Source organism: Furipterus horrens, unplaced genomic scaffold, assembly GCF_987537825.1.
Source record: "Furipterus horrens unplaced genomic scaffold, mFurHor1.1.pri manual_scaffold_6, whole genome shotgun sequence".
Lineage (NCBI taxonomy): Eukaryota > Metazoa > Chordata > Mammalia > Chiroptera > Furipteridae > Furipterus > Furipterus horrens.
Window position 1 is genome coordinate 184,859,330 of NW_028327176.1, and position 144,179 is coordinate 185,003,508.

Consider the following 144,179-nt stretch of genomic DNA (forward strand, 5'->3'; position numbering starts at 1 on the left):
TGAGCCTTCGGGGAGCAAGCTGGCCCCAGACTTCTCCACATCCACCTTTCTTTGCCTCCAGTTCTTAAGTGTCCAAGGACAGCAAACCACAGACATGCCTTTGTAGGAGGGTCATTTGCAGGATTTTTATAGCAAAGTAGGAAAAAACATATATATATAGTGGTGAGCTTCACTATCAAAATTATTTATTCTTTCTACTTTCCATACTCAACTTTGCAAAACACAATGATACCTTGTTTACTTGGACATTAAAGGGAATACAACAATCAGGAAGGTTATTTTCAAGATAACTCAAGCTTATGTCTTTAAGGATTAAACCTATTTTTACCATTTAACCATGTGTAATGGGCATGTATAGAAGCAACAGAAGTTAGAACAAAACAATATGTCTGTCTCAGTGCCAGGAGGCTGGCTCCTGCTGGGACCCAGTACAAATTCACCACTACCCAGGCTCAGGCCCAGCCTTGTAGACACAGAAACTGCACTTTGTCCCTTTCTTGGGGTTCTTTGACCACGGGGATGTGACTTATCCTAACCAAGTCACACACAAAAACCGAAGAGCAGGTGTGTTCCTTTGAGATAAGAGATATAACTCCATTCTACATAGCCATTAGCCTGACTACTCTTCTCTGTTGCCGTATCAAGGGTTGGGGCCAGAAGAAAGAGGAGGAGACACAGATGCCCCTCTACCAGAGAGAAGCAGAGAGCTGGGTGGGCTCTGATGGCACTTCTGCCCCTGTTCTAGTCCATGGGGCTCAGCACTCTGCCCTTTTCCTGAGGTAGATTAAATGAGTCTCTGTTCCTGGAGAACAAAAGGATGAGCTAAAAATGTTATTAAATTCAAGAGGCCTTAAGAATGGTGTTTGGATTATTTTGTGTTTGTCTATAATAGCGGTTCTCAACCTGTGGGTTGCGGCCCCTTTAGGGATCGAACGACCCTTTCACAGGGGTCGCCTAAGACCATCGGAAAACACATATATAAATACATATTGTTTTTGTGATTAATCACTATGCTTTAATTATGTTCAATTTGTAACAATGAAAATACATCCTGCATATCAGATATTTACATTACAATTCATAACAGTAGCAAAATTACAGTTATGAAGTAGCAACAAACATAATTTTATGGTTGGGGGTCACCACAACATGAGGAACTATATTAAAGGGTCACAGCATTAGGAAGGTTGAGAACCACTAGTCTATAAGGTTAGGGCATTTGAGAACTTTTTGTTTTTTATTGTTTAAATTTTATTACAAAATAGTAACAGAACGTAAGCTGTAAAACGTTTGCCTTGTAAAATAGATTTACATATCCTTATTGGCCAAGTACATGATTGATTATTGTGACTGTTCAATGAACACTTTAAGAAGGTCAGTTCTCTGTATGATAAAAAATTTATATCTATTAATTTAACATTCAGATTATGTGACTGTGCTGAACTAAATCCTTATTTCCTTTGTCTACTTCGTCTGTCAGAGACTGAGGCAGGTATGTTACCTCTATGACATTTGAGTATTTGTGAATTTCTCTTCACGTACTAGTCCGCCTTTTATCTAAAATGACACTCTGCCTTGTCTAATGCTTTTGCCTTAAATTTATCTAATTTGAAATTAATTAATATTGCCCCTCCCTATTTTCTCTTTTGTCTGCATGGCTAATCTTTGCTCATCTTTTTTTTTAAACAGTTCTAAGTAATTTCATTTTTGGTGTTTTTTGTTGCTTGTAGAATAAAGTTTGGTACTTTATAGTATGTTTCTATAAACTTTGCATCTGCATGTGTTTGCTAAAGTCTCTGTGTTTGCTCTTCTGTCGGCTTGTTTGATGTCTTCAGCTCCTTGGCTCTCATTGCTGCTCCAGGTTCCAAGGCTACAGCATGTGAAATCAGAGAATTCCAATGATTTGAGCTGGTCCAATCAGCCCGAGACCAGCATGGGTACTGGAAGGAGCCCTGGGGAAGAGAATTTCCTTTATGTTGAACTTAAATGGGTCAAGATGTGAGATTAGAGCTGCTATGGCCACCTTGCTGGAATGAGAATGGAACCAACACAATAGATACAATAGCTGAGAGACAGAAAGAAGCAAGCATCCCAGAGGGTTTGTTCCAACCCCAGAATTCAGCTCTAGCTGAAAATAAGTCTACCTCTGGGCCCAGCACTGTCCAACAGAACTTCCTGCAATGGTTGAAATGTTTTATGATTCACACTGTCCAATATGGTAACCACTAACCACGTTGTGGCTAGTAAATGAGGCTACTGCAACCATGGAATTGATAGAGACAGGGTAGTACTAACAGATAAGGTGATGCAAACAAGAGAGGGTTGGCATCTTGACTATATTCACAGAATTAGTGACAGAACCAAAACTACTAGCCAGGTCTCCTAGAATCTACTCCTGTGCCCTGAATATATGAGATTTGCAGTAATTAGTTAACAAGACAGTAATGTAGAATTAAAAAATAAGGTCTGTATCTGATGTGTGGATTTCTGGCCATTTCTTTTCTGTTTTCCATAGCTTATGTCCACTGGCATCAAATATAAATAACATTCTTTGGGGCTAAATTATCTCCAATTATGGCTAGTATAAACAAATTGCTCTTAATGTGTTTCCATCCATAAAGCTGATATACCAATGGTTAGTTAAGATATACTTAGGGGTCTTGTTTAGGAAAGTTTAAATGACACTGATTCCATATTCTAATTCCTGATTTACATCAAATACGTATTCTAATATTTAAAGTTACAGAATAGAAAATGTGATTCTTGATGAAATAGTGATGGAAACCTTCCCAAGACACCTGGAAGTAACTGATGTAAAGAGCTGTTAATACACACTTTGCATAATATTGACTGAACTAATGGGCCTAGTATTGGAATCACAACGTGGTTCATTTTCCCCTTTACACGGGCACTGCCCATTATAGCTTGTGTATCTTTGATGTTCTCTTGTTTGGGCCTCTTCAGTGATTTTTAAAATATTTATAATAATATTGTGGTTATTTGTATTATAATTTGTGGCAAAATGCCTGCCCTCAATATTGTTTGAGACATAGCTAGTAACTCAGGAAATGTATGGAAAGTTCAGGAAATGTCTGAAGCCCAAAATATTCACTTATGACCTCTCAATGATTATGCTGGTACCTCAAATATGTCTTAAGTGAACAGTTGTCAAGAGGCCAGGAAATCCAGGGAGCAGAAAAAAATTGAAATGAGCTAAAAGGTAGCTGCCATTTTATTTTTTATTTAGATCTGATTTCCATACAGATTTGACCATTGCTCTGAATTCTGCATTTCAAGAGGAAGAAAATACCAGAGCATCTTCTTGAAAGCTCATTTTTCTCAGCCTTGCATGACCCCTGGGCTGCACTGCTTTGAAATCCTTCCAGAAAACAAGAACAGAGGAAGAAGCAACCAGACACATGCTAAAATTCACAAAACACACCCCAAGCATCACCGATGACTAAGAGGCCGAACTTCTATTCCCACCAAAGGGTGTGGGAGCTCCCAGATCTGTGTGGCCAACAGCAGATGGCCCTCCTACAGGGTGGTCCAAGCAACTCTCTCTCTGGAATCTGTGCATCCTGCTCCTGACAGGAGTTTACAAAGAGACCCTCACAAGCACTGAGAAGGAAAACAAAGGCTGAAAACCCTGGCTCTGTTTGAAAGACTGAGTCCAAACTAAGATTAGAACTAAACGGTCAGGACTGGCAACCAAGTGCGTTTAGGGATAAATTAACATAAAGTTTAATGTGGAATTCAAGATCACCTCAGGCAGTGAAATTAAGACTATGAGAAGTGAGACGCTATTGAGATCATTTCTGACCCCGAGAAACAAAAGTTTGGAGAAAAAATTGTGTCAGAGATTAATGATAGCTTTTTGCAAATAAACTTTAAAAATATATATTTTAGGGTGATTATATTTAGGTGACTTAATGATGATTGTCATTATAAAAAGTTAAGAAATAGAACCCATCCAGATGGTATTGCAATCTATACAGGTGGGCTATGCTTTGTGTAGTTACAGTAGATTATCAGATACTTGGTCCTGTTCAAAACACCTGTGAAGACATTTGGTCCCTGCTGAAAGGTCCTTGACATTGTTTCTGCCCATGACATCCCAGAGACATTTAGTCCACATAATTAATAAAAACCTCCCTCTCCTGCAAGATTCAAACCCCAACCTGTCCACCTAATCTCCTGTACCATTACCAGTTAGGCTGCTAAAACAAGTAGGATTATTAATGGCAATAAAGCAGCAACACACAATTATTGAACAAATAAAGCATGGTGATAGTATTTTTATGTATTAATTATGGAAGACAAAAATAGAAATAAACATTATGGGCTATTTAAACCCTATTTTCTAAGTGTGAACATTTCTGACAAGATCAAATTTCAAGGACATTTAGGCATGGACCCAATGTCTCCATGGACTATTTTGGACAAAACCGAATGTCTTGCAAGGGTTCCAATACATTTTAGTTACTGCGGTTTAATTAAATGGCACCAGTCATGCAACATGGTACAAATTGCATTTACCAAAGTATATTGACTATGAGAAACTGCTAAGTGCAAACTTCACTGCTAGCTTTTCAGTCCCCTAATCACATAAACAGCAGGTGCACATCATGACCAGTGACCAATTAACATCACTCCTTCCAGAGTCTATTGGTGACCAGTCACTGTGCATCTGTTCTTTGGCTAACACAGAGCCGAAGCATGTACAAGAGTGTACAAAAATGAATAATCAAAACCCATGAAGACAAAAATGCAACAAAGAAACAAAAAGTAACAAGGCTGGAAGTCAAGTTCCAATCGAATGTAAATACAGGTACAGCAGAAACAGCCAACCACGAGAGTGTGAATCCTGAGACCCTAGACATGCAGCCAGAAGACACTGATTGCGAACTTGGCCACACCTGTGAGGAATGTGGTCATGACACAAAACGTGAAGGTGTCCCAAAGGAAGCGATGTAGGCAAAACCAACAAAACCACACCGAAGGACTCAGAGATATTCCTCGTCCAAGCACAAAAGGAGAAAATGTCGGAAGCTGATTCGGACTTAACAGGGAAGACAACAATTCCCCAAAACAGAGAAGATGTGAAGGAGGCAAGCCCTCTACAAACTATTTTTAAGTTTTCAACAGAGAAATAAGACACTTTCATTCTCAATGCTTCTCACATTTTAAATCACAAGGTACTACATTTATCTGACAGAGCATTTGAAGTTTTCAAAAACTCTTTTAAGTTCACATAAAAATGGGAAATTTTGTCATTAATTCTTAAGATCACTTTAGAAAGTATCAGCTTACATGGTCATATTTATGTGAGAAGAGAGGACTGTCTACTCTATTTTAAACGGAAACATGGATTCCAGCCGTCGATGTAAGACACATTCAAACCTGTAAAGAATTTTTATAAGACTTTATGTGAGCCAAAACAGATCATGACTGCTGAGAAGCACGATCTCAAATGCTTTGGAGACTAATAGTTTTGCACTTTCTTTTAGCATTTGAAATTAAAGAGGGAATGTGAGGAAGATTGCGTGAAGATGGGAGAAAACAGGGCAGGAATTGGATTACAGGAGAGCTTATGTGCTCTCTCAAGGGCGTTTATACTTATTTCAAAAAAAAGGTGTGTTAACCTAGATACACAGAAACAATGGACAGGGCTTGCTTACGGCAAAAATAAATAAACCTTTAACTTAAAAAATATATATGCCTGGGCATGAATACCCGCCATGACCTGCTCAGTTAGAAATGTATGATCAGATCACCCTGTGAGGTTACTTTTCACAGAACCCCTTTTTCATCTACACTGGGTTTGGATCACTTTTTGCTCAAAGCACTAGTATGTACGGTCTTAATGACAATTCCCAAGGTGACATCACCTCACCTCTGACCTACCTTCCATTGCCATGTGTCCCTCAAAAAGAATAAAAATTATTGGTTCCAGTATCATTACCCTTTTGGTTCAACAGTACATTGATTTCTGTCCAGAAGGCATCCAGCCATAAAATATAAAAAATAGACATTGATTGAAGAAGATACAAGGATAATGATGCCTCAGTCCCCCTCAAAGTAGCTACCTTGGGACCTCACGTAGTTCTCCAATTCACCATCAGCTGCCCCATCATATTTTCCTGAATCTCATTGATGGTCTGAAATCTCTTCCCTTTCAAAGGTGATTTTAGTTTTGGGAAAAGCCAAAAGTCACAGGGCACCAAATCTGAGCTCTCGGGCATCTGAGTCACCTGGATGATTTGATGTTTCACCAAAAACTCTGCAGGAGACGTGATGGATGAGCAGGTGCATAGTTGTGATGAAGCTGCCAATCACCAGTTGCCCATAGCTGTGGCCTTCTGAATCATCGAAATAATCACTGCGGAGGAATGTTCAAGCTGAATGCAAAATTTGATGCAGAATTGTTGCTCTGCTCACTCAGTCATTTTGAATGGGATGGCCACACAGCACACATGCTCAGTCAAAGGCATCTACCACCCCCACTGACTAGTACAGTGAAGTCATCATTGTTCACACATGTGCATTCCAGTCCACCCTCCTTGGCTTCCAGGTTACATTGATTTCGTTCCAACCTTTCTTGTTATATTGGCAATGGCTGTACTTTTTCTCGACAGACCTCATACATACATGCCGTTAAACAAAAACAAATGCCTCTTTTTCAGGAATCTTAGTCATTATTTCACCTGTAAGGGAAACCCTTTCAGCAACTGCCCCTTTGTGATTACCTGCCATTCAAAAACAATTTCTAAACTTTGGGTATTCCCACAGCAAGCACTTCTCCTCATAACAAGCTGAAAATGCTCTAGGTATTTTTCGTATCGGTACTATGCAGAATTTCTCCCCTCAGTCTAGTCTCACATATTACATTTTGCATATACGATGCTTCTCTGCTGGATAACTAGCTGCTTGTTCAAAGGCTTTGCCCTCTCACAGTCCACCCCATTCAGTCATTTCCCCTCTTGGAATGTTTTCCTCAATCCCACTATCAGAGTACCTAACTCAAAGACCTGCCTATTTTTATATCCTTGGTCTCTGCCACAGTGCCTACCAAATAGTCTGTGCCCAGTAAATTCTGTTGAATAAATGGATGAATGGATGAATCCTCAAGTTTTACCTCCAGCAACACCTCCTCTGAGAAGACTTCCCATACTCCACCAAATGGACCACAGACAAGACCCTCTCTTCTCTTCTCATCGACACTTTGTCACCTTGCAAAAGTTAAGTTGAAATTGTTGCTCTTCTTTTGAAAATAAAAATCTTCTCCTGGGTCCTCAATAAAGTTTAAATTCCTTTGTTAACTTATCATTCCTTCATTCCATGAGGATTTATCACTCATCAGGCATGTTATAAACAAGTTGAGGGGCCTATTCTCAAAAAGTTAGCCTACGGACCAGCTGACAGATACACTCGCAGATAATTATGACATGATTCAGGGAGTGCAGTTGTATTTTGATAGCAGAGGGGAGAGGCAACTAATCTATCTTGAGAATTAATGGAAAAAGATGTTTTCCCTGAGAAGGCAATCGTTTGTACAGTCTTAAGGATGAGTAAGAATCCACCCAGCAAAAAAAAAAAAAAAAAAAAAAAAAAGATGAAGAAGTAAAAGAGCAGGCATCCTTTATTTTCATATACTTATGGTATCAGGACACCCTGGCAAGACAGAGAGGGTGTCCTCACACCTTAGAGATTCATAGCACTCCATTATGTGGATACTCCGTAGTTTGTGCAACCAGTCACCCTTGATATAACTTAATGGTATTTCTAGTTCCATTATCTGCTATCATAAATAACGCCATAGTGAATGCCATTGTGCATTCTTTGTTGCATTTTGTATTTTTACTGTTTGTAACTTTGGAATAAATTCTTAGAAGTGTGACTGGTGGATCAAAGGTAAAATGCAGATAAAATTATGGCTAAATAATGCCAAGTTGTCCTCTGTGGGCCCTGTGTCCTTTTGCATTCTCATTAGCAAAGTATGTGGCTGTGAGGCAATTTATAGAAAGATTTTTGCAACGTGATATAAAAATTGTGGTCTCAGAATATTACACTAGCAGCATCATGAGAAAGGACAGTTAAGAAGGTAGAGTAACTGAAAATATTTATTTGTAAAAATATATGCACCCTTATGTTCACTGCAGCATTATTTACAGTAGACCAAGACATGGAAACAACCAAACTGTCCTTTGACGAATGACCAGATAAAGAGTATGGGGTTCCTATATACAATGGAATCCTACTCAGCCTTAAGAAAGAATGAAATACTGCCACTTGCAATATGGATGTATCTTGAGAACATGCTAAGTAAAATAAGTCAGTCAGAAAAAAATGAAGAACCATATGATTTCACTCATATGTAAGATATAAAACTGAAAGCAATAGATAAACAAAAGAAAAGCAAACAAAAACTCACAGACATAAACAACAGTCTGCTGGTTAGCAGAAAGTAGGTAGGAGTAGTAAAGGGATCCAATATATCATCATGGAAGTTGGTTTGACTTCGGGTGGTGGGCACACAATGCAGTGTACAGATCGTGTATCATAGAACTCTCCACTTGAAACTTATATAATCTTATTAACCAAGGTCTGCTCAATAAATGCAATTTTAAAATATGTTAATATTTAGAAGAGGGGGGAAAGAATATTCACTAAAATAAACACATGTAAAGTGCTAGGAAGTCAGAGATGAAGAGGCTGAATTATAAAATCAGAATTAAATGGATAATGAGGAATAGAAGAATCAACAAAAGTTCTCACTACCTTTGTCATGCAACAGAACAAATAAGTATGCAGCTCATCCTAAAAACTGGGGAGAGGTGAGAACCCACCTGTCAAGTAAAGGGGAGTGGAAGGAATTATGTATGTATTACCTATTGTGACTAACTCAAGGTTCCTCTGCTCCCCAATCCCATTTCCCATTCAAGTACGTTTCACAATTACCAGAAGTTTTCAGGATCTTTGCTTACCCTCCATAAGGGAGTCCCAGACCCCAGAGTCCTGATTTTTCCTGGAAAGGAAATAGGGAAGCAGAATCCCTTCGTAGTTCGCATCTAGAACCAGGTAACTCAGCTCCTACACCAGATTTCATCTGCCCAAACCCTTAAATCTGTTTTCTGTGTTCCCTGTGGGGACAGATCAGGGGAGCGTGAAGCAGATTGTGTTGTCTTATCTATGCCAACACAACCCGCCCTGCAACTTAACAATATTGCAATATCCTTGACACTACCTGTGCATTCCTGTTTGATCCCATCTTCTTCCTTTTCCCCAAACCTGTTCCAAAGATAGTATATGTTTGCATTTTCTGAGAGTTAGGTGACTACTTAGGCCACTTTTACTGCTTTTGAGGCCTAAGGAGTGAGACTTTGTCTTGTACGGGCAAGACTTAAGCTCCACATCCCAGGGCTAATGTCTAAGAATTTGCCCTCAGGAATACTTTGCTGTCCCTCTTCCACTCACTGTTGGCAGCGCCATACATTCTTAGAAATCCAGCAATGCCTTATAAAATATCTCCACTCTGATTAATGTGAGATTTCATGGTAGTATAACAGGAGAGTTCTTCATCGTACCTAGTAGTCCAAACTGGTGGGCGTGGAGATCTGTGGTTTCATAATTCTTGTTTCTGGTCTTGTGATAGTATCTCCTCCCTTCCTTGTCACAGTCTAAGGATTGCAACAGATCCTATTTCAAGCGCTTCTACCTTTTAAGAGTTTGATTACCTGTGACAGTTGGTAGTGCTTCTCTGAAATTCTGTCTTGAAGAAGGTGAGAGATTTTTTTTCTCAACTCTTCAGGAATGCATGCTCGATTTCTACCATGAGTAGGCACGCAATGAGTGACAACTTAACAAGAGTTTAGCCTGGATAGCCTGAAGTCCAACTTCTGCATTTTTTAGATGTGTATTCCTTGGCATTTTACTCTTCAAGGGTTAGTTACAGCTACCTTCTGAGCCCGCGTCATTAAGGTCGTAGGGATTTTAAAAACAATATTTTATTTCCCTACTCCATTTCTTATCTCATCTTTCACTTATTCATGCTCCACTGTAACTCATGCACTGCTCACAAATCAGCCTCCCTAAACGCAGGCCCCTCGAATCAGTCTGATTTCCTAAGTCCTAGCATAAATGATGCAGTCAAGAAACACTTTCTTTTCTGAACTTGTGCCTTGCCTCAGGTCCTATTCCGATCATTCTTTTTTTTTTCCTTTGTGGAGTCACCGTTCAGCATAAGCAATCATGCCAGGTGCAACTATGAGCAGTTTTACTTTTTGTTTCAGATCTTTATGCTTTTTATTTCTTTTACTTGCTTTATTGCACTTGTTATGACCTCTATGTTCAATGATGACTAGAAGTGGTAGGAGAAGACGTTCTTGCCTGGTTCCCATTCTTAGGGCATTAAGTGTAACTGTAGCCAGCACAGTAGCCGTCTTTTTTTGCCCGTTGACTCAGAGGCATGAGAGTCTCAAAGTGGCTAAATGGCAGTCATACTTCCAGTTCAACGGAATCACTGTTATGTCTCCTGGTGGAAGCATTTCTCCGTGTCCAACTAAGAACAGTAGACCAGCAAGTCACAAGGTCACAGGGATGGGAAGCAAAAATCTTACTGGGGTGGTTCACTAGAAGTAATAGTGGGTAGTGTACTCCTAGTTCCGCCCCTTGATTCTTGGACTTATGAATTCTGACTGTGGGAGAAACAGCACCATATCTTGTGTGCTGATTAAAAGCGTATGTAGCATCTTAGAGGACATTCCCACAGTCCTGCAAGGTATTGCCACCTGATCATTCTTAACAACTCCTAATTAAGAATCATCAATTGGTACATTAGTAATCTTTTGTTGTGTAACAAATCCTTTACAATCTAACAGTTTTGAAAAGTGATACGAATTTATTTTCTTACTTTGTTTCTATTAGCCAGAAACTTGGGGAGAGATCTAAGATGGTGGTAGAGTAGGTAGAAGTTATACTCACCTCCTCCCAGGACCAAACTGGAATTAAAACTAAAATACAGAACAGTCAACCTGAATAACTAACTGAAAACTATATGAACAGAAGTCATAACCAAGGATTTACAGAAGCCACATCAAGACTGGTAAGAAGGGAGGAGATACTAAAGGGCTGGGCCCATACTCCCATATGGCAGCTGAAAATCCAAAGGGACATCTTAGCTATAAAGTTTCCCCTTGAGGAGCATGGGATCTCAACCCCCGCTGGGCTCCGCAGCCCAAAGTACCAGAGTTGGAAAGAGATGCTCACATAACAATCTGACTATGAAAATCAGTGGGAATTCTGTCTGCCAGGGAGAAACAGGAGAGTGCTAGAAACCCAGGCACCCTCTTAAAGAATCAATGCCACTCATCCTGGGCTTTGGTTGAGGAAGGACAGAGCTGACTGGAGTTGTATGAGGAGAGACTGGGGTTTGTGGTTCCAGTGAGAGAGCTAAAAATACAGCCACCAGGATCCCTATTCTGAGTCACTCTCCCACATCACAGGTGCCATCAGTCTTGGGTTGAACACTCTCCTCTGTGTGGCATTAGCCTGGGGGGAAAGCAATGGCCCAGCCTTCCCAACTCCCTGATGCCCTGCGCTGCAGAACTCAGGCCCTGCAAAGGAGTCAGCTGCCTGGGCCTGGGCTACAGAAGTCTGGGCAGACTCAGGGGTTGTCAAAGACTGAGTTGTGTGGCTCTGGGTTGAAGACCATCCCCCACATTTCCTGTGAGCCTGACTACTGCCTCCCTCTCATGGGACGTCCACTAGCGCCACCCTCCTGACTCCCAGAAGCCAGTTCTGCTGAGCTCCCAGTCTCCAGGAGATCTGGGAAGAATCCAGGAAAGACTGAGTTCTGTGGTTTTAGGAAGGAGGACCTTTTTCATCTGTGCACCAGACCAGTGCAGAGTCCTCCCTTCACACAGCCAAATCTTGGTCTGTTTGGGCCTGATAAATTCTGCTGATCCTCCCACTGACAACTCCCTGAGATCCCGCCCTGCCGCAACGTTCTGCAGGTACAAAGCAAGTGGCAGTTAGCCTTGGTGCACCCTGGGACTTTAGCTTAGTGTCCTCAGACCAAGCACTGGCACCAAGTTTCAATCTGTCTCAGTCTGGCAAACAGCATTCACCCCCTATCTGGTGACTCCCTGAGAACTTACCTCACACAACTCACATATCTCCAGAACTCTTTCAGTGATGTAGCCTAACATGGGAGGCAGGTGGAGGCAGATCTCAGAGTGTCTTTGGCCTTTTTCAGACCTATCCCAGGCTCAGTGCTGGTGCACAGCTTGATCTTTCTCATGTACACCCAGGCCCAGTGGGGGAACCCACAATCTGTGAATCACTTTGTAGCCCCAATCAGGTAGCCCAGGGCCAGTCACAACCAGCATCTGACATTGGTATGCACCAGATCCAATTAGCTCCACTAGCAGCACATCCCAGGGAGATCTTGGCAGGCACCAGGCCCTGCTGAGGTGAATTCCACTCTGTATGGTCAGCGTCTGCATAGCAGATTATAAACTCTGGCCGGGGTCGATACCCACAGTCAGCCAGCCTGAGAGTCTACCCCACACATTGACAGGCCCACAGAAATCAAGCCTCAATTATAACAGGAGTGCTCACATAACCTGCACAAGGGACATTCCTGAAGCACTCAGCTCAGAAGATCAACAAGACTGTGTCACTGGGTTTCACAGGACACCTATTATATAAGGCCACCCGAAAAAGACTTGGAGACATGGCAGATCTACCTCATATATAGAAACAAACACAGAAAGGCAGCCAAAATGGGGAGACAAAGAAATGTGCCGAAAATGAAAGAAATAAAGAAATCTCCATAAAAAAGAAAAAGTAACTAAAATGGAGGCAAGCAATCTACCAGACATAGAGTTTTAAAAAAAAAATGGGTATAAGGATATTCAAGGAACTTAGTGAGAACTTCAACAAAGAGACAGCAAGTATAAAAAAGGGCATAATACACAGACTAAAAGTAAAAGCATAGAAAAAATATTCTATGCAAATGCTAATGAAAAAAGGTGGGGTAGCATTAATTATATCAGACAAAATAGACTCCAAAACAAAAGCTATGATAAGATACAAAGAAGGACACTACACAATGAGAAAGGGAGCAATTCAACAAGAAGATATAACGTTTGTAAACATTTATGCACCCATCATAGGAGCACCTAAATATATAAAGCAAATTCTGATGAACATAAAGGGAAAGACAGACAGTAATAGAGTCATAGTAGGAGATTTTAACACTCCACCAACATCAATGGATAGATCTTCCAGACAGAAAATAAATAGGGAAACAAGTGGCCTTAAATGGTACATTAGACCAGATAGATTCAATTAATATCTGCAGAGTATTTCAGCCCTAAGCAGCAGAATATACATTCTTTTCAAGTGCACATGGGACATTCTCTAAGATAGACCATATGTTAGGAAACAAAAAAAGCCTTAATGAAAATTCAAAAAAAAAATGAAATCATATCAAGTATCTTCTATGACTACAATGAAACTAGAAATCAATCACGAGAAAAAAAACTAAAAAACACAAACACATGGAGGCTAAATAACATGTTACTAAGCAATTAATGGTAAGAAGGAGATCAAGGGAAAAAATCAAGATATTTTGAAACTAATGAAAATTAGAACACAACAATCACAAATCTATGGGACATAGCAAAAGTAATCCTAAAAGGGAAATTCACAGCATTACAGGTCTAGCTTAAGAAACAAGAAAATCTCAAATAAACCATCTAACATTACACTTAACGGAACTAGGGGAAAAAAAAAAACACCCAAAGTGAGTAGAAGAAAGGAAATGATAAAGATCAGAGCAGAAATAAACAAAATAGAGTCTAAAATAGCAATATAGAAAATCAATGAGGACTTCTGGCCAAGATGGAGGCTTAGACATGCTGCATCTCCCTCCACAACTAAGAAGGAATACAACTACCTCAAAACTAGAGACAACCAGAAGTCCCAGAAAATCGAGCTGCATGGAAGTCCAACACACAAAGATATAAAGATGAAATACTCATCCAGACAGGTAGGAGGGTGGAGCCGGGGCAGAGAGGATGTGGTGTGGTAGTGGCAGCAGCAGCAGCGGCAGTAGTGATGGCAGCAGCGTGCTGGTAGAAAGCACAATTACACATTTTAAAATGTCAGGAGGGACACCTGGGGAGCATTCCAAGCTCTTCACCAGACCACACAGCTCACGGTCCCAGCACTAGGAAAAATCAAGCCTCATTGCTTCCAACTGTGCAAACCAGTGGGGGTTGGGGCGGAGGCAGAAACTGCTGGTCTTTCAGCAGAGTCCGCTTGTTTAAAGGGCCCCCACGGTCCTAGAACATCCGCAGACCCACCCACTCTGGGAACAACAGCCAGGGCAACAGCTAGAGGGGTGCCAGTCCCATATGGAAGTGGGAGAGGTGCCTGGAAAGGGGGCAAGTACTGGGAAGCCAGCATTGTTCCCTCTCAAATCCCTCCCCCACACACAGCACCACAATGTGGTGGAACAGGTCATCCTGTGCTGACGAATACCTAAGGCTCCACCCGTTACAATGAAACAGGATTGACATCTCTACCTAAGACACAGAGGCAACCAAACAAGAGCCTGTCAAGATGAGGAGACAGACAAGTATGGCCCAAAAGAGGGAATGGATCAAGGTTCCAGTGGGAGAACTAAGCAACGAGGAGATAGTGAAACTAACAGATGCGGAGATAGCCAACCTAACAGACACAGAATTCCAAACAGTGGTAATAAAGATGCTCACAGGCTTGACAGATATGCATGAGTATGGCAAACGCTTATGAGAAGAAGTGAAGGCTAAGCTGAGTGAAACGAAGGAAAATCCACACAAAACCAAATGATGAAGGGAAGAAAACCAGAATTCAAATCAATGATTTGGAACATAAGGATGAAAAAGAACAGCCAACCAGTACAGAATGAGGAAGCAAGAATTTTTAAAAATGAGGAGAAGCTTGGGAACCTGTGGGAAAACTTTAAATGTGCCAACATCCAAATCATAGGGGTGCCAGAAGGAGAAGAGGAAGAGCAAGAAATTGAAAACTTAACGTGAAAAAAATAATGGAGGAAAACTTCCCAGATTTTGCAAAGGAAATAGACATACAAGTCCAGGAAGCATGGAGAGTCCGGGCGAGCTGGACCCAGAGGGGACCACACCAAGACACATCATGATTAAAATGCCAAAGGTGAAAGACAAAGCAAGAATCCTAAAAGCAGCAAGAAAGAAGCAAAGAGTTGCCTACAAAGGGGTGTCTATAAGACTATCAGCTGATCTCTCAAAAGAAACTTTGCAGACAAAAAGGGACTGGGAAGTAGTATTCAATGTGATGAAAAGCAAGGACCTACAACCAAGATTACTCTATCCAGCAAAGCTATCATTGACTGGAAGGGCAGATGAAATGCCTTCTAGACAAGGTAAAGCGAAAAGAGTTCATCATAACCAAGACATTATTATATGAAATGTTAAAGGGACTTATTTAAGAAAAGGAAGATCAAAACTATGAACATAATAATGACAATGAACTCACAACCATCAACAACTGAATCTAAAAAATAAAAACAAAATCCAACTAAGCAAACAAGAATACGAAGAGAATTATCGGTATGGTGATCATTTGGAGGGTTATCAGCTGGGAGGAGGTAGGGGGAGAAATGGGGAAATGGTGCAGGGATTAAGAAGCATAATTGGTAGGTACAAAATAGACAGGGGGATGTTAAAAATAATATGGGAAAGGGTGAAACCAAAGAACTTATATGCATGACCCATAAACATGAACTAAGGGGGGTGGGATTGCTGGAGGGAAGCGGGGTACTGGACAGAGAGGAGCAAAGGGGAAAAACATTGGAAGTACTGTCAGAACATAATCAATAAAATATACTTAAGAAAATCAATGAAATCAAGAACTGGATCTTTGAAGAGATAAGACTGATAAACCTTTAACCAGACCCATCAAGAATCAGAGATAGAGGACCCAAATAAATAAAATCAGAAATGAAAGAGAAGTAACAACTGACTCCCCAGAAATACAAAGGATTCTTTAAAAATATATATTACAATCAACTATATGCCAACAAATTGGGCGATCTGGAGGAAATGGATAAGTTCCTAGAAACATACAATCTCCCAAAACTGAATAAAAAAGAAATAAAAAAATCTGAGCAGAGCCATTACAACTAAAGAAATTGAAGCAGTCGTCAAAAAACTTCCAACAATAGACGAGTGGATAAAAATGCTGTGGTACATATAGACAATGGAATATCACTCAGGTAAGAATGAAATCTTATCATTTGCAACAGGATGGATAGAGCTTGGGGGTAGTACGCTAAGTGAAATAAACCAGTCAGAGAAAGACAAATGCCATATGAGTTTACTTACATGTGGAATCTAAAGAGCAATATAAATGAACAAACAAAACAGAAACAGACACATAGATACAGAGAACAAACAGATTGGTAGCAGGCAGAACGGAGGGCACTTGGGAAACTGGATGAAAAGATGAAGGGTTTGAAAAGTACAGATGAGTAATTAAAAAACAGTCATGGAATGTCGTCGTCGGCAGCCGTCCGTCTCGAGAGACGATGGTGTAACTTCTTAAGAGTCTATCTGCACCGCCGAGAATGGCTATGCAGTCCGACTCGGGAGTGACACGGTATCTGTCTCCTCCCGTGTTGAATCGACATCTTGCGATGACGCTGGAGTGTCCTCTCCAGTGAAGCTGAAGCTACAGAGCCTGGGCAGGGTGATATGGAGGGCCAGCTGTTGCCCATGCAGCAGACCCCCCCCCCTCTTCGCAGCTGAAGGGCCCAAGGGAAAGACGGAGTCAATACAGCTTGGCTTCAGGTGCGCCGCAGGAGTTGCCGGTGTTGACTACAACGTCAAACCGCCTTAGGGACTCCGGCTCCGGATTTTCTGTCGGGGTTTACTCCCTTAGCCTTTCCCCTGAAGAGGTATGCCGCAAGGCAGCGGAGGTTTTTTGGAGTCAGAGTTTTCCTTCTCTGATGTGCCCTGACTGGAAGATCGAACCAGCGACACTTAGCTCGCAGGCCGACGCTCAATCCACTGAGCCAAACCAGCCAGGGTGTTCATGGAATGTACAGTACAGCATAAAAATATAGTCAATATTTTAGTAACTATGTATGGTACCAGCTGGGTACTGGAAATATCAGAGGAATAATGTGTGAAGTATATTATTGTCTAACCACTTTGCTGTATACCTAAAACAAATACAAAATAATATTGAATGTAAATTGTATTATCTTAAAATTTTACAGAAAAAACAAGAAACATATTTACAGAATGAAAGAGCAAGAAAAAGTAATTGCGTGAAGGTCAAGAAATACTGTCTGTGGGTAAAGGGAAAATAATATGAAAATTAAAATGTAAATACACTAATTATGTAAAGAACTCAATAAATAGTCAAATTGCGAAGTGTATAAAGTGATGGATGTGCAAACCATCCATTATTAAATTCTTAAACTTAGAAAAAGAATACAATTCATTGAGTTCCTCCAAAATTAATTAATTTGTTAATTAATTTAAAAAACTGCGGGGGTCGGGGAAGAAACCTGGAGATGGTCAGTTGGGTGCCTAGGGATTTCCTATAAGGTTCCTGTCAGGATGTTGGCTGGGGCTGCAGTCCCTGGAGGACTTGGCAGGGTAGAGGATCCACTTCCAAGGTGGCTCACTCACAAGGCTGGCAAGTCAATACCAAGTGATTCAGGAAACCTCCGTGTCTTGGCACACGGGCACATGGTCCTCTGCATAGACCTGCCCGAGCATCCTCACACACAGCAGCTGTCTTCCCCCAGATCACGTGGTCCAAGAGAGAGCAAGGTGGAAGTCCCAATATCTTTATGACCTACCTCGAAAGTCACGTGCTGTCTTTTCCACCATGTCATGGTTGTCTATTCAGGGTGGGAGGCAATTACACAGGGATGAACCCTTGGTGGTGAAGAGCATCGGAGATCTTCTCGTAGGCCGTGGAGCCTAAGATCCCCAGACCCTGAAGCTTGATATACTGAGTAAGGAGCAAAGTAAACTTTTTCACTTCCTGGGCAAAAGAAAATAATTTCACATTTTTGCAAAACTTGCCAACGCTTTGGGGTGTACCGCTTTACATATTTGTTGAGATTCCAGAGCAGAAATTACGTTTTATGACTCACAAGTGAGGAGCAGCAAACGGGTTGAAACAATGGGGTTGTGGCAGGAAGTTGTTACTCAAAGGCTCCTATCCATTCCTCTTGAGTGTCGTTAGGTTTAGTTATTTTCCAAAAAATAATAAGCTCCATTCAATGAAAATTTTTCTTGCCCTTCTATGTCTGACAGTAACTGTCATCATGAAATAATGGTAGACTACATTTTGGTTCGTTCTGGTTTGCTTGCTGGAATGCTTGATATGATAGCACAGTTCCTGGAATTCCCTTACAATCTTCTAAGGAGGTAGAAAGCCATAAGTCTAATTATAAAACAATGTTAGCCTTGTCATTGCTAAGCTACCAAGCCAGAAATCTGGCAGACTTCAACAAAGCAGTGGTTTAAAAGTATTTATATACAGTAAATCTTTGTTTAGTTGCCAAACACCTGAAGAACCAGCATGTATTTCCACAAAGTTCATCAACATCACCAAGTAATATTTTCTAAGCCCTTTCCTTCTCTTGAATAATCAAATTCACCAAATTCAAGAGAGGATTATGATAGAATCTCCCACCAGAATGTGCCAGACATTTTTCTAGGCTTCCAGAAGATATCAAGAAAGTAAAGATCCAGCCTCCAGGAGTGAGTAGATCTCTTCTCAGTGTGGGAAACTTCTTAAGTCTAGTGGGGGGTTTTCATAGAAAACCCTTTGTCAACTTTCAATAAGACATAAAACTTAGTGATACTTGAATTCATCTAAGAGGTCTCTTCCTCACTCTTCACGTTGCCCCTCCCCCAACCCACTGCTTTTTGGAAACAGCACATCTTTGGAGGGCAAGTGCCTGGTTCTAGGAATAGTTCTCTCTCCAAATCTTACATGTTCAAAATCTCATCCTGTCTAAATCTTGCCCAAATCCACTCACCATGTATTGTGAGCCCACTCAGGCATTACTTTCATATTTTAGACCCTTTGTCCTGCAGATCTTGCAGTTTTATGATAGAATAACAGCCAGAAGCAAATCTCAGCCCCTGGTGATTCATGTAGAAGGGGTATTCTGTCCTGGGGACAAAGAATGGCAAGCTTCCCCGAAAAGGAGACCCGGAGTGGCAGAAGCAACAATTTTCTCAAGTGGGCTATTTGAGCTGACATATCCTAGGAACTTTCTTCTTTTCCTGGGGAACAAAAAAGGAGTCCTACCCCAACCAAACTAAAGATTCACTGAATTTTTTTATCCTATTTATATGCATTAACCTCTTCTATTTACTCCTCAAATCACTCCAAATTTTTAAAAACAACACAACACAATGCAAAAACAGCTCAGTTTACAAAGCAGAGAGCACTTAGTGTATTCCATCTTGAAATATCTAAATTTCTTAAAGATACCTTTCTTTTTAAATTGAGGCCTAATTGACATATGACATTATATTTGTTTCAGGTGTACAACATTATGACTCAATGTTTGCAGGTCTTGGGAAATCATTACCACAATAAGTCTAGTTAATATCTGTCACCACACGTAGATAGAAGATTTTTGCTTATGATGAGAACTTTTAAGATCTCCTCTCTTAGAAATTTGCAAATATACAATGCAGATTGTTAACTGCAGTCAGCATGCTGTACATTACATCCCCAGGACTTATTCATCTTATAACTGGAAATTCGTACTCTTTGACCCCCTTCACACACTTCTCCCACTTCCCCTCCCACCTCCAGCAACTACTATTCTGTTCTTTGTATTATGAGCACAGTTTTGTCAGTGGGATCATACGTTATTTGCTGAAGACATCTTTCTACACTGTGGATTAACAATCTCGAAACCTTCCATTTAAAAACAATTTTAAAGAATGATGGATTACATAGATACAAAAGTTCGTGCAAAAGTATTAGCCTTCCATTCTTTTTTGTCCCTCCTTCCTAACAAGGGACTCACTTTCCTATACCATCCTTCCACCCGTGAGTTCTTAAGATCAAACATGACAACAGATGTGCCCCGAGGTCCAAAGGCACCTTTGCCCTGGGGAGCTCTTCACTTTTCAAATGGGACAAAGTTATCAAAACCTAAATTTTTTAAAGAAAAAAAGAAAGTCTCTGAACAAATACAGGGTGGGGCAAAAGTAGGTTGATAGTTGTGAGTATATGAAGCACAGAATTTATTCTTGCATTATTATTTATTAATTATTGTATTATTTTCCATACAAACAACTGTTAACCTACCTTTGTGCCATCTTATATGGCAATTATCAGAACACGGACAGTAAGGTCTTTTATTTCACTTGAAAAAAAATGATTAAAAATGCGCTTACCATTGTAGCAACTGCCCTGTGAGTGGGCCAGATGTTGCCCCAACTGCTGCTGTGGGCCCCAGTAAGTGTTCTCCATGGAGACTCCATTAATGGGGCCTTCCTGCTTTCTGGCTTCTGGTTGGGTCCTGTCAGCGATGGGCAGTGACAGAAGGAGAGAAAGCTCAGGACATACATTCTCCTCCCCCTTCCTTCCTCCTTCTCTCGACCCGAAGACCTCTCCCTCCCTTCTGCCAAAGATCATGGCTCCTAATGGGCGTCCCCACCCCCCTCCTACCACTGCATCCACACCGGATGCACTGACTTTCAGTCCTTCTTGCTGATCCTGGGATGTTTTGCTGTCCTTTGCGGAATCTCTGCATCTGCCGACACTTCTGTAAATTACCCATTCCTGAGACTCTCATCCATGAGCCCTTTGGTGGCTACCGTCTGCTTTATACAGTGACCATGACCAATACTGTGTGTGATTGACTTCTTTAGCCTTCAAATCAATGCATCAAGCATTCACTCTTTTCCAAAGGGAAAGAAAATTACAAAAGAAAAGGAAAGGCAACCATGGGGTGCACAATTTTACATAACTAATAAAATCATGTAGGCATTGCTGCAAAGAAAATTTAAAAAAGATGTTTTACCATGTTCATTATTTAATTGAAGCAACAGGAAAGGAATGTGAGACAAGCAAGAACATTTGTCAAGTTGAGGGTCCCTGAGAACCACAGACTGCTGCATGTTGTAGCCACGTGAATGACCACAACGGATATGAACATATATACGCAACAATTCTACTTTTAACAAAATACAAGAAACTGGCAAGCATTGGAAATTAGGAACACACATTTTCAATTATTTTAGTGGGCCTAATTTTAAAAGAAAGTTTTCTAAACCAAATGTATCGTACATTACTTTGTTCATCTCTGAACTAATAGCTTATGAATAAAACTTGTTAGAGAAATAAGAGTTGAATTTTTACAGGAGATTTGATTCTTTCTCTCCCTCAAATGGGTTTAACTTTCCTGGAGGTAAGGAAGAGTAAGGGCTCTCAAAATTGAAAAGCAACTCAGGAAAACAGAATTGCATGAATCACAGTTTACTTTCTGATTCTTTAAATATCATCATCATCACTGGTTTATGCCTGTCCCTCTTCTTTTTTTTTTTTTTATTTTGTCTTAAACATAATAAAATGAATACCTATGTACCCACTATCCTAAACAAGAACTAGAATATTAGCGATGCATCTTGAGTCTCTTGCGCCCCCTCCTCTCTCCTCAGCATTCTCAGGTCTCAAACCTTTGCATTTGCTCTACCTCAGCTCCTACCCATGCCTGACCAGCTCACCGCTGCTACCTGGTTCCCCTTCAGGGCCCATCAGGGCCTGGTGTCCCCTTGATGCTCAACTGTGCAGCCAGGCCAACCCACTGCACACCCAGGTTTCTAGCTCCTCCCACCCTTTATGGACTCAGATGAAAGGTCGCACCAAATGGCATGGGCTCTAGCAACTTGAGCATCCACCAGATAGGCTAGGTGACACAATGTGAAAGCACAAGGACTTGAACTTGTCATGAGCAAACCAAAGATGGAAGGGCACCAGAAGATAAATTCATTCTTCATCCTCCTTCTGTACAGCTTTCCAGAGAAGCCTCACTGAGCGGGACACAACTGTCTAGTGACCTGCTGCATCTCCTCGTGGCTCGTCTTGAAGTGGTGGCCAGTAAGGCTGTGCATCACTTTGTGTCTTAGATTATTCAGGCTGCCAACAAAAAACCACAGACTGAGTGGCTTCAACGACAGAAATGTATATTCTCACAATTCTGGAGACTAGGTCTGAGGTCAAGGTGATGGCAGGGTTGGTTTTCTCTGATGCTTCTCTTTTTGGCTTGTAGATGGCCGTCTTCTCCTTGTGTCTTCACACATGTCCACGCATGTCTATGTCCCAATTTCTCCTTATAAGGATACAAGTCATACTGAACAAGGGCCCATTTTAAAGACCTCATTACTTCTTTAAAGACATTATCTCCAAATGTGACTGCATTCTGAGGTGACAGTGGTTAGGAGTTCAACATATGAATTTGGAATGGGGAGGGAGGCGGGACACAATTCAGCCCGTCATGCTTTGTATGGCTTCATATTTTTTGTTTCACTTCCCTTTTTTCCCCATTCTAGCTGCCCTGGATTTTAACCTCCCCAATAAAGCACCAATACTTTTATCCTTGACTCCAGCAAGAATTGGATTAGTGTAAGCAATCCATCCATCTACCTGTGGGGTTTTTCCTTTCCCATGTTCTTGCCCACCTACCAGACTAACCAACATCCTGGACTCAGTGTTTAACATTCCCATTTCCTTCATTTTTTACTTATAGGTTGTGACAATAATATTTTCTTTAGTTTTTCCTGTTTTGTAAAGTTATGAAGAGTGTTACACTGTGTGTTGAATTCTGTCACTTGTGCCACTCAGCATTCTGTTAATAAAACTCATCTCTTTGATGTAAACATGTTTAACCACTGTGCTGTACATCTGAACTCATATAAAATAATATTAGATGCCAACTGAAATTTTTTAAAAATTGGAGAAAATAATAACGCTTCTTTGTTTGTTTAAAAAAAAAAAAAAAAAAGGAACATGGCAGAGACTATGTTCCTCACCAATATCCCTTTTCCAACCTCTGTTGTAGTTAGGATGGCCATGGTGCTCATTTCTAGGCCAAGTTGCTCATGCAATTGCACCTTCTCTTGTCCCACACGCCATTCCCCCAGATGGATAACGCCAGGGTAAGTTTGAAGCCCCAAGCTGGGGAAGCCGAAGACAGGAGAGGCCTGAGCCGCCAGCTGGAGGGGCTGCCGTGGGGGTCGCCCAGCCTCCAACACCTGCAGTGTGCTTTGCACGAGGAAAATGTAAACTTGCAGTGTGTTGTGTCACTGAGATGTTGGGATTGTTCCCGCATGAGCCTAATACAAGTCTACACACACACACACACACACATACACACAGAATACACCCAAAGGAAAGAGAAGGAAGAAGAAAATAAAAGAGCAGAAATCAATGAAGTGGAAAACAAAGACGCAGTAAAAGGCTCAACAAAGGGACCGCTGTTCCTTCCTGAACTTCAGAAAAGCCATCAGATAATTGCCCAACTCTTTTCTTAGTTTCCTTGCCAAGTGTGTTTTCATCTCCCCCACGCTGCTCAAAAGAACAACCCACTGAGAGCCTACATCTATGGGTCTGTATGGCTGGACTATTTGTTGTTTACCCTCCAATTGTCACATAAATGTGCTGTGTGTTCTCCCATCGCAGGAACCAAATGGTGGGAGATGGCCTGAGCTGGGGAACAGGGGTGACTGCCATGTGAGGTGCATCAGGAAAGGACAAGGTAAAACAGGAGAGCAAGAGGCTGCAAGTCGGAGTACAGGTGCAAAGGGGCAAGGGGGGGAAGCCGCAGGGGGCCTCGGGGAGTCCTGGGGTGCTCTGGGCCCATGCCCCACATCCAGGAGAGAAGACCGCAGCAGAGCGTTGTCGTGTGTGGCGCCATGTCTTCTCCATCGTCAAGAACAGGATTCAATCCCTTTTCACATATACTAAGTGTAATTTATATTCTAGTTAATTCTACAAGAGTGCTTTTGATAAAAGGACCCAGATGTCCTTCTACCACAAAACCACCACAAAGAGGCCAGGAACTGTCATTAGCATTAACTGCAATTTGCAAAGCAGTTTCTTTATTTAATTATTTGATATTTTGTCCTTTTACTCCTTTTTTTTTGTTTGTTTCTTTCTGTTATTGGAACTGCATCAGAATTGAATGTTTCCCGCTACTTGTCATCTTTTTGGAGTGTGAGCTGCCTGGGGGGAGCAGAATTTCTGCATGTTTTTATATATCAGCAAAGGAGAATCCCACAGACTCAGGTGGGCTCCACGTAGCAGAGAGCAAAGGACAACGTTCTTTAAAACTGGACTCCTGACTCTTCCACAGTATCAGTCTGTTGTCTCTAAAACACAGCAACGATATTCTCAGTGGTTCCATCACTCATCCTTTGGGGATGAAGGTTCTTAGCAATATTTTACTATCTAGTCAACAGCCTCAGTGTCTATATACTTGGTTTTCTAAGGTCCAAATTATGTTTCTTCAACCAAACATCGTACAACTGGAACATTCTCCATGTTGTCTAAATTTACGGGAACATTTTTCTGCCCCTTCTCCCCACTGTTACTTCTTCTCTGATTAATTTAAAACTGCCTATATAAGTCTTAATGAGTCCTCTGTAGACGTCTGAAAACGCTTATATTCTCAGCACTTACTGTAATCCTGTAACCAGAGAAGCTGTTGTTAATGGCCGAGGTTTATTCTTCCTATAAATATGATTGAGTTCTGACACCTGGTATAATGTTTTTCTTTAGAATGAGAGCCAATGTAATGAAATCCTATATGTAGTAGTCTGCAAAAAAAAAACCAAAAAACAAAAAAACAAAAAACCTTAACATAAAATCTTTTTTTTTTCACAGAAAACTTTTTTTTTCTGACTTCAAGATCATTAATTTTACCATCTAGTTACTTCAATAATATTTGCTCTCCTACCATGTGAGCTATATAGGAAGGCTTTAGAAAGGCTCATAATCCAAGCTGGGGAGCCAACATCTAATAACAAGATGAGTCAGCGCTGTAGGAAAATAGGAGAAACCAATTAATTCTGCCTAGAGCAGGGTCAAGAAGAGCCTCATAGAAATGACCTTGAGAGTCAGTCACCTTGGTGATGGGACTTAGAAGGATGAGCCCATCCCAGGATTGAAGAATAATACAGAACTAGGTGCCATGTAATAGATGTAAGGAAGAACATTAGCTGAAATTATCCAGTTGTGTGTCAGTTAAAACTAACACACAAACCAAATCTTGAACCCTGGCATTTGTATTTTATGTTGTCTAGAGATTATAATTCAATTCACAGCGTCAGATAGAATACACTCTAAGGGGGCTTCAGTGGCCTTCCTTCATTGAGGAGAAATCTGGAAAGGCGGCACTTACAAGTAAAACATAGTCCTCTAAGCAAGGTTAGCTTAAACGTTCCTCCACTGATTTAAATGCCCTAAGAGCCGAAGAAGAAAATCTTGAGAGGCCTTGGTTTAATTATTTTCTTCCCCCAAAATTGGGTTCTAGTTTGTTTGCTTTTTTATTTTTTTTTAATTGCTCAACTGATCTGAATGCCCGTGGCCAGCCCTTGTCTGTCCTTGGCATTGCCATGACCACAAATGACATGAAATGCCGATTAAGTCAATCCACCATGATGGCTTTCCCTTTCCCAAGTAATTAAAGAGATTATGTCCTAAGACATAAGCCAATGAGAAAACTCGGATTTGGGGATTACCATTAGATGTTCAGGGATGTGAAGGTGAGATCCAGGGAGGGAGACAATAAGTACAAAACGTGACTGCGACCTGAGGCAGAACAAAACTGAGTTTTGTCAGAAAGAAAAAGGAAGAAAAAAATATGGTCTCTCTCGTGCATTTGCGATCTGCGAGGCTGAATTATATAAGCTGCTGATTATGTCCGTTTTTATTTTAATTGGGCTGAATCTGCACACACTCGTGTGGTTCCACCTGACAGAGAGAGACACTACAAGAGCTCAGGCGAGGAAGGGGCGGGGAAATTCACCTCATTAAAGTGTGGCCACAGCTCCACCCTATTCCTGTGACATAGACGCACAAACCACGACTCACAGGCAATCAGAACCCATCTCTGTTCATGAAAGTCTTTCCAGAAACAACTCTCATGACTACCGTATTTGTATTAGCTAAGCATCTGCTGGTCTGTGTGCTCACAGCCTGGCTGGTACACTGTACATGCCCAGATGGTTGAAAGTCAGGCCCAAACTCAATAAGCCAAAGGGAAGCCAAGCCTAGCAACCATTTTCCAGTTTCCTTTGTCCCTCTCATAGTTTCTGTCCCAACGTCTCCCTGGACCTACCAAAACATTCCTAGGGAGAGGCATCCCTGAGGACCGTCTTTTTCAGCTTCCACAGAGGCAACACAATCCATTAGTTTTATATCCACATAAGAGTTCTTTTTCGTGAGAATTTCAAAATAGGTACCATTCCGCGTGATTCCGTTGTTTCTAAGCATATGAAACACAGAAGTAAGTTTGGAGGCACCACTACAAGCTGGGGATGGGAGGTAAAAGTCATCAGCCACCTAGGAAGTGGAGGAAATGCTCAGATTTCCTGTTTTCTTAGGTCATTTTGTGAAGAAAGGTGAGTGAATTAAAGAGAGAAAATATTCTAATATTCAGGCCACTGTTAAAATAATGCTCCATTATTCTGAGTGAGTCCAATCATAGACTTATATGGTTTCTTGAGTTCTGGCTCAGACAAAAGTTGTGAGTAACTCAGGTCGGTACCACTAAAAACTAAATTTCCAAGCCACAGACTACGTGACAGCCTCCTGACAGCATGAAAATGGCATTATTTTGCTGGTTAGGGACAAGAGAATGAGCAATTCCCTGTTGACTAGTCTTGAATGTTTTATTTACTAAAGGTTGAGAGGCATAAACACTACAACTAGTATATTCCAATGAGTCAACATCTATTAAGTGCTGTGTGGTAGACTCCGCTAAGGACCTTACAAGCATTAACACTATAAGCCTATCAAGTCGATTCTATTATTATTCCTGTTTCAGAGATAACTGGGGAGCAGAGAGATAGGTAACCAGCTTCAAGTTGCAGGGCTTGTAAGTGGTAAAGTGGGACAGCTGGATTATCTGCTTTCAAAAGCTAAGCTTCCAAATGCTTCTAACTACGCAAAGCCTATTTCCAAAAGTCAGAGACTTCCAAATTGTTATTAATTCCTGAAATTCCCCCACTCTTATCCTGACATGGCCTCAGCTGGAACGATTTTATATATATGGTGTGTGTGTGTGTAAGAAAATAGAACCAAACCCCCATAGAAATTAAAGGACAGCTTCTTACTTTGAAGGCAATATTATTTTATATTAAACTTCATTTTTAAAGCTCTTTCATGTTTAAGATAAATCATAATGTTCAGACCAAGGTCTGTCAAAAGGATGAAGGAATATTGTAAAATCCAGTCTTTGTCACCCTAAAAATAAAGCTACATTCTAAGTCCCTTTTAATGGGTCTGGTCAGAGGAAAAACAAGGGGGAAATAATTTTTCCCCAATGTCTTCTCTCCTTCTAATCATTTTTTCCACAAACATTTGCTCTAGGACAGGGAAGAGGAAACAATGAGAGTATTCATAACCTTAGCTACCAAGATTGCAGAACGGCTGTATCTCTTCTTCTTAAAATACCTTTGGGGTTTATATCATCATTTACCCTTACAGCGTCAGTTTCACAACTTTTCAGAGAAACAAGCAACTCAGTAAAGGAGGGTGTCTGTGCTATTTGGCTGCAAGCCTGACATGAACCCTCGGGCTGTCTTCCTTGGAGCAGTGACTCCAAAGTGGGTGGTGGGGCCCCCAGAAGAGACAGTAGGATTAAAACCCGCCTTCTTTAGTTGTGTATGCACGCATTTAAATCCCTGAAGTCCATTGCGAATTGGGAGCACACATAAACAGTTGATCAATTCAGAAGATGAGCTTCTTCAACATTGCCATAAAATTTCAGAATATGCCTTGGGGTGATCAGGTTATGGCCAAGCACCATGCGCATTTCTATGTAAAGGGAGAAGAGTAGGTAGCTCAAAGGGTCTCAAAGACTGTGTGACAGCCTCCTCCTGGCTGAGTGACATTATTTTGATTATAGCTAAATCTTGTCTCTCCTCTTTTCAAATCAGTAACCATAGGCCATTTTTAGAGAAGGAATTTTGTAGTAAGAAAAAATTCTCCTCTACACACACACACACACACACACACACACATCCCTAAAATTAAAGAAAAACATGGCCCTATGGCTAATCTGAATTTCAGGTAATCTCTTTTTCCTTTACTTATGCTGAAACTCGCTTTTGTCAAAAATTGTCAAGCTAGTACGCTTCCAGTAATAATTCTGGCCAAAAATAAATAAAACCCTGAAGACAAAACCTAGCAGTTGAGAAATCTCAGAAAATTATAAGGTGAATTTTATAATAAGATTAATATTTTTTTCTAATCCCATATCCTACAGGTTATAAAATCTATTTGTAAGTCCCTTTAGGTATCACCATATACTATGGTCCTACCAGGCTTTATTCACCATGCAAAGCCTTCCACATAGTTGAAGGAATCATCGGCTTCTCTGAGCACTCCTTAAGCCAGTTCTTAATCAATAGCGTGTTAAATACTCAACTGCCAGGCGATCAGCATAAACCTATAAAAAAATTACACAGGTAGAGTTACTTGTGAATAAAATCAAATTTTATTGCCCAAGCCAAAAAGTGGCTATACCAGAAGCCCACCTTCCATATGATCTCCGAGGAAGTAGCTTGCAGTGGTCTGTCTCATCCCAAAGGAAGAGATGCAGTGATTCTATCCACAAGGGTGGGAGCAAAAAGTGAGTGACTCGTGAATAAAGACTGATCACAAGTACACTAGCTGGAAAAAACCGAATCAGGCCTAGCGGGCCATCCCATTCATGCATGGTGGCCAACCAGCAACTTCATGGTTATCTTTGGCTGGTACTATTCGAATGTCAAACAAAGAAATTTACTTACTCAGGCTCCGTGGGGAATGAAAGATGCAGATACCTCTTGGTTTCCTCTGAGGGCTAACAAACTGACACTGGGGAATATACGTGGTCCTCGGGCCAGAGAAGGCAACGACCACTGCTTGCTTTTGGGAGGGGTGGGGAGTGGACCACAATTAACCAAAACAACCCCTACAGAACTGATCCTACAACTTTCAGGGAGGAAAGAGTTAACTGAGGAGAGAGAAGCAGAGATAGAAAACTGACAAACACATGACATGAAAATGAAAACACTACTTAATGATGTGGGACGTTCTAAGTCACTTGTTCTCAATGGACAGTATGACTCCCTAGAGGCAGTTTTGGAAATACGAGGGCTTTTGAGGTGCTAATGGTGGGACCACAAGCCACGTAACAGATGGAACATGTGTGCTGCACAAGCCCTATGGGTTGGACCCTTCACAACAAAGAACCCCCATCAGCACAAGTTCCGGTCGCCCCGCCAAATAGTCATGGGGATGGAAACCCAGTTTAGAATCGCTCGAGGCTCTAATCTCATTCTATCTATAAACACTCAGGGAATTCTTCACCCAGCTTTAATATGTTGGATTTTTCAGGAAAGCAATGAGAATATTTTATACACTGAGGGAAGCCTGAACAGCAAGGTGAATAGGAGCAAGGACCAGAACTAGACTGCTTCAACTTTAATCCCAGCTCAGCTGGTATCAACTGCGTACGCTTGGCTAACTCCAGGCATGTAAAATAGAAATGCCAGTGGCACCCACTTGAGAAAGCTGTAAGGATTTAGAAGAGGCACCCAGGAAGCACTCTGTGTGTATCGCTATTGTAGACTTCTGTTTTGTCTAGAACTTTATCGAGATTTGGCCACATTTTAGAAAATCCTATTGCCGGCATCAGTCTGTCCTGGTATTCAGTTGCCAATGCAGCATGCCTGTATTGGTCTGCATTTGTAGTTGTCACTTCCCTGGTGATTTTATATAGAGATTCAAGCATGTGCCTTGTTTCATTATTTCACTACATCTTGTAATATAATCACGCTTGAGTGTTTACACATTAAAATAATTATTTCATTACAAAATATTTATATATTTTTATTTGCTGATATTTCACTTAGGATATTAAGTTGATGTGTATGGTATAGAGACCAGTTATACTTCCTACTAATTTCATTTTGGAAAAGTGAATGGGGTAATGCATTTACGTGCAAAGGTAGGTTTTATCATCCTTGCTTTTCATTTAATGATTGTAGTGATGTTATAAAATATTTATTATAAAAAGACGTATGTGTTGAATTTGGTCTGGTAGTATTTTTAAAAATTGCTATTTTAAAGTATCATGTCAAAAGTGTGGTTCTGCCTCTTCTTATGTTAGCACCTGTCCACCATTCAACCTGGGTTACTACTGAGGTAAGCAGTTTCTGTTAGTTTCTAAGAAATTGGTATTAAACTATCATTTATATATCTTGACAGTAGAGAGATATACAACTTTTCTTAATCAGCCACCTATTTCTTAAACACAATTCAGAAGAAAACCCCAAATAGAAATAAAAGTGTATCTGTGGAGGCTGATTGAAGAAGGTAGAGAACCCAGAAAGTTCTCCGGCCTTCCCTTGGGACTTCAGGGAACAGTCTGAAAAACATTTGGTACAGTAATTTAAGTTAGGCACCGCCTGGAGTGAAGACTGACTTCTGCAAATTCATTTAAGAATGGTCAATTGATTGCAAGTGGCCTTTTCTGCAACAAAAAGGAGCTAATCTCCAGCTAAGACCTCCAAAGCTATTTTGCTCATTACTGAGCCAGACTACAGGGCTGAGTCTGTCCTCCCGTTATCCAGGGAGAGAGAGGAAGTGTTGCCACCCCACTTTCTGGGCAGGAAGCCAGCTCGCACTAACAGTAAAATAGGCAAGGGCTCCCTCCTAGCCACCAGGGCCCAATTACCAGACCTCTCAGCCCCCAGGCTTGGCCCTGACATTGTGTTGTAAACTCCCAATGAATCACGCATCCAGCCCCTTCCACCCTTGGCTGGGCAAACTCCTTTCTCTCCTCCATGCAACACCCATATTCTCAACTGCATTTTCCTTAGAGGCTGGCAGGCCAGGCCTGACTGAATCCAAACACACTAATCCGTGAGGGTTGTGAGTTGGCTTTACCTGAGCCTTTTTAAAGGGAAGAGAGTTAGTCACTCCAGGGAATCTCCAATTCGTTGAATTTCAGGAAGTTCAGCAAAATAAATATTTCAAGGGTGTGGGGGGGACAGGTGTGTCCGAGGAGGGGGGTACCACCTCAGAAAATTCCCCAAACGCAATGTTACTTTACACATGCTTCCTCAATGACCCCCATGGGTCTCATCCATACAACCCCAAATTCTCAGGAGGGTTTATTTTGTTTTTTAACAACAGTGTTCCTGCTGGCAACAGCCAGGCTGGTCACTTGTAAACCCGAAACCGCCTCGGGCACTCTTGTTCATTAGCTTCGTGTATGACGCAAAACAGAAGTAGTTCCATTACATGTGACTAAGAGTAAGAAAAATATACAACTATATTTAAAACACTTAAATTAACAAGATAGTACTTTGCCATTCTAACAAAATATCATACATTCAGTTTAAACAAGAGTTAATATACAGACACACTTTTCCAAAATACCTGATGCTACTTGAAAATCTGTGACCGTGAGACTTTCCAAGATATTTCTAATTAGCAACATGTGGAATATTGAAGAACTGTCCGTTCTTTTCTGGAAGATAAGACACCGAACAGGTCAAAACGCACACCGATGTCTCTTTCACGAACTTAAGTCCCGTTGCTTCGTGTTTCTTAATGATACTTTGGCTGTCAGCAAAACTCATAGCTTCTTCTCCCTCAAAGACAATAATCTATAACAATGACACCCCTCAGAACCACACCCTTCTCTGTGTGTAATAAGCCCTATCTCACTGTGTTTCTGCATCAATCGATCTACACTGAGATCATTATGCCAAGAGGAGGAACCAAGTGTCACAGGTCTATACTCAGACCTCTGCTCTGAAAGAGTGGCAGACACCTCCGAAACACGTTGTTTCAAAGTCAAAGCTGCTGCCACCCTTAAAAAATGTGGTATGTAGCTTGAAAAATCAAAACACAAATTTTCTCCACTGGCTTTTTCAGGTGAATAAGTTGGACCACAAACCAACACAGCTGTGCGACAATGGTCACCGATTTTCTCCTGCCCCCCAAAACAAACAATGCCCCAGTTCCGCCTATGGACCCTAACATTCCTGGCAGAGGCTTGGTTTGTAGGGCGTCTCCATGACTGACTCCAAGAAAGCAAGGAGAGCCGACTCTACCCCTGTCTTCCTTCTGCCTCCAGAAGCCAGAGCCTAAGACCCTCTGGATTTGTTCCCACCCACTCCCTTCAACGTTCCAAGAAGGGTGGCATACAGTTTTTCAAAAATAAAACAAAATGAATTTGCAAAAGGTGTCTACATAATACTGTGCATGAAAATCAGAACAGGTCGTCCACTGAGGAAGCAAGGCACTTGGGAACGGGGGCAGTGGGGAGTCTGGGGAGGGCAGGGCTCAGTGAGTCAATAGTTTCAGGCGAGTAAACCAGCTGACCAGCAGGGACGGTTCGGCGGACGAGGACTTGGCCCTGGAGGAGACGGATTTCTTTTTGGTCCCTTCCTCCTGGAATGGCATCGTGGCGCTGCTATGGAGATCTGAACTGAGGTAGCACCTGCTGCCTCGGATGTAGTCTGCTCGGACCAGCTGCCTCTCCGTGGTGGGTCTGGAGAACCGGTATGGGGGCGAGGAGCTTTCTTCGATGATCGGAGGGATCCGTTCATTACTGAAATACCGACAAAGGGCCTCCTCACCTGTTTTCAGACAAAGACCACGAGTCCATTAGAATAACCGTCCACCGCATGACACTGTTAAGTGGGCCTGAAGCCTACCTAAACTTCTACCGCCTTCTAAGAGTGGGTGCCAACACCCTGCCCTCCTCCCAGGGATGGGCTACAAGGCCTCGCTGATGGCAGGACCATCCCCCAACCCCCACCCCCGGTGTGTAGAGAGCAGAAACGGATGAGGGCCATCATGCTTTAGGCTGCTTTCACACCTGAGAGGGCACAGGGGGCAGAGCAGAGTCAGAGAACCTGCCCTTCTTTACCCGTGTAAGAATCTTCGTATTTACACTTGAAACCAAAAAACAGAGAGGAAGCTGCATAATTCCGTCACTCCTTCCCCATCTCTCTTCCACAATGCCCGCAGCACATAGCATGTGCTTCTAGAACATGATTCTTATTTGGGGGCATCTCTAAGGAGCATTCAGAAAGGTGGGGTTGTTTTCTGTTGTCCCCCTGAGTGAAGGGCAGGCACTAGTCACCTTTAGTGGATAAAGACCAAAATTTTAATGCTCTGCAATGTTCAAGACAGTTCTAAACAGGAAAGACTGATCCTACCCTAGATGCCAAGAGACTCCCCCTGGGATTGGTGGGGGGGTATTTATGAAACTGAATGGAAATCTACAATGCAGGTCACTTTGGCATTCTTCTGACCAAAGAATTCCACTCCTAAAACTGTGTAAATATCTAGGGCACAAGGGTGCTTATTGAAGCATTATTTATGATGGGGGTGTGGAGATAAATATAGAAATAACCTAAATGTCCAACAATGCCTGAATATATAGGTATGATAGCTACAAGATGGATTATTAATGCAGCTATTAAAAACATGTTCTAGATAATATTCAGCTTACACAGAATTAGTGAACCTGTATTTCTTTCATTCTGCACATTTTTTCTAAATGTATACTTGTATATAGGAAAACAACTGGAAGATACACAAAACATTCATAGGGACGATCTGGCTGGCGAAGCAGATTATAGCTGGGTTTTGTTTTCTTGTACTTTCTAGCTGTTCTTCAGTGTATTTGTTTTGCTTTCGTAATCAAAGGGGGAAAGTTACTTTAAAAGTGCCCAATGTCCAAAAGCCCCATATTGTATGCGTCCGTTGATATGAAATGTCCAGAATAAGCAAATCCATAAAGACAGAAGGTAGGGCTGCCAGGGGCTGAGGGAGCAGCAAATGAGAAGGGACTGCTGAACGGGCCTGGGGTTTCCTTTCGAGATGATAAAATGTTCTAGAATTAGGTCAGAGTGATCAACACCCAGCTCTGTGGATATACTAAAAACCACTCAGTTGTACACAGTCACGGAGCGAGCTTTATGGCATTTGTGAGTTCTACCCAATAAAGCTGTGTTGTTTTAAAGGCGCGCATGGCACAGACACCTTTGTTCTAAAACGATCAGACGAGAAAAATGCGAAGGTGGGACAGGGGGTAAATGTTTCTATGTACTGATTTCACACTCCTCACCCCACCCCCGACCCCATCTCTCAGTCTGTAAAGGAGATCAAAGGCTAAATCGGAGCTTAAAAGGCTAAGAGAACGGCCACAAAGATGTTGGTATTTCTAAATCTAAACAAAGGACAGCCTGCCACCTGCTGACAGCTCCACAGACTGTCACCTGTCACTTAGAGGTGTTTTGGACTTGGGACAGGTGTCTTTTTCCTTCTCCACATTAGCATAATCCAGGTGATTCAGGTACTTGAGTGACAAACTTGACCAACTCCGAGGAGATGTCAGAGGCTGATCCCTTTGAAAGTTGGGCTTCCAGAATGTTTTCTTCTTCCTTTTACTATCTAAAGCCTGCTGGACTTGAACTTGTTACCTGCTTTGTTTCAGCACTGCAAAAGCAATGTCATAATGTCCTGCCAGTACTGATAAATTAAATACAAACTGGCAAAAAATAAAAATATCTATGAACAGCTCCCTCAAGACTGGTGTTAATAACCAGTAAGTGACTTACAGGGTTAATTAAACACAAATTTCTTTTCCAACAGTAATTACTCTCTAACACAAGAAGGATTTGGGAGGGAAAAAAAATCCATGCCTGGTCTTGAAGAATCAAACAGCCTCCAATAATAATAGCCATAAAATTTAGGATGAGATTACATAATGAATAATTTATTTCTACTTGCTTAGAAATTGGACCATTCATGTCTACAGTCTTCTCAAAGCATGCACTGCTAATTAGGAAATTTACAATCGCTAATAGCATTGCATAATTCTGCCACTCTAGAAATAAGCAGCATCGGAGAGATCTTCAGCAGTCCTGATTTTATAGATGAGATGTGGCTCAGTACATTTAGGAACAGGGCTGAAACCAGGGCCTGGGTCTTTCGGTTCCTTATCGGATGTGATTTGCTTAAACTTGCCTTTCTTCCCATGACCTCGAGGTCTGGCAAAAGGGTCCACGATCCCCATCCAGCTCCCATCCGCAGGCATGGACAAAGGTCGGGGCTTGCCTTCAGGGGGAAGGGAAGGAAGGTGACAGTGAGTGACTTTCTGGCTCCGAGAATCATTCCCTTTATTGGTAACTTAGACCCCACCCCCACCCCGCGCAATAGCACACTCACTTAAGCAGAAGCAATAACATATTTTAAAATAAGGAAACTATTTTATAGCATCGTTATTTCCATAGCGCCCCATCAGGACAGGGGCGCGCTGAACTTGAGTCTGTGGGTGCACAGGGCGAAGCAACTCCCAAGTTAAAACCCAGGCTCTGGAAGTTAAACTGGGAACATGATCTCACCCACTGGGCTTTGCTGCCAGCAGGCGGAGCCGTGACTCAACAAGGCTTCGCTTCAGAGAGACGAAGAAAGGTCTCATACTTAGAATTTCATTGAGGTTTATGTTTTCCTCAGACTACCCCGAGAGCCTGCCAAATGCATCCGACAGCCCCAAATACGGAAGGGGGTGGGGAAAAGGAGCCCAGCCAATGGCAGAACCAAACAAACACTCAGAAACGTACCATAAGATGGTGTTTTCTGTCTCATTTTTGTGGGCAGAACGTTGGTTTCCACCGAATACCCAGGCAGCTGATCGGAGTCAGCGATGGTGAACCTCCGCCTTCTACTTTCCTGGTCCAAGAAGGAATTTGGGGACTCGGAACCCTTGGGAGCAGGCACCGCTGGTTTGCACTTACTCACTCCTCCGTAAGCAAAGCTCCTGTTCTCATCCCTGGAAGACAGTGGGCAACAACGAAGTTGCTTACAAAGTTCCTTTCATGCTGAAGAACCACAGGAGACATACATGGAATGTAAATCACCTCTTCCCCTGGGGGAAAAAGCATTACTTTTTCGATCCTACCTGTTCCTCAAATACACAGAGGTCCTGTTAAGTAAGAGTAAATACCATCATCCTACTAAATAAGGGGAAATAAATTTTTTTCAAATGTGTTCAAATGGTACAAATATACCTTTGAAAAGATGGCTCTGGTTTCCCTGTATATCTGTCCTGTCATGGAACTTCTTCCTATTTACTGCAGGAATCTCAAGTCAAGGTGTGATCAGTTGAACCATTTTTCTCATGCCCAGAGTAGTATCTTTGCCAAGATCCAGGGAAAAAAAAGACACTTGATGTGTAACAGAGTTGTCAGATTTGAATATTATGTCAAATATATATATATATACACACACACACACACAAAGCCCAGGCTGCTGTGGCTGTGGCTCAGTGGAGTGAGTGTCAGCCTGCGAGCCAAGTGTCGCTGGTTTGATTCCCAGTCACGGCACATGACTAGGTTGCACGTCAGGTCCCCAGTCAGGGGCACGAGTGAGAGGCAACCACACAGTGATGTTTCTCTCCCTCTCTTTCTCCTTTCCCCTCTCTCTAAAAGTAAATAAATAAACAAACAAATAAAAAATTATTAAAAAAAAAAATACAAAGGGCCTTTATAGTCCTCAATGGAGAGTGCCTATTTTCTGAACTAAGTGCAGAACCTGGCAAAAGTTAGGTCTTCAATTGCAAGATAAGTCCTTCTAAATGTCAGCATATAATAAAAGTTAAAATTAATTTTAGTTGAGTCCAAGTTACCAGCTGGGTTACATTTTCTGTGTTTAGTAAACTCCATTAGGTGGACCCTGCAAAAACTACTAGACAAAATACAGAATCAGTTGAGTGGAAAAGAATCGGAAGCCCAGCGTAGCCTGTGTGGTGCCTGTCCCCAGCGAGCGGCTGCGCGCCCGCCCCTGCCCCTATGCGTCCATCTCCACGCTCACAAAGCTTTCACGACTCACCACCCGTGCTCCGTCACCATTTGCATTTTTCATTCCTCAGAAACTATCCTCCGTTAATGATGTGTGCGTGTCCACACGGGTGCCTCCCCCCAAGCAGGAGAATAAAAGCCCCAGTTCCTTTTCTCGCTCACTATGTATATTACCCTCTTTCTTGCCACTGCTCTGTGACCCCTCACTGAGACCTAGAGAAGAACATTCAGGGCTGGAGCTTGGAGGGCGGGGGGTGGGGGGGGGTGGGGTTGTCCTCGCTACACTAATCACCAGTGAAATGCTTGTGTTTTGCATGTGCAGAGGCAACAAGCTGTCGCTTTAAACACATGTAAGATCTCATGGCCACATGACTCTGGCCTATGGCCACAAGGAAGAGTTCTGTCTACCAACCAGAAGGCCCCTGATCACCGAGGGCAACTGCTCTACATGCTGTAAGAAGTTCTGGGCAAACCAAGACTCAAAGAAGAGGAAAATGATGTTAATTATTTGTGCCAGGAATAAATCCAGTAGAAGCAAATAGTTTAGCTTACAACAAAACAAACAAACAAATGAAAAACTCCCATATAAAGTAAAACACCACTCTAAGTTCAGCCTGGACTTTGTCTCATGAAACATTATAGCAGAATTACAAATTTCTCAATTTATTCTTGAATAGCTGATTAAGACATTGGCAGTTCTCTGGGGGCAAGAACTATATCTGTTAAGTGTAATTCGGTAACCCAAGCCCAACACCAAGTACAGTAAATGTACACTGAATGAATGAGCCAGATTCTCTGGTTTTACCAACATATGTAAATATGTAAGTTGACATGAACAAGCTTCTATTTCATACCTAAATCATCCCCTATATAACATCTAGTGTGACCATCCTCATTATACCATGTAACATTAAAAATAGCCATTATAAAGCAATGGTCTTTAAGAATTTATAATAGACACACACATAAATACACACATGTGTGTCAATAAAGCATATCCATACCTACAGTCACATTTTTTAAGTGCTACGGGGAACATATCTCTCTCAGCAAAATAAATCTGTAACTTTAGTGAATGTCTCAGAAATTTTAATTAATCTTCCTCCCCAGAGATGAATTTACCATGTAGTTCATGAAACTTCAGCTTCAGGGACACCCAAACAGCCCTTTCCAATGTCCAGGGAGTAGGCAGGACAGTGCATTCCTGCAAGCGCAAGCTTTCATGAAGACGCCCTGCCCCGCCAAACTATAAAGCTACAAGGCCCACGAAGTCCACATCTGTCCCTGCACTTCCCCTGAAGGATCACAGATCCGCCCACCCCCCGTTTTATTGAGATATAATTGACATAACATTGCTTTAGTTCAAGGTGTAGAAGTAATGATTTTAGGTAGATAGGTAAAGATATGATCACCATAATAAGTTTAAATAACAGTGACAAAGTCTTGTTTTCTTGTGATGAAAAATCTCAAGATCTACCCTCAGCAACTTGCATATACAACATACACTATTGTAAACAGTAGTCACCATCTACATGACATTTCCCAGGACTTATTTATCCTGTAACTGGAAGTGTGTGCCTCTGACCACCACCATCACCCCCGCCCCCAGCCCCATCCCTCGCCCCCAGGATCACACTCTTGAACAATTTTAAGACTCAACCCCGCCACCCTGGGATTCAGCAGCTCTTCCTCGCGAGAGCCCTGTGGTCTTCGTGCCACCGCTCAGAACCGCCACGATCAGGAGACGGGCATGCCACCCAAATGGACCGTTTCATACCGGGGAGAGTAGGGAACGGCCGGCGGCGGAGGAATATAGAAATCCAGGATGGCCGGCTTTTCCTTCTTCAGCGAGGTGTCCATGGTGCTTTCGGGGGACTGCGTCGTCGTGGGTGGAGGCGAGGTCTGAAACAGGAGCAAGGGCACAAGGACGGAGGTTACCTCGGAGATCGTTCCGGTGCACGTCTCCCCCTCCCCTCGGCCAGCACCCCCTCCTCTGTGCCACCAGGCGGCAAGGTCGTAGGTGTTCGTGCGCTCACAGCTAATCAGCACCATTCAGCACGTGTTCTGCTTTGCGACACTGAGAACTAACTGGGAGTTCTAAAAAACTAGATACTTGGTGGGGAACAGAGGCACGGAAAGCAGGTGCCTGGGTTACAGTTCTAGCTCTGGGAAAATCACTTAAACCTGTGTGCCTCAGTTTCCTCCTCGGGACCAGAGCCCTACTGGCAGTGCCTCTTGCACAGGGTGGCAGTGAAGATGAAATGAGTTAGTGAATACAAATCTCTAACAATACTACCATCGACTAGGAGTGTGGGTTCGGAACTCAGACAATCTGGGTGCATTCCTGGCTGTGCAGTAATCCCCCCTTATCCACGGGGGATGCGTTCTAAGACCCCCACTGATGTCTGAAACCTCCGATAGTACCAGACCCTATATATACTATGTGTTTCCCTATGTATACATACCAACGATAGTTTAATTTAAATTAGGTACAGTAATAGATTAACAATAAGTAATAACAAAATAGAATAATTATAACAATATAATGTCATAAAAGTTACATGAATGTGATCTTCCTCCCTCTCTCTTTCTCTCTCTCTCTTTCTCTCAAAATATCTGATAGCCAGTTGTATAACTGAGATGGTTATGAAGTGCTGAAGTGCAGGTGGCACATACAATGTGGATACACTGCACAAAGGGACGATCCATGTCCCAGATGGGATGGAGCGGGACACTGAGGGATTTCATCCCACTATTCAGAAGGGCAAGCCCCTTAAAACTGATGAACTGTTTATTTCCGGGGTTTCTATTTAATGTTTCTGGACCATGGTTGACCACAGGTAACTGAAACCACAGGTTACTAAGGCCTCAGAAAGGGAAACCGCAGGTAAGGGGGAACTAGCTGTGATCTCTCTGGGTAAATCACTGAACTTCTCTGCGCCTCATCTACAAAGTAGAAATAAATGGGGACAAGAACAGGACCAACCCAGGGCAGCTCTGAGAATTACGTGAGATAATATATGTAATGCTTTTACCTCTCTCCCTGTCACACAACTTAAGCTGTTTAATTTAGCGTTACATACACATATACATACATACACATGCACTTAAAATATATAAAACCCACACAGCTTAATTTTAACTAAGCTATTGGTGTCAAAAGACCTATTTTTAACAATCTTGTGTGAGACCTTCAATCTTGCCTCTTTCATAGATTAACAGCAACAGACTCTTTTTCTGGTTGGTAAAGGAACGGTAAGAAAATCCGAGTCAAGCATGCAGACATTTGTGAAAGCCAGTGGAGGCAGCACATGAGAACCGTGCTGGGCCCTGGACAGACACAGAAAGGCACCTCACACCCTACCTAGCCCGATGGCGATGGAAGGCCCCAAAGGGTCCCCAGAATGAGACAGAGAACTAGAGTCTAAGGACTGGAATAGCCAGTGCTTACAGCGTGACAGCCCGTTTTCAGGGGAGACACCGAAAGTAGGGGCTCAGTCTTTTGTCTCCTGTAGCGGAAGGACCACATCCTAGATGTTGGCCATCAACACGTCAACTGTCAACTCTACTCAATGTGTAATTGATTAACATCTCGATCTATTTATCTTGGACAATGTCTGAACGCATGGGGCGAGGATCCGGGGCCTCAACAAGTAAAAGCAAAGTACACTTGAGCACTTCCACCCATGAAGCACTCTGATGATTCCTTCTGAATCAGTAACCCTCATTTACCAGAACCATGACCCAAAACAGAACAATGATGGCGACAGGACAACACTGAGAAGGTTGACAAGAATTACAGGAACTCCCTCCCCGGAAAGGTGGGCACCGTGGCATATAGACCCCTGAAGAATGACACACACAGCGGCCCATAGGGAGGGGCTGAGAGAGTGTATGGAGCCTTCATCTACCCAGGTTCAGGGTCTGTACATACCCTGAAGCATCGTGAGAACACATGGCCCCTAAGCTATAGAAATGCCTCTGCATTTTGATGGTGGTTCTCTCCCTGGGTCAAAAGCAAAACTGAGTGTTTCATCCTTCACCATCACCTCTTCCCCTGAACTGAACAGTTAGTGGAACCTGGCATGAAGAGAGATAAAACGAGAGAAAAGGGAAGTGCACCCTTCTTAAGTGAATCTCCAGAGGTTAAGGGTCTAACTCTAGCCTATACTTAGAAATAATTTTCACTTAGCTTCTGAACACAGCCACTTGAATGTTCCACTATCACTTCCAACTCTGATGTTCAAACGATCTGTCATCTCTGCTTTCCAGATGGCTCTTTGCTCACATTCTAATTTCTGTCACTGATACCACCACCTAGGTTCACTGTCACTGTCACATTTCACACCTGCCACACTGGCTTTCCTCATCTCTCAGCCCAACCTTTTCTAACAGTGCACCCCAATAATGAGTAAGGAGCAAGGTTGAGAAAGATAAGTACCTTGCCTAAGCTCCCACAGCTAGAAAGTGGCAAAGGTGGGATTTGAACTCGAGGAGTTCAACTGCGGAGCCCCTCTCGTAACCATATGCTGTGCTGTTTTGTGAGTCTTTTTCCAAATAGCCTCTTACATTAGTCTTTCACTGGAATCCCCCCATTACCAGCCTTTCCCAGAACCACAGCACCGATCACCTGGACAGACAACAGCTCCCACCTGGTGCTTCTTCTGTTAGATTATGTCACAGGCTGAACTACGTCCTCCTGAAAACCCCTATGTTGAAGGCCTAACCCCCAGTACCACAGAATGTAACCGTACTTGAAGAGAGGGTCTTTAAGACGTAATTAAGTTAAAACAAGCTCATTAGCTGCGGGCCTAATTCAATATGACTGGCGTGCCTATAAGAAGGGATTAGGACACAGACTCATGGAGGACATGGGGAGAAGGCGGCTGTCTGCAAGCCAAGGAGAGAGGCCTCAGAATACATCAACCCTGACAACACTTTGACCTCGGACTTCTGGTCTTCTGGATTGTGAGTAAAGGAACTTTGTTTTAGTCACCAGTCTATGGTACTTTGTTAGGACATTCCTAGAAAATGAGTGCATATATTAATGTAAAAAACAACTGTCAATCTGTTACCTGTAGAATGAAGTCCACGCTCCTTACCCTGGCGGTCTGTACTGTCTCAGCCCACCAGCCCAGCTTCCTCTCCTGTCCTCTGCTGGGCAGAGAGGGGGGGATGTCCCATCTACACGTTCCTGCAGTAGGGCTATGGTGCCCATGTACCCACGGCCGTCTGCCTGCCAGTGAACCCAGTTGCCACGAGTTGGTTGCTAAAAGCTCACAACTGTCCCCTTCTCTAGAGAATAACTCTCAGCTGACAGCTCCTCCCCAGCAGCCTGTTCTGCGGTCACGCCTGAGTAACAGGTCAAGGCTAGACTCCCTGGGACACCACCTTGCTGGCTTCCTGCTCCTTACCATCGTCCTTCCTCCCTTACAAGTTTGACCTGAAGAACATGTCCTCGAACATCAGCTTCACAAGCATCTCTGTCACGGATTCCGCTTCTAGGAAACCTCGCCTAGGACACCACCCTCCCCTGATGGCATTTGTGTGTGTGTGTCTAAAGAATAGCATTCATCTTCTCTGTGCCGTGGCCTCCCCCGCCTGCCAAATTCCACCTGGTGTCCCAGGCTCCAAAGTGCTCCCACCTCTGTGGGCAGGGTGCCTTCACCTACCTGGCCCACCCCCACCTCTCCTTCTTCAGAGCCTAACATTTGTTCTGTGCACCAAGTAGCTGGCAGGGACCCCATCAACTACTAGTGATGAAGTAAGACTTCCGCAATATTAAGTAAAGCATTCTAAGAATCCCCCCCCAAAATTTAAAGCTGTTACCCCTTGCTCTGAGCAAGGCACACAGAAGCAGCTGGGGTGTGATTAATATGTTCAGTTATTATTTATGAATGGATTTTAATTCCATGCCCCTCCTTGCTCCACCCTCCACACCCTGTTATTTAATCCACCCTCCAGTGCTCTGGGCATCATGAAGTATCCAAATGGATGGCTTGAGATTACTACTATTCCTTCCATTTGAAGATGTACGAAAAATCAGTTACATATAAATTGCAACCCCAATCTTATAAAAGGCAATCAAATGTCACCGATTTTCATTCACGGCTTAGGAAATAAATGCTAAGGATCGATGGCATAATGAGGGGGTTGGTCAGCAGGCACGGTCCATCTAGGCGTAGGCAATAAAGGGGTGTGCCGTTTGTAGAGAATTTAAATAATAAAACCCACTAAAAGTCAGTCTGCTTTTTATTATCACCCAACTGGCAATTGCCAACAATGTCTAAACAATGGAGTGATACTTCTCGCCATCGGGTGGATTATTCCCACGGTTCCTATCCCTGACTCAACCTCACATGGTCTCTCTAGGGTTAGGGTTCAAACTCCATACATATCAGTGTGCATTTGAAGTGAAAGAAAAAGACTGAGAATGCACTTCCTGCGGCCACAGCGGCCACTGGCCATCTGTGGTTACTAAACTTCCGAAATGTGGCTGGTGAGACTGAGGAACTGAACCTCCAATTTTATGTAAAGAGTCACATGGGGCTAGTGGTCACTACACTGTTCAGTGCAGATCTAGAACGTCTATTTTCATATAAATAGGATTATAGAAGAATTATGCACATACAAACTCCTGAAACCAATCTCCCTCTGATTTTAATCTTGCTTTTTATTGGGGGGGGGGGGGGGGCACTGTGCATGCCCTGATAGCAGACGAAGGCTTACAACAGACAGTGGGAATAGACCAGATACCTGCACAAGAGGCGGTTTCCACCGCAGGTTTTTCAGGGGTGCCGGAGTCAGTTTGAAAGAACCCATGGGGCGCTTCTTAAGCAGTAACACAACTCCTGTAGGATTCTCTCTCAATTTTCTCACCAGATTTTTCAGCTGCCACCCCACCTTCAAAGAAAGAAAAAGAAGGAGAGGGGACTCATTCATGAATAAGAAAAGAAATCAAACTTATGAATGGATCTCAAGAATATCAGTTGTGAACCAACAGAGATATGAACAGGCTGATACAAATATGTTCCCATCTCAGCACTACTTAAAGTTATGCAAAATTGGATATAAGCTGTAAATTTGAAAAATTCGAGCAAAGGGGCTTTGGGTTCTGTTAAAAGTTCTGGAGGGGAATATTAAGTCTCAAGCCTCAATGAAAAACTCACCACAGTTTGCCGATTAACCTGAATGACTTCATCCCCAGCATGAATCTTCTGAGATCTGTCGGCAGGAGACTATTTGAAACAGAGAGACCTGTCTTATTATTTAAGTTTTGTATTTCTTTCTGCTTCCGTTTCTTCCTCCCTCTTTCTTCTGTAGACAATGAGCAATGGAAATGTAATTTTCTCAAGGGACATTGCACACCTAGCATATTAAAAATTGTGTTATCTATTTTATCAGTGGTCTGTTATAACAGATAATCTGTCCGTTACAACAGCTGGCTCCACGTCACCTGTCAGGGAGAGTGGGACACACTGTGGACATGATAAGCTGATAAAAGCCATTGGCTCACCTAAAAAGTACCTGACCTTTCCCCTTATCAAAGTTAATTTGTAAAAGCTGACTCACTGTTTAGCTATAACGTTGTCACCCCACTTCCTTTTAAGCAATTATTAAATTTAAGTCTTATTTTTACTCAACCTTGTTTTATATGGTATCACAATGTATTAAAATAGAAAGATGGTGAAAAGAAAAATGTTTTTTTTGGGGGGGGATAAATTTAAAATAGTTTTCCTTTTCTGGTTTAATTCAAAATAAACATGTTTCCAATATCAAAACAAACTTCCAGACTTTGCTTTCCCAAATAAGACTTTACTACAAATTTGCAAAGATGGATTTACTCACATATGTATGTGTATACAGATATACTGACATAATCTACTTGTCAAATATTTTGGTCACAGTATTCTTGGTCATTTAATCCGTCTAGAATTGTTTATGGTTAAGATATCTTATATGAGCAAAAGAGAGAGAAAAGACAAACCTTTGATTTCAAATGATAATGAAATGTTGTCTAGGCCAGAATATTTTATTTGGTAACTGATGTAACTGCCTGAATCTGAAACAATTTACAACTATCCTTTAAAAAAAACACACCTTTGAACAGGGAGAGGGGGGTTGGCAACTCAATTCAAGACCCGCTTGCTGAATTTTCTCACTCAACTGTTGTGATAGACTCAACAAGATAGGAGCAAAAGCAGCATTAAACTGCAGGAACATCCCCTTTGATTGGTCCAGGTCCAACACAAAGCACAGGTGTGGCTATTATTTTGTAAGCACACTTAACCTGTCGCCATAACAACCAGCAGCGCCTCCCCTGAGAGACTAGTGTCTCGGGGACCACGGGGAGATGGCCTAACTGGAATCTCTCTCTTGAGGCACTTAAAAATAAATGAATGTATCAGGGCTCCTCTTCGCCCCTGCATTGTCAGATGCTTAACCCAGAGTTGCAGACCAACTTTTCCAGTTCATCTTCCTGGGCTAAGGGCTCCTTTAAGGTAACCTTCACCTTGTAAAAGATGGCCTGCGGCCAGGAAGCCCAGTTACAGATGTACAATCTTAAAGAACAAGCCCCAATGTCCTGAATTGACTTTCCTCCCTAAGGATCCTCACACATTCATTTCTCAAGTGTCCTACCCAGTGATTAAGAGTTGGGCTTGGCAGAACACTGGTAAAGAGAGAGCCTGATACCCAAATTCTCCCTAGGGCAAGAGCTCTTGCCTATCTTCACCAAGAGCCAGGCCGCTGAAAACGACGCTTGTTCTAGTCTGCAGCAGAAGGGTGATGACCTGAAGAAGAATGTATCCATTCTTCAGAAGCTAATCTACTTCCCACCTCCTCTCATGAAGTCGGGGGAGGTGGAACAGGAGTATAGCGGGGATCCTGTCAAGACTCCTATCAAGGTCTTGAACATTAAAAAAAAAAAAAAAAAACTAGATAAAGAATCACTAGATCTGTTCAGCCTAACCTTAGCATGATCACGGCTTCTCAGATAACCCCCCCCCCCAAAAAAAAAGTACTGGAGGACTGAGGTGGCCTCTGGCATTGCTTTAGCTTAGAATTCAAGATAGAGGAATACGGAGATGAGACCACTGGCTTGGCAGAGCAATGGGTGATTTCCGTCTGCTACCACCCACCCCACTAGGCTTCCATTACGACACTATGACTCTGAAGGCACAGCAACCTTAAGTGAGAGGTGGAGAGTTGTCCTGCAGCTGGTGTTTTCATCCAGCAGGAAGTATCCGGATGAAGCCCTGAAACATGGGCTCTTACAACTCCCCACCCTCATCTTTAATTGGATGGACACTACCTCTCTCTGGGATGACTTACATACAGTCCTTCGCTTGGGTCAACTATACCCAGGCAAACCCTGAATGACCCACCCAGTCTTATGACTCTGGTAGGAATTTTAGGAAAGCATATTATTATATTTGATATTTCACTGATTGAAAAGCAGCTTGTTTAGTCTCTCATTCAACTCTCATCCTTAAAACAAAAGGAGGGGCGTGCCTTTTGAAGATGAAAAATCTGTGTGCCTCCTGGTAGCAGCATTATAGTGTTCTACACATCTATCCATATATCCAAGATTGAAATTGCTTCGAGAAGACCAGAGAGAATTTGGACCCACACAGGTCTGGTTGTTAATGCAATCACCAAATTGCTAGGCGCAAAATCAACTCTAAACGGTTCACTAACATTCACCACCCTTCTGAATCCATCCAGCTCTAAGACAATGCCCTGAGCCATCCATGAGTGTATTCTTGTCGTGGTTCAGCTGAAATCACCTATGTCTCAGATAAGGATGAGGGATGAACTGTGTGGTGCGTTATACACTTTTCTCTTCTGCACAGTCTCCAGCCTAAAAGAAGAACTTTCCATGCTGTTACTGCCTAACAGGTGAGGCGCCATCAAAACTCCCAGTGTGTTCTCAATGTAGCTCAACAAAGAATGCTTAAAAACGTCTACTCATTTGTCTGCCACAACCACACGATTTATTTATAATTCATTGACTGCCATAAGCAATGTCATTTTTTTTTCTTACTACAAAACTCAAATGTGTGTCACAAACTCTCAAGAAAGATCATGCATTTTATTTTATCAAAAGACCTAGCAGCTGGCGCCCAAAATTCAACATGTATTTCTGCCAAACTGATTAGAAAAGTGGGTACCCAATTTCTTCTATTTTAAGAAATTATTTCCTCTTGTCTTAGTTGATTAAATAGTAGATTAATTTCACAGACACATGCTGTTTTTACACAGACCCTGGAAGCTAGTCAAGCATCAATGTCATTTAGATGCTCACCATATTGTAGATTGCAAAAAGAAAGCATTCGCTTAGCTCTACTTAACACAAATTCAAAACGTTTCAGGGGCTAAAGAAATGCCATTCATGTAGCAGAACTTCTAAAAGAAAGATGATAGTGTACAAAGTCTCTCACAGTAGAAACAGCCTTGCTTTTTCTATTCAAAAGATCAGGGAGGGAAAAACCCTCAATGTTGATATCATGCCAAATACTATGAAATACAATTCTATAAAAAGAATTGCTGTCATGCAAAAATCCCAAAATAGTTGCTTTGGCGACACATATGAATTCCATCAAACCAAAAAAACACCATATTTTACACATATGCTTACCAATTCCAGTTCTTATAAGAGTGATTCTCAACAGCAAAGAGATCATTGTTTTTGTATTTATGCATTCATACTTCCAGGGTACAAAAGGAATAATTAACAAAGGGTGGGAGTAAAAATTGGGCAGGGTGCATGAACAAGAGTAATAAAGGGCAATTTAAATAATAAATTGACAACAGCTGGGGATAAGCAGTGCACTAGCAACAGGAATAAACAAAACAGGTGCCCACGCTCTCGCTCCAGATAGTAAAACAGCGTGCACACATCTAAATGAAAAGTATGGGGACTCTGTGTCCAATTTGTTTAAATATCCGATCGCTTTTACATTGAATGGACAGGGACTTACGTTCTCTGTGGTCCCAGTAATCACGTGCAGTCCGTCATAGGTCGATTTGATGTACATGCCCTAGAGTGAGTCACAGATATATTAACTCATTACTCCAATGTTTACAAATACAGCCGCCGAGTGTGACTTGAACTTATAAAACATTAAAGGCAGTCACTGCCGAACAATGCTCATTTGAAGTCTTTTGAAACATTGTGAAACAAGATCCTAAGAGCGGTGAAGGGAAACTAAACAAACCGAAATACTAGGGAGAGAAATCAGACACGAGATCTCTTTGATACTGTCTCTTGTATACCAGGCACGCCGAATTTCGCCGTAACTCTGGGGACTCGGAAAGAATCTTCCCAGCCCTGCCAGATGAATGAGGCCTTTCAAACAAGAGCTGTTCTCTCCTGAACATCTTTTTGTCCAGTGACACAATATATTCAGTTAAATTTGGTATCAGCAGTCATTGCAGGTTGACTTACTCAGGCCACGAACAACCCAGACCAGGATGTATGAACGAATTTGTTAAATAACACAACACAGGAAATAAACTAGAAGGAAGCCCCCTTCCCATTTTAAGGGAAGCGTAAGACAAACACGCTCCTTCCTGTGAGTTGGCCATCTCATCGAGGACGTATTTCTGCAGTTTGGCACATGATGGATAAAAAAAGTGTCTATTAAACTTCTATAAGATGGGAAAAGAGAGCAAAAAGCAGATCGGGCAAAGAGTAGTTGCTCACCCTGGTATCAACATCACAATAATGTAGCTTCTCCCCAAGAAATCACTTTGTCCCTGAACTTGCCCTGCTCACCCACCGACCTACACCACTCTATAGTGAGAATCTCCCCCAAGATGACACTTTCAAGGTTCTCCTCATCCCTCTCCTTTCTGGTTACATACTTTCATTCTGAGTGATCAGCTTCTCCCTACGTTTGCTATTCCTCTGCCCAGAGCATTTGCTTGTATAACTTTACCATCTGAAAGGGCAACGCCACTTCTGCCCGCTTCAGGCCATCTCCCTGCTTCAATACCTGGCTATAAACTCACTTCTAGGAAGCCTTTCCTGTCCAGTCTATTAGAATCCATCATTTACTTTGAAACTGAGTGGTCCCTATATGCACATGTCTACTTGCTAAGAATGAGGGTTTGTCAACATTTGGTTTTCTACATGAGCGCAGAGGTTGCCCTGATATCTCCCCACAGCTCCTAGGCTCTCTTCCTCCTCCTCCTCCTCATCATCATCATGAATGGCAGCTGCAGTAGCTGTAGCCACCAATTACTGACAGTATCCATCATCTAACTTAATACTTTCAACACCCTGTGGAGGCAGTTATTATTATTCACTTTTGACAGATGAGGAAACCCACATGTAAAGAGGTTAAGTCGCTTGAGGGTTGGGATTAAACCTTGACTCAAAGCGTCTAAGCCCATCAATGGGCCTCAGTTCCCTTCACTTACATTTCAGAAAATTCATCTCAGCAGCTGCATGCTAGGGACTGAGAGATCGAGGTGTGTAGGTGCTGATCTAGGCAACTAGGCATCTACCTGTATGTCTTCTCAGGGCCTGTTATTATGTTACCGATGAAACATTTCTGAATGGTTTTTTAAGAATAATTTCTTCCCAGGAAAAAGATAAGAAAGAAGCGAAAAACATTCATAACAAAAGGAACAAAACCACATACGAGACAGATGGTGAGGAAAAAAAATCCAGAGTTCATTTCAACAAACTGGAATATGGAGAAGGAACAAGCAGTCAACCAATGCAGCGAGAGGAAATGGGAAGCAACAATGAGAGGATCAGAAACCTCTGGGACAGCTATAAAAGGCCCAACATAAGAATCATTGGTTTGCCAGAGAGTGAGGAAGATGAACTAGAACTTGAAAAATTGAGTGAAAATATAATAAAGGAGAACTTCCCAGACTTGGGGAAGGGAATAGACTTGCAGGTCCAGGAAGCAAGGAGAGTTCCCAAGAGACTGGACCCAGGGAGAACCACTCCAAGACACATTATAATCAAAATGTCAAAAATTAAAGATAAAGAGAGAATCTTAAAAGCAGCAAGAGAGAAGAAAAGAATTATGTACAAAGGGGTCCCAATTAGACTATCAGCTGACTTCTCAAGGGAGACCCTACAGGCAAGAAGGGACTGGCAAGAAATATTCAAAGTAATGAAAATCCAAAACCTACAACCACGAATACTCTATCCAGCGAAATTGTCATTCAGAATAGAAGGACAGAGAAAGTGTTTCCAGGACAAAATAAAACTGAAAGAGTTCATTAGATCCAAACCACTGTTATATGAGATGTTAAAGGGACTGGTTTAAAACAGAAGCTAGGGAGATGAAACAAAGGCAAACTAAACAGGCAACGAGAGTGGAAAAGGAACTGTGGGTACGGGAAGCATATTGGGGGGAGGTCAACAGGGAGGGGGAGTGGGGAGAGGGAGGGAGATGATATAGGAATTGGGGATCATGGTAGGAGGGAATGGAATAGACAGAGAGAGGTTGGGAGGAACTGTATGCACAACTAATGGACATGATCTAAAAGGGGGGGACAACTGGAGGGAGGGGGGCCACCGGGTGGAGGGGAGCAGAGGGAAGGGAAATTGGCACAAATGTAATATTTTAATCAATAAAACACATTAAATCTGAAAAAAAAAAAGAATAATTTCTTCCAAGCAGCCTCTTCTCACATCCATCCTAAGCACTAACAAGAGATTTTCAGAGCACATGTTGTTTTGTACCCAGAGACCATCTTTCCTTTCTGTCAATGTTTTATATTTCCCTGCATTGCTGAGTCCTAAAAATAGAACTGTTAAGAGGATTCCTTCAAGATAGAGTGGACAGTTTTAAAATTGTTTTTATTTTTATGCATTGAAGACATAAAACATATCAACAGTTCAGGCCCTGACCAGCATGGCTCTGTGGGTTGGGCATCATTCTGCAGAGCCAAAGGTCGCCTGTTCGATTCCCAGCCAGGGCATATGCCTGGGTTGCGGGCCAGGTCCCCAGTCAGGGGCATGCGAGAGGCAAAGAGGATGTGTCTCTTGCACATCAGTGCTTCTCTCCCTCTCTTTCTCCCTCCCTTCCCCGCTCTCTAAAAACAAACAAATAGATAAATAAAATCTTAGGGGGAAAAAAACATATCCACAGTTCAAAATGGCAAATTCCTAACTACATGATGGAAGACAATCTAATTTAATTCTATTCAGAATTATAGTGAAAGCAATAGGAATTGTGAAAAACTTTAATAAATGAGAATGTGTTATTTTTTTTTTAAATGAGTGTCGTTGGAATTCTTACCAGGCCTTCCCCAGGCTTAATGTTTGGTAAGTGGACCTCCTCCAGGCATGCACACTGGCTCATGACAGGGTCCGTGGTAGATCGGATTGTTTTGTCACAGATGCCATTTAAAACCTTGACCTAGAGGTGGAGAGGCAAAAAGTTAGGAAAGGCTCAATCATTACCCAAGTTTATCTTGAGCTGAATTTTATTTAATTTATTTATTTTTAAATTTTGAATTGTATTTTTTCCATTACCATTTATCTTCCTTATACTCCCTCACCTCCACAATCACCACACTGTTGTCCAGGTCATGAGTCCTTTCTCCTTGACCCCCCACCGCCTAACCCCCGACCCCCCATAGCTGTCATCCTGCTTTCTATCTACGGGTCTCTGTTTTGCTTGTTAGTTCAGTTTGTTCATTAGAAAGAAATGCACTTCATCTATACAGTATTCCCTCACTTATCGCGGGTATTATGTTCTAGACCCCCCACGATAGGTGAAAATCCGCAAAGTAGGAGCCTTACATTTATTTTAGTATTTATATATATTTTAAGGCTTTATAAACCCTTCCCACACACTTATAAACTGTTCCCAGTCTCTTATTAACCTTTTCCACACATATATGTTTATATGTCCTTAAACATATTTTACACTCTTAAACCTACGTAACTTTAACAACATACGTATACAGTACCGCAAAATCCCACGATACAGTGAAAAGTCCGCGATAAATAATTAAATATAATATTTTTAAAACCCCGTGATACAGTGAGGCCGCGATGAGTGAACCGCGCTAGAGAGAGGGGCTGCAGTAATCTTAAACTCTGGTCAGCAGTCATTTTGATAACACTGCTCAGTGAACACATGGCACTTGGACTCCATATCTGCAATCTGTAGGGATGGTGCCACTATTTCTGCTTTGTTTTAGAAGTGCAGCTTTTATATTATCTCATTTATAGCCACCAAAGAGCACAGTTTGGGCAAGAACCCCCCTTTGTGGTTAAGGAGAATCATTGATTCCCAACTGTCTATATTTTTTAATGATTATTCATATTTTCTGCATACCAAATATTGATAAGGTTAAAAAAATTTTACCTGCACCTGTCTTTAGTAAATTTTGTTTTTTAAAGCAGTTTTAGGATTACAGAAAAATAGAGCAGACAGTGTGGAGTTCCTATATACTTTCTTTCCCGTCCATTTTCCAACAGTTATATTATAATACAGTTAATTATAACAAGATATTATTAACATCTTACATTAGCATGTTACATTTGTTAGAGGTGATTAACCAATATTAAGAGATTATTATTATTATTAACTAAAGTCCACAGTTGACATTACATAATATCATGTATCCACCATTACAATATCATACATAATAATAACACTGCCCTAAAAATCCCCTGTGCTCCACTCCGTCAGCTATCTCCCCCTCCCCCACTGTGAATTCCTGGAAATCACTGATTTTTTTTAATCTCTATGATTTTTGCCATTTCCAGATGTGAGGTAGTTATGATTATACAACTTGTAGCCTTCTTCTTATATTGGCTTATTTTACTTAGTAATATAGATTTAAGGTTTCTCCATATCTTTTCATGGCTTGGGAGCGCATTTCTCTTTATTGATGAATAATATTCAGCGACAAATTGTCTGGATGGACCACCGTTTGTCTACCCATTCACCTACTGAAGGACATTTTGGTCGCTTCTAAATTTAGGCAATTATGAATAAAGCTGCTATAACATTCTGTGCAAGTTTTTATTGATATGTTTTTAATTCATTTGAGTAAATCCCTAGGATTGCAACTGCTACATCATAGGGTAACAGTACATTTAGTTTCGTAAGAAACTGCCACATCGTCTTCCAAAGTGGCTGGGCCATTTTGCAGTCCCCCCAGCAATGAGTGAGAGTTCCTGTTGCTCTACATTCGTGCCTGCCTTTGGTGCTCCCATGTTCTGCATTTTAATTATTCTCCTAAGTGTACAGCAGTACTTGTCGTTTTAATTTACAATTCCCTCATGAAACATGATGTTGAACCTCTTTTCAGATACTTGTTTGCCAGCTGTATGTCATCTTTTTGGTAAGGCGTCTGTTCAGAACTTTTGCCCCTTTTTTAATTGCCCTGTTTGTTTCCTTATTATTGAGTTCTGTGGGTTCTTTGCATATTTTGAATACAAGTCCTTTATCTGATATGTGTGGGTTTGTTTTTTTAAGTCTTTTTTCTTAGTCCGGGACTTACCTTTTTCTTCTCTTAACATTGGTTTACATAGAGCAGAGCTTTAAATTCTAATGAAGTCTCCTTAGCAATTCTTATTTCATGGTCCAGGCTTTGGGTCTGTATCTAAAAACTCATCACCAAACCCAAGGTCACCTAGAACATCTCTTGTTTGTTTTTTCTCGGCGTTTTATAGTTTTATGTTTTTAATTCTGATCCACGATCTTGTTGATGACGGTGATGCTCACATTTGAATGCCACACGTTGACAAAGTAAAATTTTAAAGACACTGTGAGGGTCCCTATTAAACAGTCTCTGTGCAGAAACCACAGTGGTTACATGTGGTTACTTCCCGCAATCAGATCCATCTAAACTTTCAAAATGAAACAACCAAAAAAAAAATCAGGAAATTCCAAAGAGCACATTTTTTTCCAAGGGGGAGAATCCAGCAAGTGACACTTTTTAAATTCCTCCAATTTGTTTAGCCTTCCTATTTATGGAAAATGTATTTATAGTGGTTTCATTGCTAAATTCCTCAACATCAGTAGGAGGAAGGCCTTATCAAAAGAGCGCAGGCTGGCTGTGTCAAAAGAAGGAAGCGATGATGCATAGTTACAAAATGCTGTTTAACAGTCACAGTGCATCGCCCTCCATCACAAAGTTTTTGCCAAGAATTGTTTTTAATCAAAATGGTCGGTCCTAAGGCAAAATTGGCGGATCAGTAGAACCCTACTTAACAGGCTAACAATCAATTTAAGTATAACTGCACACTGATAAAATGTTGATTAAAAAAGAAAAAAAAGCAATACAGAGGCCCCAATATACCCAAGTTCAGCACAGGAATTTTCACAGTAGTTGGTCTTGCTGTTAAATAACTTTTATTCTTCCCTTTCCATCTAAATTAATAGACTCAGATTCCAAAGTCAAGAATCCAAAGTATATCCTGAAGGAATTGACCACCGTGCATTTACTTTAATTAAAGTCATTCTCACTGTTTTGGGGAAAGGAATTTTACAATAACTTTGAGAACATATACTTACTATGGTTAGAACTTTATCCTCCATTTCTGCTACAAGACAATCCTAAAGAAGGGAAGGAGAAAAATGAAAACTAAATATCATAAGTGAAAACGTTCAAACACTGTTGACTTAAGCCGTCTAGGTATTTCCTAGGGCCAGTGGTCCCTGACATGCCCCCCACCCTGCAGCCTGAGCCATCCTGGAATGAAGGGACAGAGGACAGACCTGGACGGAAAGAAAGGGCCAAGTGGGGATGGAACTGGAACAGCCATTTGATTCCTCCTAAGGTTCTGCTCAATCCTGACCCAAGGAGCTTATCATCCCAGGAACCCATCTGACCGATTATTAACCTGAAAACCTACAACCATCATTGAGCTGAAATCCACCTACTGTCCAGACAGTGCGGAAAGTAGAAAGACATAAGTCATAGTCCCCAAATCTAACAATGGCTCCCACATATAATACCCTAAGCTCAGCACCACTGGGCCAACCAGCCAGCAGCTTTAGCTCTGGGCCTGCCTATAAGAACAGCTTTCAAATAAGGGCTCAGCCACAAAAGTTTATTTTAAGCACCACTGAGATTAAATCAGATATTTCTGTTCTTAAAAGATGAAAAAGGTGCAACACAACATTCATTTAACACAGTGCCAAAAAAGTGGTCTTGAGGTATGCTATTAATGACCTCAAATAAAGGGCTGGAACGCAAAGCATTCTTTACTCAGCTTAAGAACAAAAGACTTGAAACAGTATGAACCCCGTGAGCTGATTATAGGAATCACCATTGTCCTGCCCAGAAGCGGCCCAAGGGAACCTGCCAGTGTGAAACTCCCAGTTTCTAGAACTTGCCTGCCTCAAAGGGTCCTAATAGAGGAAGCGGGGAGCTTGCAGAAGAAAAGGGAGACCGACTACATTCCTCAGAGTTTATTCAGCACCCTTAAATATAATCCCAAGCTGGGACATTCTATGGAAATGCTCATTATTTTATGTACGTGAAGGCCATTAATCAACTCTGTGGGGACTCTGGGAGTTTCCCTTCAATCAGAAAGCCATTTTAGGTTATGTGGGAGTGGGGGGTGGAAAGAGCTACCAATTTCTACCCTATGTGATTTTATAATCATATTTCAGCGTCTTCTTAAAATTTTTAAAAATTTTTTCTACTCGGTAAAAATGGGCAAAATAGTAATAGTTTCTCGCTGCTCCCAAAATTTACACCAACTCTCAGGAAAAGAGCAGCCGAGTGCAAAAAGGCTCAGGAAAAGAAATTTAGAAATGTATTTTCACATGCGTGAGTCTGCTCCAAGTTCAAGCTATGGGAACAACCCCTATAAAATATGAATAATTAAAGCTCAAAAAAAGGTGCTTTTCCTCCTCCAATCTGCGCAGGGCACGAAACTAGCAGCTACTGTAATGGCTGACCCCCTCATGACCACCGCCTGAGGGGCAGAATTATTAAATAAATGTCAGCTTCAAGAAAACAGAATCCTTATGTGGTCTATGCTAGAAATGGAACTGATAATTATTTGTACTTATGTTCTGTCAGTACAAACCCTAGAACGATATGCGCACTGACGTCATCGTGACGTAATTGCCCACAGGCAGAGAGCTCCTTCCCACACCCCGGGGCCCAAGGGGCAAGGTGGGCGCGTGACCTCACGGTTCCTGATCCTTGATTCTTTGATGGATCCAAGAAGCTTTCCCTTCGTGGTGACAGGGCCATTGGGGGAAAGAAACTCTTCTGCCTCCCCAAACGGCGTGTGAAAGGGCTCACTTTCTACCTTCCGCCACGTGCGCGTGGGCTCCACACCCATTCCTACTGGGAGGAAGCAGCTACGGGCGTGACTTCATGTGGTTTGGCATGGAGGCCATGGAATGATAAAAAGGAGACTGGAACCAAGTCACCTCCAGACAGCGGGGCTGAGCTTTGTCACGTTCCTTGGTCACCTGCATCGGCGGACTCAGGCCAGCCTACGCAGCAGGGACCCAGCCTGGGCAGCCATCAGGTGCCCCTTCCCTCCACGCCCTTTCTTGTTCTTCCTACCTGAGGGGCCTCCAGCAGCCTGTTCTGCCTCTCCATGCCTGTTCCCTTCCCGGCAAATCCGGGGTGACAGAACCTACCTCAGAGCACTGTTGAGAATTATCCGTGGTGACCCGGGGTCCCCCATGCAGCACAACCAGCACTCAAGAAACGGCTTCCTGCCTTTCCCTCGGCTGCTTTCCAGGCTGCCTTTGTCTCCGTTCTGCCTTCCTGGGCTTTCCATCTCTCGTTTCTTTCCACACTGGAAGTCAGCACCTGCCACTGCCATTTTGCCTCTCGCCATTGTGATTCCAGCACGCATGCCATCGCAGCTTCGGGAGGATGGATTGACGGGATCTTAGATCCCCATCCCCTCCCACCTCTGTTTCCTTAGTCTGAAATCTCAGCCTGAAAAGTGGACGGAAGATCTGTCCGTGCGCTGGGTGTGGGACTGTAGCTGATGAGCGCTTAAAAGCAGCGTGCAGTTTCCTTACAAACACACCATCACAGAATGGTAGGACCTTCCTTCAAATCAGAAGGCTTGTAATTACCATTAGGGGGAAAGAGACAAGACAGAGGAGGGGGAAAGGGCCCCATGTGGGAGAGAGAAAGGAGAAAAGGGACAAGCAAACAGGGACACAAAGCATAAAGACTCCAGGAGAACAAGTTCCTTTTCCCTGGAAATAAAGATTCAACTTTTCTTCCTTCAATTCCCCACGTAAAAGGAATGAATGGAAAAGACACGTTTCTTCCTAAACAGTCAATAGAACTACCAAGAAATCTGAAGAAAAAGCATACTTCACCCAGTTGTAAGAGAGGGTGAGATCAATTCAGTCCTGCTGCTGCCATCACACAGACATCGAAACAGACATTCAACTAATTATTTAATACAAATTGTCATTTCTAATGCGTGTGTGCAGGAACAAACATTACTACTTGTCAAAGCACCTGTGTGCCCCAACTACTGCAGAAAATACATGGTCATCAAGAGCTAATCATGGACATAATCTAAAAGGGGGGGACAACTGGAGGGCGGGGGGCCACCGGGTGGAGGGGAGCAGAGGGAAGGGAAATTGGCACAAATGTAATATTTTAATCAATAAAACACATTAAATCTGAAAAAAAAAAAAAAAAAAAGAAAAATGTCCTCAGGTGAGGATAAAAAATGAAACTAAAAAAAAAAAAAAAAAAAGAGCTAATCATGGTTTCTCAATCTAAGTTTATATAATAATATTCCTACATATATTTATATATTGCCAGGCTTAATCCTTAAAAATTATTTAAATAAACCAAAGCATACCAGAATATAAAATAAACATATTGGTTAACTTCCTCTCTTTAAAATATCACATTTGGCTCCAGAAACACAGTACAAGGCAAGCCCCTTATATTTCCTATGATAGGCTACTATTTCTTAAGAAGCTTGGTGCTTTACATATGTTATGTATCATTAAAGCTTCCTCATGATCTTTAGATACTATTTTTTGAAAGTTTATATTATTTCTCTAACTTTAATTTTACATCAATACTTAAGTGTGATGAACATGCTTTTTGTAAAAAAAAATATTTTTTCTTTTCTTCTTTTCTTTTTTTGGCTTGGCTCCCATATTTCCTCTTCAATTCTCTCCCCACTAAGATAAACTCAATTTTTCTTCCAAACCGCCCACTGTGCTTATACATTCCTTTGGGTATAGTTTTTGGATGTATGTATATATTCCAAATATATATATACATACACTAAAAAATTTTTTTTTGTCCATCATTTGTCTTCCCATTACACTTTCCCCCCTTAGAAATCCTACTGAATCATTGTATAAAGTAAATATTAGAATTTCCATTTTACAGATGAAAAAATGGAAGCTCAAACATTTTCAGTGACTTGTCCAAGGTGTCAGGACTAATTAAGGAAGAGACAGGATTTGAACCTATCTGTCCCTGAATTATATGTTCAATGAACACCAAAGGGAAAACAAAGTAAAAAAATTAAACCACAAACAATTAAAAACAATAACTCTTATATCCCTTAAATTGGGGTTCAAGTTCTCCTAAAAGACAAATTCACATCAGCTTCTCTGTCAAAGGTATTATCTCATTCATTTAAACATACACCTAAAAACACTAAGTGTTGTGAGGCCCCAATAAGCAGGGGTGAGCATGAGGACGAGACTCCGTGGGCGCCCTTCTCCTGACGTGACCAAATCCAGATCTCAACCCCCAGGCAGAGATCTTTTTATCATTATTCACAGCAGTCACCTCTATGGCGATAAAAAAAAAAAAACCCACCCCAGACGATGCCCATTCCGACCAGATGAGCACAGTCACACCGGTTAGATTAGCCCAGTGTCACCTTCACAGTAAGGGTTACTCTAGCCATGTATCTAAATCTGGGTTCCACTCTCAATACTTCCTGTGCCTCCCGCCTTAGAACTTAGCTCTAACTTCCTCTAACTTGATATGTATTTTGCTTACTTATCGTTTCCTTTTCTTTTTTCCCCAGAGACTGTAAGGTCCATGAGTTCAAGGACTTTTCTGTCTGTTTATTCACTGATATCCCCACTGCCTGGAAGGATGGGAGACACACAGAAAGTGTTAAATAAATATTTATGGGAGGATTAGTCCAAATACCTACAAAGCCAACATCAACCTGCTTAGGCAAGGCAGAGTCATCTTCTGAACACAAATACCACCTCAGCCTTTGGCTTCCATACTTTTTCCTCCTCTCCCTACACTACAGCAAGGGCAACCTGAATCAGTCATATGGTCCAGGACCTGTCAAATAAAATAGAGGCCCCTGTGAACACTGAGAAGGAAGATACCTACTAAAAAGGGCACCAGGGCTAAGTGGGCTGACATTTTAAAAGATCAGAGCCTCGCACCCATTTCTACACAGGGCCTATCACACAGATTGCACTTCAGGGAGAAGCCTGCACCGTAACCCTGTGCACTGTGTTTCTGCCATTTAAGCCAGCCCTTATAAACGAGTTCCTGGAATCCTATTTCCACCAATAGGACTGAGGCTTCCCCCATCCAATCGGAGCTGCACAGCTCTGACCAACCAGAATGGCACTATTCTGATTGTGCCTTTTGAACCAATCAAATTGTGAGTATTTGTAGCCCTCATTTGCATGGGGGTAAACCAATCAGGGATCAGGGGCAGGGACTTATGTCTCTATAAGCCAGCTCCCCTCTGGCTCAAGACAGTGCACTTTCCCTTTCCACCGAACTCTGAAGACTGCATTTCCCTGGTTGAGCTGAAACACTGAAGATGTTTCTCTGGAGCAGAGGAGAGCAGACCAGTGCAGGCCAGAGTAGATTGGCTCAGAATGAAGCCGACCAGAGTAGAGTGGAGCAGACCTGCCAGAAGAGGAGCAGAACTATCTAGCCAGAGAGGGCCCTGGCCCAAGAGGTGCCTCATAGTCATGCTGTATCACAATTGAGCTGTTCTGCACTGAATAAAGTTTCCTTCTTCATTGCACCCCAAACTGGGGATTCCTATTGGCACTGAATTGGCGTCCATGACCATCAGCTGCCATACCCATGAGCAAAACTTTCCCATTTGCTAATTATAACCCTTACCTTGTCATTTTAATTGATCACCAGAAAGTCCTTTTAAAAAATCAAAACAGGAGCCAGAATATAGTGGGGAGAGGAGAGCAGAGAAAAAATAGGAAGCTCAAAGTATCCGAGAAACGTCTTCCACCATAAATTCCAGGACTTGGTGGCTGTGTGATTAATGTGTCACAAGTGGTATCAGGCTGTTTTTGTCAAAATTACTTTACCCATTACAAAAAAAGAGCAGAAACTCAAAGCCACTTCAGTTGTCTGAGATGCTTTCTAAGAACGTGGCCTTGAAAGCATATGATGAAGTCACGTGTGCCTTAAGTTCCCAAAGCCGCCCCGAGCAAAGCCAAACCTCACTCCTCATGTTCTAGGAACAAACGGGAAGCACACGGCTTTTCAGAACTGCATCTGTTATACGCCACGGGCCCGAACGAGGAAAGCACACTCTTTACTTTTGGCCAAATCCACAGTGGGCACAAATGTGGAATCAGAATTTTAGAAACAAGTGGAAGTTGGAAAAAGAACCACCTCTTCCTTACATTTTGTATAGCCTCAATTCAATTCAAAAATATTTTACAGTGTCTGCTAGGTGCCAGGGAATATGATAAAAAGTGACCTGAAGAGCTGATGGTCTAATATTAAATTGCTTTTTAAGTTACAGCCACAGAAACTCCTCAGTTATAGATTGACTGATATAAATCTGCCTGGCCCTAGGTCTGGCCAATGAGCTGTGAGTGAAATTGATACGTGTCATTTCCAAACCAGAATATTTATCGGTATGAAATCCTCCAAGGTTCTTTGTCCGTCTGCCAGGGGACAAAGGAACATGAGATACTGGTTATTCTGCCAGTCTATGTCCTGAGGCGAGGAGAATTGCAGAAGATCCCCAAGCTGACCCATTTTGATGTCGATAATCAAGAAATAAAACTGCTAAGGTTGGAGGTTATTTGTTACTGCATCATAATCTAGCTCATCCTGCCTGGTACACCCAACCACAAGAGGTCAAAATGAAAAGAAAACTAAGAAGAAAAATTATAGTGAAATTTAGTTACTCCAGAATGTCTATTAAAAAAAAAAAGTTCCCTGGCTGCTGTGGCTCAGTGGATTGAGCATCAGCCTGCGAGCCAAGTGTCGCTGGTTTGATTCCCAGTCAGGGCACATGCCTGGGTTGCACGTCAGGTCCCCAGTTGGGGGCGCAAGTGAGAGGCAACCACACAGTGATGTTTCTCTCCCCCCCTTTCTCCTTTCCCCTCTCTCTAAAAATAAATAAACAAATAAATATCTTTTTAAATCCTTTAAATAAATAAATAAAATTAAAAAAATAAGTTCTCTAACATTGCAAAGAAAGTAGAGGACAACTAGCTTAACTCTTTTAAAATAAGAGGAGATAATGTTTGAGGTAAAGGCCACTGGTTATTTTTTTATAACCCATCTATACAACACCTTAAAGGCTTTCATCTCTTCCCCAGTTCTAATGGGAGAAAAAGCAGAGCGGGAGAAAGAATGATACTTCGTACCTGCATGTAAACCCTTTGAAGAAGAGAGAAAAGGGAAAAGCGAGGAAAAACAGGAGGTGACAGTGATGTACTGACCTTCTGGACTGTAGTGGTCAGGTCTAAGCAGAGCTGAATGATTTTGTCCTTCGTGGCTGAGAAATCAGTGATCCCTGTAAATGGGGCCCTGGAAAGCAACAAAAATGCTCTTTAAAAAATGGGGGTGCAGGAGGCAACCCACTGGGATCCCACGCTATGCTGACAAGCTGAGCTCTTCAACAAGGTGCCTTCAATTATTTGTTATATAGCCCTCTCCTCTCAAGTAACACAAAAAACAGGAATCTGAATAGAAAATAGAGAAATGCTAGATTTTTTTTAAAAAGAGCAAAATCATTAAAAATGAGCCAAGACAAGTAATGTCCATTCAGAATCAACTAATAGCCTTCGTACAACCAAGTCACGGTTACTAGTCAGCCTGGGTACAACTCAACTTTAGCACAGTTTCAGTCTTCTCTAAGCTCAAGTTCATTTGTCCCTGCTAGTCACTTCTACCACCGACCCAGAACCAGAGAGGTCCATACAAGGCACAAGAAGGGGACAATGGCCCGTTTTCCTAAGATAGAGTATGGGTCTCGGTGCGTCTCAGGCCCCCCTTCCACAGGACGGCAAAGCAACTCCCATAACTCACCGGTCCAGCCAAAACAGCAAGGCTTTGGCGGCGCCTATGAGCTCCACCACGGAAGTCAAGAAGTCATTGGGGGGCTTGTGGGACACGTTCCCGTCATAACCCGGACTTTTCCGCCGGCTACTTATGTAATTCTGTAAGTTGTGGGAAGACGCTCGCAGCTTCAGAACCAAGTTTTTCATATTGTCAGTTTCCAGGCCATAATTCTGTGGAAAACAAAATCAGACAAACAGAAAAAAAAATCAAAACAGTTAACAATGCCCAAACTCTCATAATAACTCCAAAGCCTATTGAGTAACTTGAATAACTCCTACAATGGCCACAAAACCCTCTGTCGTTTACCCACAGTGCTGATCTCACTCATGCTGGCCATGGTGGCCCTCCCACAGCCTACTCTTGACTCTGGGGCTTTGTTCTTGCTCGTTCGTCTTTCCAAAACGCTCCTCTGTCAAATCCTAGCAGGGACAGCTCCTTGTCACTTACATCCAAATTACCCCAAGTGTCTCCCCTCTTCTTTGAGGCTTCCAGGACCATCGACAGAAGAGTCTCTCAACCTGGGCCCTACGGACGTGGAAAGTCTGATGATTCTTTGTTTGGGTTGTGGGAAGAAGACTCCTGTACATTGCACAACGATTAGCTGGCCTGTAGTCACTAGGTATCAGCTGTGACAACCAAAAATGTCTGCGAACGTTGTCAGATGGATACCTCCTCAGAGTCGCTCTCTGGCACCTCACCTGTCACCTCTCTGGACCACCGTATTTGCTGCTGTCACCCTCCCTGGGATGCAGTGTCTGTGACGGCAGGACGCTGTGTGCATTGCTCATGACTGCATCTCCAGCACAGCAGACAATAAAGTAGTGACTGAATATATGAATTTCCATCGGAGGAGACTCTCACACAGGAACAGAGCAGTACTAACTAAATGTTAATTCAACTGAAATACAATTTCTGTCTCAGGAGCTTCTAACCCATGTTTCTTCTGGACAACGTCCAACTTACTTGGGCACTTAAAAAAAGTCAATTACATGTGACAATATTGCCTAGACTCCCTTTCAGATAAAGAACAAATCCCAGAAAACAACACATAAATCTGAGATGACTTCAGCAGGAGGTGGGAGATGAATTTCTGTATTATCATCTGTTTAAGCATTTTAACAAAAAGTGAAGCTCTTTCTGAGGTACACTGTACTGTGTCACTAGCATCCCAAGGCAAGAATGCAGTGCCAGTACCATTTGAAAACTGGGAATAAAAACTGGGACCAATACAACAGCCAACATGACTGAACACTTCCTCTATGCCAGGACTGGGCTAAGTGCTGGACAAGAATGATCTCTGTGCGGGTAGAAATGATATTTTCTCATTTTACAGGTGAAAAAGTTGAGGGACAGAGATATTAAGTAACTTCTCCAGGTACACAGCGAATGAGTGGTAGGGGTGGGACTCTAATTCACGCTGTCTGCACTAAGGGCACATGCTTTGGATCATGATACTATATGTCCCGCCTCCCACATTCCCTGCCCAAGAAGATACCTCACCTTCTGAGACGCCAGCAGGTCCTCTTTGGATATGAGCAATGTTTTTGTCCCCTGTACCTAGACTGGCCATTAGCCCCTCCTCTCTTATAGCCCCAATCTCGAATGCCCCAGGGAAGGTGAGCCACATCTCAAAATCAAGATACACAAAGCGTAAATATACTGAGGAGTCTTTTGTTTTTGATTTTTGTTTTTTGGCCTAATGAACAGTGGTAATAACAATAACAACAAAACTTTACCTTAATGAAGACTTTAACTAGATTTTATTTGATGTTTACATTTATGTTCCATCCTAGTAAATTAAAAAGTGTTTTTTAAATTTAGATAGAAATTTTGAAAAGATGAAGCTGTAAATTTCATAACAAAAATGAGTTCGTGCTCTGTATTAACAGAAATGTTCTAGCTAAACTTTACATCTATTCTTTTTTTTCCCTCATTGTCCTTTTCAAGAGACTAAAATATAATATTGTCCTACAATAGAGAAGACAAAAATAAACAGATGGATTTTCCTCATGGCTTTTTCATTCAGAGAATCACTCACAAGTGAATGGATAAAGAACCACAGGATACAGCTTGTCCTAAAGGATTGGTGACTGATTGAAGGGAACTGTCCCCTCCTTCAGTCAATTACTCAGCCCGCCAACTTACATCAAGAGTTCTGAACTAAAAGCAGGAAAGTCAGCTCTCTATATATCAATGTCACCACAAATCACTTGGAACCTCCATTACTATACACAGCATTTACCTCCTGAACTCGAAGGGGATTACATGCATGTCAGTGTTGCAAGCAGTTTTAACCCTCCACCTCCTCCAAGCCTAGCACTTTGGATATTAAAGGAAATGGGGAGTGTAGCTCCTTATTAAATGGTTCTTTTCATTTCCACTCAATGTGCTCTGATTCCTTTTATTTTTCCCCAAAAACAAATCAACGGGACTGGAAGGATAGGTAGACATAGCTATAATTTAAAAATAATTTTGGGGGGAGGGGTGGTGCTGGATGGAGGGGAGCAAGGGGGAAAAGATTGGAACTACTGTAACAATATAATCAATCAAATATACTTAAAATAATAATAATAATTTTTAAAAGAAAGGAGGAAGGAGCAAAGTAAGGAAGGAAAATTCCTTCCCCTACCACCCCATCCCATGATACCAAGAGAACAAAAAACTGATTATATTAGCTCAAAAGAACCTCTACTGTAGAAACATAACCAGGAAACGACTATTGACTTAAGTGCCCCATAACGAAGACAGAAAATAAATAATTTCTCAGACCAAAGTTGATGATCTTCAGGAATCTTTTCGCTAAAATCTGTCTCCTTCAGAAATTGCTCAGAGATCAAGTATCCAGAAAATACAAACCAGGTAAGAAAGGAAATGAGCTTCCAAAAATCTACATACACACTTAAAACTTTCTGCAGCGGCGTCACTTCACTCAACGTTAACCATCGAAGGTCATTTCCTGGTCTGGTCAAGAAATGGCCCACGAGACAGGAGAACGGACAGCAGGCCAATGCCCACTCTTCTGGTGCCTTAACTTAGACACACACTAGTGAAGGGAAATCTCACACGACTTCTCTTCTGCCTTCTTCCCCCCACCCCTGCTTGCTCTGTTCGTGATCTATCATTCGTGATTAAGGAGCGTTGGAGGCACATAATCAAAGCCATCTTACTGACTTGGGTCAATTAAGTTACAACCTAAGAAACATACTTCACGGTTTTCCTAAAGGCATTTAATAAGCTCATAAGCAAGGTCAAGTTAAATACCGATTGCCAGCAAGGATTACTCCGCCTGCACGATTTCTCCCCGTAAAAAAAGGGTAACTTTTTAAAATGATTTGCCATGTGGGTAAACGATGAACAATGAGTAAACTTAGGGGTACAGAGTACACAGAAGCACTCTGGGAGGGTAGATACATTACAGGTATTTCATGTAATCACACACTTATGTGGTCCCCCTTAACACGTGTACGAATTCCAACTTTGTTCACTTTCTCAGCCTACATCAACCTCCAAAAATACATCTGTCCCTGCCTTGGTCTTCAGGTCACAAGGGTCTGGTTAATTTGGCAAAGAAAATGGGTTACAATTCTATATTATTCCTTTCAACCACACCCTCCAGACGAATGCTATTCCATAGAACTTTCTGCAGTCATGACAATGTTCTCTATCTGCACTGTCCAAACTTGATCATCGGTAGCCACAGTAGCTACTGAGCACTTGAAATGTAACTAGTGTGACTGAGGAACTGAATTTTTTTTCATCTTAATTAATTTTCATTGAAATAGTCACATGGGGCTAATGACTATCCTACTAGAAAGAGCAGTCTGGGTCTATCCCAGGGATGGAAGGAAAACACTGAGCTCAGATTCTACATTCGACCCTGGGAAGTGGTCCTGATTCTGCCTCGTAATCCAAGACACTCTTCTAAACCCTCCAGCCAGTCAAGGTCAATGTTTACAAAAGGTGGTTTCTCTCCTTACCCTCCCCCAGGACCAAGCTATTTGTGGTTCATCTCTCCTCACTGGTTTTGGAATCAACCAGGAGCTGTTCCCTGTTTTAGGTTCCTATCCATTTTACCTGCCCTCTTCTTTCCAAAACTTTCTAATGGTTCTGTTTTTCCTACTCCCCCTTCCTTCCTTCTTAATTCTATTGATTTCCTGCCCATCATAACATCAACATCCGCTGACTTTGTTTACATAAAAATCCCTTTTATGACAACCGGGTCAACTGTAAGTACACATTAACATGCTGCCCCGGGGATGGATTCTTCAAGGCAAAAATTATCACTCATTTATAGATACAAAAATCTATATGGTGCAAGTGGATTAAATAGATAGGATAATTAATATAACCATTATAATGAAGATATTTAAGCCCTGGCTGGTGTGGCTCAATGGATTAAGCGCCAGCCTGTGAACAAACCAAGGGGTCATGGATTCAATTCCCCATCAGGGCACACACCTGGGTTGCAGGCCAGGTCCCCAGTAGGGGGTGTACAAGAGGCAACCACACACTGACATTTCTCTCCCTCCTTCTCCCTCCCTTCCCCCTATCTAAAAAAAATTAATAAAATCTTTCTTTTTAAAAAGAATATTTAAGGAGATCGTTTCAAGACTAATAGCTATTTTAGTCAAACTCTCTAAAACTCTCACCAACCCAGAAAAGGCACATTCATTCGCAAACTCCCCAGTGAGCCTCCTGTCAGAGGTATTCACTGGCACTCTGCAGGCCAAGCATGTCCAGAATGAGTCTGAGGTCAGAACTTTGTCTACAAAGGAAATGAGAAGGAAATTGTAGGAGATAAAACGCAGCTTTAGGTTCTGGCGGCCGGCCAGCTTTGTTCATTTCAATCTAATAGTTTAAGAGGTAGGGAAGGAAGAGAAGCGAAGAGAGGCAGCTGTTCCGTTTATTATCGCACTGGCTGCGCACAACGTGCCTCTGGTCCCCCCCCTTCCTCATTCCCTCTGGTGCTGTAGACATCCAAGCGATTTACCTGCCCTCCGAGTCCCACGACCGAGTTAAAAGAGATGACTCAAAAGAGTAAGAAGGAATGAAAAGCACTCTTCCCAGAAAGTGTAAGAAAAGGGAACTCAAACGTGTTTTACTGTATTTAAAAAAATGCAGTTTTAATAGTAAACAGGACTCTCAGACGTCTTCTGAGCAGTGCAAAAACCCACACTAGGACATGGCCCCCTCCAAGGGAGCATTGCAGATGGGGAAAGCAGCCCCCGCCGTTTCCCTGGCGGGCACAGAGCAAGGAGCGCGCCCCAGCGCCAGGTCAGAAAATGCAGAAAGCCTGCCTCCCAGGCCACCACTCACACCCCTTGGCCACGGCGTCTCCCTTGGGGCAGCTCATTTATCAACCACAAATAATTTCTCTATTACTTTCCTAAACAAGAGCGGCGCATCTCAGAGCAGCAGACAAGGCTCTGTCCATTTTAAGCAAAAGAATACGCACAATACGGCAAGTGTTATATAATCAACGGACCGCAGACCAGCAACGGCAAAATAATCGGGAGCGCATTCTTTCCCACCATTCTCAGTGATGTAATTGTATATACCCCTGGCTCAGGTTCATGGCATTACTAACCCAGCTTGAATGCTGCCCAGTCTGTCCAAATCCTGACAGTTCGGGAAACTGCATCCTTAGCATGGCATTAGGACAGACAGTCATGGATCCCACCCTATGCCAACCAGTTTATAAACACAATGTCCTTAGCCCACACCGAAGAGCTACCCCCGCAAGCCACCGGTGCAATGCAAGAGTCAGAACCCGGCACGATTTAACTCGGTCACGGTCAAGCCAAAGCTCAGTCATCTGCAAAACGGAACTAAGTCCACATTTTTCCGATTTAGCTACCATATCATAGGTGGATTATTTCAAGCACAGGCACCAGTTACTGAAGTATCACAAATACCTGGGAAGCATACGAATGCTTTTTAGAGTAACAAAAACAGACACGGAAATCAGAACCTGTTCGTCATTGCAATTTAGAAGACATTTTCATTCAGGACCATCTGCATCTTTATATACTTTACAAAGGATTTAAAATATAAGACTAATGCAGAGTTCTTTCGTAACAGATACGCTTTTCCTGTAAAGGGCAAGATAGTATTTTAGGCTTTGGGGGACACCACAGTCCCGGTTACAAATAACTGCCATTGTGGCATAAAAGCAGGCACAGAAAACACATAAATGAATGGGCATGGCTGTGTCCCAATAAAACTTTATTTACAAAAATAGACAGTGGACCAGATTTAACTCACAGGCCACCATTTGCCAACTCTCACTGTGGAGAACGATTGCTTTTCTTCCCTTCTCTACATTACCGTCAGTTCACATCAACTCATCATTAAGGAAATGATACGGTCAGTGGTAAACCATGAAGATTTAAGAGAACACAGCTCTAAAGAACATCATCACGGTACGGGTCGCCTTTTGCTGAACTAACCAGCGCGCAGAGAAGGTCGACGGCCTCCAGCACGAGCTCCTGGTGCCCGATCCGGGTGATGCCCAGCTCCTCCAGATCCTGGTGGGCGATCCGCAGCAGCTGTTCCCCGTTTATCTTCTCCTGCTCAAACTTATGGACGTACTGCTGTAGAGAGTCGTCTAGCCCTGTCACGAAAGCAAGAGGGGCCATTAGTGTCATTTTGTTCCTTTACTCTAAGAAATCACCAATCATGCTCCGCTATCTGATGGTCTGTATAACTTGTGTCTCACCTGGTGGACACCTTTCAAGTGTGCCCTCATCTTCCCATCTCAGATTTGAAATGTGCAGCTTAAACTGAGTGGAGCCAGTTAAGTTTTATGGTCATTACCTTTCCCTTCCTGCTCAATTAAAAGAGCAAACACTAAACCACGGTGACTTGAAGGACCCATTATCTGTATAGACACATTTGACTATTTGCTAAGCAATTCTTCCTATGGGACTCCATCCCTCTCCCAGCCGGGGTGATCCCAGCAGGCCTGCCAATCAAGATGCTTTGCCAAAATATTTCATCAACCAACCAGCTTTAAGTTCTGGGATTACCATGGGACTCAAGCAGAACCAAGTAAAATCTTCCTTGATACTTAATATATGGACACTGAAAACAGAGGCTCTTTCTTCATGAAGACACAACCTTGGGGATGTTGGCATTTTTCTGATCAGTTCTCTGGAAATAAATCCATGTGAAGAAGAGAAAAAAAAATGCCCCAATAATATCCTACATGCCTGCTGCCCGTTGCCACTGAAAAACTTCTGATGAATACAGAATCCAAAGAAGAAAGTACCAGCAGTGGTACCAGAGGGAGGCAACGTGAAATGGGTTAGCTTATGGGAATTTTCCAGGCCAAATACTACTGACCACAGGGTTGTAGCCTAATGTTCTTATGTAATGATTAAAATAGGTTAGCCAAATAGAACTTGGGAATCTTTATTCCTGGACAGGAAATTCTGGTCAGCTTGTTTCATTGGTTTTGCTGAAATAACAGTTTATCTGAGTTAGTTGAACTATTGAAGTCTAATAACAAAGGCCATCTAGTATTTTAAATGACTAGATTTATATAAACTCCATCCCAACACAAAGCATAAAAACTCAATCTAACTAGAACAATGTATGTGCAAGGCGTACTGCTGGCCCTTCCCCGCCTCAGACACGCGCGCGCACACACACACACACACACACACACAGGTTTCATTTATGCCTCACAAATGCTCTGCTTTGTCAGTACTTTCTGGACTAGGAAAAGGAGACAAAAGTCTAGCAGTGACTTCTGGCAATACCACGTTCGTGGATCTTAAAATCCAATGTGCTAGGCTAAATGACCTCTCTGTCTCACAAACCTTCCCCATTTGCCTTCTGATAAGATATAGGAAGAGGAACAATTTCCTGATAACCATTTGTGCTATTAAATATGGAAAGAAGAAGTAAGAAATGATTAATTTTATGGTAACCAAGTGAGTTGGAACCGATCTCTCTTCCCTGAAATGACACCTGTCCAGCAGAAGAGCTCCATCACATAGCAAGCAAGGTTGGGGACACTGAATTAACACTTGCTTTACTTTGAGAGTATTAAACCACAAGTAGCCTCCTTGACACATGAGTTGAGTAGGCAGTGGAGGCCTTAGAAGTCAGCAGGTATTTATGGCGATGCCCACCTGGGCTGCAGGGGGCTGGGTCTCAGCACCTGAGGCCACCGAGGGCACCTGCAGGGGGGCAGTACCCACCTGCAGCAGGCAGCAGTGACAGCGGACGAGAGCCAAGGTGAGCCTCCTAACCACTCTCTGCCCACTACATAGCTGGCTAATTAGGGTTCGGGGTGCTACCTAACCTGCTCACAGTAACGGAGCTTGTAAGATGCCAAGAAAAGGATTTTTATAGCCTTTTTCTTCAGCTTCATACAGAAGAAAAGAGAGCAAATTCAAATCAAGGTCTATTTGACACAATCCCTATTCTGTTGCGTTCTATCCAGCAAACGCAGGATTGTAAAAACACCTCTCCATCTATCTTCCTTGATAAGAAGCAAGAACCATGAACTATTAGAGGAACTCAGAAGGTACTTCAGATCTCATCGAGTCTAAAAAATTGAGAAAGTATGGATAAAAGACTAATCAGTGTGAAATTTACCCCAAATCACTTAGCCAGTCTTAAGCCAGATCACAACCAATATCCTACACTCTACTCTCCTTCGGGATGTTCTCTTCTCTTGCCTCTTGTTATAGCCAAATTGTGTCTTCCCAAGACCCATGTGTTGAAGCCCTAACCCCTAGTAGCTCAGAATATGACTATTTGGAGGTAGCATCTTTAAAGGGGAGATTTAGTTGAAAAGAAGTCATGTGGATGGACCTGAACCCAGTATGCCTGGTACCCTATGAGAAGAAGAGATACACGAAGAGTGAAGACCCTGTGAAGACGCAGGGAGAAGACAGCCATCTGCAAGCCAGGGAGAGAGGCCTTGGAAGAAGCCAACCCTGCCAGCACCTTGGTCTCACACTTCCAGCCTCCAGAAAATCAATTTCTGTTGTTTCACCCATCCAGTCTGTGGGGCTTTTCTATAGCAGCCCTAGCAAACCAGCATAAACCTAATGACATTTGACTTCCTATTCATCCACACATGATAAACTCTTTCCTAAATGAAATAAATGAGGCCCAATGACCAATGGAATTGAAATTCATGTTCACTGTGCCACACAAGTTCAATGCTCCAAATACAAGCATAAAAATGGAAAGACTTGTACTGGTTTTCATACGCAGAATAAATCAGTCCATTAAAATTAAAGTGAAGTTCACTAAACTTCATCCCTGAAGAGTACACTAAGTAGAAATAAACTAACTATGGAAAGTTTCACTGAAGAAACGGGATTTCAGAAGTATCTTTAGAGCGTTAAGAAACTATTTTAGACACAAAGAAGGCTGAGATAAGAGGTGTGGAGAGGATTCCAGACAGCACGAAGGGTGCAAACGATCAGAGATCGAGAACTGAAGAACAGAGAACATTTCCCCGTAAAAGGAAGCCAGAATCTCCTTGAGGATTCTGAGGGAATGTAAACGAGCTAGCCTCAGCTAATCAAAAGACCCCCAAGATGTAGACTTACCAAGCAGAAACATCCCATTGCTACCAGCCTAAAAACAGAATCCAGAATGGCATTAAAACGTTCCCCTTAAGAGACACATATATGACTATGCTAGGTTTTAAATAGTATCGCCTCCAGTTTTATTATTCCAATAGTTATAGCCTAGTGTTCATTTATCCTATTGTTTAAAGTACAATCAAACACTTATAAATAGCTAAATCAAACTATTATGTGGTCCCACACAAAGGCGGGAAACTAAATCCCCAATTTCAAGTTAACCAGTTTTTGCATTTGAAACAAACCATACACTTCTAGCTATTTGTCAAATGTCCCCATTTGCTAGTTCTCTGCATTCTGTAAGGGGAACTTACAGCAAGTCTGGCAGGACTGAAACGCATCATTAAATAAAGTGAAGTTAAACACAATTCCATTTACGCAAATCAAGTTAAACAGATAACTCAATGTGAAAAGAACCATGAAGAATAAGCAGAGCTCCCACAGAGGGGGAGCCAGGATGAGAGAGGGCCCAGACTGCCTCCACTCTCACTAAATCTGGCTGCAAATAACCCTCAATGTCCAAAGAAATCCCAAGGGCAAAAAGGGGAAAAAATGTTTTATGATTTAAAAAAATACGTTTTGATGATTTATATCAGAAAATGCAGGGGAGCAGCTAAGAGCCTGACCACCAACCCCCATTCCACTACTTGGTAACAGGGTCCTGGAGCAAGTCATACAGCTGCCTCATTTGTAAAACAGGGATAATAATTCTACCTACCACACAGATCTGCAGTGAAAATTAAATGTCAATATTTATAAAAAGCTTAGAACATGATGAAGTGCATAATACTCTCTATATTTTGGGGAAATAAAAAAACGTAATTTATTCAAGTCCTCAATTTTCTAAGTGTTCAGAATTAGTCGTTAGAGAGACTTGGAAACCCCCAGATGCTTAGGGAGCCCCCTCTGGAACAGAGTAAATTGGAGAAATAAAATCTGAACAACCCATGGTATTATCTTTCCCGGAAAGTATTCCTAAATTTGGGAAATTGCCAAAATCATGGACTCCACCTGAAAGATTTATATCAGAACATTAGCACCACGAAAGTACAGGCTTCTTTTTGACGATTGCTCATCATGGCTGGTGCCCCATAATATTTGTGAAATAAACAAATGAATGCATGAAAAAAGTTGAAGAACTTCACCTAAAGGCCCTCAAGGCCCACTAAAGCTTTCTTAGCACAGTTTCAATGTTACTCCCTTGGCTAAGCCCAGCTGCCTTCCCACCACACGTGGGATGAAAACGCACATCCAGCCAAGCTGTCCGGTCTGTCTGGCTCCTGCCCGCCTCTCTAACCTCATCTCGAGCCAGCCTCCCCCAGCTATTGTGCTGGACACTGGTTCTCTCTGGTGTCTTGAGACCCCATGCTCCTTTCCACCCCAAGGCCTGTCTGCATGGTGTTCCTTCTGCCTAGACATCGTGAGGGAGGAGTATGAGCCCTGGGAGCCTGAGGCTCTGGTTTCTTTCTAGCTGTGACCTCAAGCAGATCACCTGCTTGCCAGAGTGTGAAACGCAGCGGCTGGAAAGTTAATCCTGTGTCCCGCCAGTGCTCCTGTCTATGCTTCTGTCATCTTCGGGCACTGCCTTCTTCCTCCCATCTTCACATTAATAAGACAGCACTGTCCCCAAAGCCCTGTTAACAGAATGATCGAGGGCTCAAATATCAAAGCCAGGGCAGGTAGTTGGCATGTGAAAAGTAGGGCTTCTGAGGTTATACATGATAAGATCATATAGGCCCAGAATTAGAGCAGAATGTTAAAGATTATACCCTTCTTTGTGTCCCCTACTTAATAAAGTACGGGTTGTGAGCGGGCTCGGCTGGGGCTGACTCACGATGAAAAAAAACTTCTACATGGGGAAACATTCCCACTGACACAGAGTACGACATGTTAATGTCCACGAAGGAAGCCAGAAGTCTGAAGGCGTCCCCTCCAGGGTATCATCACAGTAGGGAAGCAGCTGCAGGCGGAAAACTGCGAAGAGGTCTGCATTTGTTGGAAAAACAGAGACGCTTGGTCTCAGACCTGCAAAATCGATGGCTTCAAACAACTTCTAAACTCTTAAATGTGAAATACAATAGGATCGGTATAGTTCACCAAATACTACGGATCAGAACAAAGCAAGTCTTCTGCGACATAAAATTAAGAGTGAACTAGAATTGGGGAAAATAAATATCTAACATTACAGATAGAATAGCAGCAAATGGTTAAGTGCCCCTTACTACAACGGCAGACACTTTTCTCAAACTGAATCCTTAATCCTGCTAATGTCCCCACAAACAGGGAACATAAGTGTCTCACATCGGAGACGAACAGCTAAGGCACAGAGAGGGGAGGTGACTTGCCCAAGGCCACACAGGACCAGGGCTTACGCCCAGGGTGCCTGGCACCAGGGTCTCTGCTTTTCACCTCCAGATACTGCCTCTCCATCCTCTAATGCAGAGGTCACAGATGTCGCCTTAACTGACCTAAGGAAGGGACAGTTTTATGTAACAGGAAATTACACAAGTCATTAAGCCGACTTAGGTTCCTACCTACGATTGCCGTCAGAAATTTGAATGGCCATGTAAACATAAACTGTCCTCTCACCTAGACGGGTAAATTGAGGAAATTAAGAAACCGGGGACACCAACTCCTACATGGGGAGTATATTACCAACAACCAGTCTGCAGGATTTGGTGTTCCACGTTCTTACTAATTCTCTAAAATACGGGTGAGATGGATTCTATTTCCCGCACCCCCCCCCCCACCTCCAAGAAATCCGGATAGAATTGTTCTGTAGCCCTTTCACTTTTGAATGTGGCTCTGGAAACTGGTCCTTTAGACCAGTGGTCACCGCAGAGGGTAATGAGCCACCCATAAATGTGGCTGCCGTGAAAGAATTAAGTATCTTAAGTATCTGTGGAATTCACAAAAATCTCTACCTGTAGTTCCCAGCTCTTTTCCAAAAACTTGAATTGAGAAAAAGACAAGTTTTCTGTATGCCATCAGCATCCCAGAAAAAAGACAAATGCAGAGAGAAACAATGCTACAATTTATATATATGAGAAGTAGCTGTCACTGCAGGTCCACGCCCACCTGTATATCCTGAGGCCACAGAAAACAAAAAGAAACAAGAAAAAACAAACCCTGCCTGTGGTTGGCTCCCAAAATAGAGAATAGTCCAGTTCACTCAGCTCATGCACTGACTTGCATCTCACCACAAACCAAAACAGAAGAAGCACCTGCCCCGCAGGAGCACGCAGAAGCAAGGATGCTGCAAAACTGGGAAGTACTGTGAAACCGGGGCCCACTCTCCATAGTCGGGCGTTCTGCCTCTTCCCTAAGAGGATGAACTGAGAATTCCCGGAAAGAACACTTGTGTTGGGGAAAGGAGAAAGGGTGAGTGAGGAAAGACGTATTCAGCTCTTCTCCTCCACTTGTATTGTTTTTTCGTTACAGAGGGTTACAAAATGAGGGAGTGCCGCTCTATGAAAAAGAGTTAACCAAAGCGAGAACAGGGCAGGACTGCAGACGCAGGTACAGGACAGCGAGGAGGGCGTGAAGCTTTGGGAGGAGTAAATGCAGATGAGATGTATATTCGGCTTCCAATGAATGAGCCCAAAGAGCCTGGACAGTCATTACGAAGACTAGTCCTTAAGTGAGAAACAGGCACTGAAACCTTTCCCACGGGACCTCCTACCCCACCCTCACTGAACACGAGCGCCACCAACCTAAAACTCAAGGATATTTGACTCGAATCAGCTCCATCCTTTCATTTGCCTGTTTTTTGCTTTGGAGAGGCATAGCCATACCAACAAAATAAAGCTTTCTGCTTGGGAGTTCTAAAAAAAATGACATTTTCCCCAAAACAAAGTTCATTCCACCTGAGCCAACTTTGATATATTGACTTAGCATCAAGTAGACACTGCCTTACAGCGCCCGTGGGAAGAGGGGGCTTACAAATGCCTTCACAGATTCCCAAGAAAAATATGGTCCACAGGTGGTCCCGAGAAGGGCCAACAACAGAGGATGCCATTTTCCCCTTATGGTCATCAGAACATCTAGTTAGTCATCTAAGCAAAAACCACAGGGCATATTCCTAGGAGTTAATTTTGCATGAGGCTTATGCCTAGTAGAAAAATCATACATCTAGAATGATATTTTTCTATTTTTATAATATATTTATTATTTATACTATACCTAAGATACGTGTGTGTGTGTAGATACATCCATATATGTATCTTTTTGCCAAAAAAGTAGAAAATGACATGTATATGCCAAAGACTAGAACAATGGTTTAAATTCAAGTCTCAGAATTTGATCCTACAAGGAACTCAGGAAATGCTGAGGTTATGCACTATACTAAATGTTCATCTCCCTAGAAAAGGCTTCAACCAGCTCTTTTCCTGGCTTACTTTCTTAGGTACTTCTAGTTCTAGTCTCAACTCAATGTCGCCTCTCAGAGAGGCACTCCTTGACCATCCAATCTCAAAAAGTCCATCTATGTGTCAGCTGATGGTTGTCATTGTCACCTCAATGCCAACAGAGATCCCCAATTTGGGCTGTGGTGAAGAAGGAAACTTGATTCAAGGCAAACAGCTCAACTGTGATACAGCATGGCTGTGGAACAGCAAAGCCAGGAGGCAGCTCTAGGGCAGGCGACAGCTCTGCTCTGCTCCGCTCAGACCTGGTCCACCCTGCTCTGCTCGGTTCTGCTTTGCTCTGTTCCAACAAGACATCTTCCATGTTTCAGCTCCAGCTGGGGAAATGCGTCTTCAGTCTTCAGTGGAAAGGAAAAGTATGCTCTCTAAGGCCCAGAATAGATGGCTTATATAGAAAGGTTTCCAACCCTGGTCCCTGGCTGGTCTGTTCTCACGTAGATGAGGACTCCAAATCCTCACCATTTGATTGGTCCATAAAGTACTGTCCTGATTGGTCCAAATGCAGCCATTCTGATTGGTTGATAAAGATGTTAATGGGAATAGGGCTGCACAGCTCTGATTGGACAGGGAAAGTTTCAGTTCTATTGATTGAAATGCAATTCCAGAAGCAACCTTATAAGGACTAGCTCAGCCAGGGACACAGTGCAGGCAGGCAGTTTGGTGCCGGAGGCAAGGAGTTCAGTGCAAGCAGCAGGCCCTTTAGTGCAGACTTCTCCCTGAAGCGCAGCGTCTATGAGACGTCCCTATTCAGAAACAGCTGCTAGGCTCTGTTCTTGCATCTGTGCCCAGTGAGCCACCAGGAGCCCTTCTTGGTACTATCTTCCTTCCAATATGTATCAAAATCACTTCTGTCATACCACTTTTTATATTCTTCTTAAAACAGTACTATTTGAAATCACTATGCTTCTTAGGCTAAAGGCCTATGTTTGTCTCCTTCCTCTAAACTGTACCGTAAGAGTTAGGGTCCTTGTCTATCTTACTTCCTACCTTTCTGCAGCTCGTGAACATCCTCTTGCCAATAGTAGACCCTCAGAAAGGAATTATTGAATCAATTAAAAGAAGTGGATCCACATACTCCAAAACAACCAGAGGGCATGAAGAAAGAAAGAAAATACCGTGGACATGTATTTATATACATGTCAGACAATCTGACTTAAAATCCAGCTTGACTTCTTAATCTCCTATGCATCTAAGACAGTTACTTACTTTTAGACCTCACTTTCCTTAGCTTCAAACTAAGAGCGCTTTGTAAATTATGAAGTACTCCAATATTTTTATTAATGACACCTTGACTCAATATTTATAAGTGGCATCAAATGAAAAGGTAAATTAGAATACAAATCAGTGAGATAATCTGGCAAGAGTAAACTTTCTCATGTTCAACCTCAGTTTGCAACTCTGACCTTGGCCACCTACCACTCAAGTGTGTGACAATTTGTTTATAAATTATTCTAGAAAGTATAGTATTAAAGACCCAAGTTCAAGTCCCCACTCTACCATTCAACTCTTCTATTCTATACAAACTATATATAATTACCCACATATCTTAAGAGTACTACTGTGTAGATAAAAACAAAACATTATGATTTGCACAGCAGGGTAGAGCCCATCTACGTCAGTCTCTGTTAGAATTCTGGCTCCAAAGGCCACATGGGCTCCATCGGGGGAACACAATCCTAATAACTGAGGGTAATGGCAGTTGTCCCATTCTATTGGCAGTGGTGACAACATAAAGGCTTCTGTGATCAGTCACATATTTTTATGCTGCCTGATTTTTTATTAAAAGACATCAGTCACAGACTTCCGGCCAAGATGGAGGCTTAGACGGACACGCTAGGTCTCCCTCTACAACTAGAGAGGAATACAACTACTTCAAAACAAAGGATAACTAGAAATTCCAGAAAATAAAACTACACGGAAGTCCAACATATGAAGCTATAAACCAGCGGTGCCATTTGGGCAGGTAAGAGTTAAAGAGGGCAGCGCTGTTTGCGGTCGCACCTGGGACAGCGGCGGGGCGGCGAGGAATCCCGGCTGCAGTCAAGCCCCTGGCAGTGCGCGACCCCAGCGCTGGGGAAAGCAGCCACCGCATCGCCTTGAACAGTGAGGCCCAGGGGGGCGGGAGGACGGATCCCGGTCTCCTAGCTGAATAACTGTGTGAATCCATCTTGGACCCCCGCCCCCAAAGAAAGCACCACAGGGCTGCGAAATAGGTCGCAGACAGGCAGGCGCCAGTCGCTGAATTGTGACGCGTACACAGGCACTGCCCCCTACAGCCGGCCCAAGAAAACAAAACGCATCTGTCAAAATGAGGCAGACAACTATAGAAATCCCGGTGGCACAACTCACCAGGCAGCAGATAGAGAACCTGACAGATGAACAGATAAGAAACCTGTCAGAGGCTCAGTTCTGGGCCATTGTTATCAGGTGGCTTACAGAATTCACAAAAGAGCAGGAAAAAGATAAGAAAGAAGCGAAAAACATTCATAACGAAAGGAACAAAACCACATACGAGACAGATGGTGAGGAAAAAAAATCCAGAGTTCATTTCAACAAACTGGAATATGGAGAAGGAACAAGCAGTCAACCAATGCAGAGAGAGGAAATGAGAAGCAACAATGAGAGGATCAGAAACCTCTGGGACAGCTATAAAAGGCCCAACATAAGAATCATTGGTTTGCCAGAGAGCGAGGAAGATGAACTAGAACTTGAAAAATTGAGTGAAAATATAATAAAGGAGAACTTCCCAGACTTGGGGAAGGGAATAGACTTGCAGGTCCAGGAAGCAAGGAGAGTTCCCAAGAGACTGGACCCAGGGAGAACCACTCCAAGACACATTATAATCAAAATGTCAAAAATTAAAGATAAAGAGAGAATCTTAAAAGCAGCAAGAGAGAAGAAAAGAATTATGTACAAAGGGGTCCCAATTAGACTATCAGCTGACTTCTCAAGAGAGACCCTACAGGCAAGAAGGGACTGGCAAGAAATATTCAAAGTAATGAAAATCCAAAACCTACAACCACGAATACTCTATCCAGCGAAATTGTCATTCAGAATAGAAGGACAGAGAAAGTGTTTCCAGGACAAAATAAAACTGAAAGAGTTCATTAGATCCAAACCACTGTTATATGAGATGTTAAAGGGACTGGTTTAAAAAACAGAAGCTAGGGAGATGAAACAAAGGCAAACTAAACAGGCAACGAGAGTGGAAAAGGAACTGTGGGTACGGGAAGCATATTGGGGGGAGGTCAACAGGAGGGGGAGTGGGGAGAGGGAGGGAGATGATATAGGAATTGGGGATCATGGTAGGAGGGAATGGAATAGACGGAGAGAGGTTGGGAGGAACTGTATGCACAACTAATGGACATAATCTAAAAGGGGGGGACAACTGGAGGGAGGGGGGCCACCGGGTGGAGGGGAGCAGAGGGAAGGGAAATTGGCACAAATGTAATATTTTAATCAATAAAACACATTAAATCTAAAAAAATAAAAAATAAAAGACATCAGTCACATACCATAAAATTCACCCTTTTAGAGTATACAAGTCAGCATTTTTTTGTATATTCACAAAGTTGTGTGACCCCTATCTAATTTGAGAACATATCCATCCTCCCAAAAAGAAACCCCATGCCCACCAGCAGTTACTCTTCATTTCCCCTGCCACCCAGCCCCTGCAATCACTAATCTACTTCCTGTCTCAATAAATTTGCCTATTCTGAACATTTTGTATAAACAGACTCACACAGTATGTGGCCTCTGTGTCTGGCTTATTTCACTTAGCACAACGTGTTCAAGGTTTATCCAAGTTGTAGCAAGTATCAGTACTCCATTCCTTTTTATAGATAATATCCCATGGTACAGCTATACCATAATTTTTAATCCATTCATCAGCAGAAAGACACTTGGGCTGTTTCTACTTATTGACTATTATAAATAATGATGCTATGAGCATTCATTGGACAGATTTTTATGTGAACATATGTTTTCCATTCTCTCGAGTATATACCTAGGCGTAGAATTATTGAGTCACATGGTAACTCTATGTTTAACTTTTTGACAAATTGCCAAACTATTTCCCAAGGGGACTGCACCATTTTTCATTCTTCCTAGCAATGTATGAGGGTTCCAATTTCTTCATATCTGCACCAACACTTGTTATTATCCATTTCTTTAAATTAGAGCCACACTAGTGGCTATGAAGTAATATTTTATTGTGTTATCAGATTTTAACAGCCAAATTTTAAATAGGCCCTCGGAAATAGAAACCAAATGCCAGACAGCAGAAGAAAAATCCAGATGACACCAAAGCAGTAATTCCCAAACTTCAGTCATTTAAGAACCAACTTTTTGATTTTGCCAAATATGAGTGTCATTTCTACTATTATGTCCTCAACTTTTTAAAATCAATTCATTTCAAACATCATTGTTAGGCTTTAAATCCCTTCTATGAATTAGTTATCACTTGCCATGAACATAAAGTATCACAAACATAAATATAATTTTTTAAAAAGCAAAGTTAGCTGGATATAGTTGTCTCCCAGGGCCTGCTTCTTCATGTTAAAAGGGAAATTGCTAGTGACAGGTGTGGAAGAAATGCCAGATACAGTGTCTTCCCTTGACCTAGTCAGATAATCTAAAATCATCTCTGGAACCATCAGAGGCTCCTCACTTCGGAACACTGCTGTAACATTTTAAGAAATACCTTTCCTGAAAAAGACGGTCATGAAATGAGTTCTGTGGTGATAATTATACCAGGGGCTTTTACAGGACAATGCCCTAAACAGCTGTCATACTGGGGTAGCCCGTTATACTTTCTTTGTGTTCAGATTTCCAATAAGTCTGACCATGCTATAGCTGCAAGCACCTGGCTCTTCAAGTTTCAACAAAAACAACTTCAGAGCAAATATACATAATACAGATTAAAATAAAAAGCACCTGCCTTTGGGTAGGCAAGCCCAGACAATGGGACCTGTAATGGGACAAAGGGCCTGGATGGGCTTGACTGACAGCCCGGGCCGAGCGTAATAAAAATAAAATGTGTGATTGTGATCGAATACTTACGGCCTCCCTCACCCAACCCAACACACATACTATTTATACACAAGTTAGATAAAAACCAGTCAGAGACAGCATATTAGGGCATCTCCAGATTTGAAGACTAATTATCATCTATCATCATTCAAGCTTAATAAAGCACTAAATAGCACCTTACATGAAAGAAAAAAAGCGAGTATTAAATTTGAAGGTAGTCCATTGACTCTTTGGTTGGACGTACCTACTCAGCCCTCCGCTCAGACGTCCCTTCCAACAGAAATACCTCCTTGGCTCTCAACACTAAATCCCGCTTATTGTGGATCATGGCACTTCCGCTCTCTCTTTATAACACATCTCGCTTTATAATTTAATATTTGCATGGCTGGTGTCTGTCTCTCCAACATAACAAGCTCCATGAAAACCAGAAGCAGGTTGGTTTCATCAGTCATCATACCCTCAATGTCTAGGACAGTTCCTGGCACAGAGTAGGTATTCAGGAATTATTTGTTGACTGAATGAATTTGAAGGACGTCAAAATTGTGTTATTCAGTGAAAGGGTTGGCCACGTCTAGAAAGACCATCAAGAATAGATTTCCAAAGGCAGAAGGACACTGGGCAGGCGCTCTTCAACTTCATGAATTTCCTGCTAACAGACCACCATCCAGTCCATCCCACACAACAGAAGCCTCCCTTTCCTCTGTGTGATTTCCAGACAACTAACTTAGCTTCTTGAGTCTACTGATGAGCTGTTATGGAGTTTCTGCTGGTCAGTGGAGGAGGAGTGGGTGACAAAGGAGGGAAAAAGCCAAAAAAAACCACAGTGTGCTGAGTGCTTAGAATGAGTCACATATTCCTTATTCAATCCACAAAACCTTTTGTTATCTCCACGATACAACTGAGACTTTGTAAAATGTAGTGACTAGCTCGAAGTCACACAGCTAATAAGAGGTCCAACAGGAACGAGCACTTAGTTCTTTGTAAGAGGAATAAGTTACACAAGGGACAGAGAACATACAAGTTGGGACAGGCTTAAAAGAACAGACAAAAGTTACCTGAAAGAAGTGGGGTGGGGAGGGGAGCATTATAATACAACTACTTGTAAAAGCTGACGTTTATTGACCACTTCCCATGTTCTAAGCACAGGACAAAAGCCTCTGACACACTTCATGTCAACTCTACGAGGCAGGCATTACTATTATTCCCATTTTAAAGAGTGGCTTCGGAGACACCGCTGGACCAGGGTCAGGTCCCCGGTAAGTGTCTGGCGTCTGGACCCTGGTAGAACAGCACTTAGCCCTTCCTCTGCCTTCCCACCCTGACGTGGGGAGAGAGGGGCACAGTCTCAGGGGAGAAAGGAGGAAATTCTGCAGTGCGTGCATGTGGGAAGTGCCTGCTATTCATCAACACGACGCATGCAGCGTGGTGAGCAGAGATGAATGACGTAGCCCCCGCTCTCTAGGAGTTTATGTGATTGAAAGACAAGGAAGACAGAGCTGGTCTTAGGAACGGAGAGTCTAGAGCCACGTCTTCTGCATTCAAACTGATTACTTACGCAATCCTGGGCAATCATTTAATTCCCCCATGCCTCAGCTTTCTCCACTACAAAATGGTAAGAATAATAGTATCTTATGGGGCTGTTATACAGAAAAATGGGCCAACATAAATAAAGGCCTTACTTAACACATACCTGGCACACAATAAGCACAAATAAAACGTTCCTTATTATTATGCTCAGAACTAATGAAAAACAAGGTTAGATGGAACGGGTATAGCCAAATCAAAGGACTATGGAAAGAGAGGGAATTGCAGTAGTAACTGAAGAATATGCTGGATGGACAGAGGCTGACTAACGTCAGATTCCCTCAGACAAGCTTCTGAGCAATTCCCTTGAGAAGTGATGTGAGCCCAGTGCAGACAGGGACCAGGGCATCGCAAGAGAAAGAAATGGACAGGATCAGGTGACAGACTAGAAATGTCACATGAAAGGCAAAAATTAATCAAAGATGACGCTAAGAGTTTGAACTGTGTTAATTGTAAGAATTCAAAGTCTAATCAGACTCAAAATGGCAACATCAAAGGGTGAACAGATCTGAAAAGGGAGAGCCGTGTAGGAAAATGAGGTAATGCGTTTCCTCCTGCACCTGCCGAGCCGACTGTGAGTCAGTAAGTGGGCACTGCCTGTGGGCACCAGGAGGCTCCAGACAGGGGCCCTGAGTAGGAGCTGGTCCAAGAAAATTACCATTTACTGAGCATACTCTAGGTTTCTATAGTACATCGTCAAATGCAAGTCTCGTTTATTTTTCTAGAGTCAACAGATCAGTCTTATTATCTCCCTGCCTTTTGTGAGAGAGTTGATGTTAGAGGGACTAAGAAAATTGCTGAAGATGACACCCCTTCGAAGTGGTAGAACTGGTCTTGAGATCCAAGTTCATCCAACCCCAGAACCCATTGTCTTCCCACCAGGAGGCTCAGAGGGAGAAGCTGGGAGGATGAACAGAACAAACCAGAGTTACAACACATACCTGGCCCTTTTCCACCTCCCCCATCCCGGGCATCATGCCCTTCTTGGCCAGCCCTCCCTCGCCTTCTGTAATACAGCAATTGTACTCATTAGTCGCGGTCCAACACTAATCCTCCCCACTCCCTGAACCACCCCATCCCCACATGGAAGTGATCCCCTGTCCCAACCCTCGCAGGCTCCGCTGTCCACCCCACTTGCCTGGCGTGAACAAACAAGCTTCAGCTTAGCTACGCTAACCTGGACACCACATGCAACACCTCTGACAACCACGACTGACCCTACCGCTGCCTCTTCCTTGGGCCTCTTCCCCTCGGCCCCATCTGAGTTATCATGGAAGCTGCCTCCTCAGTTAAAAGAGGAGGATGGCCCTTGTTCAGCCATGGGAATATCTAAGGTTGTGTCACTCACTGCGCTCTCAGACAAATTCCAAGGACCACAGTTGATTACCATCCAAACCAGAATTTGAATTTCTAGGAAGAAGTCGTTTCCCTGCGTTGCTCCCCATGCCTTACATATGGTAGATGCCCAATAAATAGCCATTGTTGTCAAAGATGATGAAAAACAAACCTTTGTACAGTAACCCCTCCAGCGACCTCACTTCACACAACTTAGAACCAAAAAGTAAGCCAAGAGCCCTCTAGGCAAACAGTATAAGAGGCCTGGGGACTGTTTTTACACTCTGCAAACCCAGTAACATTGCCAATTATAATATTATAAATAACATAATAATTCTTTTTCAAACAGGGATGGTTCAATATTTGAAAGAACTGAAAAACAGGAGTTCTCTTTATTTGAAACATTAAGCCTATGTGATAAAGCACCATTCACCGGATTTCTCATAGAGAGCCTCACCCAAAGCCTATTTACTCTCATTTTAGAAAGCAATTAAGTCATTTTGTTTCCCAGCCTTCAAAGAGACAAGTTAAGTGAACTTAAAAATGCACACAGAGGTATTCTGGTAGATATATCTGCCACCTAAAAACTGTGGGCACCTTTGAAAAGATGGCGCTCTGCAGTCGCTCACCAAGACAGTCACAAGTGTCAATACATTCCCCTTCCAGTAACGCCACACTTCAATAGTCACGGAAGTCAAGGAATGTGGAATGCACTCTGTTTATGAACACCAGAAAGTAAATAAGTTGCTTTAGAAATACTTCTGGCCAAAATAAATGAAAAATAAAGAATATTCAGGTCTTCAGAGTGATAAAAGTTCAGTGCTCAGGAAAATTTATGTATAGGGAAGAGTTCATTCCTTCATCAAGCCCAAAAAACAGGATGATACATGACACCAATTATCTCAAAAAACTGCAGAATATTCACTTTCTTATCTTTTAATTTTGCAGACAACCTAACTGCGAGTCACAAATAGGTATGAGATCGGCTATCTTGAAGTCTATTAAAACCTATTTTTACACAAAGAACTTATTTGATATCAAAGCATTCGATGCATTTCAAAGAAAGGTAATTAACTGAGATTTCCCAAATCATTCTATCATTGAACTATCAATCAATGAAGAAAACGATCACAACCACGTGCCACTTAACAGGGATCTGTTCTGAGAAGTGCATCGTTCGGCAGTTCACTCTCGTGTGAACACCACAGAGTGCACTTCCACCCGCCTAGATGTGGGGCCCACTCCACACCTAGGCCGCATGGGATAGCCTGTCACTCCTAGGCTGCACGCCTGTACAGCATGTCACTGTACAAAACGACACGATACTGCATCAGGCACAAGAAAACGTGCTCGTTCAAGAGGTGCAGTAAACACGAGACACAGGAGGCTGCTGCTGTCACATGCTGTTTTGCAAACTTTATTTTATAAAAGTATAAAGAGTATACTCGAAAATAACGGTGAGACATATAGTAAATACACAGACCAGAAACACAGTCATTTGTTACCACTGTCAATTAAATAATCAAACTGACTATTCTGCCAGTTATAGGGCTGGCGGCCGCAGTGGCATCACCCCAAACCCGTGAGTGACACATTGTGCCGCAACGTTACACCGGCGCCAGTGTCACTAGACCACGGGAAATCTTCAGCTCCATTATAATCTTATGAGACCCTCATAGTACCTGCAGCCCGTTGTTGACCGAAACATCATTACATGGCAAGTGACTGTAACACGTGACATCATGACCTCTGTTGGAATGCTTGGGTCGCTATTGCGCTCTGTAAGGTAGGAAAAATAATGCGCAGAGCTTCTCTACAATTTTTAGTACAGTTTTAAAACATGTCCAGGAGAACGAGACTGATAGTCGCTATGGATAATGAATGAGGTCAACAGAACTTGGGCCCATCCAAGGCTGCCTGACACGCTCCCTTCCCTGGCCCTCCACGTGTACCAAGGAGCTCCCTTTTGAAAGACTTGTCATCCGCTCTAAGTGCCATTCATCCTACCCCATTCAAACACCCAAATATACTCATGTGACCCACCCCCACCCCTAATTTAGTCCCTGCAACTGGCTCCCCAGCCCTCAGAGGCTGAAGTTCAAACTCAACAGCACTCAACACCAGGCATTTGGAAGTGCTGGGGCTACAGTCACACTTGAAGAAAGTCCGTGCTCTAAGGGGACTTCCATCTTAGTGACAGGACACAGGCCAGAAGCACACTCACCTCTAACAGGTCCATTGCTAAATGCCAGGAAGCACATTAAAGCAGGGAGAGGAGATCAAAAATGATACTAATCAGAGCGGGCCCCTTGAGTGAGGGCCGCGACGTCCTGAAGGCACTAACTAGCCTGACCATACGGCGCGCAAAGGCCTCCCAGAGCTGGCCCTAGGCTTCCTGGCCAAGCTCCTCACCTGCCTTTCTCTGCCTTTCACCCCGCGGCCCCAGCCTCTCTGACCTGGGATTGGTTCTCCTGACAACACACCTTGCTGCGTCCCACTTTCATGCCTTTGCACTGCCTCCCACGCTCCTATCTGATCTGGCAAAACTGCCCACCCTGCCCCCAAGCCCCCAATCCTCCTTACACTCCTCCTCCTCAAGGAGGCCTTCTCGGGACCCCCAGCCACACCACCTCCCACACCAGCAAGGCTCATCAAGTGCCCTCCCTGCTTCCTGGACTGTGTATTTTTTATTCATGGTTCTGACTTCTTAATAAAATGGCGCTCCTTAAAGGTCAGAGTTTGACCCTTATTCCCGGGTCCCCAGCACCCGGGCTTCTAGACAACAATACCGTTAGGGACTCAGTTAATGAATGAATGAGATGCACGTCCTCATTGTACGCCACCTTTGAGATCTGCCCATGAAGAAAGCATAAACCCATGAATGCCCTTTTATTTAAACTCTTTGCAAAACCAACCTTTTCTTTTTCTCCTGAAAGCTGCATGTTTTAAAAGTCCTTTTGAGTTTCTCCCCTATAAAATTATCTTGACACCAGGCCATGTGTCATGGCCCATGAAGCAGCTATAACTCTGCAGTTGGAAAAACATTATGCTGTGAAGGAAGAAACTCTATCTGCCAAGACACTAAAAGGGTTGCTCAAGATATAATGAGAATGTAGAGCTGGACGCAATGAAAGCAGCTTATGCTGTCTTTTACAGCCTGGAATCATTTTCACAAAACGTTCTTTTCTAGGAGAATAAATGGTTTAAGAGGGGGGAGGAGCATACACTCTTCTTTGGCTTTTTTTTTTTTTCCTACAGCTAAGCTCTGGACCCTTAAAAACTCAGCTTACACCTTTCCCCGTCCTCATGGGACCCAAGCAGAAGAGCAGCTGAAAGAGAAGAAAAAAAATTAAAATTAAAAGCAGAGACCAGGACCCAAGACATATGGTGCTTGATAAAGTCCAAGTCGGGGTAAGAAATTCTTCCTTCAGTGGTGAGTCCTGCACCGTTGTCTTAGTTTGCCTTTTGTCTCCCACGCTGGGCAGCTCAGCGTTTGAGAAGGGAGAGCCTCCTGCTGCCATGTAAGGATGCTGGCCTCAGAGGCACGTTTTAGTGGCAGCGACGTCAGCGAGACCTCAGGACGACAAGCCTGGGCCACGCTGCCCGCTGCCCGCCGCCCCCCCACCCACACCTGAGCTAGAGCTCTGGAACTGAAGACCCTTAAAAAATAACAAAGGAAAATTTCAGCTGCTCCATCCCGACTCCAGCACAAAAGAAAGAGGGGCGGGAAATCGTTTCCATATTTCACATAAACACACGTCTGACTGCAGCAGCGAGGAATGCATGAGTCAAACAAGGGCTGACAATGATGACCGCACAAATCGAGCCCCTGCTAAAAATTAATGCAAGAGTGTGCGCCGCAGAACTCCATCGATGGACTCCCTTCCGGGGAAGTGTTGCTGCTCATGTGTTTCAAAATGGCATTTTAAAAAATAACGTGTCCTTTCCCGTGGGATGCTTTTTTTTTTTTTTTTTTTTTTTTTTGGTTCAAGAGGAAGCACCTGGAAGAGACTTTGAAATGTAAACCTTGTGCCAAAGTAATTCGAGACGTTGTACTCATAACTTACTGTAACTGTATATCGTCGGTGCCCCCAGACTCCTTCTCACTGTGGTTAAGTTTAGTTCTGCCCTTGGACCCGTTTGGCTTCATGGAGTGTGGTGATCACCGTGGGGGAGGAGCGGGGGCAAGGAAATCCCCCTTGGCTGCCACTCCAGAAGGCTAATTTGGGGGGAAGTAAACTTTCTCTTTGTGGACTGTCAGACCCAGAAAGGTATCCCTGGTGAACAGTGTGGAGAACCCAGCACCTGAACATCTGGGGCTAGGGCCATCTCACTATGCAATGACAAAATAAAAATAAAGAAAGAATTCACAAGTACCTTTTCCTGAGCCCTTCTGAATTCCACCGCACAAGCTGGGCACTCATTCCTAGTGTCTCCTAACAGCCAGATGGTGAATTATTAGCCCCATTTTGCAGACGGCGCTCGGAAAGGCTAAGTGTTCCGGGTCATACCACCAGCAGGCACTGGAGTGAGGGTTTTTCACTCGGCCCCAGCTGGCTCTGCCTTCTCTCCACTTCAGGTGAAGCTCCTGTCCTGGAGTGTGACTTCCCCAGGAAAGTAAAGCCTCCGAATATGTGTAGGGGGGAGTGTGGGGGAGGGTCCCATAAGCAGCGTGATTTGGGGAAAGAGCTATGGGGAGGATCGCGTGAGCAGGACGGATATGGTGGGACAGTTATCTCCTTGACTTGCGCTCTGTGTGACCAAGGTGGCTGGTGCTGAACAGGTGAATGAATGCAGAATGCACAATAAGTCTATATCTTAAGAGCCCATATTAACCACTTAGTGAGCACGTCCCTGTTGTCCTCTGTTAAAGAGGTGACACTACTGAACTGTAAATATCAATTTCCTGTGCCACAGAAGATTCATACCATGTTCTTCACTTCTTCACGTCCCACAAACTCCACTGTCCTTGAAAGCAAGATTAAAATAATGAACTATGTATGTACTATCATATCTAGGCATTATGATTTCTTTGTAAGGCCATGACAGAGGTCCATATCCTCAAGAAATTGGAAGGGCCTTCTAATGCTTATCTGATAACAGTTAGTTCCAATCAAATACTTAAGGAACTGACCATCAACATCCATAGCTCCCTTTACGGCAGCAACTGGACTGGGAAATATAAGAAATGCGATGCCTTCAAGAATAGATGAGATTAGGAAAATCCACACATATTGCCAAGTGTCCTTCATAATAACATCATTTTTAAAGCCTTTATAATGTTACGCACGCCTGCATTATTTTTAAAAGCAACCTGATGACAAGGTTCCGATTGCTTTGAAGGCACTGGAGAAAGAGTATGGCAGAAGGTGGCTGGCAAGTTGTCAAGCCATGAAGGCGTCTTCCCCTTTTGTATAAACAACATGCACTGAGGTCATAATGACAGCATTCCAGCGGCAACTGCTGCTCCTGGGACGACTGCTATTGCCCTTCGGGGAGCAGCCTCAAACGCCCGTGGTCTGTTAGGGTTTGGCAGGCTCAAGTGTACAAGACAATTGTACCAAGTTGTCACCAAATGCTTCCCACGATGTCAGCAGCCCATGGATGTATCGAAACAATAACCTGACCCATTTTGTCTTCCAAAGGGTTTCCCTGATCAATTCTGCATCCCACTTCTCCACGTTAAAATTCAAACAAGTCACCTTGCCCTTTGGGTCAGAAATTGATCACACTCTCTTAGACTGCAAATTTACGAAGCATGCTTTGGAGAAAGATACAAGTCCCACATTCTCCCTATTTCTTTGTCAGAGATCTCGAAGATTGTATGCCAGGTCACAGCTCACTTTGATAGGATCCTGGTATAAGGAAAGGCTAAATATTTGTTTGAAACAGAACTGATGCCGCAGTAATAAACTCTCATAGCAAAAGATCAGTTCTCTCTTGTCACGCTGACCCAGGGTATTCCGCCAGGTACCGTCAGTCTGCTGTTCAGTGTGGGTGGGCTAGGACCCACTTCTGTTCCTAAGAGGAACCTGGATTTTCCTGCAGCCATTTCTAAATTACCGATAAAGTTAATTAAGTTGATTGTCTAAAAATCACTTCTAAAATATTTGAGGTTTAATCAAATAGGGTGACATGTAAGGATCTTTAAAACAGTATTAAATGTAAAAACAACTATGGATCCGATTCAAACTATGTACAAATCCATTAATATAAATGAAAATAATTAAATATGAATATGTAGAAACATTTATGCAAATGCCTAGGAAAGATTCTGTTAGATGACCACACCCAAATCTGAAACAGGAGAAATGACCTGCAGGAAGGGGAAAATTAGATAATCCTTAAAATTATCTTGAGTTATAATGATTACATTGAAAAAATAATAATTTCTGTATTACAAGACAAAGAAAAGTAACATCAGCAAGCAGCAGAAGGACAATGGGGAGAGGCATAAATATATGAAAACAAATCACATTCCATAGCCCCCAAATGTTTAATCAGCGAGGCCTTTCCGTTAATGTTCCTGTGATGACCAAGTTGCTCCATGAGGCTGCATTCTGTCCCCCACGTGCGAAGCAGCTGTTTCCTACCATTCGTTATCTGTTTCCCCCAAGGCCGCAGACACTGAAAGGAAGTTCTCTCTGGTTCCAGAAGCCGAGCATGTAAACCTGCATCCACACCTTCACCCCAATGGCATCTTGGAGGTGGGGCAGGAAGGCTCCAGATAGAAACTTCTGCCTTTAGGTTTTTGAGTGCGAGGCAAGGCATTTTTCCTGCACCTTTTTCCTGGATCCCATCACAGCCATTGAGTCTCTGGGCACCTAACAAGCCACACTCATCATGACACCAGTCATCATGTTCAAAGATTTTTAACATTCGCCTGAAGAACACAGAGGGTCACTGAAGAGCTCTCGCCTCCCCTGTCCATTCTGGGGCAGGCTGGGGAGGGTGAAGAATGTGAATACAACCTACCCATTACCAACTGCCCCTCCAGCACCGCCAGGGGACTGTTGAGTTTCCTAAACATCTTCACCTAGAAGGCAACAACCTCAAGCCCATTGTGGCTGGCAAACTCCCCTTTATCCTTTAAAACCATCCTCAAACAATTGACTCTAAGCTACACACACACACACACGCACGCACGCACGCACGCACGCACGCGCGCGCAGCATTCTGTGCTCCTCTGAACAACTATTGAGTTGGCCAAACAGTTCCTCTGGTTTTTTCCATATTATGGCTTTAGTAATGCTTGGTTGTTTTTAACTTCAGTCAAAACATTTTGTTAGATTGTATTGTGACAGCTGTCATATCAGCATGCACTTGAAATACACTTATCAAAATTGGTGAATTTTTGTGCAACTATTTCAATATTGATGGAAGAAAATACACAACATTTCTGGCACATTATGCTTTATTATTTCAAGCAAGGTAAAAATGCAACTGAAATGAAAAAAAAAAAAAAAGATTTGTGCCGTGTGTGGAGAAGGTGCTGCGACTGATCAAATGTGTCAGAAGTGGTCTGTGAAGTTTCTTGGTACTATTGACATTTTGGCCAAGTAATTCTCTGCTGTGGGGCTGTCTCATGCATTGGAAGATGTTTAGCAGCACCCCTGGCCTCTATCCACTAGAAGCCAATAGCGGGAGACAGCTGACATACTCAAAATATCCAAATCAATCAAGTTATCAGTGAAAGTGAAAACTGTGGTTTTTATCTTATGGAAAAAACTAAACGGACTTTTTGGCCAACCCAATACAGATCCCCTTTTGAAATGTCCCACACCATACTGAGTAATAATTAGTGTTGGCATTTCCTTGCTAGACCGTAAGCTCCTGCTCACCAGACCCACAAATGCCGACACTGAGTCTAGTCCATCACAGATGGCTGACAGGATTATGGATCCGGGCTGCAGTACAGACAGGAAAAGAGCTATGGTGCCCATGCTGCTGGTGGGTGGGACCTACAAGGCCAGAGATTATATAGGACTTGGGGGTGGGGAACCATTAGGGTGAGGTTGGGAAAATAAGCAAAGTCATTCAGAACTGGGCATCTGGAGAACTCAGTTCTAGTTTGAATCCTGCCACTACATCTTAGCCATGGAAATCTCTGGGCCACGGCTTCTTTATAAAATGAAACAATGTATTCATTCAGTAGAACATGTACTGGGACTTCATAATCTAGGGTCATCACCACCATCAAAGTTATAGTTAGTGAGGGGAAAAACATGGAAATCATAGTTCTGGAACCACAGTCCTAGGAGAAGTCAAGAAATACCCAATTTTCCTAGCCCACAGGCCATCTTCCGGTTCACAAAGCTGAACAGGACAAGCATCTTAGTACCAGACACCTAAGATTTCTTCATTCTCAGGATCCTCCTGGTCTCCCTGATTTCAAACCTAATAAATTTTTCCCCACACCTTCCTACCAAATGAAATGCATAAAAATATCCAAGTAAAAATAAGCTGCTTTCGTCTTAACTGAGCAAGGCGTGAAGCAGCAAAAGGCAGCGACTGAAACTCTGGGTCTTTAAGGCTTGTAAACAGCCGGTAAATGAACCAGCTACACAGGCCTGCTGCCTGCCCTGGCCTCTTTCAGGCCTCTGGGGGGGGGTTTTAACTTGATTCATCAGCCCTGCTTTCTTAGAAGATGGTGCTGCCGTTAGCTTGGATTTTAACTCTCTCCTTATGGGGTATTCCATGGGTTTTTTTTTTTTTTTTTTCAGCTTTTAAATTCAGTGTACAAGTTTGAAAATGAATAACATCTAAAATATACTGTGCATTAATCCACTCGTGATGGGTCGCATCTCCCTGCACCGAGTTCTAAAGCTATAATGTTGGGGGAAGAGTATAGATATCTTACAAATATATTTTTTAAAGTAATACATGAACATAAAATAATTAGGTAAATAAAATATGAAGTTGGAACTTCATCTAGAACAGCGATTTTCAACTGGTGTGCCGCGGCATACCACAAGAATTCTTAAAACATGCTATACCCGGCTGTTTAGTCAGGGGCACTGACCTCTTTTCCCTTAGACTGTCAAGTAAAAACATGACAACAGCCAGCACAATAGCCATCTGGTGTGAATGAATCAAAATTATACCTACTTTTGTCAGGTCAGCAAAAAAATTTTTTTTTGGTGTACTACAGAATTTTAGACATGAATTTATGGGTGCCATGAGACAAAACAGGCTGAAAATCGCAGATTTAGAAGAACGTTTCTCAAGGGGGAAAGGGCATTCTGCGGCTAATACAGATTTATCCAGTTAACTTCCCCACATCAATCACTACTGAAATCCTGTTCAGGAAGCAGGCACACCTGGACTAAGGTGTAAAAACTTCCCAAACTCCTGTCACCAGCTCAAAGGTGACTCAGAGTCCATCCCATCTATAGATAAGCAAATCGGGTAAACTCTGGAGCTTTTTATTTAAGCCCCACTCCTTCCAAAGCAAACATCAGCTATGAGTCTTGTTCATAACCCAGGTCTACTGCAGGTTCCACATCACTCCAGGGGCCCACCTGCCCAGGTGCCTCTCCCAGACCTGTGGGGATCATTCTTTCACCACTTGGCACATGTAACCTACCAGTCCTTGAGAAGCCTGCAACTTTCTGGAGGGAAGCCACCCTGGTGACTAAAGAACAGAAGGACTCCGCATTCTGATAGCGATTCCCACCATGCGGACAGAAGCGGATCTTACGAAATCACTTCTTGGCTCCTGAGGAGAAACTGGGCGGGTTTCCTTAATTGGGCTTGGCAAGGTGAGCACCTGCCTCCCGCGTGGGGCTGATGGGCCAGATGATGACGGAGGACTATTACTCAATGGAATGCATACTACACCTGGGACACACCCAAGGATGACTGTCACACCCACTAGTTATCCAAAGTCACAGTGAAGCAGGAAGTGTGATAAGTTGTGGACATCAATTGTGAGAAAACAAGGAATAGGACCTTAAAGGGCTTGTCTTTGGTGACAACCTTCGCTCTTGACTTTTAATGACTGCACTCTGTACTCTTCAGATTACAATTAGCACCTGTCGCGTCTCAGAACACTACGTTAGTGGAATAACCGGGGAGAGATTTAAGAAAGCATCCACATCTTGAAGTTTAAGAGGAAGAACTGCATATTCTCTTTTCACTGTTGTTTTATATCAACATGCTTGCTCCCCACAGGGTATGAGATCCCATCTCTTGCCCCCCATTCTTCTGTAATTTATCATTTGTAAAGAACAGGGTATCTTTGTTTAATCTGCAAGTATTCTGTTGGAAATGTGAGTTTCCCCTCCTCCCCTCAGGATATCCCTGTAGCCTATGCAACAAAACAACAGCTAAAGTTTTATTAAGCACTGAAATGTTTCCCCTGTATTCTCCGTTATTTCTCAACACAAACCCTGAAAGTTTAGTACCGTATGATCCCAGGTTTAAAAAGAAGCTAGTTGACCTAACAATGCACACAAGTTGGCCAACATCACACATCTGTAAGTGAAGATAAAGAATCCAAACTTAGGCAACCAGCCCCGGTCTTAACCCCTCTGTAATGCTGTTACAGTGGCCACAAACGTTTGGAATGGGCAATGGCTCGCGCATTTACTCCTTAAGAGTAAAAATCTCTTCTATCTCATTGCAACAGCATGCCACTTTCATTACAACTTTGGGTTTATAAAAAGCATATAAAAACTAATAATTACAGTAATAAGATCTACAGTATGCAGTCAGCTTTTGTAAGAAAAATAGTTTTATAATGCTTTTATAACATTATAGTTACGTAGTTATCTCCAGGGATTATAATTACCTACCTTCACCCACAAAATTGTTTTCAGATCTTCTGATGACAATTAAAGTCATTGTAAAAGATTGGTTCCCCTGCCTTCAACACTTCCAGGAAGTCTAGCACAATTGCATTTAATAAGGTAGATTTTTCTTGGTTCCTTAGATTTCTCTCTGAATTCCTAAGATTGCTTATAGGCATTTATACTTCTTTTTCTTTTTACTAGTCTTAGAAAATGATCTTTTGCTCCTTGATTCATTAGAACATAATTTTAAGAGATGAAATTTCTATGGCAAAACTGAAACATTAATTATTATCTCAAGTTAAAGTTAATTTTAAAGTCAGAAAAATAGAAAAAAAATCAATATGCACGCTACTAAAGATTCTAGTGCTTTTTAAGAAAATATGAAGGAACAAAAACACCCTTGAGATGGGAAACAAACCCACTGATGCAAAAAGAAATTATGAAACAGAATTTCAAATTGCTGCAATATACAGAAAAGGATGTTAAATTGATAAAAGTAATAGCTATGAATGTCCCCCAAGGGATCACATACTCCCAAATCATGGGATGGGGGAGAAAAATGGGTTGGTTTTTTAAAAATGGTAACTATTAAAAACTAAAATTTTACCTTGTTCAATTATTTTAAAAACCACATCCTACTGAATTATAATTGTGGACTGCCTAAGATAGACGTTTTCTCAGACTGAGCAGTATATGTTTAATTCCAGGAATGATGTGGCAAAGTCAACCACCCACTACAAGCTGGGAAACAATGTAAGTGAGAGAGAGAGAGGGCAGCCACACCCTGCCGAGGTGGGTTCTTATTTCGTTGATTTTCATCCTACCATAATCAAGCCCCATTAGTTTTAAGTATAACCTGTGTTCCTCCAGAGTTCAGGACCTCAGAAATGAATGCCCATGTGGCTGCTTCTGGAGCTGGTATAGCAAGTATGATTCATCTGGGCCTGGGTCTAAAATGTTCAAGGCATGTGTTTTCAAGAATTAGGTATGCATGGCACCAACCTCAAAGTGCACATGCGGGGTAGGAGCGGTATGTCTTACATGCTTGGACATCCTTCTGAAGTCGGGGCACGGGGGAGCCTTCCTTAACCCTTGCATGATATTTCTAACCACTTCTAGAGAATAAATTCCTACAAATGCTATGCTACCCTCTGGCTCACCCAACTAGAGAGAAGGCTCTGAACACACAAAGACTACATTATATGCTGAGCTAGGAACAGTGATTAATCATTAATCAGCCACCCTACCAGTAGCAGATTACAGGTGATAACACAGAACACCCACAGCCCAGGGTGTAACCTTCAGGCACACCCCTTCAGCACCCCAGGCTGTTCCTCTCCATCCCTCACTGCCCCCCTCTCCTCCCCCACTGCCAGGCAGCCCAGCTCCTATCTCCAGTTTAACTCACATCAATGTTTTAGTGGCACCGTCTTTTTTTTTTATATATAATGAATGTTTTTGTTTCCTGATTCAAAAAGTCCGATCAGTGTCACATTCCACAGATCAAAAGAAATAAATACCCGGAAGTCAAGTTAATTTTGGCAGAGCCTTTAACTGATATTTCTCCTTGAGATTCAGAGGTCCCCCTGCCTTACAGCGACTGGCTCGCTCTTGGTCCAAAACCCAGAATAATGTTATGTTCCATAAAGAGAGGCTCAGTGCCTCCCTAATAGAATTCTGACCGAATAACATGGGAATCTCACAAAATACATACACACATATGCATAGTTATATGTATATGTGTGAATATATGTGTGCATTATACACACACATACACACACACACGCACCATCCCTCCACAAAGGAAAGCCAAACGTATCAAGTTCTCCCTTGGTTTCCACCTGCTCAGAGGCACAAACGGCTCTGATGACCTAGTCTCTTCCCCACACCCCACCTCTCCAGTCTCATTTCTGTCCCCCTCACTTCACGATAGATTAAGCAAAATTGAGCTCTCCCAGTTGCTCATAAATGTTATACTCTCTCTTGCTTCCCAGTTTTCTGACAAATACATTCTTCCCTCCACTCTACACCTGACTGCTTTCTGATTTTCCTATGGGTCTCAATTTGGATGTCACTTCCTCTAAGAAGCCCTCCATGCTGCACCTATTCAAATCTGAGTTAAATTCTCCTCTTCTGCACTCCTAGGATGGCCTGTAGCTTAAATGCCTGGGGACGTGCCCGTGTCCTCCACTTGACAGAAGGTGCCAAAGATACAGGGACCCTTCTCTTCCCTGCACCTGAGAAAGACATTACAAATGATTGGTGCGCAATAAATATTTGATGACTTACAGTTAAAGCTGACTGGTTTATCTCCATTTGCACCAGTTTTCCTGCTAACAAACGGCTTCTACATACGGGCTCTAAAAGGCATTATTTATATGTGATTACATGGCACTCTGAATATTTCAAATAAATCTTAAAAAGAAGGTACATCAACATCAAGGAAGTCTTCCAAGGTTTTGGACCCATCTGTAACAAATCTTTTCTACCTAAATGGTTAAAGTATGGAATAATATAGAACTCAGGTAGAAATCCGTTTGCTCTCATTTCCGAAACATGGAGCTGGGAGAGAGAATTCCTGCTGAATAATTCCTCTCTACAGAAATCACCCGTCTATAGTCATTCACTAAATCAATGGCCATGTTAGTATTAAAATAAGAGATTGCATAATGGGCAATGTACTGTTACCCAGTGCAGGGAGGGTGTGCCGTGTTCTAGTTTATCGAATATCTAATAACCAACCAGTGATCTGTTCCAAAAGTTGACAACACATTTGAAAAAGCTAAAATAAAATGCAACCAGGACATGTGTCTTACTGAGAACAAGACAGTGCGGTGTTCATTCATGGAAGTGCTTTAATATTGGGGGGACAGGGGTCTCTCGGAACATCCATTCCCCTTCTCCCATTTGCTCTTGAATTTATTCAGACTTTGTCCCCTTCAGCCCACCAACACTATGTGGTCGAGTCCACCAGTGTCCTCCACGCAACTAAATACAGTGCTCAATTCTCAGCCCTCCCCTTATGGCCTAACAGCAGTATTGGCCCAGCTGATCACCCCTCCCTCTGGGGACACTTCCTCCCTGGCCCCTAGGACACCACCCTCTCTTGGTTTCCTTCTACTCACGGGAAGCAACTTCACAGCGATCTTTGCTGGTTGTTCATTTTCCAGACTTCTAGAGGTTGGAACACCCCAGATTTACTGTCTCCTGATGCTCCCTCCTTTAATGGCATTATCCAGCCTCAAAGATTTAATGCCATGCATACCCCGATGGCCACCCAATTTCTATCTAGTTCCAACCTCCCCCATTGGTCCGGACACAGCTATCCAACTACCTACTTCATTCAGTGGACGAACAGGCAAATTTAAAATCTGGATAAGCCCTTAACTTTCTCTTCCCACACGCTCCCACCTCTCTGGAGATCAATCCTTTCAACTCCCCAGACCAAAAACTTTATGGGTATCCTCTCAAACCAGTCCACACTCTCAGTAATTCCTGCTGACCTTGCAGAATACCCAGAATATGGCATCTCCCATGGTCATCCCAGCCATAGTTTTTTGTTTTGTTTTGTTTTTTTCAATTTACTTTTTAAAGAATCTTTTTTTCAATTACAGTTGACATATAATCTTATATTAGTTTAGGTGAACAACACAGCGATCAGACATTCCTATAACCGAAGAAGTGACTCCCTGATATTTCCAGTCCCTACTTGACACTATGCATAGTTATGACAATATCATCGATGCATCCCCTCTGTTATCCATGCCTGTTTTTATAACTGCCAATTCACACATCCTAACCCAGAGCATCTTAACTCGTTTCCTGACGCCACCTTTGCCCCCTCAGTCTTCTCAACACGGCAAATGTTGTGATCTTAAAATATAAACCTGATACCACTCCGTCGCTCAAAACCCTCCAACAGCTCCCCAAAACACCCACTTAAAGTCAAAATATAGAAAAGGTCCCTGAGGCTCTGCACCAGCTGGTCTCCCTCTCTTCTTCGATCTCTTTCTTCTGCCGTTCTTCCTTTCCGCTCCAGCCACACTGGCCTCCTCGTTCCTTCCCCGTGTCAGGCCCTCTGCCAAGCATATTCTTCTACATGTCAGCTGCAGTGGCCACCAAAATCTTCCGCTGCTCGGCCTAGTTAAACTACACCCCCACTCCCTTCCTGCATCCACCTCTGGCCCTTCCCCACCGTATATATCCTCTCTCTGCCACGAATTTTACTTTCTGCCTGTCTACCCCTATCAGGGGCCGGGACACAGGAACTACTGCCTGTTTTGTTCTCTACTGTTTCCTCAGCTCTTGGAACAATGCCATCCACTGTAGGCACTCAATCAATACTTGTTCAATGAATGCACAGTGACGATCGACCCTTACCAGACTTGGGAAAAGTGTCAGTTAACAAGTCACTCTACTTAATAGACGGGGGTGTGCAGAATTAGACAGTATTTCTCTTAAGGCATCCCAGTGACACAGACTTCATTCAAAACTTCATTTCCAGAGCTAGATTTAATGTGACAGCATCGTTTCAGAATATCAAGTACATGGAGTTACTATCCATTTAAAAACCATAGATAAGAAATGAACAAGTTTGAATGGAAATGTCACCATGCAGAGCACTGGGAAAGATTTTTTTTAAGAAAAGTGACCTCCCATTTTATAGTCGATCCTATTGAATAAAGGTTCTTGTGACTATTCATTAGGGAATCAGGTTAACTTTGCCTGAGGGGCATCACAGAAGAACTCGCCTCTCTCTCTAAGGGTTGGTTCAGCCAATGATGAATAAGAAACGGCCATGCCATGCCTGTTGAGCAAGCACCTGCCACCCCCTCCCTGGCATGCCAGGCCCTTGAAGAGCCTTACACATCCTTGGCGCTATTCCGGCCGGGCCTTCTACTCACCGTTTGCTTTGGCAACCCAAAGGAGGCACTAATCTCAGGGAACCGGTTCCCCCACCCACAATGCAATTGCAGCCCGACACGTTAGCCAGACGACTTCTCTCACTAAGACTTCAGGGGTGACTCCAGACGCATTTTGCACTAATCAGCACGGATTTTCTAACCCCTTTTACAGGCTGTCCTAATCCTCTCTGTTATTTTGTGTTCTATGACTTAGAAAGCGCTGGAGAGAAATAATTCTGGGTGTCATCTTCATGTATATTGCATCATTTCACACTCAAGTGTGAGGGCCTGAATTTCAGCTAACACTATTCTATTTTCACACATTTCATGCGTCAAACTGCAGAATGTTTACACCTCACAAAGACACGAGTCTATTATAGGGCTGCTATGAGCGAGGGCACTTTCTAATGGCTGTTTCTTCAAGTGTTTAAATCAGACAAGATGTTGGTACCACGCAAGACGCATCGTCTACAAATGAGAATGGCTTTTGAGGTTGGTATTTGCAAGGGGAGCCCACTCGTGAACCCACAAAGCAGCGGCTCTCAGAAGATGTTTTTAAAGGTACTTCCATGTCAGGGTACTGAAGCCCCTTCTCACCACACCCACATTCAGCTCCTGCACACTACTCCTGGGCTGTGTGTGCCTCTCCACTTTTCCTCCTTCCTCCCTCTCCCAAGGCCTCTTCAGTTCCCACCCAGAGTCTGCCCAAGTGCCTCCTAGAGCTGGTCCCTCAGCTTCTAGTCACCACCCCTCCACTTCCCACAGGCAATCTGCCTCCTTTCAAAACCCTGTATTATTTCCCCGCTGTCTGGTGAATTAAGAATAAACCTCCTCAAAGTCAGAGGCTCTCAAACTGTGGTTCCCAGACGACGTGAAAATTCCTGTTTGTAACACCGGAGAGTAACTCACAATGGCCTGCTGGGTTCATCAACGTAGATGAGTATTTCTGGCTTAACAATACCTGCATGGAATTACATATTACAATTTTAGCAATAATGGCATTAGTTAAGTAGCAAAATGAAATTATAGTAATAAGCAGATTTACTAAATAGTTGATCAATTTCTATACAGCTCATTGTAGTCACACCTCATAGGTATGTTTCTCATTTGGACAGTTAACACCTGATCACAGCTGTCCACAGAGGGAACTGGCTGATGGATATATTCTGTCTGTCCTATGCCAAAACAAACAAACAAACAAACAAACAAACAAAAAAACCTATGGACAGTTTTCTAAAAACAGGAGAGTGTCACATAGAAACCCAGATTTCCAGCTTTATTTGAAAACAAAAGAAAAATCAGAAGACCTAAAAACTGTAGCTCCACAGTCAGCAGAAACTGAGCAATGTGCCTTTGCATATGCCACAGTCTCTACCATTCCTTATTGTCTCACATATCCCACATTTCCATTTCTGACATTGTCTGCCTAGGCCCTGTAGGCATTTGGGTTGGCAACTCTTGTCTCAAGTCTCAGTGCCATTCCTGGTCTTCAGCCTTCACTCCTGTAAGTATCTTTTCTCTTTTGGACTACCTTGGCCTTTGTCAACTGCAGGGGCTCCTACACTCCATCTGCCCTGATTCAATGCCCATGTTCTAGAACAAAAGAGCTTTTTACCTGGAATGGCAACATACTTGCCACTCCTGAGTTTTTTGGGTTTTTTTGGCTTTTTCTTTCCCTCACTTTTCTTTATATCTGCTTGCATTGTTCAAAGCCAAAACCTAGGTGCTAAGTGAAAGAAAATGATCCACCCTCTCTCCGAAGGGAATTGGGGAGAGGGTGTTACACTCTGCCCCTCTCTTAGGGCAAGGTCTGGAAATCCCACACAAAGCCTAAACAGACCTGAAACGTTCCCCTCCTTCAGTGTTTTCCTGGGGCTGGGCACCCTGGGAAGACCACAACAAAAAGTTCCTGGGGCCTGGAGTGGAGTCCCTGGTGGGAGTGGGGGGTGGGTAACAGATTTAACTTATTCCCTGCCCCCTCTACAGAAAGGACACTTACAGACCTAGGTGCATTAACTCACTCACTGAGACATAAAACAATTCCCCCTAAAGGAAAACTTCTTCCTCATCAACCGTTACATATTAGCTAAAAGCCAACTGCAGACAGGAATTATGGGGGATAGTCTGACCTACACCGTTTATTTTTGTACATCGCCCGAGGGACCTGTTAAAACACAGCATCCTGGGTCCTACCCCCAGAGTTTCTGATTCTATGGGTCTGGGCTGAGGTTCAGGAATTTACGTGCCTCAGTTCCCTGGTGATACTGACGCTGAAAACATAACTTCAAGAACAGTAGTGACAAGATGTTGAGAGCCCATGTATGTGGCTGGAAAACGGCCTCCTGACAATCTCAGTTTAAAACCATCAGGAGCCAGGTACAGCCGTCGTGTGTTTATGGGCTCTCATTAGGTGTCCCTATGAGGCAGCGACAAATAAGAATAAAGAATTTCTCTATCTCCGAAAAGGGTCTTTCCTTACACATCAGCTTTTCAGATGATCTTCCAGCTTGACCTAGGGCTGCTTGTAACCACACCACTTCATATCACGTGTCTCTAGCTGTCTTACTCACAAGGAATATTTAAAGTTTTTTAAATACTTATTGTGAACAATTTTAGGCTTTCGTGTAGTTGGTCATTTTCACAAATGGTCCTCACAGCGTGTCATCTGCTCGTGGTCAGTTTCAGACTCCAGCTGGAATTCATATTAAGACAGTGCCCACAACGTCAGCAGGTGTTACATCGCTGGAAGTCTGGTCCACCCTCCACATTAAACTAGCTCTCCTCTACTGCAAAGATCACACTCCAGGTAGTCCTTGAGACGCTGTAATATAAAATTACTCTGAGAACATAAAAGACTGTTCAATTCACACAGGTTAGAGCTGGAAACACAGAGACACATGCGCACACGCATGTGCACACGCCTTCTCTCCTACAGCCAAGCGCACCGAATTTCCCCTCTGCGGCAGATCTCTGAAAATAGGAAATAGAGTGTTTCCTTGGACGAAAACGGTTTTCCTCAGGAAAGCATGATTCAGATGATCATAGTCACGACCTTTGCTGATAAGACCACTTAGGGGCTTTCCTGTGAGAGGGCTGACAGATACTATCCTTAAGGTGGGGGTGGAGAAACTGGGTGTGTGTAGTGAGGGAAAGCTTCCAGGTTATTCTAAGCCTACCGGCCTTGGAGTCCCTGCCACTCCCTCCCCCCCCCCGCCCCGTGAGAAGTGATGCATTGTTTAAAAATGTGTTCAACTCGTACCTGTTGAAAATTTCTCAAAATACCCTCTATTCAATTAAAAGTACCGTGGCTCTATCTACTAAAGCAAAGTAAGACAGTCTGTCAGTGGAGAAAAATATTTAAAATCAGATCTCTCTATCACTTCTTTTGATTCAAATATTTTTTTAAGTTTTTGTACAGAAGAAAGCTTTCTAATTTTTCCAACCTACTGATCTGCGTTCTAACGCACTGTTTTGCTCTAATGAACACAACCGCATTTGCCCTTGTGATCCTAGGTTTAAAAACTGTTCAATCAGCCATTTGATGTCAAAGAAAACAAACTAGGCTAAGTCCACTTCCACAAAAACCCTATTCATAGATGAATAAACAGCTTCAGAAACTGTAGCTCCCAGCAAAATGTGCCAGAAAAGAACAATAATGTGAACAAAGCCTGTGAAGGCAAGAAGAAAGATTGCGCTCTCTCTGTTTTCAATGACAAGAGAGTAATCAGGATGAGGGGAGGGCAGGGAGCTCTCTTAACACTGGCACGGAAAGAATATATGTGTATCGACGGATCCCAATTTAAAATATAATTTTAAGATGACTGCGATGTGAAGCTATCAATGAACCAACTGTCCCTAGAACTTGGCTTCTCAAGTGCTGGAGCCACCAAGATACCATCATCTCCAGAATACGGCACTGCCTTCCAGCTGGACTCCTGAATTCATTTCTGCCCCAAGAATGCCACTCACAGCAAGTCACGCCCCTACTTCCCAAAACAACTAGAAAACACGGTGAAGGCCTGACCAAGAGAAGATCCTCCATAATCTGGCCTGTGTGTGTCTCTCTCACCCCATCTCCACCCACAATCCTTGCCCTTCGTGACTCCACCAACACTTCCTTTCCTGAAATACCCCTCAGGGCCTTTGCTCTGCCTGTTTTTCTGCCTACAATGCTCTTCCCTCTAATTTTGTAATGGCTGGTTCCTTCTTGTCGTCATGCCTCAGCGTCGTCTTCTCAGGAGGCACCCTCGATGACAGCATCCAAAAATGTCCCCTCTTCTCCAGTCACTCGCCTTCACGTACCTGCCTTACTCTGAGGTGATCAGTAGCCGATATTTTCTTTTTCATCTGTTTTGTTGCGGTGCTGATTGATGTTATCAATGTTTGTCATCCCCACGTCTGTCACATTAAAGCAGGGACCCAACTGGACCCCAGAACCTAGAACACAGCAGGATGGCCAGCACCTACAATGATACCTGGAAATTAGTAGGTCCTCGGTAATTATTTGTTGAGTGAATGAAACTCGTTTTACGACAGGGTGGAATCTGTCATCCTAAGCCCTTTCCAAGAGAGATACCACTAAACTTTTCTGTGACCCCACCTTCATCCGAGACATACAAGGTCCTCGAAGGAAGTGAGAGGAAACTGTCAAACAATGAGAAGATAGAACATGGAACTGATTTAATTTACCACCTATATACCAATAAAAGGGTGGATGGGATTGCCATAAATTTTTAGTAGGCAGGTGAACGGTGACTAACAACCAAATTTATTAGTCCATAATAAGTCTGACTAATAAGTTTGGGGAGATTCATGTGCTGTTCATTATGCCACGTGCTGTCCCCATATTACCTCTCTTTTAACTCTAACTGAACTCCGGTGAGTTGGTTATTACCAGTCCCATTTTACAGATGAGAAAACTAAGGAAGGTTCGGAGAAAGTAACTTACTCACCTAAGCTTACGAACCACTTAATGCCAGATACAGCATTTGAATCCAGTTCTAGTTTATTTCAAAGCCTATGTATTGTTCACCGCAACTGCCTGAACTTCGCTCCCAAAGTAACTAAAGCGAAGAAGCTGTGAAGAATCAAAGGCAAGCAGGAAATGGGGTTATAAAAGCTGCAGGTGTTGCCTAAGAAAGTTAAATGTATTGTGTGTGCGAGTGTGTGTGTGTGTGTGTGAGAGATTCTACCAACCAGAAATATTAATTGTATCAGACAAAAAATGTGTAATATGACTCAAAATAAAAATAAAAATTAGAGAGTCAAAAAGAAAAATCCTTCCATTACTGAGTTGCATTCTGAAACAATAAAACACAATAACTACAATAAAAACAGATAACTGGCAGTAAGTATCACAGATGCTAAAAGGTCAGGTCCAAAATGCGGAGGGTCCTACTTAAGCTCTGGATTTTTTTTTAAAAAGAAGTAAATAAAGGAAAATTAAGAAAAGGTATGTGTCTCATGAGTATAAATCCTGAAGGGATAATCGGGAAACACAGAAGTCAGAAGTTATTTGAAGTTGTCCCTTTGCTACACTTGTCAATTAGGAGAGAATGCACCTGTCTCTGCCAGAGGAGGAGCCGGGGGCTGGACAGGAAAACAGAACAGAAGCCTGTGGAATCTGGTCTAAACTCCTGGCCTTTGACCTCAGACAACTCACTTAACGTCCAGAAGCCTCAGTTTCCTCATTGGCAACAGAGACGTGCCTTCACTCTGAATGTCTTAGGCTTGTGAGAGTGTCGAGAAAGAACAAACACGGGAAAACTCTGCAGAGCTCATGTAGATAACACTTGCTTTATTCATTAAGAGCCTAGAGTACAGCTCAACCAGTGGTGAAAACTCCAGAAACAGCATAAAATGAGAGTCAAGACGGCAAGCAAGGTGAGAAGATGGAAGTCCCTGAGTTCGAACACAACAAACTAGGGAGGGTCAAAAACTGAGGCAGTGCCACAGAGGTGGTGGGACAGAAAAGAGAGGTCCCCACAGCTCTGCGCAACGATGTGAACTCAAAGGGAGGTGTACAGGTAAGGACACAGAACTGAGACACCTGGCCTCGGCACAACCCATACTTTCAGATTTTGAGGACTGCCCTGGTCATTTATTTCTGAAATGACATTCAATGTCGTTTTTCATTAATAATGAAATCTCCCCCCCAAAATCAACTATGTGTGATGAGCGCCATGTAGTCACAGACGACAGGAATGTATGACTGGCCAAAAGCCCATCTCATCCTTCAAAGTCTCCCTGAGGATCCTGAGAACAAACTTCCACCACAGCCCACGGACCGCCCCCACCCCTCACAATGCCCTTCTTGCTTCTTGTCTTTAAAAAAAAAATGTTACTGTGAGAACTCTTTAAGTCCCAAGGAGTATGTAAGAAATCTCAGAGGAACGAACTCAGTTAATTTGCTAAAAACTACCTGATGCTGTTGCTAGGCGGTGCTTATAAATAGAAGCACACACCCTAAGATTAACTTGTCGCTTTATTCGGTGGCCACGTCAAGCATCCTCCAATTGTGCCATCACTGGAGAACTTGAATAAAATAGAGTCCATGTCCTATCGGATAGCAAGACCTACCGACAAAGTGTAAAAACGTGTCTGCAGCTGCGGGCTAGACCAGTGCTTCTCAATGTCATGAGCACACGGGTCACCCAAGATCTGGGTAAAAGGCAGATTCGGATTCCCTGGCCTGTGAGTCTGCATCTCTAACAATCTCCCAGGTGATGCAGATGCCCAGTCAGGGGCCAGGGGCCGGGTGGGCCAGCTGACAACTGCAAGAGTCAATCCTAACGCTATGCTCACTGAAAGTCCAGTGACTCTGAAAAAACGTTGAGGAAATACGTTTTGAAGGGTCATGATGTTGGCAAGAGGCATCTATCATTCAGCCAACCAAGAGCCTTCCTGCAGCTGCAAGTCCCGGCCCAGACCCTCTGAGAGGTGCGCAGGTGGCAGGGAAGCCTCTTCAGCACAGACTGCCGCTGAGTGAGAGGTGTCAACCTTATGACAGACCTGCCTGCCTGGAGAGAATAATTTACGTCCCGGAGCTGCGGGATGACCGAGGAGAGGAAGCAATGAAAACAAGGATGGTGATTTATTGAGAGCTTGCATAAGACCACACAGTCAGGGCTGGGACTGGGGTATGAACCCAGAGTCTGATTCCAGAGCCCACACTTGCACCGCTCAACACCACTGTCTGGTACAGGCCATGTGACAAAGTGACAGAGGGGGGAGAGGGGAGGAGAGAGGACAGCATTTAAGAGCACCAGCACTTACAAATATGGGACACTGAGCAAATACTCTCTCTCTCTCTCTCTTTCTTCATCTTCAATATGGGCTCATAATGGTTCGTATACCTCACTGGGTTTTCTGAGGATTAAGTGAAGTCTAAGTAAGGCACTTAACCCAGTGTCTGACACATAATAAATGCTTCAGTGATTTTCAGTTATTATGATTAAGAAACCTTTACTGAATTATTTGAACAGCAAGGTGCCATGAACCGTGAATGAATTTGATTTACAAACAACTTTCCTGACATATACCAAACATGTGGGATAAGACACAACCACCGGACAACTTTCTCCTACTAACACATGGCATCAATAACCCACATCCTGGGAATCCTGAAGGTCTAGTCATCCATGTGGTGAGGAGCAGAGTCCTCTAGGCAGGACCCCGGCGAGAACTTCCTGAGAATTTGGAATGGAATGAAGTCAAACTGCCTGGGGTCAAACTCTTCTGTCACTGTCCAGCTACGCGACATTGGTCAAGGTACTTAACCTTTCTGTGCCTCAGTTTCCTTAACTGCAAAATGGAAATAATAGTTCCTAATTCGAGTGGTTGCGCATATTAAATGAGCTAATACCTAATTCTTGTATATTGCTTAGACCTACGCCTGACACATGGCTAATATTTAGGGAGGATATGCTAGCTAGCATTATGATACATTGGTGAGGGTATAGCTAAAGATTAATACAAATAAATAATAATAATAACTAGATGAATTAATTCATTCTGTAGACGTCAACCTTTTCCTTAATGCACACATCTGCTTAACGACATCAACATGAGCTCTGAATCAAAAGCTCATAGCCATCACGGCCATTCTCATGCGATACCAGGAGTGGCAACGTCTACATGCAGGGCTGTTTATCAGTAGGATGTATTTATAAAATGGGGGTTGGGTAGAGAGATTAGCAAAGAGAGCTAAAAATAGCCCTATAAGCAAGTTTACATACCTCCATACATTTACAAAAAAGTCAAATACTTTCACATTACTACTATGAGAAATATTCAAGTAATGTATTGTACCATGCAATTTGGAAGCATGTCGCCTCTTGTCATCTAAGAGTGAGCCACATACTTGCTCCTTTGATCTTTTCTAGATTCTAACATAGAAAGTATCCAGGTCATTCTATGAGGCTGTCCTAAAGGGTCACAGGCATTCTGCACGAAGTTGCTTGTGCTAACCACAGGTATGCAACCTAGTCAGTATCCAGTGCCCCGGGCGCTGTCAGGTCTGGATGAAAGCAATCTTGACCAAGTCATAACGTCAAGGCCACTAGATACCAAAACCATTTGCATCTGCTCTTCCTTTTAAATGCTAAACAAACATAACAGAATGTGACTTTACACTTCTCTCCCAATCCCAAGGGGAACCAAAAATAAAAATAAAAAAGACACAAATCTGGAGGGTGTGAAGATCTCACTCCATAATCTTCCTGTGTGCCTGTTAGCATTTTTCTGGTTGTACATTATCAAGGAGGTTGGCAGAGGCTCAGGAAAGCCGGAGTGATAAATTGTAACCCTTTCTTTCCTGGGGAGCAGTACTGTGCAACAGAAATGTAAGCCACAAATGGGACCCAGCCTCAATGTGTAATTTTTTAGGTGCCACATTTAAGAAGGTAAATATAAACGGGTGAAGTTAATTTTAGTAATAAATTTTATTTAACCCAATGTTTCCAAAATATTATTTCAACATGTAATTAAAAATTCCTATGGGATGGATAATTTACATGTACATGCCCATGTGAACCTGACCTTTACAGAGTGTCACGATTCTGACCAATCACATGTCAAGGGCTCAAGAACCACATGTGGCTACTGGCTACCATATCAGATAGAGCAGCTCTCACATTCAAAGGCTGCCAAAATCATCAGTTTCTTAGGCTGTCTCTGTGATACACAGGTAAAATGGATAGACCACCTCAGTCTGGGCAAGTGGCTAGATGGGGAACTTAGCCTCTTGAATGGGGGAACAACCCCTTTTCAAAATGGGCTCTGGGCATGTACAGCTTTGACAGTAACGTTTTGTCCCCAGTACTGACAATGCTACTTACTTTTCAACCAATGGACAAGTATTTGTTGTTTTCATCTCTGTTTTAAGGAGAGCCCAGGAAATTTTGGTCACTGGACAAACCTCTTCTCAGGTAGTGTTCCCTCTCCCAGAGGAGCAGGAAAGGGCCAGGCATACCTCCCTGACACATTCCATCCATCCCCATTCCACGTGGTCTCTGTCTACTGCAAGCCTGGGAAATGAGATGCGGGGGTGATCAGTATTCACTCCGCCAGCCAGGAGGGGTTGAGGGCGCGTTTGAAAGAGGACCTCATCTTACAAGGGTTACCAACCTCACAGGCTTACTGCGATGACCAAGGACAATAAAGAGAGCTCTTAGCAACTGTAAAGCGTTATACGACTCTAGTTATTATTATTATTAAGAAAGGACATCATTTCTCACCTGAAAGAGCATATAGACGAAGGGGGAAAAAAGCAATAAGTTGTAACAGAGATGCTGAGCTGCGGCGGGGGGGCGGTAAGGCACCCATGAAAATATTGGCTGTTCTTGGTGGACTTGGTTCTCTTATAAGAGTACAAAGAGGTCTGACAAACCTTTATTCCTTTCTTTCTGGAAATCTTGGGAGGGGTTGAAAAGCAAGCGCGACAGCTCCGAGTACCAGCTTCTGCCCCTGCTCCATCGCCAGTTGCCTCCCCATCCCACTGCTGTCCCTCATCCCAAATACAGCAGGACTCCAGCCCGTGGTTCAGAACATTTTCTTCTTCCCGGGGTCTCGCTGGGGCCTAAACACGCAGCGCCACCGGGGGTACTGGCGCCCTCCCGCAGCAAAATTCGCCGAGTCCCGGGGAGTCTGGCTCGCGGTTTCTCCCCCACGCGAAGCCTCAGTGTTGGCTCCTGGGCTGCCCTCTCGCCTCCTCCAACAAAAACAGAGGCTCCGCGCGCCGCTGGAGTCTCCCTGTACCTGTCCAACCGCCCCGTCATGCCTGTGACTGCTCTGGGCAGGCGGCATTTACGAGGTCCGAGGGGAGGCACCCACACAAAGGCTCTTTGTGCGTCTCCTTCCAGGACGGGCAGCCGGGGCGCCAGGCACCTCACTCAGGCGGGGCAGAGAGGGCATCCCCATACACAGTCCCGACACTGGCACCCCCCAAACTTCCCTTCAATAGAAAGACTATCCCTACTCCCTGGTTTAAAGAGGGGGCTCCCCGCGGCTTGCCCCAGCCCATGTCCCCGGAAGCAGGCACAGGAGCTAGGGGTGCACAGACTGCTCTGAAGAAGTTTGCATTGTCGCCGCGCTCGCAGTTCTTCTCGCCTGCAGGAGGGGCTGAGCACCTCCTCCCCCAGCTCCCCGCCCGCCCCGTCCCCGGCTCCGGAGCCGCCGGGCCCCCGCGGCCGCTCACCTCTAGTCCAGTCCACCACTTGCTTGGGGCTCCACTTGGTCACGGGTTCCATGGTAGAAGGCTTCGCCCCCAGCTGGGCTAGAATCTGCGGTCAAGTCCTGCTGCCCGCGTCCACGGTCCTTCCCGGGAGAGCTCGCCCCGCGCTGTCTCCGCGCCCGTCAAGGCTGCATGGACGCGCTCAGCGGGCCATCCCAGCGCGGCTCAGCCCCAGCGGCGCAGCGCCCTCCCGGCACACGGGACAGCCGTGCGACCGCTCCTCCAGCTGCCACCGTCCAGCTGCAGCCCCTCCTTCTCCGCCCGCCGCTGCCGGGAGAAGACACAGCTGCTACTCCTGCGCGATCGCAGCTGCAGGACGCGGGGCTGCGACCCCGGACCCCCCCGGCCTCCCCTAGCTGGCTGCTCCCCGCCGGCCGCCGCTGCTCTGCGCCTCCAACCCGGGCCGCCTCCTCCCGTGCTCCGGCCGCGCGCTCCTCTCCCGCTCCAGCTCCTCCTCTTCGCAGCGTGCTCTCCCCGGGTCCCTTCTCCGCGTGCGCTGGCGTCCCCGAGCCTCCCGCCCGCAGGTCCCACCTCCTGCGCCTCCCTCTTGGCTGCACTGGGGCTGAGAGCAGAGTGGTGCCAGCGCGCTCGGGTTACAAAGTTTCTGCTCCGGTCGCTGCTCACGGAATAAAAGAGGGGGCGGGGCGGGGCCCGGGGAAACTCGTGGGAGGGGGTGGGTCCGCCCCAAACAGGCGACTCTGGCTACTTTCCCTCTCTAAGCGTTTGGCCCACACACCCCGAGCGTCCTGGGCCATACTTTCCTTTTCAAGGGGCGGGTTGTAGACCGTGCGTGCTTCCCCGGAGAACCCGCTGGCTTGGGTGAGGCCCGGATCCCATTGGTAGCAGAACAGTCTGTCTCAGTGTGAGCAACAACACACTCCGAAAAAACAGGAGAATCTGCATTACTGTTCATTTCAAATACTTTGCATCACTCTTGATCTGCAAGGAAGCCTTCCTTATTTTAAATGTCTTAGGGTAAAATTATTTTACTTTACATATTGAATGACCTAGTAACCTTTTAAATTCACTTCTCTTTGAATGCGGCCACAATGACTTCGCCACCAAAATGGGTCATAATAAATTGGTTATATATTGCTGTATTATAATATTGATATGTGCAAAGTGAGCTAATACACGTTTGGGATGTTCTCAGCCCCCCTCCCCCCCCCAAAAAAAAACAGCATTATACAATTTCAGCGACTGACAGGAGGGGACCCTTCCACCTTCATGGGACGCAGTCTGGGGCCGGAGCTACCCTGATCTGAGGGGAAATCCAAAATTGAAACAGTTACCTTTTCTCCTTCAAGTCTCCTCTCCCCCTGCACATCCTCTCTAGCCCCAGTACGCTCGACCTCCTACCTTAGTTAGAGATTCTTTTGGCACTTAATGATCCTTACATTCAATTAAGGTTAATTTATTTACATCGTCCATCCCCTTGGAGACTGCTAACCCCTTGAGGGCAGACCCTACCACCTAGCTGGTAGCACCTAGTACTGTGCTTATTCATTCAATAAATATCTGTGAATGCCTTCTGTGTGCCAACCACTACACTCATTCATATTTATTGAATAGGTGTGATATGTTCTGTTTACATAGGTCGATTTGGATGCACATGTTGAAAAGATGGCTAGCAGCAGGCCTAAACATCCATTGTACAGTGTGATGAACTAGAATAAACAGAAAGAAGCAGCATTTTAAAAAGTAAAACAGTATCAGACCCAGCTAAGAAACTGCAACAACACAGAGATGTGCAACTATTAAATGCAATGTTTTTTGTTTTGTTTTGTTTTTTAGCAAGAGTTAATGGCAGACTAGGAAACGTTGCAAAGGCAATAATAGCATTCCTGGTAGAGTAGTTGTCTTTTTAAAATAAATGATCCTTTAAACTTAATAACATCAATGGTTAAGCATCTTTATGGCAATAAGTAGGGAGAAAAGGACCTGAACATTTGTCATTGGATCCCCGGGGAAAAGTAACCAATCTTACCCACACCTTTAGTTACAGCGATCACTGTCCGCCATGTCATTTTTTTAAAAATTATGATTAAAGTGACCACATAATTTATCTCCAAATCAAAATATGCCTGAATATGAAAGGAGATATATCGATACTTACATTGGATAACATAAATATATTGGGCCACACCTTCCCTGTAATTATGAAGAGAGGGCAAGTGTTAACGATTTTGCCGTAGAATTTTACTTGATGTCTTCACAATGTTTTCAAATACATTTGCATTAGTCATTCCTAGAGAGTTAAAAGCTAAAATTCTGGGAGTCAAGCAAGAATTTTGCAAAGTTTCATCCCACGGAGTCACTGAGTCAATACACGGTCTGTCCTCAGTACAAAAATATATCATAGCTAAAGAGGGAGGCCTCGCTAAGATCTCTAAAGGGAACAACAATTAACTCTCTAAATGAATTGGCATTCTGTTTACACTTCAAGTCCTCCAGGCTAATTACTATTTAAATAGGGCCTTCTACCTTAATTACAGCTGTTAGCATGTGAAAGTTTTAGGAAGGCCTGTCTTCCTGTCTGAAAGGCAAACTTGAAGCCATCCAAAGTCACTGATGGCATATAATAAAGGCAGAATCTTAGGTAAATAGCTTTGGAAATTAAAGTGGGTACAAAAGGATCAGTTAGAGCTTTGCTGAGTTTCCTCCTCTGCTAGCTCTAATCTGTAGCTATGCTGTTACATTGTATCTGCGCGCACATTACCAAACCGCAGCTATGCCATGATTTTCAGAAGCAGACCTCCTCGTGGGCACCTTGATGTTTACCACACACAGTTCCTGACGCTTAACCAGGAGCTGAATAAATCCTTTCTCAAATTGATCGAACCCGTGCCTTGGCCAGGTAGCTCCTCTGGTGGTGAGAGCACCTACCCTATATGCCAGGGCTGCAGATTTGATCCCTGGTCAAGGTACATACAAAGATCTACCAGTGAATGCACAAAAACGTGAAACAACAGATCTCTCTCTCTCTCTCTCTCTCTCTCTCTCTCTCTCTCTCTCTCTCTCTCTCTCTCTCTCTCTCTCTCTCCCTCTCTCCCTCTCCCTCTCTCCCTCTCTCTCTCTCCCTCTCTCTCTCAAATCAATACATAAAAATTTTTTTAAATTGAACTGAACTTGTAGAGCTGCTACCAGAGCCCAGGTCTCCTAGACTTCTCTTTCCAGCTTCCAGCTTTGTCCGACTTTGGGTCTCCTTACATATGTAGATCATTTATTCAATCAATGAAATATTCATTCGGTACCTGAAAGACACTAAACCAGGCACAACGAAGATTCAGAACACATTCAAGTAGCCCTTATAAATCAAAGGCATCATGTGATTTTTGTCAGGGCAGGGGTTCTGGACCAGACAAGGGAATTTTAAGGATGGATGTGATAGTCTCATCTTGAGCCAGTTCATATTTTATTATTTGTTTTATTTGAGAACTAGAGATGGAGAATTTTGGATTAGTGTTTATGACTAGAATTTATTTGATGAACATGGGAGGAGCAAAATAAGCAAACTTTTAAACAAATTACTAATTTGTAAAGACCCAGGCCCCTCCCCTCGTCCAAAACAATGATTTCCAAAATGAAAGAAAATATAAGTAAAGCAAGATGTTCCAAATATTAAATGTCATCTCACAACCTAAGATAATCATTTTCTTCCCATCTCATTGCTTTTTTACTATTTTCAAATCATTCAAAATGACTTAATATTTTCCTCACATACAGCTGTCTCATGCATGCCTCTTATGTTATCTCTTATCTTAGGAGACACTCATTCTTATCTATGACATCACCTCACTGCAAAGTCATTGGTTAACTAAATTATCCAGGCTGCTGATGATCCTGTCTTTCGTTTACTTCCATTTGGTCTGAATTCTTCACACCATTGCAATGTAGTTTTCTTCCTAAGTATATCCGATTTCCTTCCTATCAAATAATTCAGGCAGTAAGTTCTCACGTTTTTTGGTTTGTTTTCTTAAGTCTCACAAGTGCTGCCCTACTTATTCAAATTCTTTTGATCATTCAGTCCCTTTAATGAAGTCATCCTACGGTTGGAAAACTGATATTTGGATTTTGTTTTGCTGAGTCCTATCTGTAACTCGGAGATCAACGTCAAGTGGGTAGACATTCAAAACCCTCACCTATTTTAAATCAGACTTAGAGAAGTTGATTCAACTTTTCGAACCCCAGAGAAACTCTGAATCTGGTTAAATCCCATTTTTCAAGGATGTATAGCTATATTTTTGAAAAGTCGTCCTATGAGGCAATTACTCACAAAAGAGTTGAGCTCATTTTCCTGCAAGTGCTCAAATAGCCAACAAAGGTGCATGTTACAGAGAAAGAAAGATCAAGCCTACAGCTCCCCCGTGGATTTATGATACTTTTCGTTCCAGCTATCAAGTTGCGGAGTGTCCAAAAAGAACAGAAGGCCATCTGCACTGGCTGTTCCTACAGTATCCGTTTTAGTTTGTGGACTCATAGTCTCCCAACAAGGACGAGTTTCAAACTCACTTTTTGTTTTAGACTTCAGTTTCATGTTGATAATAACACACAGAAGAAAAAAGATTGATGAAAGCCATTCTAAACCTCAAAATAAAACCACAATTTAACTATGCCAAGTAAACTTGCAGCATGAGCAATAAAACAGATTTGAGTATCATGAACACACTAAGCCCAGATTTTACAAAATTCTCGAAAGTGTTAACAAGGAGAACATAAAAATATTTTCTATTTACTATTCTGTGTTCCTTTAATTTGAGTTTGGCATAACAGAAATATTTTATAATGCCATTTTAATTCAAATAGAATACACGAGGCTCCAGACTATAATTAAGCAGGTTTAACGAACTTTGGGTTCAGTCTAAAAGACATTTGCTCTTTTCGTTACTCAGCTACAATTGCACAAAGAGAGAGAAAATGTCTTCTAGTGTTGTTCTATCAAGGGTATTTCAATTCTGCAGCCACTGCTAATCAACACATCCAGATTTTCACTAAAAAGCATATTTATGCCTCCCATTTGGGATCCTTTGACATTTGAGCCTGTAATGAGACCATATTCCTTAATTTTCCACAACTAGACCCTTGTATTTGGAAATACTATAATCATCTGGGGTGGGGGGGAGGTGGTAAAAAAAAAAAAAAAAAAAAAAAAAAAGATGAGAAAAGCAGGAAGTGTTTCAGTCCACTTCAACATCAAAAGGGAAAGGATGAAAATTAATACCAATCAGCATTTTCCTGGAGGGAGTTAGCTGGCTCCATAGGATTTTAAGAGCACTCCCAAAGGTCTAATTGAACAGGAAAACTCACACTTGTTGCCAAAAAGTCAGTGAAAACGTTGTTGAAACCCACAACCTGCTCACGAATGATAGCAACAGTGATTGCTTTACAGTGTTCATTCCACCCTGGAACAAAACTTCCACATCAAATCTTTTTTTTCCATTTGCGTTCCATATAACTTTTAGTTACAGAGAAAGGAGATATACCCATTCTTTTTCCATTTTTTTCTCCTCCTGAGCACAGTCCCAGAGAAACAGTCCTGGGGTGGGGGTGGGGGAGATTCTAGGAGCTGGAGAACCTCAGTTTAGAGGCCAACAGAAAGACCTTGGGTGCTTAAGCTGGTGATGATACCTGAGTCCCTGAGTCCCGGGGAAATCCCTGCTCTGGGAGGAATGAAACAAAGAGGGTACCTGCCTACGGCCCTAGGTGGGTAAGGCAGAAGTCCTCACTTCTGTCCTGCTCCAAATGGCAGGAGACGAGGAGAAATACAGTTATGGCCTCACCCGTGAGGCCCCCGCCTACACTGCCCAGGAGGCCAAGTTTGCCTTCAGTATCATCTCCTGTTCCAGACCCACCTCCCCCTGCTTTGTGCCCACGTCCTGTGCTTACAGAACTCCACTTTCACTAAGGTGCTGGCTGAAGATGGTCCTTTTCTCGGGGAATTCATGTTTTAAAGGGGAACTCCGAGGTCCCAGCTAACTTGGTCATCCCAATCTCTTAACCGGGCTATAGCCAGCCATGTAACCTTGGGCAAGTCAGCCAAGGTTACAAAGGTCCAAAGGATCTTTAATAATCCTTCTGGCTTCAGAATTCTTCTCTCTAGTCGTGAGACATCAGTTGTTGAGTACAGAAGACAGAGAAGGCAATTTCACTTGAGGGACTTGAGGGATTCCTTTCTGGCTGCTGTGGAGTCCATGGGCCTCACAATGGTTGGACAGCCTCACTTGCTGACATTGGTTTTGAAAATAGAAAATGAAACGGTGATTAGGGGAGAAAAAGAAGAAGGTTCAAAACTGTGTATGGTTTATAGATTTTAAAGTAAAATGAAGGCCTGCAATTTGTCAGAGGCTACCAATAATGTAATAACAGCGCATGATACCTTGGCTGTGAAACTGGGAGTTTCACTTATGTCAGTATTAAAATAAAATAAATAAAAATATCACATGCACAGAGAAGCACTTAGTACTGTTACTAGTCATCAGAAGCCAACTCTGGCTCCTCCTTGAGGGTGTGGATCCCCAAGATAGAAATGCCACCTGGAATGAGGGAAGGTGCCCCAATTTCATTTAGGGACCAAACTGCTAACTCACTTCCAGCAGCCTTCACCCGGAAAGCTTCACAAGCAAACACTATTTGAAAGCTAATTTCACTGGAATTTTTTTTTTTTTACAACTTATATTCTATTTAGCTCTATGGGTCTCATTTTTCCTCTTCTTTTTTCCTCAGATGAAAACATATCCATACAATGACCTCTAATTAAATTACTATTTTACCAAAAGTAAAAATCTAAAATCTGTGGTTTTGTTTTTTCCAGAAAAAAAAAAAAAAAGAATACCGGAAGGTTCTAGTCCTAGCTGTGCCCTCAAGGAATGTGGGTTTGCGATCAGAACGAAACCATCTCTAAAGTCTCTCCCAGCTCTATGTCATCACAAACTTAACTGTTGTAACACTGTTTAACATTGTTTACAAAGGAGCATAAATACATCTGAGGTTTGCCTCCTCCTATCCAAAAGAATTTTCAGACACAAACATGGCTCTAATGAGCACTGGTTATTGTTATTTGTTTGTTTGTTTGTTTTCCACCCATTGTATAAAATCTGCTGTCTTTCTGAAATAAGGAGCTTCCATCTCCTCAGTCCACATCTCTATACATAAACTAGAAATGTCTCAGGTATTCGAGGCACTGACCCACCTCCAGCCCCTCCAATGTAATGAGAGAAAAAGTATCTCTCCTATCCCCCTTTTCTCTGTAACAACAGCTTCTATCCGCAGCTCCTATTTAGAGCAGGATCTAGGAGTAGAGATAAAATCTCTACATAACTGACAAGGTCTGAAATTTGATTGATTATGTTTTATATATTTTTCTATTTCCTTTTCTGCTGGCGCTTGTTTCTACGGTTATATTGGCTATAAAAGTGGGAACAAGTCAAAGAATGGTGCTATCTCCAGTTACTAATTAATTTACTAAGAACCGTAAAAGCATTCCCTTCTGGGAAAGGGGGCCTTTTAGAGAGGACAAGAGTCCTTTATCTTCAAAGGTCCAGAGGCTCAGTCACTGTCACTCTCTAGCAGAGCCGCTGTGTGCTTTGAAAACTCCCTAAAGGCTTCCTACAGGAGGCTGTCCAAAAGGGATGTCCCATCTGGAGAAAAGGTGAACCCTGATGAATTCCAAATTTACCACTTCACTCATTGAGAGATAAGAAATGTCATCACACATGGGCCACAGAGGGGGAACTTCTCATGTGTTCCAGTCAAATATATAAATTTGATAGCCAGCCGAAGAATTACTTCTTCACCCACATGTCTCTACCTGTTACTGATATCCTCTGAGTAGCCATAGGCAATTTCTCACTAGGTTTCTCAGTTAAAGTGTAGCTAACTACGATCTCAATTTTTCATTCCATCATACAGCATTTATGTACAGACATGCCTGGGTTCCACAGGAGCTACATGTCTATAGACTACAGAGGCCCCACCAAAAGGAACGTAATTGAAAAACAGAGGGGATTTTATTCTACTTCTGAGCCATGTAATTTAGGTCCCCAGTCATTAAACAAACTGTGTTCAATGCCAATGCAAAGTGATAAGTGATATTTAATTCATCAACTAATACCAAAAAAAAAAATTTTTTTTAAGCTCAAATGTTTTCATGAATGGAACCCTAAAGAGTGTTGACAGCATAGTAGTGAAGCGACTATAGCAATAAGAAAACAATCAAGCTCAAGAAACCTACTTTTCAAGGATTCTTTGTCCAAAAATAATACTAATAAAAAACAAGGCATTATATACTAACAAACAATGACAATAAAGCATGGCATAACTAATTTGGAACTATCACTGAAATGGGCTGTTTCATTTGTTTAATGTTTTTAAATGTATTGAGGTAATTAGAGTGGTCTTTTAAAATATCTGCAAATGCTTTGATATCTGCCCTTCAATAGGTACAGCTTAACTCCCTCCCCTTGAGTGAGTTGCTTCTAACAGAGTATGGCAGAAGCGGACATGTGTGACTTTGGAGACAATGTCTTAAAGGACACGTGACTTCTGCCTCTTTCTCTAGGATCGCTTCTCGTGGAGGAAACCAGCCTCCACGTTGTGAGAACGGCCCAGCAGCCCTGCAGAACCCTGCCCGGGCTGAGGAGCTGAGGCCCCTGCAGAAGACCGGCGCTAACGGGCCAGCCATGGACGTCAGCCACTGGGGAAGCGGTGCTGAGTCCCAGGTGGCCTTCCAACAACTGCAGCCTTGACCCACAGCTCAAGTGCGACCTCATGAGAGCCCCTGAGCTCAACTGCTTGCTAAGATGATCCTGGATCCCCGACTTGTGCCAACTGGGTAAGATAACAGACAGTTATTGTTTTTAGTCACTAAATTTGGGAGGTAAGTTCTGCAGCGACAGATAACTAACACAGAATATCTGAACCATTTCTACATACACTAAGATTTCTATCACATAAATATATAATATGTCACTACCTCAAACGTTACTAATTTTTCCGTTGTCAAGCCCATCCCATTAGAATGTGTGAACTCCAAGAAAAAATGTATTTTGTTTTGTGTTTTTCATTTACAGTGAAAAATGATGCATGACACGGAGTAGGTGCTCAATAAACATTTCTTGAATGTACAGATCATTTGGTGAATTTGTCATAATCTCTGTCAGATAAAGACTGGAGGATAAAAAACTTTGTCAACTGTTGTTTCATCAGTAGCAAACTAAATACACCTCATCAAAGGGGCTAACTGTTAATACTATTTATAGTAATGTTAAGATAATTTTATCATCTAGATCCAGTATCTGTTAAATCTATTTGTTGACAAAAGGAAAAGACTCAAGGGAGATAAAATTCTATCCTCTCCATATCGTGTTAACCAATTAACAGGTATGAAGAGAGAGAGTTCGATGGAAAATTAAACAAAAACCAAAGTAATAACTGAACAGGCACGCGCGCACACGCACACACACACACACACACACACACACATACACAACACCACCAGACTCTGATGTGGGAGAATGGACTAAAAGTTCTCACAAGCATGTGATTAACTCTACCGATAAGCTGGAAAAATGTTGAGAGGCTGTTACATGAATACAACGTGATAAGTCTTCTGAGAGCCAAAATAAATAGTCCCGTGTTCCCTTTCAGCCCTGCAACGCTGGGGCTGCCCTGGTGTGCTACAGAGCCAGGTAGGTCAGTCAGCTGGTCTTCTTTGTTCCGGTACCTTTCCTATTTGCATCTCAAGATGCGTATAATCAATCTAATTATTTTCCACCCGCGTCCAACTAAATCCTTCTCTACTACATTGACTCTTTGTTCAAGTGGTTCAATTCCTCTGTGCTCTTCCAGGCAGTCATTGTGTCTTTTACATTCTTTGTACTCACTGGGCATTAAATAAATGCTTGGTAAGTAACTAGGCTATGTTTTACCATCCAGGTCCAAGACAGCTTGAAAAAGTATGGGATTATCAATTCGACAAGGAGTTGAGAATCTACCACAAGCTCCTACTGTTTTAGGTGAGGGAAATGAAATCATGTTTTAAAAATTAGATAATATTTCCTAAAAGAAAATATAATTCACCCCACAAAATGTTACTTTAGCAGACATGATCATCACACTGATATCATGTTAGGGAATTGGGGCAATTGTATATTAATTCAGCTTTCTGGCTGAATTGTGTCACGGGAATGGAAACTGTGAAAGATCAGTGTAATCGGAAGTAGATAAACACCTCAACAGGAAAAAAGTTTAATGCCAGCTCTTGTATGGTTTGTTGGGACTGAAAGTAGATTGGCTTACATGTCTTGAAGAAAATAACTCTGGAAAATAAAAAGAGAAAAGGAGATGAACAGAGAAAAGTAATAGTGAACAAATAAGTCGGTTACATTAAAGACAAAGACAATAATGGGATTCCACCTTTAATGGAAAAATAATGATTGATTCTTTGTGACTTATTGGTCCCTGGGAAAGAATTAGAATTGTTGGATGACTTTATATTTGGAAGAGGAGACAGCAGGGAGGAGGTTAAGGGGTGTGTATGTGGCCAGGGGGTGATTATGATAGGCCAAGTCTGGCAACAGCCACATTTCTCCCTTGGTCAATTATTTGGGAAATTTAAATACCAATAAACATCATGAGCCAGGTGCAAACAGTTCTCAAATAATCGCAATACTGGGGGGAAGGAAAATCATGGTAAAACAAAATGCATGATCATTGGTAATCAGAACTTGGCCTCCTAAGACAAAGGTAAATAACAATAATAACACAAATGTAAAATAATAATAATAACAAGTGCCACCAGTCTCTGCTGTCTGACACCCCGCGCCCCCACAGCACTGCTCACGTGCACACGTCAGGCCCCATGTTGGCATGGGCATCCAGCAGTCAACCAAACAGACACAAATCCCTGTCTTCTTAGAGCTTGTTTTGTTTTTTTTTAACCTTCACCCAAGGATATGTTTTTATTGATTTTGGAGAGAGAGAGAGAGAAACATCAATGTGAGAGAGAAACGTTGCTTGGTTGCCTCCCGTCCATGCCCCAACCGGGGATCAAACCCACAACCTAGGCATGTGCCCTGTCCGGAGATCGATCCTGCAACCTTTTGGTGTATGGGATGATGCTCCAACCAATTAAGCCACCCAGCCAGGGCTCGAAGCTTGCTTTTTAATGTGGAGGACCATACATAAAATGCACAATGAAAAAATATATATATAAATGATAATTCAGTATTAATTTTTTTCATATTAAACAAATATAATGAAATTTTAAAATGAGGGGTCAAAGTCTTTGCTGTTGACTCACATATTTACCCTTTCCTCAGAGCTATTTCTTCCAAGGAGTGAAGGAACTGAGGCATTTCAGTCTGGATGGTCCCTAGTCATGGGCTGAGAACTGCCTCCAGGGGTGTGTTAGTTCTCTGGCACCGAGCAGGCTCCTTGGGCCACAGGAAGCCTTCAGGCAGTGGGTGTAGATGCTGGCGGTGTGTCGGGGGTCCAGCTTGCTCTGAAATGCTAAAGGCTGGCGGGGAGGAAGGAGCGGGGTCTCCTACAGTTTACAGTTATGTGTGCCGCCTTATAGAGTGCATTACTAACAGGCACACTGCTGACTGCGCCCCTGGGGGCTGTCCGCCTCGGGGTCTGGCCCTCCCGATGAGGGGAAGGCATTTATGCAGCTCGGAGGACACGACCACCCGGAACCCATGCCAACCCCTGCAGACCACACTCTAAGTGGCTGGAATCCCAGAAGTCCTGCCTGGGAAGGGTAGAACTGTGTCCCCCAACTAAAACTATGCTGGAGTTCTAACCCCCAGGACCTCAGAATATAACCTGATTTGGAGATTGGGTCTTTGCACAGATAATCCAGCTTAAATGACGTCATTAGGCTAAGCCCTACTCCAATATGACTGGTGTCCTTATAACAATGGGAAATTTGGACACAGAGGCAGACATGGGTAGAGGGATGATGATGCGAAGAGGCCCAAGTCAACCGTGGTCCCACCTTTAACAAAGCTTTCTCAGCCAGACCCATCTCTGCTGGAGTATACTGTGTGTTCCACCTGCACCAGACAATGACATTTCTGTGCTGTTCACTGTTCATCAAGCCAACTGATATGTTTCTCATGGAAACCCACATACATCACCGAGGTGGGAATCTTCCGATTCCTTAGGCACCAAAGAAGTAGTAGATGAAGCTCAAACATTGACACTTCTGAAGTGGCCACAAAGGCTCAAATCCAAGTGATGGCTAGAAAGCACCCAGCAAATTGATAATCATATGTATATTAAGTAGGAAGTGAGTCAGGCATTCGGTACTGGAACACACACCGAATCAAAACCAGAGGAGTCGGAATTTACAAATTTATCCTGGCTGAGCAGAATAATCAAGAAATAAGAAGTTTACTAAAAATAGATGATTCCTAATATAATAGAGGAATGACAGGGGCAAATGAAGTACATTCAAGCACAAAAAGAGCAAAAGGCCAATTCAGACTGGCTAGCCTAGGGCTAGGGATTCTGCCTTAGGCTGAAGGAACAATGGACCAGGTACAGGTTAGGGTCCACCGAGGACAGGTGTGAGCACAGCGGTGCGATTATGGAAGTCTAGAATCAACGATGTTAGGCAGAAAGATAAGATGCAGTCAAAAACTGAGAGAACGTCTAGACTTTTAAATGACCCCTCAATGAGTAGATAGATCATGGTTGTAATTGTATTACTATATTCATCTAATGAAACTTTAGAATCGCCCCAGAAAAGTTAAAGAATGATTATTGACTTTCAAAATAAGCCTTTGATTTACAAAGTGATGCTAATTATGATACAAAATAAAAATAAGTAAAACATGCTTATATGGGCCAAGCACAAGATATTATTTTATTTTTTCATTTAATAATCACACTAATCTTATGAAGTAGGTACTATCAATAACTTCAATTTACAGGTTAAAAAAATGAGTATTAAACAGATCAAGTAATTGGGCCAAGGTTATGTAGGTAATAAGTGGCTGACGGAGGTTCTAAACGAAATTTTTCTGAGTTGTTTTTTTTCTTTTGTTATTAGCTACATATTTTAATTGAGAAACTAATACATACACGTGGTTAAAAAACAAGTCATGGACTATGAATGAGGGATAGCCATTTTTTCCTACTCCAGATACCCTGTTCCCCGGTCCTCACTCCCAAAAAACCACGATTACCAGTTTTTTATATATTCATGTAGAAAGCCTGTAAAGCATTTTGTTCTGTTTTTCAGTGCAAATGGTAGCACACAGTATTCTGCACCTTATAAAGCTATATATATTTTCTTAACCATTACACTAAATTGTTTATTTCCAAGTATTAAGCTCTTCTTATGATATGTAAATGATGAAATTTATAAGAAGAAAGAAAGAAAGAAAGAAAGAAAGAAAGAAAAAGAAAGAAAGAAAGAAAGAAAGAAAGAAAGAAAGAAAGAAAGAAAGAAAGAAAGAAAGAAAGAAAGAAAAAAGGAAAGAGAAGGAAAGAGAGGGAGGGAGGAAGGACGCATGAATGCTCAGCAGCATAGACACAAAAAGACAATCTATAAGGATACCTATAGATAACTGACATCTGGGGGCAGATGAAGTGTGACTATGACTATTAGCAATGACCTCTTAGGTTCCTTTAAACCAGCGATTCCCAACCTGTGGGTCACGACCCCATTGGGGGTCTAACGACCCTTTCATAGGGGTCGCCTAAGACCATCGGAAAACACATATATAATTACATATTGTTTTTGTGATTAATCACTATGCTTTAGTTATGGTTGGGAGTCACCCCAACGTGAGGAACTCTATTAAAGGGTCGCGGCATTAGGAAGGTTGAGAACCACTGCTTTAAGCCTTATAATAATGATCCAGTGTAGTAATTATCAAAATGTGCTTTGGTCCCTAACAGCCTCTCAGGTGTTCCACAATATCGAAATTATTTTTGTAATCAAACAAAGATGTTATTTGTCTTTTCTCAGCAGAGTTCTCCAGAGGCCACACGGTATGTGATATGGCAGCATGCTGCATACAGACACAGACACAGAATTCAGCCATCTTTTATTAAGCCAGACATTAAAGACACCTGCAAAAATGTAAAACAATTCCGTTCTTTTTGTAAATTCTTTGTGTGTGATATATTTTTTATTTAAAAAATATGCAACTTCAAGTAACATCATTATTGCTATTTTAAATAAATTATAAAGAAAGATGTCACAATTTTCTTAGTTTTAATTTCCCTTACATAAACCCATATGAGTACCCTCTGAGGTTCTTAATAATTTTTAAGAGTATAAAGAGATCCTAAGAGTAAAAAGTTTGAGAATCACTGATTTGGTCATGTAAAGGAGTGCCTATCACACAAACATAAAAACATAAACCCAGTTCCTCCTGTAGAAAAACGATCTGACATGGAAGGTCACAAGGCACGAGCAAGAAGCAAGAAGACGAACAACTGATCTCTACCTGCTAAGGGTCAGCCAAGAATAGTTTATCACCTAAAAATAACAGATTTTTAAAATCCCACTTAAACACAAAACAAACCTTTTTTCTTGTTTTAAAATTAGAAAAGAGCAGAATGAGCAGGGACGTGGTTTGATGTTTAATAGTATCTGATAGAATATTTTATAGGTGACATTAAATTAAAACAGCAGAACTCAGCTATTCCAAGAGAAAGAAAGCTTCCTAAAGTCTCTCATAGAAGCAACATTTGGGCCAGATGTCAGCACAGTTGAAGGATTTTTACAGCCCCTTCAAATTCATGAGAGATGGAATTGGATAGTGACTTCAAGGAAAATTGTAGGGATTTCCAAAAATAGGATAGTTTTTTTTTTTCAGGTCTTCAAAATTGCAGCTAAGATGTATTGCCGAGAGGAAACAGTAGCCCCTCGAAGGAACCGATTCACCCTCAAGCACAGCTCCTAGCTGATGACACAGGTAAACCTTGTCCAACGCAGCAAAACGGGGGTGAGGGACAAGCGTGACTTCCCGGGCTCCCTCCTTCTCTCCCCGCTTTCCTCCACCTTCACAGCATCTACTCCCCCTTCTCCTCCTGTTTCTACCCTGAGTGCACGGCAGCAAGTCCCAGCGTTCTCTGCCTTCTTGACAGGAGCCAGGGTTCTGGCTGCACCACCAGCTAGCTGTGGACCGTCTCCTCTCCGAGCCTCCACGCACTTGTTCCAAAATGAGTATAACTGAAATTTGCTAAGATGGTACAACTCAAGTGTTCTCACCAGGAGGGAAAAAGGTCAGTGTGTGAGGTGATGGAGGCGTTAATTCACTAGATGGGGGGGGGGGGGGGAGTTCTTTCTTAGTGTATCACATATCAAATCACCCTGATGTAAACTTTAAATATATCACAATTTTATATGTCAATTAGACCTCAGTAAAGCTGAAATTTAAAAAAATAACTTTAATGGAGAAGCTAATAATGCCTCAGACACAGGATTTTATTGGGGCTAAATGAGAGCAGTTTACCCCCAGACAAAACTGGCATATTGTTGTTATGAACCCCTACATTAATGTAGAATACTCATGCTAGGCACACCCCATCCTTGGTGGGGGTGTCAGAGGTGCCCCTGAAACCCTGTGTGTCCCGAAGGGCAGCCAGGTTAGGAGTCTGTGGCTTCCCGTGCCTGGGTGGGAATGCTTGGGAGGGGCCCTCACCTTTCCTCCGGATGCCTCTCCTTGAGCACACCTGACCGATACTCCAGGCTGCCGGGGAGCCGGCCTTTCATCCCCTCGGCCCCTTTTATTGCTGTAGCTCGTACCTGAGTTTCAGCCTCTCTTCCCTGAAGATGGTTATCTTCCTAGCACCGCCCTCCCACTTCCTGCTTACTCCCTGGGCCTTGGGGCCTGGGAACATGGTGTGGGAGGCCCGAGGAGGCAGGGTGTGCATCCAAGGACACAGGGAGGACTTTGGAGATACAGGAGGAATGCCACAGAAGACACGGGAATCCCAAGTACTCATAGTTAATGCAGTGAGATTTGCTGCTCATGATGTCAGAAAGGGATGGTATGTGTCAGAGGGAACATTCTGGACCGATTACAAACCAACCAAAGCAAGAAACGAAGAATCTGTGTTTTTTTAATATCGTGATAATTAGAGCAATTTATGTAAAATGCTAAACATTTGTGCTTAATTACGGTGCATCTCTGTGATTATGTTTATGACTACACCTGTGTGAGCTCACCTATGCTGTTTTTGTTGATGACAGCACACAGCTGGGTGTTCGCATGTCTCCATGCAGCTTGGTCTTCGTGTCCCTGCCCTGAGCAAGGCCAACAAAGGCCATAAAACACCAGCTGAGCAGAGGCAGCCTTTTGTCAGTGTGTGCATGTGCGTGGCTGTGTGTGCATGTGTGTGCATTGTGTCCATGTGCATGTGCGTTTTCCTCCTCTGTATCTTCCATCTCTCCCTTTTAAGGACCGGCTTCACTTTGAAGAAGAGCAAAGCTTGGCAGGTCTTGAACACTTGCCCACAATAACTGTACCTGAAGTAGTGATTTAAGAGTTTCTTACTGGCAGTAGCACACTAAAACATTCAAACAAAAGGTCCTTGTGTGACTTTTATCTATAAAGGAATCTAGACTGTCCTGATTTTACATCTATTTTTTTCCCCAGTCTTTCATGCTAGCGAAGTAAACAGCATTGGCATAAATTAATCTTTATTTCTTTTTGGAGGGTATATGGAGACAATGATCTAATTTTTAATAAATCATCTTCTAGGGAAAAAAATGTGGTGATGAGAAATACTTTTCCCTATTAATTTATGTGACAATTTAAGAACCATGGGGAAATACAAAAATAAATAAAATCCAGCCCTGATTTCAAAGGCATTACAACAGAGAACAAGGGTCAGGCAGCCATGGATCCTGTAATTATGATATAAGGAGCTGTAATGGCCTTTGACTATTTAACAATGCACTAGGAAATTGTAGAACAAAATTTTATGTTTTCATTAAGATTTTAGATTTTTTAAAAAGAGGGCAAAAATGCTTATATTATAAAATATAATCCGAATCTGCTGCACAGGTTTAGCGATAATCTGTGATAGTGTTTAAGTAGTGATTAAGAAGTTAATCAGTGAAAGTGAGGTTTTGTTGTTCTTATTATATACATTTATTTGTTCATTTGCTCTTGGCTTTTAAATAATAATTTTTTCTCCAACCACATTTTTTCTTATGCCATTTTGTGGGGCAGTGGATTTACTTTTATATGACATTTAGATGACAGCAAAAGTGGGTGCGGTATACACGCATGATAAAACAGGCTTTTGAAAATAATTTAAAAAGTAAATCTGTGAGTTGGGACTAGGGAAAAAAGTAGATAAGGCAGAAGCTGAGGGTTTGGGGGTAAAACCGCGTGCAGGTCATGAACAGCCATGGGAAGCAGGGCTGATACTCAGAACCAGAGAGATTCTAGCGGGCTGCAAGACGATACCACCGGCGGGGCTCAGACCGCACCGCCTTGTGTCTTGGTAGCAGTCAGGGCAGGAGTCTGGGAAACCGAGAAATGTTCACCTGTTTCAGGCAGCTTAAGTAAAGGGTTCTCAGGACTTTTTCCATCACAAGCATTCAGGTCTGATCCTCCTGGGGATCACGCCGGAACCTAAGAGAGCCACCTTAACAGCTCTGGGGGACAGAGCCAGAGAGGCATGCATATGTGGACAGAGGACCAGAAAGGGAAAAACCGTTTTGCTGTAAGGGTGAATGAATGCATTTAAGAGCTTAGAGAAGGAGTAGAGAAAGAAAGCTTCTAGCTATAGTATATGACAAGGCATGCTTTATCAGTCGTTATTACTAGTTTAATATGCGTAAGACACCACCCAAAATATCTGTACTTAGTGCATGCTTTTATGAAACGTAAAAATAGGCATAAGGGACTTCGTAAAGGCTAAATTTATTTTTATCACACAGACGTTGTTACTTAATTGAATTTTTGTCCACTTCCAGGCCACTTCTGTAGAGATGACCAGCACTGAAATTCCAGTGCTAACAGAGTAGTGCTGAAAATGCTTTTCCTATTTAAGTTGAAAGCAGAATGCTGATATGTGGCACCTTTGCCCAATGTTAGGACTATAGGACTATGTATATGTATATTAGGACTATAAACACACACACACACACACACACACACAGAGTGTTTTCTAGAACTCAGGTCTAGGAAGAATTTTAAATCAGGAGAGTCACAACCTGCTACTATGATCACAACCTTATAGAACTACAATAATCTAAGAGTGAGCCCCATGATCTTGGGGCCTGCCCAAGTAATGCTCCAGGGATGGGGAAAAAATACTCCCATTAAATAAATTTTAAAAGAGAAGCGAAAGACAAAAATAAAGTTGTATTTTAAAAAACATATCCTATGTCAAGGTACTAATTTTCATTGTTTTCAAATAAAGCAACCTAGCTAGGCATAAATAACATTTTCTCATAGCGTTTCAAGTTTTTCCCCATGAAACACGTAAGAATTAATATTTTTACCCATAACACAATATTTTAGAGAAAGAAATTCATTTCAAAATTATTGTCTTCTTGTTGCTAAAAACTGGCGACAAAGTTTGGCTACATCGTGATTCCTAATGTGCTTGGCTGATGTGGTAAGTTCACTCTGCTGTATTTATTCCTCGCACACCTAGGCCTCTTCCCTGGCTTTCTAGATCTCTTCCCAATAAGGGTGAAAGTCCCTGATGACTTTAAGGCCAGGGACCACGTCTTAATCCTCTATAGAGGTGATGCCCTTACTACTTCATACGAAGTGTTACATAGTCAATTCTTAATAACATTTTGCTATAAATTTTCTTTTATAAGTTTTTTTGAATAGTTGTCAATCAAAAATTTTATGTGCTATTACTGTTCCATTTCACAGACGAGGAAACCGAGACTCCAAGAGGCCACGTAACTAATGCAAGTTTCCATGGTAACAGTTGGGCCAAAATTCACAGCAAGGGAGGGTAACTCCAGAGCCTGTGCTCTGAATGATTTCACAATACACCTGTCTCCCTGGTTTATTCAACTAAAGAAATACATTGAGTGCCTGCTGTGTACCAAACCCTGTTCCAAATGCAGGAGGTAGAGCAGAGACCTGACAGCCCAGGCCTGGACACGTATTATCTCAAGATGCGTATAATCAATCAAATTATTTTCCACCCATGTCCAACTAAATCCTTCTCTACTACATTGACTTTTTGTTCAAGTGGTACAATCCTCTGCTGTAGCTTGCACTCTAGTGTGCAGAGTCTGGTGGTGTAGAGTGAAAAGGGGGAGGGGGGAGCAGAGAAAGAGAAATGGACTTGCCCAATTATACGGTAACTTGAGGTTTAACCAGTTAAGGAAGTACCAACTGTTTTCCAAAGCAGCTGCACCTTGTTGCATTCCATTAATAAAACCTGTGGGTTCCAGTTTCCCTACATCCTTGCCCACATTTGTTATTATCTGACTTTTTAAAATTATTCGGGCCTCATTTTTAATTTCTGATATTCTTCTAAAACACAACCATTGTATGTCAAAAATCAACCAAATAAAGGGGGAGAACAAGTCCCAATTTATGGAGACCTAATTAAGCTCAGCCCCGGCAGCAGACCTTGCCTTGGCGTTTCCATGGGGATAGTGGTGGCCCAGGCACTCAGCACCCAGGACACCCACCAGCGATTTTGAGACAAGTTTCCCAGATGGTCTTGAAATGATCAATCAGGCTCCTTCTCACCGCAAGACCCTCCCTCACACATCTGCCTCCCTGCTGTGTCTGTGCGAATCCAGCACCGGATAAAACACTAACTCATACGGTCAACAGAAAGCCGACTGAGAGGTATGAGTTCATTTTTATTGTTCTCCATAAATTTACATTTTACAAGTCATATTTGGGGCGGGGAGGTTAGGGGGGAGGGACTGAGAAAAAAGGAAAAAGGACTCATGGGCATGAACAACAGTGTGGTGATTGCTGGGGGGAGGGGAGTTTAAGGGGACTATATTGTAATGGGAAAAAAAGACAATAAAGATTAACTTTTTTAAAAGTCATATTTCATTAAGACAAAAGTAGATGCCAGTGCATTAGGTCGTTACCAGAAAAAGAAAGTCGCCTCTTTTTAAATGGATTAAATCAGATTTGGGGTCACTTTTAAAGTAAATAACTGTAAAATAATAAATTATTTTATATTGGGAGTGTACTTTACATCCAAACACAACTTTTCCTTTTTAAAGGACAAGTTCTGACTTTTAGGAGCATTTATTTTAAAAAACCTGGACTAAAACAAATAAACAGTGTATAACAAGAAGGGGTGCATCCATTTAGCAATTAGATTACATATCGTACAAAATATAACTTTTATCTAAAACCCCAGCATAGCAACTCCAGCCAATAAAGATTCCTACAGAAAAATTGCTACAGGCAAAACTGTGAATCTGTGATAGAAACAGGAACTGACTATACAGTTGAACTTCCCCGTTTTTCTTTGTTACGATTAAAGAACCCCCTTTAGGCCAACAAAACACCAAGCATATTGTATTAAAGCTTCAGAAAGAGTAAAGTGGGATTAAAACCATGACTTTATGTCATTTTAACTATGAAAGAACATCAATAAAATGTAACCGAAAAATTCTTACCTGAAGAATTCTTTTGAGATAGTGGTTATATAAATTCTTTTGTAATTTTTCACTCAGTGCTTTGATCTTACAACTATTACAGCTGTTTTTTCTCATTGGGAACTCCCACTGACTTCAATTTAAATAAAGAAGATTTGTTTTGAGAGCGGCTTCCATGGGAAGGCACTACTGAGAAACTCAGTAGAGTGAAGTTCCTCCACATCCTCTTCTTGCCAGATAAGTAAAATATCTTGCATTCCTTTTCCAACAACATCTTTGACTTTCAACATAATACTGTATTAATATCATACTAAAATAACTTCTGTCCTTCACAGAGATCTCACAAAACTGGTTCCATTAATACAATACTTCCTGGCCCCATCCCTTCCAAGTGTTGGGAAAGTATAAAATATCAACTTTCATTTGCTGAGAAGGTTCAAGGAAGAAGGTGTAGAATTTTTCGTGCAGAAAAAGACCTTCAGTGATCTCTAGGTCACTGGTTCTCCAAATGTGGTCCTCACACCACCTGCACACTTACTAGAAATGCAAATTTCAGGCTCCACCTGGATCTATTGAACCAGAAACTTGGGGGTTGGGCTCGGTTAGTCTTTAACGAGTCTTCCTCTAAGTGATTCGGAGGCTTGGTCAAGTCTGAGAACCACAGGCGTTGGCCAACACATTCCATTGAAAACTGAGACATCTAGGCACAAGGCATTAATGTCAAAATGGAGATTCACCTCCAAATCTCATGTGGGCTTCAAGGGAGTGAAACACATCCAGGCAAATTTCAACTTCTTTTCCCCTTGATAGTACTGAGTTGTGGGTTTCCAAAAGGTTGGATTCAACAAATGAGACCACTGTTTTCAAAATCCTGCCTTCGTCCCCTTTATTCCCCCTACCTCAATTTATATGATTTGTTACAATAGGCGGAGTACTGAATTTGATTATTGAATTTGGATGCTAGAGAATTCAGTCCCAGCCAGTCTCTAGCACTTATAGCTAAGTGTTCTCAGACAGAGCACCTCCCTTCTCTTCCGCTTACATCTCTACACAAATAAGAGTTTATCAGATTTTACTAGAATTTAAGATTACCCATAGGTCAGAAATTTCATGATCCTCTGACCCTGACTTCTAAACAAATTTCTCCATTGTCACTGTGCCAGGTAGAAAAAAAACTCATTCCCTGGTGACCAGAAAATCTGAATTCCCAGTGCTTTTAGTTCACTTTGCCTCCATTGTAAGCCTATGTTCTGTAAAATAACTAATTGTTATCATTGTTCACATGTCAAACTATATTTAAGTTGTGATCATTAAAGCAAAATTTAAAGACTGAATCATAAAACTAATCAAGAGAAGAAAGTTGGTCAAAAACACTGCATATTTTTTACTTTTTTTCCAAGAATGGAAATTTAACATGCATACATGTTCAGCCTGAATTAATACTCACATAGTTTACTCTGTGGATTTGACCACAGTCCAAAAACAGCAAGAAAAAAATTAAATACGTAAAGCAAATAGTGTTATAATGTAGGTTAAAGCATTGGCAACTGGCAAATTCAGCTGCTTTTTAGTTTGTTCCTGTGATATCATATGTTTATAGAGATGGTTGGTATTCAGTCCACAGGTGCCATTATTCATCTACACAAAACAGCTTACAGCGTCACTGAAACTGAAGAGGAATAGTCCGGAAATTGAAACCACCTGGACTGCAGAGAGTCACAGCACCAGTGAGAGGGGGCTACAGTCCCAGAACCACAATTACACTGACCTCTGACCTTTGATCAAGAGTCTGTATAGGACATCAACATATGGAGTCCTGATGGATTTCTTAGACCTTAAATCAGGAAGACAGCATCATTAATGCCCACAAAATGTCTTCATCTCTTCTTATGACTCTCTCAAAAATGTCTATTTAACAGGAAAACGTCACTTTTCAAGAAAGGCCAAAATCTTTTTCTTACCTATCAGCAATAGATTTTGTTTTCTAACTTAAACATAAGTCTAAGGCCATAAGTTTATTCAGGATTTTACATTTCTGTGTAAGAAAGCTTTTTTAAGGAACAGAACCTTAACAGTTAGATACCAAGATAAAAATGTTACAAGCTTTTAAATTAACTTTGAAAGAGTATGAGAAAAATAAAAGAAAAAAATGACAGTATGTCAGGAAATTCCACAAGTTGTTTCATTAAAACAAGCTATAGCAATTTATAGAAAAGAAAAACTATGAAATCATTATCACAAAGAAATAAATTAAATTCTTTCATTAATAACTTCATGAAAATACATGTACATTTTCATTTATTTTCATATATACAGAAAACAAGAAGTACAAAAGAAGTTTAATTCACTTAATGATTTCATCCAAAGATAATGAACATTAAAAAATAAAAGCACAATATTTTAATAATGATATTTTAGATATTTGTCGAGCACAGGAAACTAGAAAGAAAACAGAAATCTCAAGTGATTTTTTGGAATAAGAATAGAATATGATTTCAAACTATGTTTTTAAATAAAAAAAATGAACTGGATATTTAAATCTATCAAAATATACCCTAATTGGTCCATGAGCTACATAAATTATGTATCAAAACATTGTATATAGTGACTATTCCTTTCCCTTTCTTACTGGATGTAACCAGGTTCATGGCTCTCTGCAAAGAGAAACCCCATACGCACTGGGCCAACCTGGAAGTAAATTGGCGCAGGCTCCATACCTCCCATCCCAGTGCCATCAATTCCTAGGTAAGGTCAATGTAGAGTCTTCAGGCTGGACCAGACCCAGGTCATTCTGGGAAGGACAGCATCACTAAAGAGAGCCTCCTCCCTAGCATATGCGGGACAGCTCCCTTGGGTACCATTTCCTGTCAAGTCTTATAATTGTAATATGACTTCTGTTTTTCTTGGACTCAGTACAGAGAGACTTCGGTTTTGGATGAAACCGTTGGCTTAAAAAAATACTTCAGGGGGAAAAAATATCACTGAACACAGTCAGCCAGGACCTTGGAAGTCACAGTTTCCAACCCCTCCCAAGCATCTTCAGTGGCAGCCCTTTAAATGTTAGCCCTCTCCTCTGGGCCCACTATGCCCACTTCTACCCCCAGACTGACTCTCGGAGAATTCCCTCTCTTCCTCACCAAGATGATTCTAGCCCAGGGAAGGAATCCCTTCAGCTGTCTCTGCCTCGTTCAAGGTCTTTCTCTCTCCCCAGAAGTGCCGGGCGTTCCACCAAGCCCTCCACACCTACGAGCTGATTGAATCCTAACCACAATGTTCTGCTTTCCAAAAAGGCTCAGAGAGGTACAGAAATTTTCCAAAGTCATGGAACGTTTCTTCGGTTTATACGTTCCTCCTCAACATCGCAAAAGAAGTATCCCATAGTTGGTAACACTGTGTTTAAAATTGAAATTTGCTAAGCAAGTAGAACTTATATGTTCTCATGGAAAAAAAAAAACACAGAAAAAGTAAATATGTGAGGTAATGTGTTCACTAGCTCAACGGGGGAGCCTTTCACAAGGTTTATGTATCAAGTCATCACTTTGTACACTTTAAGTATGGTATCCTTTTATTTGTCAATTATGTCTCACTAAAGCTGGAAAAATAAAATAAATGTCTTTAACATCCCTATGAAGTCTTACACACACACACACACACACACACACACACCTGTGCTTACTCCCATACCTCCCATTGCTTCAGGAGACTTCTTTATGAATTACTCCTGAGACTTCCCTTTTATTCCAAACCAGTCTCTCCTTTAACCTTTTGTGATAGTTAATTTTATGGTAAAACATAATTTCTGGGCGCGTCTGTGAGGGCAAATTCTTACCCTCTCTTCTTGAGCTGGGACATCCATCTTTTTCTGCCACCAGACATTTGAACGTCTGGTTCCGTCCGTGGTCCTTGGACTCGGTGTAGGGCTTAAACTGGTGCAAGAATTCACCCTTCCTTCACCTTGTTCCCTTGAGCTCCAAATGACTTGGTTGATGTCTGCTCACATTGGAAAGGGAGGATCTCTTTACTCAGTCTACTGACTCAAACACTAATCTCTTCCAGAAACACCAGGCAGGGAGGGCCGCTCCCCTGGACATGTGCGTGGCCACCCCCTTCTCTCCAGTTAGGCCTCAGCACAAGGAGTGTATGTCTGTCTCCTCCCACTAGAATGGGGCCCCACTTGGGATAGGGTTCTATTTTCCTGCTACCTCGTCCTCCCCTAACAGTGTCCAGCACAGAACAGCTACTCAATAAATATTTTCTGAAAAGATGTCTTTAACCTATTTGTTCATTCCTCTCAGCTTACACACAAACTCATGTTTCTCTCCCTAATAGACATGTCTTCTTTCCAACGTGAACTTCACCGGGCTCCATTGTCTTCCTGCTTTTCACCACAGATTTTCTTTTTACATTTTCTTTTTTAATTTTTAAAATATACATATATTGATTGATTGAGTCCAGAGGGAGAGAGAGAGAGAAATACCAATGTGAGAGAAATATCGATCGGTTGCCTCCTGTGTGTGCCCCAACTCAGGACTGCACTCACAACCCTGACATGTACCCTGACAGGGAATCGAACTGTGACCTTTCAGTTCATCGGATGACTCTCCAACCAACTGAGCCACATCAGCCAGGACACCAGCCAGCATTTTCTTGAAAGAAGTTTCTCCCTTTCTTCCAGTCACACCTCAGCAACTGCAGCTTTACCTTGGATCCCGTCACTTTATTAAAATTGCGCCGTGCCTTCCCGGTGGCAAAACCCAGTGGCCTTTTACAAATTCACACTCAACTACTTTGCAGCTTTATCCTTTCATCTTTGTATTCTTGGAGCCTAATTCCATCCCAGACACGTGATGAGAGCTTAGTATTCACTGCATGAATTAATAATTGATTAATAATTTGACCCATATTATCGCAGACTCTTGAAACTCCCTTTTCATTTGCCTTCCACAACATTGTCTTCCTTTTTCCCAATTGGCCACATTACTATGATAATATTCTTCTTCCTCAGTCTGTTTTCTTGCAATTATCTTTTTATTTTTCAATGACAGTTGGTTCAATATTTGCAACTCAATTAATGTGATACACCACATAAACAAAATGAAGGATAAAAATCATACGATCGTATCAGTAGATGCAGAAAGAGCATTTGACAAAATCTATCAAATTTATAAGTGCCAGCAAAGTGGAAATAAGAGGGAAAATAACTCAACATAATAAAGGCCATACATATGACAAACTCACAGCTAACACCGCACTCAATGCTGAAGAGCTAAAAGCATTTTCCTTACAATAAGAAGCAAGGCAAGGATGTCCGCTTGCACCATTTTCTCAGTCTTTTCGTTGGGCCCTTTCCTCCATCAATATATGTTCTCACTATTAATCAAGGAAGATCTTAACCATCCCGAGAGCTTCACATATCACTTATCTTGAAGACTCTTCAGCCTACACCTTCTGTCCCAATCTCTTGCTTGAGCTCCAAGTACATATTCCCTACTTCCAAAATATATCTCGATATTGACAATGCATAACAACATCAAGTTAAATGTGTCTAAATGCAGCTCATTATTCCATTACCAATCTCAGGTGTTAGCCATAGACTCAATCAATTAGTTGTCCAAATTTGGGACTTCAAAATACTGTCTTCTGTCCTCCATCGACTTTATAAACATTAGAAGCAGAAGAGAGGGGGAAATGGAAAAGGGGAACACAATTTTGTATATCCTACTCTATGCCATTACCAATACAGCAAGTCTGCAAAACATTTCACACACTCCAATTGAGAGGAGCCAAAAAAGGTAATTTCTTTAGTTCATTCTTCTTTCCTAAGTCTGGTTAACAGGAAAACAAATTAAGTTAATGTTCAAGTCTGTTGAAAGCATAGTCCCGTCCAGTCATTTAAATAGGCCAGTTAGGGAATGCCAAGTCCCTTTCAGTAAAAAATGCTCAGTCTCTCAAACCGCCTCCCCCTCTTCTACTTCTTTCTTGAAATGTTATCCAGGTTGTTAATGTAGGAAACGTCCAAACCTGTACAAAATTTGTAGGAGTTTATTTGAGCCAAACTAATGACCTGTGCCGGGGAGTAAGATCTCAAATGCCCTGGAGAACAACAGTTTTGCAGTTTCTTCTGCACGTTTGAAATTAAGGAGGGAAATTAAGGAAGATTGCATGGAGGTGGGAGAAAGGAAGGTGGGGATTGAATTACGGAGTAGTTAACAAGGTTATATGTTCTCTTGGGATGGTTGCCACTTATTTCAAAGGTGTGTTAACCTGGATGCACAGAAATAATGGACAGGGCTTTGCTTAAAGAAAAGATGAACCTTTCACTAAAGAAGCTGTAGGCCTGGGGCGTGACTACCCACCGTGACCTGCCCAGTTAGGAATTTATGATCAGATCACCCTGTGAGGTTACTTTCCACAGAACCCCTTTTATCATTTACAAGGTGTATAGGAACACGGCTGTGGGACAGATGTGTTTTTTGAAGCTTGGGCGAGACCCTGGGGTTCTCAGATCTACACAGCACGGTTTAGAGCATCTGGTCATTCTAGATGTCTGTGGAACCTGTGACTGGTCCTCTCGGTGTGGTCAGGACCAGAAGGGCTCCGTGGGTGCCTGCACCTCACTTCTTTCCCGGAGCTCAGTGTTCTGCGATCCCTGCTGACCTGCCAAAGCTTTTCTTGTCTTGCCTCATGGGGCCTCATGGGGCCTCATGGCTGACTCAGGTTCATTTCCACACAGGTGCTGAGGCTGAACCTCAGAAAGTCTCCACACTGCTATATTTTCTGGCACTGTACCCTAGGGGGGCTGTGGCCATGGCTCCCCTCCTTGTATGTAACCCACTGAGTTCATGGGCCCCCCACCCTCTTGAGACTCAGGACTGACTTTGCCCCTTCTCTCCTCTCCCGTCACACAAACACCCTCTGTCTCCCTTCTCTTTCCCACCAGCCCCGGGGCTAGAAAACGGGGTTACTTTTCTTTGACTTCCCTCATGTTCTGCCCTGCTTCTTGCTTATCCCACCTTTAACTGGGGTCAGAGTCTCTCCCTCCTCTATACCGTGGGAGAATTCCATAAGCCCACTTCTCCAAGCTAAGTGGTTGGTATGTTAAAAAAAAAAAAAAGGAATTAAAAGAATTTGGAAAATATTTTCTCAAGATAGCCTAGCAAGCCTGATAGAAATTAAAGCTGATGAAGTGAACTTTACCCAGCAAGCTGAGGAATTTTGATTGAGCCAAAGGCAAAACGAGGAGCTACTGACCGCTGTAAACTTGTTACATGATTTTTTCAAAGGCCGCTTTGGCTGTGGTGCAGAGAGCAGATTAGATGCTAGTGCTTCCCAGATTTTGCACCGACAACACTCCTGGAAAATGGGAACATTATCGGGCACCATGGGGAACAGAAAGAGGTATCCACAGGCCTGGCCCAGCTGCTGTAAGGGCTGAGGGGATGAACATCCCTGGAGTTCTTCTATGGGTACCAATTGATAAATGAGGACATGCAAGTGTGGAAGTCAGAAAACTCTTTAAAAGTTAAATGCAAAATCATGGGAGAGATGCTAATTGCCTAAACCGTAGTCCTGCCTGACAGTGGGTATGAGGGGAAAAGCGGGGAGTTGAAGGATAACAGTGAAATAGAAGGACACTGTGTCTGATAGGACAGCTGGGTAAAAAGGGTCCCAGTTCATGGGGACTGAAAGGGTTCCACAGCAGCGGAAAGAGGTTAATGTTCTTGCAAAATCTGAAGAAAGGAAGATATTACCATGGAACAAAGGTGTTGCCGATAACACTACATAGAATTTTTCCTAAGTGATACAGCCTTCCCATTATATAAATAAGAACAATCTTACTGTTTACTGAGTATCTCTTATTTTTTTAGGCAATGATCTAGCTGCTCTATAAATATCACGTCATTAATTCACAGGCAACGCTATGAGGTAGCTGTTACTATTTCCAAGTGAGGACCTGGAATCCCTAAAACGTAACTAACTTGCCTGCACAACTCAGAAATTTAGGCTCAGAGCCAAGATTCAGATCCCAACCTTTGTGGCCCAAACCAGTGATTTTCCCACTCTTCAATCCCTCTTTAAAGATAATTCAATTTATTTATTTTTTTTTTATTTTTAGAGAGAGGAGAAAGGAGAAAGAGAGGGAAGAAACATCACTGTGTGATTGCCTCTCTCGTGCCCCCAACTGGGGACCTGATGTGCAACCTAGTCATGTGTCCTGACTGGGAATCGAACCAGCGACACTTGGATCGCAGGCCGACACTCAATCCATTGAACCACAGCAGCAGGCAGTTTATTTTTAAAAGTTGCACATCTATGTATGTTTAACAACTTCTAAAATGCACCCATTTCATGCCCTAAGTCATAAAGCTGTTAACAGTGAGCGAGGATTAGACCCAGAATCCAGCCTCACCTTTCAGGTCCTTTCCATGCCCTGTGTCTTTCCCTTCCTGAGCAAAATGCATGTCGGGAAAAAACAAGACTGCATTTGGTGTGTGAGCCACGGAGGCACCACGTTTTAACTTTCCGGCCATGTGTGCAGCTCTGGAACCTCCCCACCTCTGCTGCATCTCCATGCTGACTCTGGGGCACTCAGCTTTAGCACCCCTCTGGCACAGCATCCCCACATTTAGTGCTGTCTAGGGTATCATGGGGAGGAAGAACGAGGAGAGGCGGACACCCTCAGCCCCTCCCTGAATGAGTTCCTATGCAACCTACTACTTTGAGTCCAGTTCTATAAGGCAAAGTTTGAAAACTTGAAATAATCTGCATTTAGTTCAATTGAAACATGATGTCTTTTTTTCTCATGGTGAAAGACACACAAGGGAACTGTTTCCATTATCAGGGATGCAACATACATGACACATGTGATCCTCTGCCCGAAGTCAGGCTGATGTGATCTCTGTGTTCATCTTAACGGTGCCTTCGTCCAGGGGGGATGACTCCTTTCACTCACTGTGAAAAGTCAGAACGTCTACGTGGGTTAAGATATGCTTGGTGATACGATTTCATTTTTGAAATTCATTGGGCTTATGCTAACTTAAGCTTCTTGGCAATGTATGTTTGGGGTATAAACAAATGTCAACCTTACCACCAGCACCACCGAATTCCTTAGATGCCTCAGCACAATTAAAAGGACCAACTTGCAGCCAGGTAATTGTATGGATTAATGTGTAATCCTGAAGAGCAGTGACGCTCTGACAAGCATGAACCCTCTTTGTGACTGTGGGAAGAATAGTCAGACCTGTCAGGAGAGGGACTCCAAAGCATAAGTTCTTGCCTATGTGAACAGGCTTGGGTGACCAGTCGATGTCTTCGTAACAGAGGGTATCTAACAGCCCTGAATTCACCTACAGCTGGGATGTCTTTGGAAACCCATGGCTTCCCCAGGCCTGGCACTATGCCCGAAGTGGTTTGCAGACCAAAGAGAGGAGATGGGTGTCGTTATGAAATTTCTTCTGCGGTTTACACCGGCAGCTGATCCTCCAATTATCACTATTTATTTTCCGGGGCAAAAAATAAAATAAAGTTCTATAAATACTCAGATTCTTGGGTAGGTTTAGCAAATCAAAGAGGTATAATTATTGCTCTGATGGAGATATTTTCTATGTTTTACTACTACATAAGGATTCCAGGAAGTAAAATTTTAAAAAAGTATATTCCCCACATTTAAAGGTGGGGTTAATGTGAGGGAAAAAAACAATAATCAATATGTCAAGAAGTTTATAGCCACCCAAAATAACCATGTGGAAATTTACATCTTTGTGCCCCATTAGAATTTTTAGGACCTCATGGAAGAAAGTGTCCATAGACTGAGAGGCCAGATTTGCAGCTCAGGTGGGTCTGTTGTTCCCCAGCTCACTCTGCGTCCCTTTGATGATAACCATTGTTAATAAAAAACATGGATAAAGTTGAATTTTTTGAAAAAGAAGCAAGTTACAGCAGTCTTCATACAGTAAGAAATTATTTTTGTTAAAGTTTCTAACAAACCAAACAATAGTTTGCTTACAAGTACATACCTGTGAAACATATTAATATAAAAATTTTAAATAGCAAGGAAATGCACATACAGTATTCCTTGCTCTGGAGTCAGGAGGTAAAAAGGTAGGACCTGAGTGGGTCCACAAAGAAATTTCAATGGTGCTGGTAAAGCTCTAGTTCTTATGTTGGCAGCAGGTTCATCAATGTTCGTTTTGTTAAATCGAAGTATCTTGGCATGAGGCCCAGCACTGGTTTAAAAAAAAACCCAACAACTAGAAAAGTAAAACTCAATAGTCATTCTAATGTACACTGAGATTTGAGAAACACTTAACTAAACTGTTCAAATCTGGCCTTTGTTGACCATCAAGTTCATTACCTGGGAAGTAGAGGCCAAACAGGCTTAAAGCGCTAGGGACTGATTGTCCAGCCTCGGTCCAGGGGCCTAGTGGAAAAGTTCTCTGTTCACTAGAAGCTTTGCAGAGATACTAAGTACACACTTGCAGCAAATAACTCCCTTGCCTTCGTCATTTCCTCCCGTCGTGTGGCTAAAATGAGGACTTTATGGGCGGAGGAGGGATCGGAACAGTGATGAGTATCGAAGTGTCATGTCAGGAAAGAGCCAGCAAACATAGGAACCCAGGAGCATGACCATAAAAGCGACGTGAGAGTCACCTGGTCGGCTTGCGCATGGGGTGGGGCAGAGAGTGAGTTGGGGGCCCTTCGAAGAGATACTAAAAGCGTGCTGACTCGCTGGGCCTTGCTGGGTGGGAGCAGAGGGGCTGACCAATGGGTGGCCAGCAGTGAGGGTGCTCTGAGGCTGACTGTCCTGCTCCTGACCACACCTGGGATGGCCGACTAGGGTATCCCAGAAAGCTGCATCCTTCAGCATTGTCCAGTGGCAATCGGGGGACAGCAGCCATCCCCCTCCAGCCACCCAGCTCTTCCTGCTCTCCTGCCCTCAGGGTCTAGTGCAGCCGGAAGAGCGGCCACTGTGGATGTGCTCCAAGAGCTCAAGTTGTCAGACATGGAGAAAAGACATTTTGAAATATTGGGACATGTTTGAAGCCAAAAGTCATAGATAATTCACACATTCACCACCACAGACTCCGGCCAAATCCTAGGGAAATGTTTAAGGAAAGCGGTTTTGTCCTCTTAGGATTTCCTTACTTACTAGCTTCAAGGTATCGATACCTGTATTTATTTACTCTGTTGTGACCCAGCTCCTGCTTCCCTTCCCATGTTCACCTCTTGCCACCAGCTGTGGGCACACTAACTGCAAATTCCCACAGATGTCCCCTCCACTGCTTATTACTCCGTAAGACGCAACCGTAACATAAGGCCCTCCAGAAGGCTGCCCCTGACCGCCGAGCGGAGCTGGGTGCCCGTCCTACGTCTTCCTTTAGCGCTCAGTGCCGGACGGGTCAACGCTGCGCAACCGCGCGTCGTCTCTCTGCCTTCAGCACTAGGCTTTTTGACAAAAAACCCCTTAAAAATCAGGGACTGGCTGTCATTTACTCTATCTGTGGTGCCCAGCACCGTGGTTACAATGTGATAAGTATTCCAGAATACTGACCTTCGTGAATGATTAAATGAAATTCTTTCTTGTGAACAGCAGTCTGCAAACGAGGGCTATGGCGTGCATATGTGTGTGCACGCGTGGATTTGGCATGGGCTAGAACGGTGATGAGCACCTACAGACCACCTGCTCACCATGTGGAAAGTGGTGGAAACGGGGTGCTCCAGACTTCGGTGGGAAAGAAGGATTTACTGGGTCCCGTTGTTCTAGAGGAGGAACACGGGAGGGTGAGTCTGGTTCCCAAATAACTAAAACAGGAGATTCCAACACACAGATATTCTCTCTCTCTCTCTCTCTCTCTCTCTCTCTCTCTCTCTCTCTCTCTCTCTCTCACACACACACACACACACACACACACACATCTCTGTTCTGGATAAAACCAATGCATTTTCTTCAGATGTTGAGCGAAACAGAGACAACTACCAGAAACACTGAGCTCACGTCTTCCCAACGTCGCAGGGAAAGTCGTCTTCTTTTCTTGATCCTAATTTTTATCCCAGATGAGGGCTCTCTCTGGCTCTGGCCATATGCTTCCCTGCATTCACTCTGCCAAGCATGTGTCAGGCCCTTGGTTTCTGAATATTTCACATAACCCCCCCCCCCACACACACACACACACACTCATCCCATCCCTTGCTTTCTCTGTTCTCCCATTTTGACGCAACAAATGATTTGCTTTTTGTTTTTCTCCTCTTTTCTATCCCAATGTCAGAATCTCTTCTAAAATCCATCATAACTTTCACAAAAAGCACAGTTAAGCATTTCTATAGATCTTTGTAATTGTAATACAAGATGAATTTTTAGGATTGAAAGTGGGAACTTAAACAGTAAATCAAGTCAGGTGAGGTGAGGCAATTGCGTACAATCCATCAATTTAAAAATATATAATTTAGGGTGCTTGAGCAAGTTTACTTTAGCTGCTTATGTCTTAAGCAGCTGTCAAAATAACATTTTGTGGCAGACACTTCTTCAAATAAACTTTATTCAATGACATTTTCAGGTCTTTCTGTGCCTGCCAGCTGTTAGGTTTGGGGGGAAAGCATCCTGTAGTTTGAGGACACATCAAAACCAGAAGGCATGTTCGGTTCGTACTTCTGCATTAATTAAATTGCTGCCAGGAAGTAGAAGAGGGTCCAGGAAAATTTCAGTCAGGTACCAGAAATCTGCAGGGATGGCTTTGTGT

General features: G+C 42.6%; 1 protein-coding gene and 1 non-coding gene across 2 annotated transcripts in view; both read right to left on the minus strand.

Annotated features, from left to right (window-relative positions):
• LOC150007987 (small nucleolar RNA SNORA38) overlaps positions 1 to 111 on the minus strand; it is a 131-nt gene extending 20 nt beyond the window's left edge. The window contains exon 1 of the small nucleolar RNA XR_016512162.1: positions 1 to 111. This exon is cut by the window's left edge and continues 20 nt beyond it. This is a non-coding gene — a small nucleolar RNA (small nucleolar RNA SNORA38).
• A 31,340-nt stretch (positions 112 to 31,451) lies between these two features.
• CNKSR3 (CNKSR family member 3) lies at positions 31,452 to 111,476 on the minus strand. Its single transcript, XM_090280000.1, has 13 exons — positions 110,829 to 111,476; positions 68,900 to 69,063; positions 62,418 to 62,620; positions 61,829 to 61,916; positions 54,683 to 54,724; positions 51,446 to 51,565; positions 48,158 to 48,217; positions 44,345 to 44,413; positions 43,932 to 44,078; positions 38,953 to 39,077; positions 35,940 to 36,148; positions 35,344 to 35,433; positions 31,452 to 32,942 (listed from the first exon to the last, which is right to left on the minus strand). The coding sequence occupies exons 1-13, from the start codon at positions 110,878 to 110,880 to the stop codon at positions 32,647 to 32,649; spliced, it is 1,665 nt and encodes a 554-aa protein (XP_090136126.1). The 5' UTR covers positions 110,881 to 111,476; the 3' UTR covers positions 31,452 to 32,646.
• Positions 111,477 to 144,179: the final 32,703 nt, after the last annotated feature.

Bases quoted from the DNA above. Each gene is read 5' to 3' on its own strand.
- CNKSR3 (XM_090280000.1), bottom strand. From the start codon at position 110,880: ATGGAACCCGTGACCAAGTGGAGCCCCAAGCAAGTGGTGGACTGGACT. The intron at 51,566-54,682 runs GTAAGTATATGT...CTCCACCTCTAG, and splicing joins AGGATAAAGTTCTAACCATA to GTCAAGGTTTTAAATGGCAT. The intron at 44,414-48,157 runs GTAAGTCCCTGT...TGTTTCAAATAG, and splicing joins TTACTGGGACCACAGAGAAC to TCTCCTGCCGACAGATCTCA.